Genomic DNA, 144,179 nt, shown 5'->3' with positions numbered 1-144,179 from the left:
AAGAAACCTTGACCAAAAAGAACAAAGCTGGAGGCATTACACTACCAGATTTCAAAATACATTATGAAGCTGTAGTAATCAAAACATGACACTGGCATAAAAGCAGACACATCAACTATATTAGTTAATTTTATGTTGCTTATAATAGAATGCCATTAACAGAAATTTATTTAAAAAGGAATTTATTTCTTACAGTTCTGGAAGCTTAGAAGTATAAGGTTAAATAACTTCGTCTAATGAGAGCATTTTTTGCTGGTGGGGGATTGTCTATGGGGTCCTGAGGTGGTGCAGAGTATCTCATGGCAAGGAGGCCGAGTATGCTAATGTGCTATCCTCAGATCTCTCTTCCTCTTATAAAGCCACCAGTTTCACTTCCATGATAACCCATTAATCCATGAATGGATCAATTCACATTGATCCCTTACCTCTTAAAGGCCTCCTCTTCTCAATTTTGACACATTGAGGATTACATTTCAACATGAATTTTGGAGGATAAAAATATTCAAGCCACAGCATCAACCAATGGAATAAGATAGAGAGCCCAGAAAAAAACTATACATCTACAGTCAAATGATTTTGGATCAAGCTGCCAAGAATACACAATGAGAAAAGAACAGTCCCTTCAATAAACAAAGTTGGGAAAACTGGAAATCCACAAACAGAAGAATAAAAATGGACCCTTATCTTACCTCTTATATAAGAATCATCTCAAAATGAATTAAAGATTTAACTGTATGACTTGGAACTGTAAAATTTCTAGTAGTTTTACAGTTTAGGGTCTTACGTACAGATAAAAGGCTCCTGTAAACTACTGGAAGTTTTACAGTTTCAGGTCTTACGTATAGGGAAAAGGCTCCATGACATTGGTGTAAGTGGTCATTTCTTGACTGTGAACCAGCCATTGGTTTCCGATACACATCTAGTCTTCATCTTCCACTGACTGCTACAGATTAACTTATAGTGCAGCCACAGAGTTAACATCTTTGCACCACTGTTTTATTTCATGGCAATGAATTACATGCTTCCATGAAGAGGTCCAAATGCCCCGTCATGAACTGTAATTGCTTATCTAGGCCTCTAGGTAATGGTCTAGACACTTGTGCTCATCCTCCTTTTCAAATGTAAGACTTACTTTATATGATAGTCCAAAGAGCAAAAAGCACTTTATTCCATAAAAAGTATGCCAAAAGTAGCCCTCAAGTCTGTCAAACAAGAAGCAAAAGCCCACTATTGTACCTTAAGTTTAATAATGTAGTTTCGTTAAAAAAAAATAGCTGTTGGCTGGGTGCAGTGGCTTACACCTGTAATCCTAGCAATTTTGGAAGACCAAGGTGGGTGGATCTCTTGAGGCCAGGAGTTCGAGACCAGCCTAACCAACATGGTAAAACCCCATTTCTACTAAAAATGCAAAAATTAATCAGATGTTATAGTGTGTGCCTGTGGGAGGCTGAGGCAGGACCATTGATCTAACATCAGTGAGAATATTCAACCAACATGATATTCCTTTTTTTAATAGACAAGAAGGATTCAATGCTCCTTGATGTGACCTACCTGTGGGCTACTAATACAATGTCTATGAGTGCTTACTGAAAACTACAGAATATTCCTCTCTCAAAATAGCTAACAAACTATTTGGAATAATCAAATAATTGAGAAGTTTCAAGATAAAATGTCAACATATTAAAATTTATCATCTAAACCAGTAACTACTAACTAAAATGTTTAACTGAAAATAATAATTTTAGTTAGCAGCCTACTGTGTAGACAAACATGAATTTCTCAAATTTTAATTCTAATTAATTATAATTTCATTTTATACTTCAAAGGCAAAAGGGTTCTTTTGTGTTCCATTTCCTAGAAAAACTAAAATATTCCACAACAAAAATATATTGAGGATTCCACTTTCTGCAAATCAAAGTTTCCATCTGCTCTTCGATTATAGTGGTCTTCGGTGTCTATAATTCCTATTAAGGGTTTAAAAATCAAAAAGGCAAAATGTTCCTGCGAAATTCAGTGAGATCCCTGGTTTAAACTAACATACATTCCTGTACTTTAAAATCCTTTCAGAAATCTCCAGCCGATGAAATAGGAGAATTCAACACTGAGATTGGGAAAACAGAGCACATTAGGAAGTCAGTAGTACTCTTCTGGTGTTCTGCTTACAGAGACATAGTAGGATTATATGTTTTGTTTGTTTGCTTGTTTGTGAGACAGGGTCTTGCTCTGTTGCCCAGGCTGGAGTGCAGTGGCCCGATCTCTGCTCACAGCAACCTCTGCCTCCCAGGCTAAAGCAATCCTCCCACCTCAGCATCCCAAGGAACTGGGACTACAGGCACATGCCATGGTGCCAGGATTTTTTTTGTATTTTTGAAGAGATAGTGTTCTCCATGTTGCCTAGTCTGGTGGTCTTCTCTTCTTGAAGTTAAATGTGACTATATAACTGCTTTGGGCAATGAAATATATGAGGAATTTATGCCTATCATAAATTCACCGTGCACAATTCATTGCTCTCTCTGTTCTGGCCTTGTAAACTGTAGGGATGTAAGTCAAGAAGGAGCCTCCATCAGCTTCAATTCCTCTATGGCTATGATTAGCAGAGAAACATGCCTAGGGTTGCCAGATGTAGCAAAAAGTGAACATACCCAGTTATATTTAAATTTCATGGAAACAAACTGATATTTTTTTTATTAATATTTCTTATGCAATATCTGGGACAAACTGAAGCCAAAAATATACTCATTATTTATCTGAAATTCAAACTTAGCTACAGAGCCTATCTTTTATCTGATAACTATCCTTCTAGTCTCACCCTCATCCCCATACATGTAGATTTTGTAAAAATAAATAAATGTATGTATTGATTTCAGCCATTGAGATTTATGCTGTCGTATTTTACCTAGTCTATTTTATCAAATACATTGCTCTATTAGTTGCCTTTCTTCATGAGTTACTAAATTTTGTGTGTGTGTAGCTGATTACTTTTCTTACAAATTCATATAAAATCTTTGCTCATCTTTTGAAAATAGAATTTAAAGTTTTCTATTAAATGGAAAAAAATGGAAAGTCCCATGCCTTTTACTTCTCAGAAGGTGCCTATGGGCTTCCATTTCAGTAAAAATAATGGCTTTGTGGATGGAAGAAATGATATTTCTAATCTGTGGATAACAAATGGATACTGAAAAAAATTACTGAGAGTCATTTAGGTCTTTTGGGGATGGAAATAGGATTCACAAAAAATAGTAGCAACAACAATAGCTTCAGATAGAATAGAGAAAGAGATCACCAAGTCCGGACCTTGCCCAAGTATAGCTTAAGTATATATTGAATCAATAGAAAAGACTGGCTCACCCCAAAGAAACAATTAGAACTACTAGTATTTGATTAAGCTCAGTGCTCTAATCTGTTAATAGCATATCTCATGCCTACAGATTTCAAACATACAAGACAAACAATGGCATCTGATCCTCACTTGTATTATTTTGTATTTCTGACACTAAAGAATTTTAAAATATGATTTCATTTAAATGCTTTGCATGTATTTGGGAAGCAAAGATCCTGCTGTATATCTGATACATGGAGCAATTTGGCCTCTGATAATTTTTTCCCATTTAATAGAGACAGCATTTTTCATTTCTTCCACCCACAATAAATTATTTCCTCCTTCTGCAAAAGTAAAGAGCACACTCCAGTGGAGAGAAATATTTAAGGCTTTACCAAGATATTGCAGATCTTTTTAAAAATGTGAAACAAGATGTTGTCAGAGTCAGACAGATTCTTAGTAATTACTAAATTCCATCACCCGGTCCCGAAAACTTATACTAAATTATAGTGTTTTTTAAAATTGTGATGGTTGGCCAGGTGCAGTGGCCCATGCCTGTAATCCCGGCATTTTCAGAGACCGAGGCGGGTGGATCACTTGAGGTCAGAAGTGTGAGACCAGCCTGGCCAACATGGTGAAACCCCCTCTCTACTAAAAATACAAAAATTAGCCGGGCATGGTGATACATGCCTATAATCCCAGCTACTCAGAAAGCTGAGGCACAAGAATCGCTTGAACCCGGGTGGTGGAGGCTGCAGTGAGTCGAGATTGCTCCACTGCACTCCAGCCTGGGTGACAGAGCAAGACTCCATCTAAAAACAAACAAACAAACAAAAAACAAAACAAAACTGTGATGGTTGATAGTGGTAGCCTATTATGCTTTTATGCATATTAGAACTTTGGAAGAGTTTTGTATCAAAAGCTGCTAGGTATGTATACAACTATCTATCTTACTCCAGAATCTTGTCTGGTGTTGTCTTAACTTTTGTTATAGGTCCAAATCAAAGGAAGCAAAACCAAAAGATATTTTCTCCCTAAACGAGAATCATGCGTTCCATTTTCCCACCCCCACTGTTTTGCCGTCAGTGTACCCATGTCTATACATCTAAACTCAATACACAGAAGTGATTTTTTTTTTATATAAAAGGAAGAAAGAAAATACTTGTCATTAAGTCTCATCATTTCCCAAGTAATTTATTGAAAGAAAGGACAAAGATGCAATTCATTACTGGTATCTATTTACCCCAGGTATGAGCATATCAATTTCTCCATATTCTGAAAAAGGTAAATGTGTTTTTATTTTGTTATCAAGGAAACTATCAGGATATCCAAGATTTCTTTATCTGGGGTATTTTTGTTTGTTTGTTTTCTCTCTTTTTGGTATAAAAGCAGATTCTTAAGTGAATTTCTTCAGAAAACTTCCTTTGGTATTTCTCAATTTTGACTGGGAATATTCAGTTTTTGTTCACTCTAGACAATTTGAGAGAACAAAAATCAGCACATTTTCAACTTCCAGATGTAACTATTTTATTATATTTATATTTATTCTATGTTTTAAAAAACAAAACAAACTAATGAGAATATTATAAAGTGCATGTCATTTTACAGCCTGCTTTTGCACTTAACAAAGAATTATGAGTACGTTTCCTATATGTATGTGTTTTCTACAATGTGCTTCTTAGTGGCTGATTTCCATTTTGTGGAGAAACTATAACATTTCACACTGAAGGATATTTACAGAGTTGCGAAGTTAATGAAATAAGCTAATTAGCTAAAGATATTCTTGTAAAGAAACCCTTTTGGGTGCATACTTACAATGACCAACACAAAGAAATTCAATAGCTTTATCTTTGGGCACACATAGTTTAAGGTTTTGATTCATATTCCAGATTAACTTCTAAGAGGTTTTTACCTAATTTAAAATGAGGGTATCCATTTATTCCCAGTGCCTGCAAAACCGGTTTTTTAACTTTCCATTTCATCTTTGTTGATAGGTTATGGTAAAATTTATTCATTGTAATTTTAAATGTTTGATTATTTGTGAGGATGAAAGATTTTACGTTTATGTGCAATTTGTATTTATTTTCATAATTACGTAAGTATCCCTTTGCTATTTTCCTTATTGGTCGGTAAGAATTTTTTCATATGTTGAGAATATTAATACTGTTTTTCTCATATGCTATACATTATTTTCAATTTATTGCTTACATGTTATTTCTATTTTGGTGTTTTTATTTATACTATTTTAATATAAGTAATTCATAAAAGTGGTAACAAGTCAAGTAATTGGATAAAATCTAATGATTAAACATGATCTTGATTCTGATTTTTACCACCCTAGCACTACATAAACTTTATTTATTTACCAAGTTTAGATGATAACTAATGTTGTCCCACTATGCTTTGTGACACTTTAGATCATGTATTTTCTCTTTTCTTCTGCCGTTCTCTTCTTTTTTTTTTTTTTTTTTTTTGTATGTACTTTTCAGCTTTATCATACATGGCCAAATTGTTTTCCAAAGTGGTGGCATCAACAAACACTGTCGCCATCAGTAATCTCAAGAGCTGTCCCCGCCTCTGCCTCCTCAGCCTCTGTGGCCTTCTTCCTCCTGGCTCTGCATCTCTGTCCCCGATGGCTTCCATTAACTGGGCGGTATAATAAAAATCCATGAGAAAGCAGAAGCCACCAGTTAATGGAAGCCGTTCTCTTCTTAATGATTATTATATTACTATTTTTGTTTCCTCCATTGATGACCTTTGTTCCTTCAAATAATCACCTTTCTACTTCTGTTTATGTTTCCATCCATTTTATTCACTATCTAAACTCCCCTCCAGGTCAAATGAGAATATTAGGAATCTCATGCTTTATTCCATTTATTACTGCCCTTTTATCTCCTACCTTCTGACAACTACATTCTTACTTTCACAAATTTATCAAGAATGTTGGCCTTCATATGTGTTGTTTAATCTTGTATTTTACAATCACAATTGTGTCTTCCATGCTTCCATGGAAACCAATAAGCAGCATCTGTATTATTTTACCTATGGATAGGCATAATTGAAAACCTACAATGCCCAGCCAAACATTGTGCTAAGAACATTTCCTTCATCCTGGATACTTCTGGATATAGAAGGTTTGAAGTATCAAGGTCATGATTTTACTTGCTGAAAACTATACTACTTAAAAAAAATTAAGTTTGTTTAAATTTGTATTATAACTTTTCATGTAGACTTTTGTGTTTCCTGGCATTTCTATTGTTTTTCAAGTTAAATAAAGAATTCGATGTTTTTGCAATATCTGATGTGTTATTTCTGTCTTATCAGTCATAACATATACTATGTTGAATAAGTTCTTCCTTAACGACTTCTCTGGAATAGCTTTCCATTATTGGCTGCAATTCAAACTAATTGTTCTTTAGACCTACCATACTGCTGCTGTTAAGAGTATTCCCTTCATTGCTTTTTCAAACTATGTCAACTTTTTCCTAAATCATGTATCTTTCTCATTTATTAATATATATATTAAGATATATATATACATCTTAATTCTGTCATTTATTTTAAATCGACTTCCATTATTGCCACATTAGTTGAAAATATATCCTCTTAAAGAAGGCTATACCACACTTACTAGCTATATGACCACAGAAAATTTTCTCTCTCTTTTTTTTGGTATATAAAAGGGGGTTTCTAGTTTTTAGCAATACCATTTCATATGGTTGTAATGAGAATTAAGTATGCGAATACATAAAGGAGTATGTGGCATGGCAATATTTTTCACGTAAGAATTTATTGAATAGATTTTAAAATAAAATATTATTCCCTCATAGCATTAAATAGAATATCAGAAATACTCTCTCAAATGATAATGATAAAGTTGCTCTTCTTTTCCTCAACTCTTGTGGAAATGCTTCAATTGAGTTTTCAGAAGATTTGATGCTGATATTGCTTCAAAATAAATATATATTATTCTCTTAAAAAATTATTCAATTTATACTGAGCCTCTTTTAAATCAGACATGCTTGTCAAATTGAAGAAAATATATTTTGACATTTATGAAGATAATCATTTTTCCTAAAACTATAAAACTAACATTAATAAAAAGCTGTAATTCTGAAGGTCCTTTCTTTATTCTATATGGTTGTATTGTACTAGGCTTTAGAATGATATATTTGTATAATAGTTCATTAATATTTTACATAATTGAACTTGGTTGCTTAAATCTGTATTTGTTATTTTTTCTAGTGATTGGCTATTTTAATAAAAACCATTGGGAGGTGAGTTACATATCTGTTGCTGAATATCAAATCACCTCAACATTTATCATGTTAAATAAATACACTTTACTTACCTCACATGGTTTCTGAGGGTCAAGAATCCAGGATTGGCTTAGCTGATTAGTCCTGGGGCAGACTCTCCCACAAAATTGCTGTAAAGTTGTTAGCCAGCACTTATATTCTTCTACGACTCAACTTGAGCTGGAAAAAGGGCTTCCAAGCTCAGTTTAATGGTTGTTGGTAGTCTTCAGTTCCTCTATGGCTATTAGCCAGATGGTTTAATTTGTCACTACATGAGCCTCTTTATTGGATTGCTTAAAACACAGCAGCTTACTGACAGATCCAAGAGAAAGAGCAAAAGCCAATGAGAGAGACAGACAGTGAGAGAGAGTGGAAGACAGCACCGAGAGACAAACACAGAGAAAGAAAGATGAAAGAGCTCATCTTTCGTGAGAGAGTGAGAGATAGCAAGCCCAAAATGGGAGCTAAAGTCTTTTTGTTAACTAATCTCACAAGTGACTGATCATCATATCTATCATATACTATTGATCATATAAATAAACCCTGGTGAAATGTGGAAGGAGGCTATAAAAGAGTGTCAATATCAACAGAAAGGGGTTATTAAAAGATACCTTGGATGCTGACTACCATAGGAAGCCTGTTATTATGCTATGTAACATTAAAAGGGAATAGATTTTAACCTTTTGCTTGTATCCATTCTTCTGTTAATCCACTGTTTTTTCCTAAACCTTTAATTTTCAACCTTTGTTTAAATTTAATTTGCACATCTTTTTACTTTACACATTTTAAAATATATTTTTTCACAATTTTTTTATATTCATTGTTCTGGAATCCAATAAGCCATTTAAATCTGTGGCCTTGAAAATATATTAGCTTAGATTTTCTAGAAAGTATATATTTATTACTACTAAAATATGCTTACAGTTTATTATGCACATTAAATACATGAATCTCTCTTCTAAATGTATTATTTTCCATCTTAGAAAGTATGTCATTTCGTCCTTTTTTATAAGGGACTTTTTGCAGTTTGTATTGTATATCAATGATCCAACATTCAGCAGTGCCTATTTTTATATATCATGGATTTTAAGGCACTTATTGTTGTTTTATAATTCAGTTTTATTTTATTTTCATTCATCTCATTTTATACAGCATTTTGTAATCTATGTAATTCAATCTACTTCATCTTTGTAATTCTCTACTTTTATTCTAGAAAAGTCCTATATATCTCCATAGTTATTTAAAAACCAGTCTCATTCTTAACAATTCTAGATCTTGTAAGACCTTATGTTTGACCTGTTTTCTCTCATATTCTGAGTCTTCAGTGTGATGTATATTCCCGTTTTTCTGCAATTACCCTAACTGCCCAGACTTAGGCTCAATGGCCAATTTTTTTTCTGTTGTATTAAATAAATACATTCCTATCCAGACTCAATGTTTGGCGACTGAGGTATATGAGTTTCTTTTGGTTCAATTCACTTTTTACTGGAATAATCATTGATATTTGTCTTAACTTCAAGTCAGAAGTCAGCAAAAGATGTTTGAAGCCATATTTAATTTCTAACAGTCATTTCTTTAGTGCAGCTCTGCAGTAGAATGGCAAAAATCTTTTCACCTATTCTGTAATGCAGTACCAATTCTACTCAAGAAAAACTAAAATTACAATGACCTATTGCTAACATGGCTCTTCTTTTGTCTGTTCCCAACATTTTGTTCTTTTGTTGTTCCACTGCCAGCTTCTCCCTGTTTAGTACACACACACGCACACACACACACTCTCTCTCTCTCTCTCTCTCTGTCATATAATTTCTATCGGTTATCATCCATAAAGGTACTCTTCCAGAAGAGGTAGGTAGGTAAATATGTCACCAATAATCATCAACAAAATAGAAGGATGGCTGGATGGATTGATGGATGATGGATGAGATAAATTTTGAGTCTTTGAGACATGAATGCCTAGTTATAGGAATAAACATAAATAAATGATAGATTTTTTTCCCATCAGAGTCTATTGTATGAGTTTAATCCAACATCATTTGAATTCTTAATGGTGATAGTTGTGTGGTTCATTTTATTCAGCTCTAGCTCCCATTTATTGTTAGGAGATTCTATCCAGATACTAATGACATGCATTAGCAATTAGTCTCAGTTTTGATAGTTTTGTAAGATTTTATTGTTTTTCATGTCACACTGTCTAATGAGAACTGGAAAGAGATAACATCAAATACTGTTAGCTAGAATCCATTGCTGAATATGTAATATTCATTCTTTATCCCTACATTTTCTTAAATTAATCCTGTCTTCTTTATTCTCACAGATTATTGACCCCAATTTTAGATGCCAAAGCACTATAGTCTAATAATTACTTCTCATTAGCTATTTCATCAATCTATTCTAATACTTTCTACTAGTTTTGTGACTCTCCTAAAGTAAGCTTCTTTATCCATAATCCCTGAAAACAGCCACATTGTTCTCAGATTTTATAATTTTATTATTCAAGAACATTATGTAAAGGAAATCAAACAGTATATAATCTTTTTGGATTGAAGTTTTCAATCAGCATAGTTATCTGGAGATTCATCCCCTTGTTGCATGTGCCAATAACTCATTAATTTTTAGTGGTGAATAGTGCTCCATGGTGCAGACGTACCACAGTTTTTTTAACCACTTACCTGCTGAAGGACATCTGGGTTGTTTTTAATTTTGAGCTATTACAAATTTTGAGCTGCAATAAATATCCACATGTTGGTTTTTATTTGAACAAGATCCTTCAGTTATCTGCAATGAATGCCATAAATATGGCAATTTGATGTTTCATATTTTAAAATTAACATGTTTAATTTTCCAGAGTGGCTGGAGTATTTGGCATTCCCATCAGTAACATATATGATCTACTTTTCTACATCCTAGCCATCATCTGGTGTTGTTACTTAAAAAAATAAATAAGCATTTTGTTAGACATATGGTGATATCTCAGCATGGTTTTACTTCACATTTACCTAATTGCTAAGATTATGAATATATATTTATTTGCTTACTTTCTGTCTGTGTATATTCTTTAGTGAACTGTTTATCTCTTTTTCTCATGTTCTCATTGGATCATTTTGAATTGTTTGCTTTCTTTTATTGTTGAGTATTGAGATTTCTTTAAATATCTTAGAAATGAGTCTACTTTTGGATGTGTGATGTTTGAATATCATCTATCACTCTGTGGCTTATCTTTTCATCTTTTTAACTGAGTCTTTCACAAAGCAAAATTTTTGAATTTTGATGAAGTACTATTTATCAGCATTTCCTTTTATGGGTTGTTCTTTTGACGTCATGTGTAAAAATACTTTGTGTGGTCCTAAATAAAAAAGTTTTCTGCTATTTTCTCTAAAAGTTTTACAGTTCTGTTTTACAGTTAAGTCAAGGACTCATTTTGTGTTAATTTTTGCAAAAGATGAGACGCATTTCTAGGTTCATTTTTTGTTTGGATTTTATTTAAACTTTATGTTTACTTTTTTTTTTTTTTTTTTCTGACACAGCTCTGCCTCATTACTGCCAGGTAGAAGTAAAAGTTTAGATTCTCCATTTGCCCATTTGGCCTCTGTTGAGATCCAAGGATTTTGGCTCTTTAAATAAGGTGAGGGTGACAATCTGGCTCCCCACATAGTCTCTGCTGATACCAGGGTGAGGTTTCTTTTAGTATCATTGGGAAATTGTAAAAGTTCCTAATCGCCACCTGACACCGCCCCTGCATAAAGGGAGGGCTATCTTGCTACTGTTCAGTGGGAATGAAAGTCCTGTATCCCTACTTGGTGTTCACTGATGCCGTAGGAAGGAATAAGCTTCTTACCTGCCAGAAGGTACTACTAAGTCCCAGCTCGAAACTTGGTCTCCTCTGATACCACACTGGTGTAGGTGTTGGGGCCTTGCAAGGGTGGACATCTAGGCATCCTACTTGGCCACTGCCGCTGTGGGTGGAAATAACGCCATAGTTTGTGTGAATGTGTGTATATATGAGTGGAGTACAGTGGTGATTATCTAACACATTTCTGTCTCGCCAGCCTGCCCATTTCCTAGTCCTTTGCCTGGAAAGAGAAGGCTGTTTGTTTGTTTGTATTTATCTGGGCCCATTGGTGTTTCTGGGTTGCCAGTGTTTATCTGCAAGTCTAGGGTATATGAGGCAAAAATAAAACCCAGAAAACTCAGTGCAATGGCCTCAGTTTTTAGTTGTACTTAACAGGAGGAATAGAAGGAAATTAATTTACCCTAACATTATTTTTATATTTTTAAAAATGTTAAGCTTCTTCATTCAAATCCCACCTCCAGACTTAACTCCTCCTGTTTTAATCAACTGCATCTGATGAACTATTGTTATTTTTTTTTAACTATAGCAAACTCTCTTGATTATATTCAAGTATTTAACTTCCCATTATTTTTTTCTAACAGTACTTTGATTTGTTCAGGGTTTTCTTGGGTTTGTTTTTGCTTTTAATAGAAATGGAGTCTCCCTATGTTATCCAGGCTTGTCTTGATCTTCTAGCCTCAAGTGACCCTCCTGCTTTCGCCTTCCAAAATCCCGAGATTACAATGTTCAGGTATTTTCTCTCTTCTTCAGGTGTATGTGCTTTACTGAAGCTGATTCTATCCCAGCCTGTGAGAAAATAAGAAGTATAAATGGGGCTAGCCAACAAATGTGGTAGTTCTTTCCCTTGTCAATTATTATTTTAGGTATAAGCTTGTGACTAAATCTGGTAAATGTGACATGAAAGGAAATCCATGAGAGCCCTTTAGAAAAGGTTTTCTCAATCCTAAAGCAGACAAAGAGGATATTATCAGGTGTGGGTGTGATCCTACAACTGCTGAATCTAACTTACATTGATAGAAAATAAATACACAAAGGATAGCATTTGGAAATTACAAAGAATCTAGGATTTTGACAACTGCATTCAGGTATGAAATTAACCATCACGTTTTGTGACATAAATGTATTAAATTTTAAAGCGACTTCAAATTAATATTTTTCTTTGCCACAGAAAATGTTCTAATTGTTTTGAACACTGTGGCATTATCTTTTGAGTAAATGCAATATTAACCATACAAAAAACCTATAATTAACGACCTCAACATTGTTAGAATATATATTTTAGAGAGTAAACAAAAATTTATTTATTGAGTTAATTGCACTTTCATAATGTATATGTAGACATAACATCAGATTACCCTTATTATATTTTATAGAAGAGGAAGACCAAGGTTCAGGGAATAACTTATTTGTTTAAAGGCGCACAGATTTGAGTGGCATACCAAAATTCAAGTCAGGGCTTGTGGTCTGAATCTGGTGATGCTGGTTTTTAAATGTACAAATTCTATTCAATGGCAAATGCCACCAGTGCACTTCGTGTTTGAGACATTTTTCTATATAATATATGACCTGAGGAATTGGGATCTAGGCAATATTCTCCAGGGAGTCAAAATTCGTTTTTCTCTGTAGATAGATTTGTCTTTAATTGTTCTATATGTACAGCAAAGAACCTTGGGGAACTACTAGCTGTTCTTGGGGAGGTACACTAACAGAAGAACAGCTGGAAGACAGTGTGACTCGGCAAGCAGAACAGCAGGCTGGAGAGCAAGGGACCAAAATTACAAATCCCATTTCTCATTCCTATGGAGGAGTGACCTTGAACAAATTCCTGTGTTAGGTTTGCCTCTGCCCCAGCAGATATCAACATAAAAATTGGGGCAAAGTTTCATGTACATTTAATGTATCCGGTCTATAGACCTTAAGGCTGTTTCCATGGAAACCTGAATTCATTTGGAAACTTAAATGTGTTGGCTCATGGCAGATGCTTGTGGCATCTTATTTTAGCACAATGATGTCTAATTCTCTTTTTGTGACATCAGGAAAGGCCCTCTCAAAGGCTAAAAAACCTTTTAAAATTACAAAAACAAAATTTATTTTAATTAACTTTAAAATGTGGAATTATGGAGTCGAGAGTATGTTGGAGAAATAGGAACTCCTGATTCAGCCCCTCTAATGTCTCATTGAAATGCAAAAAAAAAAATAAATAAAATAAAGTCAATGCATCAACTGTAAAGAAAGCTAAAATATTTTATAATAATATGACTTCTTTAAAAAAGAATTTCCAAGGACCAAAATGTGGAGGAGGTGTGTGTGTATTAGTCCGTTTTCATGCTGCTGATAAAGACATACCCAAGACTGGGAAACTTACATGGGAAAAACATTTATTGGACTTACAGTTCCACGTGGCTGGGGAGGCCTCACAGTCATCATAGAAGGTGAAAGGCATGTCTCACATGGCAGCAGACAAGAGAAAAGAGTTTGTGCAGGGAAACTTCCATTTTGTAAAATCATCAGAGCTTGTGAGACTCATTCACTATCATGAGAACAGCACTGGAAGGACCCACAACCATAATTTAATCACCTCCAACTGGATTCTTCCCACAACATGTAGGAATTGTGGGAGTTACAACTCAAGATGAGATTTGGGTGGGGACACAGCCAAAACACGTCGTTCTACCTCTGGCCCCTCACAAATCTCATGTCCTCACATTTCAAAATAAATCATGCCTTTCCAACAGTCCCCCAATGTCTTAACTCATTTCAGCATTAACTTAAAAGTCCACAGTCCAATGTCTCATCTGAGACATGGCAAGTCCCTTCTGCCCATGAGCCTGTAAAATCAAAAGCAAGTTAGTTACTTCCTAGATACAATGGGGGGTACAGGTATTGGGTAAATACAGCCATTCCAAATGGGAGAAACTGGCCAAAACAAAGGGGCTACAGGCCCCAAGCAAGTCTGAAATCCATCAGTCAAATCTTAAAGATCCCAAATGATCTTTGACTTCATGTCTCCCATCCAGATCATGCTGATGCAAGAGGTGGGTTCCCATGGTCTTGGGTGGCACTGCCCCTGCAGCTTTGCAGGGTACAGTCTCCTTCTTGGCAGGTTTCACAGGCTAGCAATGAGTGTCTGCAGCTTTTCCAGGTGCATGGTGCAAGCTGTTGATGGATCTACCATTCCTGGGGTCTGGAGGATGGTGGCCTCTTCTCACAGCTCCATTAGGCAGTGCCCCAGTAGGGACCCTGTGTGAGGGCTCTGACCCCATATTTCCCTTTCACACTGCCCTAGCAGAGGTTCTCTATGAGAACCCTACCCCTCACCAAACTTCTGCCTGGGCATTCAGGCATTTCCATACATCTTCTGAAATCTAGGCAGAGGGTCCCAAACCTCAATTCTTGACATTTGTGCACTTGCAGGCTCAACACCACATGGAAGCTGCCAAGGCTTGAGGCTTGCACCCTCTGAAGCCATGGCTTGAACTCCACATTGGCCCCTTTCAGCCATGGCTGGAGCAGATTGGATGCAGGGCACCAAGTTCCTAGGCTGAAAACAGCACAGGGACCCTGGGCCTGACCCAAGAAACCATGTTTTCCTCCTAGGCCTCCGGGCCTGTGATGAGAGGGGCTGGTGTGAAGACCTCTGAGGTGCCCTGGAGACATTTTCTCCATTATCTTCGGGATTCACATTTGGCTCCTCATTACTTATACAAATTTCTGTAGCTGGCTTGAATTGGTTCTCACAAAATGGGATTTTCTTTTCTATTGCATTGTCAGGCTGCAAATTTTCTGAACTTTTATGCTCTGCTTTCCTTATAAAACTGAATGTCTTTAACAGCACCCAAGTCACCTCTTGAATGCTTTGCTGGTTAGAAATTTATTCCGCCAGATACCCTACATCTCCCTCAAGTTCAAAGTTCCACAAATCTCTAGGGCTGGGGCAAAAACCCACCAGTCTCTTTGCTGAAACTTAACAAGCATCACCTTTGCTGCAGTTCCCAACAAGTTCCTCATCTTTATCTGAGACCACCTCAGCCTGGACCTTGTTGTTCATATCACTATCGGCATTTTGTCAAAGCCATTCAACAAGTCTCTAGGAAGTTCCAAACTTTTCTACATTTTCCTGTATTTTTGGAGACCTCCAAACTGTTCCAAACTTTGCCTGTTACCCAGTCCCAAAGTTGCTTCCACATTTTCAGGTATCTTTTCTGTAACACCCCACTCCTGGTACCAATTTACTGTATTAGTCCATTTTCATGCTGTTGATAAAGACATACCCGAGACTGGGAAATTTATACAGGAAAAAGAATTATTGGACTTATAGTTCCACATGGCTGGGGAGGCCTCACAATCATGGCAAAAGGTTAAAGGCATGTCTCACATGGCAGCATACAGGAAAAAAGAGTTTGTGCAGGGAAACTTCCATTTTTTAAAACCATCAGATCTTATGAGACTCATTCACTATTATGAGAACAGCACAGGAAAGACCTGCCCCCATGATTTAATCACCTCCCTCTGGGTTCCTCCCAAGATACACTGGAATTGTGGGAGTTACAATTCAAGATAATATTTGGGTGGGGACACTGCCAAACCATATCAAGGTGTCAATACAGAGAAATAAGAAGAATTTGTCTTCTAAATTCTGTCATATACAGTTGACACAAGGACACAGATTATTTTCCAATGAGAGAGGAAAAAGTCTCTGTCCCCTAAACAAGATGACTTCCAAATGTTTTCTGTTTTTCGAATAGATAAAGAAGAATATTACCTGTTCCATAGTCCAGACTTTAAAGTCAGACTGAAATTTAGGGGTGCACAATTTACAAGACTATCAAGTTACTCAAACTTTCTCTGCTCTTTTTTCCTTATCTGTAAAATGACAATGATGATTAGTACCCACTTGAGGAGCAATGTAGCACAGTGGTTAAGACAGCAGAATTTGGTTTTAGACTGCCTAGTCTCAAATCCTGCTGTTACCACTTACTAGCCATGTGACATTGGGGTATTACTTCCACTTTTTGTTCCTAATAAGGATGTGCTATGGTCTGAATGTTTCTGTCCTTCCTGACAATTTGTATCATCACTAATGTGATGGAATTAAAAAGTGTTACTTTTAGGAAGTAATTAGAGAGTAAAGGTGGAGTCCTCATGAATGAGATTAGTGCCCATTAAAAAATAAATAAATAAAAGCCCAGAGAGCTTCATGCCTCTTCTTCTATATGAGGTCACAGCTAGAACTTCACAGATATGTGAACCAGGAAATGGGTCTACACCAGACATCAAATCTGCGAGTGTCTTGATCTTAGACTTACTTCCAAGCCTCCAAAATTGTAAAAAATAAATTTTGGTTCTTTTTTTTTTTTTTTTTTTTTTTGAGATGGAGTCTCACTCTGTCACCCAGGCTGGAGTGCAGTGGTGTGATCATGGCTCATGTAACCTCCACCTCCTGGGTTCAAGCTATTCTCCTGCATCAGCCTCCCAAGTAGCTGAGACTACAGGCATGGGCCACCACGCCTGGCTATTTTTTGTATTTTTTGTAGAGATGAGGTTTTAACCATGTTAGCAGGGATGGTCTTGATCTCCTGACCTTGTGATTGGCCTGTCTCAGCCTCCCAAAGTGCTGGGATTACAGGCATGAGCCACTGCGCCTGGCCAATTTCTGTTCTTTTTAAGCCACTCAGCTTATGGTATTTTTATATAGCAGCCCAAACAGACTAAAACAGGATGGTAATAGTGCCTACATCAGAGAATTTTGGTGAGGATTAAATGAATTAATACTGTGTTCCTAAAACAGTAACTTACACATAGCATATAAAATCGATTAATTTAAATTATTTTTGTTATTAGTTGTTATTATTATGTCATGCTGTCTTAGATATTAAATGAGACAATACGTGTAAAATACTTATACCTGTTCTTGGCCCCAATAAGTACACATTCAACATTAGAAATGACTCTTAGTGGTCTACATGTCTCTTACTAAAATTTCTCTACTTATATTTTGGAGATTAAATTTTAATTGGCGATCATATTGAGTCTGAAAAGGCAGTGTGAGTGCTTTACATAGGAGGTTAATTAAGCAAACAACTAACGTCTGGCTAGCAAAGGCTTATGCAAATAATGAAGAATAAAGTTTCTTTGCATAGCAAGATGTTCAAGATAATGAGACCTCAAGCCCTTACTAGGTCCTCTTACATATATGACTGCTAGACTGAAAAATCCACCAGGGCTTACAGAATTACTCACTCTTTATTGCCAGCTCATAGCATGCTACCTACCATCTGGACTACACAAAATAAATATTTGGTAAATACATACATGAATAAATGTTAACAAAACAACTACAGAACTTTTATAAGGGTTATAAATATTAGTCTCATAACACTGTAAGAAGCATCTACAAGAATGATCTGTCAAAAAGCTTTAGTATTAAGAAACTGAACAGCAATAACAGATTTACTCTTAACACAAGCAAACACTGTATTTATATTTAGAAGTAAGCAGTGATTCATAGGCCCCGGGATAATATGAGTATGAAATTTAAATAAGAAAAACTGAACATTTGTATTTTAGACGAACATTTTGTATTTTGAAACACAAGACATCATAGAAAACAGATGAAATGCTAAAAAAGTTTTTGTATTTTCAGTGAAGCAAAAAATAACCATCACAGAAATGATAGTGTGAGGGTTAAAACTGAATGGCAACTTAATTGAATTGAAGATGCAGAGTATTGTTCCTGGGTGTGTATGTGAGTGTGTTGCCAAAGGAGATTAACATTTGAGTCAGTGGACTGGGAGAGGCAAACCCACCCTCAATCCAGGTGGGCACCATCTAATCAGCTGCCAGCACAGCCAGAATAAAAAGTAGGCAGAAGAACGTGGAGAGATTAGACTGGCTTAGCCCCTCAGACTACATCTTTTTCCCATGCTGGATGCTTCTGGCCCTCAAACATTGGTCTCAAAGTTCTTCAGCTTTGACACTTGAACTGGCTTCCTTGCTCCTCAGTTTGCAAATGGCCTATTGTGGGACCCTGTGATCATGTGAGTTAATACTTAATAAACTCCTTTTTATATATACATCTAACCTATTAGTTCTGTCCCTCTAGAAATCTCTGACTAACACAGCTAGCAAATGAGATAATAAAAACACATGCAGTACAGTCACTGGTTAAGATAAAGACAGAAATCTGGTGAGGATCCACCATCTTTTCTCACTGCCACCAGAGACACAGACATAGCTTCTGTCCATAAGACACTCTTAAATATTTCTTTCTAAGAAACTAGATTTGTCCACCTCTTTCTTTGGCCTTTTAGCTTCCTCAGACTTTGAGATAGGTTTGCATAGACCTGCCTACATCAAAAGGTGAGCCAGGCCAGGAGCTGACAGCCCAAGACATGGACAAAAAGAATGAAGCGTCTGTGGGGGAAATCCCAGGTGGCACCCACTTCCATGTGACATGGTATGGCTCACCTTTTAGATGCTTGTGCATGAGTCCAGGGATGCCTTGAAAACATCAGCATGTTTAGAGCAATTTTAAGTAGAGAGCTGTCCATCACACTACACGGCGTAAGGAACAGCAGCCAGCAGCCGCTGTATTAAGATGTCCTCTTCTGTGGGCTGCCTCTTTGACAACGGGAGCCCAGCTAGCAGCAGAAGCAAAGTAAAATGACTTCAGTAGGAATTACAATTAGAAAAAAATTTTTTAAAGAGCTATATTGTCAAAAATTGACTTAGTTAAAACTGATATTTGGACTATATGTGTACATGCATGTATTGTTTTAAAGCCTTTGCTCTCTCTCTCGTAAAACTTTTCAGTTGAATGATTCTTGTCTGTTTCTCCATTTGCTTCTCTCTATCCCCCTTTTCCCTTGCTACCTCTGATGACAAATGAGGGCCCTAATAGAGGAAATGTCTGACAGGCTGGGATTCCTTGTGGTAAACAGAAAGGTGCCAAAGACACTGTTTTTTTGGGAGGAATCTGTTTTTTCTCATGAAATCCCAAAAGCTTTAAGCAGAGAGGCTCCTCTCAGGTCTAAAACTCTGTTCTCTTTTGTATTGTATTATTGATCTCTTTAACTTTTGGGGGGATACCAGAAATTGCTTGGTACTGTGAGAGAACTTGACTTTGGTGTGTATTGGCTGGCAGCCATGGTGAGAACTATAGTGTTAAATGTGGCTAATGGTGGCTTGTAGTAAATGATTATTACTGCAGTGGGCTACTTGTTTCTTTGGGTGTTTGGATAAGAAAAGCATGGTGCTTTCTTGGCTCTGTTCTTGAAGGGGCTCCACAATGAAGCCAGTAATCTATTGAAGAAACAAGATAGGTTGAAAAGAGCACATTTTTCCTGGTAATCTTCTTTGTAGATCAATGTGTTTAGGTCTAAGTTCAGTGCCTTTGCAAGGGAAACGTTCTACCTTGTTTCAACTAAACATCGTGTCTTTGAAAACGATTAATAGTGTAGGATAGAGAGAGAAACTGTTTAAAAACTGGCAAGTGAAGAATCTTATAAATCTATAAGATCTGCCTCTGCCTGGGTGTGTGTCTATATGTTTATAGATCACGTGTATGTTATACATCACTACTAAAATATATGAAAAAGCTTTAATCAATTGGCTTAAAGAAAAGTAAGTGCTTAAATCAATGATTTTTATCAGAAAAACATATGTTAACTCAAATGACTTTTATTTCACAGGACTTGAATGCTCTTTGGTAAATAAAACTAGTTTCAAATAAGATTTAGTAATTTAAAACCTTAAAGTCATGGTATGTTAAATTAAGTAATCCTAGGTTTCTCACTGGAAATTGGAGTTAATCAGAGTTAAAATAGTAGTTAATATATGTAATTAAAAATACTAGAAATTTTCAATCATTATTAAGAAATAGAAGGAATAAAATGGAAATTTATGGCATTAAAACAGTAGTCTTAACACAACACTATCAAAAGTTGTTGGTCCAAAGGGAGCCCCTGCTGGCCCCCTAACATTAATGCCTCCAAATCAGTTTTCTGGATTTACCCTAGATTAGAAAAATGTATTTAAAAAAATTGCAAGGCAAATGTTTCCATGAGAAAACCAGCCAACAATTGCCCAAGGCAATGCTGAAGGAGGTTAGTCCAAGGTTAGACAAAGATAAAAATTAACAAAAGTATTAGAATCCCATGTCTCACCCTCCTGCTGGAAACCCAAATCCTTTTTCACAAGAGAGGGTAAAATGGTCTGAGTCTGGAAAAAAGAAATTCCTGAGACCATAACATAAAAATGTAAAGGTTGATAAGATTATGAAAATTAAAATATTTAAATAGGCTTTATTTGAAGTAGTTGTGACTCCTTTAAATGTCTATGAAAATGAATATTGTATCTAACTGGAGGCATTTCCTCTACCTAGTTCTATCAGACCAAATGTAGATACAGCCACCCTTTCCGCAATGTTGATTGGACCCACTAATGAAAACTAGTAAGATTTCTGGAGCCTACAGAACGTAGAATAGAAGCTAAAGTGCTGGTCTGGATAAATTCTTCACCTAATAGCCCTTTGTAAAGCATTTACTAGGATTTATGGCAAAAGCCTATGACCACTTCACAATGATGCCTACTGGGACTGTGGATTAGAGAATTTCCACTTGATAGGTATTTACTGCCTTGCTGTGGGACGTTAACTGAATCACTCCTATGCTAATGGGGATAGCAGTGCCCAAGAGTTCCATGCTAATAGAAATGGTTTATATAGGATCATACTACCTGGAGATCATGAAGTGGAGATACGCACAAGCAAGGAGCTTCTTTTTCCCCTAGGACTAAATCTGGAACTGTATGGGGAGCTTCTGGATTCCACAGTGGCTTATCAACAGTTCTCACCTGACTTACAAAGTACTTCTTGGTTAATGGATGGCAGTTCCAAGGTCAATGGACAACATCTTGTGTAGAAGGCTGGTACTCTGATTGAAGAAGAGTCAAGAAAACCTCTTTTTCTTTCTAGCCATTTATAGCATAGAGAAGATGGGTAAAGTATTTTTTTGTGTGTGTGAGCAAAATTTACCTTTCCCTCTCAGTTCTCCAAAATTTGTAAACTATTTGTGAGTATTCTTATTTTATGGCAATATGGTTATTTGCCTAAGTTCAGTAAGAATCTATTTCCTTTTGTAACAGGATAAAATTGGAAACATTGGTTAATTTACCAAGGCGTTGTCTGGAATATTGTATACTGGAATAGTATCTTTTGCGATATGACCATACTGCTTTGAGGAATTGAAGTCAGCTTTATAGAGTCAGTAAAAAGCCCCTTGGAAAGACTAGCCTAGCATGTTGTCTAAATGGGTGACTTATAAGGCTGCTGACAGTGGTAATTAAAGAACGTCACTTTCTAGCAGGCCCAGGAACCTCAAGATATTTTGTGATCTTGAGAAGAGAGGTATTTGTACAGGGAATACAGTCTAATGGTGAATCTGTGTCTTGGCTACTAGCCTTGAGGCTTTTAAAAAGTCAAATATGAAATTATTTATAAAAGTTCCAGCGGTTGAGTGCAGTGGCTCACACCTGTAATCCCAGCACTTAGGGAGTCTGAGGTGGGTGGATCACAAGTTCGAGACCAGCCTGGCCAATATGGTAAAACCTTGTCTCTACTAAAAATACAAAAATTAGCTGTGCATGGTGGCACATGCCTGTAGTCCCAGCTGCTTGGGATGCTGAGGCAGGAGAATTGCTTGAACCCAAGAGGTGGAGGCTACAGTGAGCCGAGATCACACCACTGCACTCCAGCCTGGGCGACAGAGCGAGACTCCAACAACGACAACAACAGCAACAACAAAAGTTCCAGGAAAGCTGACTTAAAAGGAACCTATGAGACTAATAAGTATTGCTATACTTCATGCAAATAATCAGGCTAAGCACAGTGAGACCAAAATTTATTTTGCTAATTATTCCTACTATGATTTATCCTTGGTAGAAGTGGGAAATGTAAAGAGACAAATAATTGGATTCTAGCCCTGACCATTGTTTTTGAGTTTTTATTACTTGCCTACAATTTGGGCTTAATCCTGAATTATTTATTAGCTGTAAGAATTATTTAATAATAACTGGGTTTTAACTTTCTTCAAGATAATTTTAATTGGCTACCTAATGGAATACATTCCTTTTCTGTTGGTGATATTCTAGCATCCAAATTCTCTTTCGATTATAATCCTCATACACATTATATTTCTACTATTCAAATTATTCATGTTATGTATCTCTCATTGTTTTACTTCTTCCAAGAAAACCAAAGTCATGGTATTCTGGAGACTAGAGATGATTCAACAGAACCCGTGAATCTCCCTTATTTGGAATCCCATTGGGTACTCTCTGTTTTGCATTGCCAATGCACTGCTGCTAAAGCTGTATAATAATCAGGCACTCTCCCTAAAGGCTCAGGAACCATTGAGGAAAAGGACACATGAGATTATAAAAGTTGGATTGATGATCACAGGTGGAGGCTAAAGCAACTCCATCTGGGAAGCTAATCTGTCATGTTGGCTTCTGATTAACCCTTGTTCTAGGAAGTCCTCTAAGATTTCCAGTTATCTATTGTTCTTTGTGTAGTAGCAGGTATTTATCACAAATCTTGCCCTTAGGTCAAACGACCTTGATGTTATTGTACTTAAATTGTCCCACATATCCCTTATGAACAACCCCTACCCTATAGTAAAGTGGTTCTCAACATTTTTGCCACTGGGGACCAGTTTCAGGGAAGACAATTTTTCTACAGACCAGAGCAGGGCATGTTTTCAGGATGAAAACATGTGCATCACGTTTGTTGTGCACTTTATTTCTGTAATTATTACATTGTCATATATAATAAAAATTATGCAGCTCACTATAATGTAGAATCAGTTGGAACCCTGAGCTTGCTTTCCTGCAACTAAATGGTCCCATCTGGAAGTGATGGGAGTCAGTGACATCTGAAGTGTGCTGCTTATGTCCAGTCTACTTCATAATCTCATTATGGTTGCTGTCGCTGCAGAAAACTCTGCTTCACAAAGATCGGGTGTTGGAAATGGAAGCAGACTTTTCAGGGCTTTTGTGGCAATCTCAGGATATTCTGCCTTGACTTTAATCCAGAATGTATGGAGGTTTGAATTTGTGTCAAACTTAATTTTAAGGCCGCCATCATTTATGATCTCAATCAGTTAATCCTCTTCTAGCACAGACTAAGTGGATTCATGGGTTATTCACAAAATGGATCACAAATCCATTCCTTCCCAGTTCAGGGGTCTTTTGTGGCTGGAAAGTGTGTTAGTCGGGGTACTCTAGAGGGACAGAACTAATAGGATAGATAGATATATATAAGGGGAGTTTATTAAGTATTAACTCACATGATCACAAGGTCCCACAATAGGCCATCTGCCAGCTGAGGAGCAAGGAGAGCCAATCTGTGTCCCAAAACTGAAGAACCTGTAGTCTGATGTTTCAGGGCAGGAAGCATCCAGCATGGGAGAAAGATGTAGGCTGGGAGGCTAGGCCAGTGTAGTCTTTTCACATTTTTCTGCCTGCTTTATATTCTAGCAACAATGAGAGCTGATTAGATGGTGCCCATCCAGATTAAGGGTGGGTCTGCCTTTCCCAGCCCACTGACTCAAATGTTAATCTCCTTTGGCGACACCCTCAAAGACATACCCAGGATCAATACTTTGCATTCTTCTGTCCAATCAAGCTTACACTCAGTATTAACCATCACAGAAAGTAAAGCTCAGACTCTTTTGAAACCTAAGAATGGTGATCATGCACCTGCTGGGAGAAAGGAGGCCCTGGCTCTGTCTCTTTCAAAATACCTGCTAATGTTTGAAACATGTCAAAAACCCCAATGTTCACTTGTTGCCCCATAATTCCAATTTGGTTTTGAAAGCAGGCACTTTATCTGCTGACTGGAACACACTTGTCAATCTCCCCCGAATTGACAGATTGAGTTTGTTGAGCAGGTTGAATATATTAAACAAGTAAGCAAGTTTTGCCACCCATTCTGTGTCACTGAAATGTGCTGCCAGTGGTGACTGTTTTCAAAAGGAATCCCTGGAGCAGGCTTCATGACTCAAAAACTCTGGCCAGTGATCTATCTTTAGAAAGCCACCTCACTTCTGTGTACAAGAGAAGACATGTATTCTCTGTATCCATCTCCTTACAGAGCTGCATGAACAGACATGAGTTAAGGGCATGTACTTTAATGTGGTTGACAATTTTAATTACACCCTGAAAAACATTGTTAAGTTCAGATGACATTTTTTGGCCAGCCAGCATTTCTCTGTGGATGACACAGTGCATAGACTCACATTCAGAAGCGACCTCTTGGACTGACCCAAGCAGTGAAACCAGAAATCCATCCAGTCGTGGCAGCCACTACATCTGTGCATATACAACACAAAATGACCACTTTAGTTTTCCTGATATGTAATCATTCAAAGACTTGAATAGTTGTGCACTGTAGTGTTGGTTGGCAACAAAAGTGCATATAGATTATCCTCATGCACATCTTCCAAAAAATATTATTTATGTATTTATTTATTTATTTATTTTGACAGGGAGTCTTTCTCTGTCGCCCAGGCTGGAGTGCAGTGGCACAATCTTGGCTCACTACAACATCTGTCTCCTGGGTTCAAGCAATTCTCCTGCCTCAGTCTCCTGAGTAGCTGAGATTCCAGGTGGCCACCACCATGCCTAGCTAATATTTGTATTTTAGTAGAGACAGGGTTTTACCATGTTGGTCAGGCTGGTCTCGAACTCTTGACCTCAAATGATCCAAACACCTCACCCTCCCAAAGTGCTGGGATTATAGGCATGAGCCACACACCCGGCCACAATGTCCTGAAAAATATATCTCACATAAACAAGAATTATTGCCTTGTTGTAAACATTAGTAGACTTGTCAACCTGGATTGCTTACCACAGTGACTAATTAATCCTTTCTAATAATTTTGCATCAATATCTGCTATTTGATCAATTTGTCTAGTTATGGTGCTAGCCAAAAGAGGAATATGTGCCACCTTTTGAACTGCAGCCTTTGTTAAATATTCAGGATAAATGTCCTTAGCAGGAGGCAGGGTCAACTCTTCACCAATAGTAAAGGGCTTCTTAGCTTTCACAATGCAGTGAACCTATAAGAATGATGCTCTTGGTGCAGACACATTTGATGAAGTGGTGGCCTTCAATAATTGCTTCTGTTCTTTATGTTAATTTCTTTTTTCTTCTGAAAAACTCCAAATTTGTCTTTTAATGCAGGGCACTTGGTCTCCATGTGGTGAAGTAGTTTTGAAGGTTTTATGACTATATTGGATAGCCGGTCACCACACATTATACAATTTTATATATTTTCTTTTAAATGCAGCTTTCTTTTGTTGATGGGCTTAGTCTTCTGCTATCTCATCATTAAGTCTTCCCCCTTTTCAAGTAAGCTCCTAAGTGATGTTTGGTTTTTACTCATTTTTGCTGGGATTTGCCTGTGAGCTTACCAAAACTGTGATTAAGACAAATGCACAGTGCAGGAAAGAGGGGCAGACAGTAAATAAAATCATAGGGGGGTTATATGTGGACTAAAATAAGTGTCAGATTCTGACTTAAAGCCTGCAACAAATGCAGCTGTACAGCTGAAGCACATCACCTCAGTCGCCACTATAAAGCCTGTCACCAGATGCAGCTTATTGTCATTTGACACTCACTGATAGGCTGTTGATGAGTCTGCGAGGAATTGATTTATTATGGTCTTTGTGCAGTCAACCTCTCTGCTAATGTTAATCTGTATTTGCTGCCTCTCTCCAGCACTAGCATCACCACGTCAGCTCTACCTCAGATCATCAGGCATTAGATTCTCATAAGGAGCACGCAATCTAGAATCCTAGTATGTGCAGTTCACAGTAGAATTTGTACTCCTATGAGAATGGAATTCTGCGACTACCCTGATGGGAGGTGGAGCACAGGTGGTAGTGTGAGTGATGGGGAGTTCCTGTAAATACATATGAACTTCACTTGCTTGTCTGCTGTCCACCTCCTGCTGTGTGGCCTGGTTCCATTAATGGCCCGTGGCCTGGTGGTTACTGACGCCTGTTATAGAGAGAGGGTGAAGAGGACTGGGGACTTTCTCAGGCTGTGGTTGCAGAGCAGCCCTGATCATCATTTTCATTTCCTGTATTTGGGCTTTTCTAATTGACTGTCTCTTACCTGCTTAAGGGATATTAACCAAAGCCACATGTCAAGGCACACTGCATAATAATTGTCATCACTGAGTGGTGCCTGTATTTCTTTTCTAGTTATTTTGGACATTCAGCCCAACCAAATACAGTTCTAGTGCTACTTTGATTTCTAGAGTCTATCTTGATCTCAGAAGGAATTCTTTTAAGCACCAGTGAAAATATTTTAGACCAATATTAAACTGCTTTGGTAGCATATGGAGACTAACATGTAAACTTATAGTTCTCCTGCTATTAAACTATTAGGATTCAGACGGTTTTTCCACTTATTTCTCATGCTAGGTACTATATTTTAATAAACAGGTACAACCCTATTTCCCTCTGACAGACTTCTTCGATGTCAATGTCTACCTGCCTGGATATCCAGGCATTGATGGATAGATGAACACGATAAAATAGCAGTAGAGAATGGAGGTTAATTTACAAAAGTGTTTGGATCAAGTATACAAATAAAGTAAATTTTATATCCTTGCTCCTTATTTGAAAGACATAGATTTTTACCATTTTAATACAACTTGTATATGTCTATTAATATGCTAAATTTTTATTGGGAAAATATTGATAAATGTCACAAAAGTGGCTTCTTTCCCAGTCTAAAATGCTTTCTAGTTGTCTCCTCAAGAAAGCTATGAAGCTTTATTCTTTTCTACACTTTATTTCATAATTATCAGTTGAAGCCCTCAGCCTGGCCATCCAGACTGACATGGGATGGCATTGCACCAAACTTAGCTATCTCTGAGAATCCATTTTCAAACCCAGGAAAATGATCAAAGTGCCTGCCTTGCTAAGAAAGTACTGATAATCACCATCTTTTAAAAATAATGAGAGACCACCATAACTGAAATTATTGCATATTATTACTACCCCACAGTTTTTTCTAAAGTAATCATAAACAGTGTAGATACATTGGTAATAACTAAGCCTCAAATATTGATAACTATTCCCTTTTATGTTATAATTACACTAAACTCAAGATGTAAATTAAGTCAAGTCAGAACTGATTAAAGACTCAGACAAAAACAATAGTTACCTCAAAGGAAGACAATACAGACTAAAATATAGCAGAGCCCCTGATGAATATTTATGAAACCTGTGTGGGGACTTACATAGCATCAACTAATTTATGAAAGAAAATATACTTGTATTAATTTATAATAAATGTTAAGATTCAGCAGTGTAATTTGAGTTAAAAAAACCAACATTTAATTAAATATGAAAATTTCTAAAACAGCTCAGTATTCCTTAACAGATTTTTTAAATATATACAATCATGGCTATAATGAGCCAATAAAAGTTAATCCTAAATAAATAATGGAGAAATTGTCATACATTTTGTAATCTGGAACTAAGGACTAAAATAAACAGACCATTAAGATTTACAGGTCTCATTTTTAAGGTTATTTCAAAATCTCTTATTACATTTATTATAATTGTTACAATATTGCTGGGAAGCTATTTCCGTAGATCTCTCACATTTCTACTCATCCTACGAGCAGAGGCAGTTACTCCCCTTTGTTCTAGATTAGCTTTCTGAGAATCTTTGTACAGTTATGCAGGTCCACTTTTATTGGATTTTTTTCAATAAATATATTGGAAGAGTTTTTTGAGATTTGTGACAAATCTGAAAAAACAAATGAACTGCATAACCTAGAAATATAAAAAAATTAAGACAAAGTTAGTTATGCCATGAATGTATAAAATATGTATACCTACTAGTCTATTTCATTATTTACTATCATAAAATACACACTGATCTATTATAAAAAGTTAAAATTTTTCAAAACTTGTGCCTATGCTTACAGATTGTACATGGCACCATTTGCAATTAAGAGAAATGTAAACAAACCCAAAGATGCAGCTTAAAATCATAATTGCATAAAATCAGCTGCAGTAATACTGTACTATTGCAATAATTTTGTAGCTACCACCTGTTGCTATTGCAGTAAACTCAAGTGTTGCATCCACTTAAAATGCCATGTGGCACTAATCATCTCCACATGAGGAGTTTATCTCTCCAGTAAATTGTATATTGAAGTATAAAGTGGTCTCTCACAGTTCTAACTTATATTTCATTATGTTTAGTAAATACATCATGTAACCCATCAATGTGCCAGTAGTGATGCTGGAAGTGCTCCTAAGAAGGAGAAAGAAGTCACGGCGTTACAAGAAATAGTTGAATTGCTTGATAGGTACTGTAGATTTAGGTCTACAGCTCTGGGTGGCCACCATTACATGATAAATGAATTCAGGTTAAGGACCATTGTAAAAACATAAAAAAGGAAAACTAGTGAAGTGGTCATTACAGTTATGCCATGAGGCATGAAAATATCTTTTTTCTTTTGTATTGAAAATAACTTTTATGTAGGTGCAAGATTACTATTAGAAAGGCATAACCAGGACCGGTGCAGCGGCTCATGCCTGTAATCCCAGTGCTTTGAGAGGCTGAAGTGGGAAGATCTCTTAAGGCCAGGAACTTGAGACTAGCTTGTGCAACATAACTAGTCCTCATTTTTACAAAAATTTTTTTTTCTTTAAATTGCCTGGGCTGGTGATAAGTGCCTGTAGTTTAAGGCTGCCATGAGCCATGATCGTGCCACTGCACTCTGGTCTGGGAAACAGAGAGATAATCTGTCTCAAAAGTTAAAAAAAAAAAAAAAGGCATACCTATAGGTTCAAATATGATTTCAGCGAAAGAAAAGTCATCATATGACAACTTAAAGCAAAACGAAAGTAAAGGATCTAAAGCTGGAGCACTTAATGCCAGCAAAGGATAGTTTGGTAATTTTACAAAGATGTTTGGGTCATAAAAATGTAAGGATGACAGAAGAAGGATCTTTTGCCAATCAAGAGGCAGCAGAAAAATGCCCAGGTTTCCACTGAGAAAATCATTGAGGAAAAAGGATATCTACCTGAAAAGGCTTTTAATGAAGACAAAACTATCTTATTCTGGAAAAAAAAATGCCACAGAGAGTATTTATTAGTAAAGAAGAGAATGGAGCACAAAGGTTTAAGGCAGGAAGGGATAGGCTAGCTCTAATCTTCTGTGCAAATGGAGGCAGGTTTACAATCAGGACTGCCCTTATCTATATGCTGATCCTCAATTTTGACAGGGTAAGACAAACACTAGCTGCAGTTCTTTGGGTTTTATAACAAGAAGGTCTTGGCAACAAGAATCTTTTTTTCTGGATTGGTTTCATCAAGGCTTTGTTTTCAAAGTCCAGAAATTCCTTGCCAGGAAGAGACTGTCTTTCCAAGTTCTCTTGATATTGGAATGATGCCTCTGGCCACCCAGAGCACTGTGAGTACAACACCAAAACTGTCGACATGGTCTAATTGCACCTAAACATAACATCCCTAATTCATCCTCTTGATTGGGGTTCATAAGAACCTTTAAGGCTCATTAAACACAGTATTCTATGAACAGAATTACGAGTGCTATGGAAGAGAACCCCAATAGAGAGAACATTATGAATGCTTGGGAGGATGACACCATTAAAGATGCCGTTGTTGTTACTAAAAAAAAAAAAAAAAGTTGTGAAAGCCTGAAACAATAAATTCTTGCTAGAGAAAATCGTGTCCAGTTGTTTTCTGTATGACTTTGTAGGATGAATGACAGAGTCAATCAACAAAATCATGAAAGAGATTGTGGATATGGAAAAGAAGGTGAGAGGTGAAATGTTTCAAGATACATGTCTTGGAGAAATTCAAGAACTGATAGAAATCACACAAAAGGAAGCAACAGAACATAACCTAACAGAGATGAGTGCTTCCAAATCAGTCCCAGGTGATGAGAAGGAAGATGAAGAAGAAGCGGTGCCAGAAAGCAGATGACATTGAACCATCTGGCAGAAGGAGAAGGGTTCAGATTATTCATGACTGCTATTGACCTATTTTACAAAATGGACCCTTCTATGATACCAGCACAGAAACTAAAACAAATGGTGGAAGAAAAATTGGTACTGTATAGAAATATTTTTAGCAAAATAAAAAAAAGCAAAAAGTGAGACAGAAATAATGATGTATTACTGTAAATTTACACTAAGTGTGCTTGCCTCAGCTGCCCTCCTTCTAGCTCCTCCACTTCTTCATCCTCTGCCACCTCCCAATGTCAAGGCCAACCCCTTCCCCACTCCTCCTCTTCAGCCTATTCCATGTGAAGTTGGTGAAGATGCAGACCTTTATAATGATCCACTTCCATTTAATGAATAGTAAATACATTTTCTCTTCCTTATTATTTTCTTAGTAACTTTTTTGTTTCTCTAGCTTACTTTATTCTAAGAAAACAGTACATAATATATATATATATATAAAAAACATATAAAATATGTATCAGTTGACTGTTTCAGTTTTCAGTATTGCTTTCAGGCAACATTAGGCTAGTTAAGTTTTGGAGTATTCTAAAGTAATACGTGAATTTTCAACTGTGTGGAGGGTCAGTGTCCCTAACCTCTGCCTTGTTCAAGATGAACTGTAAAGTGAACTTCCTTGGGAAATCATAGCAGTATATTTTTCCAGAGTAAAGGGAGGCATGTTTACTATCCAGTATAATAGATTCAGGTACCTATGGTCAAGTTTTCTCTTATGTAACACAACCCACTATGTGTACAGGCATCCATCTGAGCTCATTTGTATTACCTCTGTGAGTATCTCTGACCCAGTAGTCTTCTGTCTCTAGCAACATCCCTGAAACTGGGGTAGACTAGCTCATTAGCTTGCAAATAGGGTAAAATCTCAGATGCTTCATGATTCTTAATGATAATGGCAGTGATGTGAGCATAGGATGCTGTCAGAGATATGGCTTTCTGGAAAAAAATTAAAAGACAAGGGCTCAAAGACTATGAGAAGGATAAGAAAGACCCCTTGGCATCTGGTATATACTCACCCAAGTGGGGAGAAAAAGTGAGAACTGAGAGTAAGGCTCTGTCACTCTCATAGCTGTTTATGCAAGTGTAAAGACTGAACAGTGAGAGGTAGAACTGAAATAAGCAGCCAAACCAGTGTCTTGATTGCCACTCACTCTACCCTGGGCATGTGGATAAAGGGCTGTTAGTATGACAATGATGCAGCAGGCAGCATCAGCCAAAGACAATGGAATTAAGGCTGCTGGGCCAAGGAGTCTTTTAACTGGAAATAAATGGGGTCAGCAATAAGGACCCTGCTATACAGTACGAAGTTTTATACAGACCAAAAGCATTAAGGTTTTATTTCCGGGCGAATGAGTGGTTGCTGGTAATAAAGGTATATGTGCATTACTCATGCAGTGTCACTCTCCTTCCACATCGTCCTCCCCCTTTCTCAACATTTCTCTCACCCTCTGCCTGGACCTCAGCTGCCCCTGTTTAAGAAAAAAAAAAAAAAAAAAAATGCAACTCACTGCCATTGCTCATTTAATTTTACATAAGCATGCTATTTGAGACTGAAGCAAATCTGATTGATTTTCAATGTGAAAATAAAATATAAAAACTGTTCTTGGAGTTATTTCTAAACAAAGCTAACATCAGAATCATCTGAATCATCAGAATTATCTATTTTGGAAAAATCAGATTCATCAAATGAATCTTCAGCCAACAACTGTTCGAGAACGATGTTAACATCATGCGTAGGAATGCTATGATTTCTAGGATTTGACATTCTCAGCGATCCAGAATTACTACATTTTGTAAATGTAAATACCATTGCTAAAAACAGAATCGTATAAATAGAATGATGTCTTTTGTTTCCAAAGCCGATATACTAGCGCAAAGAGAAAAAGATAATGAAAGCGAGATATTTTGTGGCAAAGTTATCTTGGGGTGAACGCTGCAGCTGCAAGCACTGCTGGCAAATATTCCCAGGGCAAACTAGAAAGGGGTTAAGAAAAGCAATGATTGTGGGGAGAAAAAGATGACTGGAGTTGAGCAGTAGTTGCCCTGTCCCCAGACGAGACCAATGGCCATGTACATCTGCTCAAGTATGCTGGGTAACTTCAGGAGAGGGAAGGACTCAAATTGTTATGACTGTGTTGGATATAGACACCCTAGTCATCATCCTAAACCATGGGAGGACGAAGCACCTAATTTCAACTATATGTATTGAGTAAAGTTTGCAGTGTATAAAGGAAAATTATATAATCTTATAGGTGGAGCACTTTAGGTTGATTCTTCTGCAACTGAATATATCCAAGAAATTGACATGCTCTATGTTTTTGTTTCCCAATGCCACAAGTGTCAAAGGAGATTCTCCTCATCAAAAAGAGCTAAATGTAGAGGAAGTGTTAGTGTAACAAACTGTCCTGCCATTGCCATCAGTTGATAGGTAAAAATTCAGTGCAAGTGGCTCTACATTTAGACACTCAAAATTTTTACTGCATAGAAATATCCTGCTTTACTGTATCAACAATATCCTGTTGATTGGTAAGTCAGAATCATGAGTCTCAGCAGCCATGACAACAGTGCTATCCAACGTCTGCCAGCAAGAGTAGCTGAGAAATCCCAACAAAAAGCAGGAACAAGGAGCCAGAAATAATTTATCGGAACCATGTGGTCATATTCATTATACTCAATATATCTTAAGTACAGGAAAAATTGCTATCTCTTCTGCTACAACCACTACAAGGTAAAGCATCTTATTGGACTCTTGCAATATTGAAAACATCATGTCCCTCACTTGGACAGTCTACTTGCTCCTTTCTGTCAGCTAACATTCAGACCAGCATCCACTGGGTGGTGAACAAACCAATAGGCTCCAATAGAAGCTGTCCAGTAAGCTGTAGTATACTCTGTAACTTTGGTGCTGATAGCTCCAATAGCCCCTTAAAACTACCAGCCTCTGAGATTGATGGTTTGCCTGGAGCTTCTGGGAAAGGGAGGCAGTCTTCACCCAGTGGAGCCTCTTAGGGTTTTGGACTTGTTTCCTACCAGACCCAGATACCAGCTAAACCCATTTAAAATGTGACTATTAGCTTGCTACTAGGCTTTAGTTGAAACTTTATGCCTGATACATGGAGACTTGTGAATCGCTAGCCTGACATTCTATGCAGTAGGTCGACTTAGACTGACTAACAAGATACAATTGTCAAATGGAAATGGTAAATTAGAATATAGTCAGCCTGGCCCTGGCAGCACCTTGTCATTATATTTAAAAATATATAATCAGCTCTCACTCTGGGGCAAACTTTATTTCCTATTCCACCCACTAAACAAACAAAGATACTGTCTCAGCGAGGCTCTCAGTTCAGCAGTTCCTCTAAATGCCTAGATCATTTGGTTGATATTCAGCTAAGATGAAACTCAGTGGTGTCTACAAGACTGCTGCAGTTCAACCTAATGCAAGCTATTCAGTACTGACAATGGACATGCTTGTTCTACTCAGTGGGAATAACTCAAGGTTTTTCTCATAAAACAATCCAATAGTCATATAAATGAACCTTTCTTTAATTTTTATTGACTCTTGGACTGTTGGTACTGGCTTAGCTATTTGATCTACTTGGAAAATTACTGACTGGCAGAATAAAGCAATTCTTTTGGGGCCATGGATTGAAATAAATCATGGTGCTGATAGAACTGTCTACACCACTCATGTAGAGGTCCACAGTAAGGCTGTATTCACTGATTGGATCCAACAGAATCAAGTTGCTCATGAGGCCATACCATTCAGGTTGCCACTATTGCTGCCTACGTCATCATACCAGTTGTGGAAACATATTTCACCATCACAGACTGGACACAAAAGAAAAATAAACTCATTTTTCAGAGGATACCACTGCATTGCCAAACTTACGACTCTTGCTAATAGTTGAGTCATTGATATCACTTTGAAGGAGGGCACATTGCATAGGCACAACTCCGGGCCCTTCCTGGTAGACTAAGTACATCAGACCACTAACCCATTCTGTAGCTACTCAAAGGCCTTAGGCCTTGACCAAGGTGTCAGCTAAACTTTAAGCAGTTTAGCTTAAAGTTTAGCTGACACCTTGGTCAGTTTAGCTTGACACCTTACAGTCAAGATGCCTGTCTTGACATCCCTGTCATTCTGGTCCTTACTAAATCCAAATGCTTTAATAATAGACACCCTTCCCCATCCTTTTCTCAGATTATTTACTTTAGAAACTTCTTATTATAATTAGTTCTCTGTCCCTTTGAGATATAATTTTTTTATGTCTCTTGCCAGTTTTACAATGCAGGACTGTCTTTCTCAAAGACTTAGGAACCAGTCATTTGAAATATAACCATTAAGAAAATAGATCCCTATCTCCCAGTCTCTTTGAGAAGGTGTGAGCCTAGTTTCCACAGGCATCTTGCTCCAAGTGAAAAACTACCTCCTAACATGAATAAAAGACAAAGTTTGTTTTTCCTTTGGGTGAGACCAATTGGCAAACACAAACAGCCTAGGATCTCCCAACTCCAGCTTTCAAAAACTCTTGCCTTTTGCTTCATTGGAGCTGATTCAAACTATTCTGTGCCTCTTCCCACTATTGCAATAACTTTGAATAAAGTATCTTTACCTGTTTAATTGTGTCCATTGCAATTTTTGCTTTGATAACTCTGTTGACACTTTTTCTGGATAAGATGTAACAAGCTCCAATTTGATCAGCTGACTACAGCCACATCCCTGTGGTGCTTCAAACTAATCTGTGATTGTTTGGCCTTTCAGACCATTTGTGTCTGATAATAGTGAGTAAAAGCGCTGAACAATAGATTAATAGTCAAGCTATTCAATGGACCTTTACTATTCCTTATCTTTCACAGACATCTGATATTGTTTAGCATTGGAATTGCTACCTCAAAGATTTCCTGTAAAAATTAACAACTCTAGCTCACTCGCCTCTTTGTAGTTTATACATGTTAGTAAGGCAGTTTGGCCATTGAGTATGGCTGCCCCCAAGAAAGTATAATCCCCTTGAGTCCACTTCTCGGGTAATGATCAAGGTAAAAAGGATAGTTTTTCTGTAGACTCACTTTAAAAATTCATAATTCTACTCTGACCATTCCTGGACATGATGCTTTTTTAAAATTATTATACTTTAAGTCCTAGGGTACATGTGCACAACATGCAGGTTTGTTACGTATGTATACATGTGCTATGTTGGTGTGCTGCACCCATTAACTCGTCATTTACATTAGGTATATCTCCTAATGCTATCCCTTCCCCCTCCCCCCACCCCACAACAGTCCCCGGTGTATGATGTTCCCCTTCCTGTGTCCAAGTGTTCTCATTGTTCAATTCCCACCTATCAGTGAGAAGATGCGGTGTTTGGTTTTTTGTCCTTGCGATAGTCTGCTGAGAATGAACCTCAGTAGCAATCTGATGTAGGTCTAGTTGGAACACTCTCCAGGTAATAGTGCAGCCAAAAAGAAGGACTCAGAAATTAAAACCTAAGTCTGCATTGGCCACTTGGATTACTTGTTTGATTGACATAGTCCTAGATCTTAATGATTGCTTGGTTGAGTACACTGCTTGCTGATTTCCCCTACAGTGTTTCATGTGAGCCAAGGTAAGATCTAATATTTCTCTGTACATCTTATAAAAATGCCTTCATCTCATTTGCACCTACCTCCCTGGATTAAAAGTCTGGGTGAAGGTAGCGATGAATGGAGAAAAAGTAAGGTACAACTAATAGAATAAGACCCATCAATACTTTTAGAAGTGAAAGAAGAGTAGCATTCCTGGAGTTTGGGGGAAAGGAAGCCTCAGATTCTGGAAGATACAGGGAAACAATGATACTATCTTTATTATTTAGAAGAGCCTTGGGAGATTTCATCATGAAGAAATACACCCCAGTGGGGCACTCTAAAACAATTGCAAACCCTTTAACTGTTTGCTGGGTCTGCCATTCTTCACAAGACAATTCTAATTCTGACTATGATTTAATGGCCATTCCCCTTAACCATACCAAGAAGTCTTTATGTAACTGCCAAAGATGGCTCTAGCTCCTACATCTTCTACTACAAAAACTTGTCAACACCTTTAGCAATATTTTAGTGGGAAAAACAAATTACACCCAACAAGTGGCGAATAAAAACAGGACAGATTGGATTGACTGCTCTCAGCAATCCCTCCAAAACAAGGACTACACTCAAATATTCAGACTCAACTGGGAACCCAGTTCAACTCTACCAGTTGTCCAGGAGGACTGTCAAGCTGTGATAGGCCAACTTATTTACGCCCCACTTGTGTGTTTCAATAATTGTAAATACTTTTTTTTTCAGAGGTACCATGTGTATCCTGAACTGTACTTTTTGTGTAGAACCAAGCATTAATTTTCTTTTCTTCTTAAAATATGGTGACTTATATCTCAAGTGTAGTCATAAGAGAACTTCAGATGTTGAAGGAAACACCATTAATAGATCATGTAGCCCTCAAATGACTGGAAAGGCTCTCCAAAATGAAGAAGTGCCTGGAGATTTCTGAAGGAATAACTGGCTTATTTATGTGCACAGTGTGGGCTGCTATCTTTTATGATAAATGACATTTTAAAATGTTTATTTCCACAGGTTTTTGGCAAACAGTTGGTATTTGGTTACATGAGTGACTTCTTTAGTGGTTATTTGTGAGATTTTGGTGAACTCATCACCCAAGTGGTATACAGTGGACCCAATTTGTAGGCTTTTGTCCCCCACCCTCCTCCCACCCTTTCCCCCAAGTCCCCAAAGTCCACTGTGTCATTCTTACGCCTTTGCATTCTCATAGCTTGGCTCCCACTTATAAGTGAGAACATACGATGTTTGGTTTTCTATTCCTGAGTTACTTCTCTTAGAATAATAATCTCCAGTTTCATACAGGCTGCAGTGAATGACATGATTTTGTTCCTTTTTATGGCTGAGTAGTATTCCATCATATATATATGATGGAATATATATATGTATACCACAATTTCTTTATCCACTCATCAATTGTTGGGCATTTGGGCTGGTTCCATGTTTTTGCAATTGTGAATTGTGCTGCTATAAACACGTGTGTGCAAGTATCTTTTTTGTATAATGATTCCTTTTCCCTGAACAGACCAATAACAAGAAGCAAGATTGAAATGGCGATAAAAAAATTACCAACCAAAAAAAGTTCAGGACCAGAAGGACTCACAGCTGAATTCTACCAGACATTCAAAGAAGAATTGGTACCAATCCTATTGACACTATTCCACAACATAGAGAAAGAGGGCATCCTCCCTAAATCATTCTATGAAGCCAGTATCATCCTAATACCCAAACCAGGAAGAGACATAACCAAAAAAGAAAACTACAGACCAATATCCCTGGTGAACATAGATGCAAAAACCCTTAACAAAATAGTAGCTAACCGTATCCAACATCATATCAAAAAGATAATCACCATGAGCAAGTGTGTTTCATTCCAAGGATGCAGGGATGGTTTAACATGTGAGTTAATAAATGTGATATGCCATTAAAACGAAAATCACAAGATCATCTCAATAGAGACAGACAAAGCATTTGGCAAAAGCCAGCATCCATTTATGATTAAAACCCTAAGCAAAATTGTGTACAAGGGACATACTTTAATGTAATAAAAGCCATCTATGACAAACCCACAGCCAACATAATACTGAATGGGGAAAAGCGAAAAGCATTCCCTTTGAGAACTGGAACAAGACAAGGATGCCAACTCTCACCACTTCTATTCCACTTAGTACTGGAAGTCCTAACCAGAGCAATCAGACAAGAGAAAGAAATAAGGGACATCCAAATTGGTAAAGAGGAAGTCAAACTGTCACTCTTTGTTGATGATATGATCGCCTCCCTAGAAAACCCTAAAGCCTCTTCCAAAAAGCTCCTAGAACTGATCAATAAATTCAGCAAAGTTTCAGGATACAAAATTAATGTACACAAATCAGTAGCTCTGCTATACACCAACAGAGGGCAAGCTGAGAATCAAATAAAAAACTCCTTTCACAATAGCTGTAAATAATAATAATAATAATAATAATAATAATAATAATAATAAAGCATACTTAGGAATATACCTAACCAAGGAGGTGAAAGGCCTCTACAACAAAAACTACAAATAATAAATGGTATTTAGTTAGGAAAGGTGGTATTAAACTTGTCTCTCACTTTAGCTGAAATATGCATTTAGCATTATCTTGGCCCTAGGAGGCATTCAGGCTAACCTTAACTCACTGGCCAGGTGTGCTCTGGAAAAATAGAATTTCTCACTAGCCAGACATGTTCTGGGAAAGAGATATCTTTTTTTTGTGGGTCAACTGAGGCGGTGCAATTGCTAAGGTGTCCTGCTATGCCAAGACTAATGTCTCAAGACAAAAGGAAAGGTAAGAACAGAGTCATAATGAGAAGCTATTTGGTTTTCTATAGTATATCCTAACTGTTTATGGTGGTGGAGGATTTGTTCAGCTGGGTAGGTTCAGGAGTAGGAATGGGGGATCAGAAGGGGTAAGCTTGAGGTCATTACTGCAGGTTGGATCTATCTGGTGGGTTGGATAACTGTTGGCAGTAGTCCTAATCAAGTGTTGAATGAGACAATGTGAATATATTTTGCCCCTTCCTCTGTCACTCAATTTAATTACAGTGACCAAAGGAATGGTGTACTAATGGGAAAATTTGCCTGAAGTCAAGATAGTATTAAAAAAGAGGGGTAGACATTATTGCAGGTCTTATAGGCAGAGACACAGGCTGGCATCTGTTCCAGACAATCTTTTCAAGGATATTTGTAAAGCAAACAGCCAGTCGTCGTGCTTTCCTCTGAAACAAAGCATCACAGATGCTTTTTGTGAAATATCATAAAGATAATGTCTCTTTCTGAAACAAGGGCAGGGATGCTTATTGTACATTTTACAAGATTTGGATTTTCTAGGCTCTGGATTTTTCTTCTGTTATGCATCCCACTGAGTGTGTTAACATCATCTGGTTCTGGTCTCAGCACCCTGTAGAACTAAGACTTCAAAGAACTGGTTATTATTAATGCTATGAGTGATAAAGTATACTTTACCAGGAATCTCAGGTCTCTTGTGAATATTCTTAAGACAGTGAGAGACTAACTTCTCAGCTTGAAAGTGGAGTAAAAATATACAACTTTTGCAGTTCTTGATAATTATATACATGTCATAACTTAGCCCACAGAAAGATTAAACAATAAATACAAAAAAGATAATTATATAACAAATAATAAAAGAAAGTTAAAGCTAAATAAATTGATTCAATTAATCATTTTAATGCAAATTTTTAATAATTATATTTTAAATAAAATATTTAATATTTAATGTTTTTACTTGAAAATTGTTATTGACATATAGAAATAAAAATATGTTAAGGAATACCAAGTACCCATTATTCAGCAATTTAAATTTTGAATAGTTTAAAATACCACATCCTCTTATCCATAAATTCTCTAAAAAAGGTTTTTCTGATTTGTATCAACTCAGATCAATTGGTAGTTTTAAGAAGAATTTTAAAATTATATTTGGGCCTAGCTGGAAAAACTGGCATGGTTAAGGAATTAGAAGCTCATATGCCAGGTATTTCAAATCTCTAAAAAAATTTGTCTGTTTTGAGAAATATATTCAATATATAATTGCTGTGAGCCATCAAAAAATTTAATCCTTTTTATTATAATGTTCTTAAGTACAAAAAAAAAGACTACTTATAATTACCTTGTACATATAGCTCTTGTATGATTAGTTTGCTGGTGCTGCTGTAACCAAATGCTATAGACTGGATGACATAAACAAGAGAAGTTTATTTCATCATAATTAGGGAGGCCAGAAGTCCAAAGTCAAGATGGCAGCAGGTTTGGTTTCATACTGAGGCCTCTCTTCTCGGTTTATAGATGGTCATTTTCTCCCTTTGTCTTCACTTGGCCTTTCCTCTGCGTCTGTTGTCTGTGTCACAATCTCTTCTTCTGATAAGACACTGGTTATATGAGATTAGGGCCGACCCTAAAGACCTCATTTTAACAGATTTATTTCTTTAAATAAGTATGTCCAAGTACAGAGATACAGTTCTCTCTAAGACACTGGGGGCTGGGTCTTCAACATATAAATATTTGGGTACACATTTCAGCCCAAGCCAGCTCTTAAACAATTGAACAACTGAAGTAAATTTTATAAATTACATGTTGACCAAATGTAAAACCCAATAAATTTCAATTTATGGAATTCAATTTAATATTATTATTATGGTATATCAAAGGATAAAGTCCCTACCTGGAAGCATGAAACCTCCCGCAACTTTGTCTGGTAATTATTTATCATTATATTTATTTATTTATTTATTTACTTATTTATTTATTTATTTATTTTCTGAAACAGTCTCACTCTGTCTCCCAGGCTGGAGTGCAGTGGCATCATCTTGGCTCCCTGCAACCTCTGCCTCCCGGGTTCAAACGGTTCTCCTGCCTCAGTCTCCCAAGTAGCTGGGACCACAGGCATGAACTACCACACCAGGCTAATTTTCATATTTTTAGTAGATATGGGGTTTCACCATGTTTGTGATGCTGGTCTCAAACTCCTGACCTCAGGTGATCTGCCCACCTTGGCCTCCCAGAGTGCTAGGATTACAGGTGTGAGCCACCACTCCCCGCCTGTACACTCTTTTTAAAAAAAAAAAAAAAATTGATTGTGTATATTTAAGGCATACTACATGATGTTATAGGATACAGATAAATAGTGAAAAGGTTACTGTATTGAAGTATATGAACATAAACATCATTTCAAATACTTATCCGTGTTTTTTGTTTTTGCGGCAAGAGCAGCCAAAATCTGCTCTTTTTTAAAGAACATTTTTAAGTTTTATTAAAACATTTTTAAGTTTTATTTTATTTTTAATTGGCAAATAATAATTGTATGTATGTATAAGGTACAATTTGATTATAAGATACTGATGAAACTTTTCTGTGTCTCCACTTTCCCATCCATCCCCTAAAGGGCTGAGCCAAACTGTATATACCAGAACATACTAGGGCCCAAACTGTATATGCCATTAAAGATTCTATCTTTGACAGCGAGATAAGATGCATGTGTATAATACTTGGGTACCATGTGGCATTGATATTGATAAAGAATAAAGGGGAATTATTATCCTTTACTCTCCATTTTCTTTTATACTAAAATTTATTTCACAATGCAATAAAATATAATCCAGATAGAGTCTGGCTGAGATCGGTTATAGAGTCCCAAATTTGAACAACAGCAACAATGACAATGGTGACAACAGAAACAATATATATTTTTTTCTACCCAGTGTTGTGTGTTTTTCCTCATCCTCAGAAAATATAAACAGGCACAGACTTGTTTAGTGGTTTGTCCAATGGCAAACTGCTTATGAGAATTTAAATGGAGATATTCTAACTCTAAAGCTCATGTACGTATCTTTTGCACCAGCAGTCAGCAATTTTTTCATAAAAGGCCAGACAGTAAATAGTTTACATATTACAGTTTATAAAGTCTCTGTGGCGTCAACTTAACTCTGCCATTTTATCATTAAAATAGCCATAAATATTACATAAATGAATAAGCCTAGCTGTGTTCTAATAAAGTGTATTTATAAACACTGAAATTCGAATTTCATTTAATATAATTCTCATGAGTCATAAAATATCATAATTTTTAAACATTAAAAAATTCTTAACTCATGGTTGATAAGAAAATAAGCGGTGATCCAGATTAGGTATACAAGTCACACTTTGCAAACCATTGTTCTATACTATATTTATGATGCTATTTTGAACACAGGGGATTTTTTGTTTTTTGTTCTGTTTTAGATTATTTTCTGTCTGGTCTTTGATAAGTTTAGCATTCCTTTACATGTTTTATGTAATGTTCAATAATTTTCTCAATTTGAACAACTGTGATTTTTGTATAGATATTATATTATGACATCATTTGTGTATCATTTTAACTTTTTGCATTATTTAAAGTTAAGTTTTTCTCTGTTCTTTCCTCTTAACCTATTATAGTAGAAAAATAACTGCATAACACCTACAAGATAATTTTAAAAGCAAACGATATAGTACTACAATAACCATCTGTATGATATTTATCACAGTATTTCAAAATACACTTTTATATTTTTTAGCATATTACAAGGAAACAACTAGTGAAGTAATAGTGGACATCTGAGTAATAAATATTTACATCTTCACAATTTTCTGAAATTGTTCTATTTAAATATCATTTTGACTCTGTGTAATATGTTACGTAAAGTTAGAATGGTTTATGTAAGAACAGGAATCACTGCTTTAATCAATATTTAAATTCTCTTTTAATTGAATCTGCTTTAGCTAATATTCTTTCTCTGGGAATTACAATCAAACTAAAGACAAATTCACTCTTGACAAAGGAAATAGCTCAAATTTTGGCACTGGCTTTGTATTCTAGCTTAAAGCAATTTAATGAATTGGAACAGTTAGGGACTAAGGACCTCTCACTAATGACAGCATGATAAAAAAAAATTTAAAAGGTTACTAGAAATAACTGTTGTTTGGAAGAATCAATTTTGCACAACTTATGGCACAATTCATATATGATGTCTGAGATAATTCACACAGGATTTTTAAAAATATTGCTTATCGAAGAAAATTTACTTTCATATTTTTCACCATAATGATAGAAATATATAAAAATGATATTGCTTAGAAATAGAATATTACACATCTTGAGAAGAAAATGATCTGCCTTAGAAAAGTGTGTAATGTGCAAAATTCCATGTCAACACATTTAATAACTTGAAATCTGATGCTTAAATAGCACTTACAAAAAAAAAAAAACAAAAAAAACAAATTACAAATACATTTTACATTAATTATTTATTGAATTCTTATAAAATCCAAGTAGGCATATATCACTATTATTATTATTTTCATATTTTTTAATCTTATATATGAAGAAATGGAAGCTAAGGCCATCCAAATGACACTTGTGATCACATTAAATATAAATAGTCTTGGTCATTCCTTTCCTCCTATTTTTTCCTTCTTATTTTTCTCTATTTATATAAACGAAGACCAAGAGCTGGGAGGAAGGGATGGACAACTCTCAGAAATATATTCAGAGTGTGAGGTGGATAGAATCCTGTCACTAAAACAATCATCTTTCTACAATATTTACATATATCAAAACAGCACCTTGTATCCCATAAATAGACACAATTACTATTTGTAAATTAAGTTGTTTTAAAAATACCAAGAAAATAGTAATAACACGTCTCATAAATCACCTCCCTTCCCTTCCAATCACTTTCTCTGTCCTCTACACAAACCAATCAGCAATTCCACTCTCATGGTTCTCAAGAAGGGAAATGGTGTGCTTACATCCTCTCATTTTTAAGAGAAAACAGAAACTATTTTCTAGCATAGGTCCATGCTAACTTGCTAAGTGGACATCTATTGTTATTTAAGTTTCAGATTTTAAGTGATTTAAAGGGTTAAAATAAAATCATGCACATGGTGCAAGTTTTTCTGAAGCAGACCATTTTCCTCTTTGAAAGAAATCTGATAACCTGTTGCTAAACAACATGATTATTTTTATATATTTCTATCATGAAATGGCCTTTCAGTCACTTTCTTGATCCATGAAAGGTTTTAGCCATTTTGTTTTCATTAGCTTGACTAGCGTCTATCTCAATTTACAGTATTTCCTGTGGAAATTTCAATAAAACTGCACCTGAGTTGGTATCCCCAGGCCTTACTTTAGAAGAAAATGTATTATGATGCTTTAGGCATTTGGGAATATATTTCTTACCTTATATTGTTGATAATACAATGAACTATTTCTGTTTTCAAATATCCTATTATGTGTCAGGATGATTTTACTTCATCTGAATTTTTTAAGGTCACTTAATGTGTTTCTGACAGTCTGTTGATTCTATATTTTATCTGTGTAGCTGTAATTTTACTTTTATTTTGCTATGTCTTTATTGCTACCTCGTAACTTATGCTAGAAAAGCCATGGTTTAAGGGCAGCAATTCATTATACCAATGTAAATTTAATCAAATACATTGATATTGCTGACAGATGGCAAGTCATCAATAATAATAACTGCTTCTGACAATACCAAGTGGCTTTTTTATGACATTTTGTCCCGGAAAATTTGTACTTACCATTTTGTCATTCAAAGGCTAGTTTCTCCTAGGAATAATGAATATGGATGCTCCATTTACAATGTCATTTTGTTTATCAGAATTCTTCCTCTTCACTCCTTTATAATCCGATCTGTGGGCCTTTTGCTTTTGTTATGGTATTCCATTTGAGTTGGTATACAAATATGTTTAAAGTAGATAATTATATTGATCAACCACAACCAACATTTGAAGAGAGTTATTAAATGTATTAAATACTTGTCAATTTGCCTAAACTACTGCTGCTTTCAAAACGGGAATCAAAGCTATTGATTAAAGTAATAAAAAAATTGACACTAATATACACACAGTATTATGTGAATGAAATCAGAAATGACATTTTTTTCAATTTATGAAAGATTGCCAGTCTTGTAAGCATAGATAATCTCCATGTAAGAAAAAAAATAAGAAAGTAGAATCTCCATCTCCACTTTCAGGTACAGGCAAAGGAATAATACCACTTGTTCTTAGTGCAACCAAATAAAAGAAAGTTTGGATCTTCTAATAAGACATAGGTCTTTTCTCCCCCATCTTCGGGAGATGATTAGGTCATTGGGGCAGAGCCCTTGTGAACAAGATTAGTGCCCCTTATGAAAGAGGCCAAAGAGATTCCCCTCTCCTCTTCTGCAATGTGATTTTTTTTGTGCAAGAGAGTGAGTTTCACCAGACACCAGATCTCCTGGCACCTTGATCTAGGACTTTCCAGCCTACAGAACTGTGAGAAATAAATTTCTGTTGTTTATAAACCAACCAGTCTATGCTATTTTTTTAAGAGTAGCCCAGACAGAAGATATTGAGATAGGTCCTGAAAGGTGAACCACTAAATCCACACACCAGAAAGAAATATATGAGACATCTGTTAAAAAGAAAAAAAAAAGGCCCAAGCAGTGAAACTTGAGGGAAGTGGAGAAGATGGTAGAGTAAAATGATGGTTTTATAGGTTATGGGGCTTTGGTATGTCATAGAAAGGATCTTGGTCTCAGTTTTCTCAATTAAAAAGTGTGGACATGCTCTTCTCGAGGAGTATCTTTGTGGCGTTCTTTGTATTTCCTGAATTTGAATGTTGGCCTGCCTTGCACCACTATTCACAATATCAAAGACTTGGAACCAACCCAAATGTCCAACAATGATAGTCTGGATTAAGAAAATGTGGCACATATACACCATGGAATACTATGCAGCCATAAGAAATGATGAGTTCATGTCCTTTGTAGGGACATGGATGAAGCTGGAAACCATCATTCTCAGCAAACTATCGCAAGGACAAAAAAGCAAACACTGCATGTTCTGACTCATAGGTGGGAATTGAACAAAGAGAACACGTGGACACAGGAACGGGAACATCACACACCAGGGACTGTTGTGGGGTGCAGGGGGGGGAGGGATAGCTTTAGGAGATATACCTAATGCTAAATGATGAGTTAATGGGTGCAGCACACCAACATGGCACATGTATATATATGTAACAAACCTGCACGTTGTGCACATGTACCCTAAAACTTAAAGTATAATAAAAAAAGTGGAAAAATTTCTTAACATGCATAGTATCTCCAAGAATTACGCAGTGTTTTCAATGTGTAATATAATCAGTATCCGACGACTGTCACTTACAATTGTTGATGGTATTGTTTTTGTTATCATTTTTTGTACATACCTTTGATAGAATTTGCGATGAAGGCCTGTTATCTTATAATGCAGGTCTTCCATAATGCAAGAGATTGCATTATTTTATAGAGTAGGATGAATGCTGTATTTTCCAAGAAAAAAAGAATGTCAACCACAGAAACAAATATTCTGGCTTAAACAATCAGGATAGAATCTCATTTAAAACATTGCTCTTCAGATATTTAATATTGGAAATCAGATAATCCCATAGTGACAGAATGCCTAGACATCTTCTATAATTGTAAAATAAATGTTTTTGTCTTCATCTCTGCTCTCCCAACTTTACATCCTATTACTGCTCTATTTATTCTCCTCAGAAAAAAAAAAAAATGTGCTTTTCCTTTACTAACCTTTCCACGTACCCTATGTTGTACTATGTCTTCAAAACTTCAATGGAACACTCTTGATTGTTATATAGTTGAATCTTGGCTCCCCCTATGCAGGGTCCTCTAGTTCCTCCTAATCTTCCACTTCACTGACCCAGAAATGCAGAGTGGCTTGACCACTTTGTGACCTAGTCAGCTACATGTTTCTCCTTAAAGGCTCGAACTCAAGATGGATACATGAACACTTTCAGGTACCAATGAAGGTATTTAAGTTATGGTCCAAAACACTAGCCCTGAAAGACACTAGCTCTGGCCTTGAGCCACATTTCTTAAACCCTCATGTAAACTTCATAACTCGACCCACTCAGCTGGGATATTCCTAGGTAGAACAACCCTTGTCTCCCTGTTCACAACAAGGATATGCTGCAGCTGTCCCTGTAACAACACTCCCCTACTAAATGCTTTGGACTTAAAACCCTGGCATTTAGTGGTTCTTTTTTCAGAATCCCAACCAGCCCCTTCTCAAGACATGTTGGGGTACTTCTGTTTAAAAATTCTCCTCTTCCCGCTTTTGGGGTAACTCCAGCCATGAGTTCAGTTGGGACAGAACACCCTGCTTAAAGCACTGATTCCTCTTAAGTCAGTTCCAATGTAACAGGGCATCTCATCTCCTGTAGATATAGGGAGGAAAATCTAGGGGACTGTAAAATTCTCAGAATTTTCCTATTTCATTCTAAACCAGTACTATCTTACCTAACATTTCCCCATTCATATCAGTACCACACAAAAAAGCTAAATAATCCACATGCTTCATTTCCACTCTGTGAACTCCTGGCCACTCTCCTCAGCCCATCCCCCACCATGACTACACCTTCTTTTGATTTCCCACTGCACTTCTCTAATTCTTTTTTGGGTGACGTCTATAATCATATGCATGGTCTATCCAGCAATCAAGTAGACTCAAGGTTTATACACTTCCAATAAATAATCACTCTTATTGCATCTCAACCATTTCTGCTGCAAGCAACGAGGACTTTTTTTGTCCTCCAGAACTACTCTAGTTATAAAAGTTATAATTAAAACAATCTTATCATCTTTTTACAGCTTCTCATTTTTTCAGCTTTCTCCTTCATTATAACAAAAACTATTCTCCAGCCTCATTAAATCTTCCTTCAAACTTTTTAACCACAGAATTTTCTCCTGAACTTCCAAGTTCCTTCTGTCTTTAGACTCTTCTACATGTATTAATTATCATAGAATCCCTCATTTATACTATTATTGCAGCAGTATGCTCAAGAATCTTTCTTTATGTTTTTTTTATCTCACCAAAATACAATATATTAATCCTGGATCAATCCAACCATTCTGATAAACAGAAAACCTGTAAAACAGAAAATAACAACACAAAATCATCCAGAGTAAAATAGACATGATAACGGACACTTTAGAGTTTTCACCTATATCTATGTGGGGAGGTATTTACCCACAAAATAATAACTTGATAAGCAATTTAAGCAAAGTCTCAGGATAAAAAATCAATGTGAAAAAATCACAAGCATTCCTATACACCAATAACAGACAAACAGCCAAATCATGAGTGAACTCCCATTCACAATTGCTACAAAGAGATTAAAATACCCAGGAATACAACTTACAAGGGATGTGAAGGACCTCTTCAAGGAGAACTATAAACCACTGCTCAAGGAAATAGGAGAGGACACAAACAAATGGAAAAACATCCCATGCTTATGGAGAGGAAGAATCAATATCGTGAAAATGGCCATACTGCCCAAAGTAATTTATAGATTGAATGCTGTCCCCATCAAGTTACCATTGACTTTCTTCACAGAATCAGAAAAAAAATACTTTAAACTTCGTAGGGAACCAGAAAAGAGCCCACATAGCCAAGACAATCGTAAGCAAAAAGAACAAAGCTGGAGGCATCACGCTATCTGACTTCAAACTATGCTACAAGGCTAGAGTAACCAAAACTGCATGGTACTAGTATCAAAACAGATACACAGACCAAATGAACAGAACAGAGGCCTCAGAAATAACACCACACATCTACAACATCTGACCTTTGACAAATCTGAAACAAACAAGCAATGGGGAAAGGATACCCTATTTAATAAATGGTGTTGGGAAAACTTGCTAGCCATATGCAGAAAACAGAAACCGGACCCCTTCCTTACACCTTCTACAAAAATTACCTCAAGATGGATTAAAGACTTAAATGTAAGGCTTAACACCATAAAAACTCTAGAAGAAAACCTAGGCAATACCATTCAGGACATAGGCATGGGCAAGGACTTCATGACTAAAACACCAAAAGCAATGACAACAAACTACAAAATTGGCAAATGAGATCTAATTAAACTAAAGAGCTTCTGCATAGCAGAAGAAACTATTGTCAGAGTGAACAGTCAACCTACAGAATGGGAGAAAATTTTTGCAATCTATCCAACTGACAAAGGGCTAATATCCAGAATCTACAAAGAACTTAAACAAATTTACAAGAAGAAAACAAACAACCCCATCAAAAAGTGGGTGAAGGATATGAAAAGACACTTCTCAAAAGAAGATATTTATGCAGCCAACAAACATATGAAAAGAATATCATCATCAGTTGTCATTAAACAAATGCAAATCAAAACCACAGTGAGATACCATCTCATGCCTGTTAGAATGGCGATCATTAAAAAGTCAGGAAACAACAAATGCTGGAGAGGAGGTGGAGAAATAAGAACGCTTTTACACTGTTGGTGGGAGTGTAAATTAGTTCAACCATTGTCGAAGACAGTGTAGCGATTCCTCAAGGATCTAGAATCAGAAATATCATTTGTCCCAGCAATCTCATTACTGGGTATATACCCAAAGGATTATAAATCATGCTGCTGTAAAGACACATGCACACGTATGTTTATAGTGGCACTATTCACAATAGCAAAGACTTGGAACCAACTCAAATGTCCATCAATGATAGACTGCATTAACAAAATGTGGCCCATATACACCATGGAATACTATGCAGCCATAAAAAGGATGAGTTCATGTCCTTTGCAGGGACGTGGATGAAACTGGAAACCATCATTCTGAGCAAACTAACACAAGAACAGAAAACCAAACACTACATGTTCTCACTCATAAGTGACAGCTGAACAATGAGAACACATGGGCACAAAATGGGGCCTGTCAGGGGGTGGGGGGCTAGGGTAGGGATAGCAGGTGACAGGTTGATGGGTGTTGCCAACCACAATGTCACATGTGTAACTATGTAACAAAACTGCACATTCTGCACATGTACCCCAGAATTTAAAGTATAGTAATAATAAAAAAAAAGAGTAGAAAGAGAAAAGGAACAGAAGGGACAGGAAAAGAAACAAGTTATGATTCTAAAGAAAAAGAATATAGCACTGTAGCCATTCTTTTCACACCCAAACTGAAAAGTTCAATGTAGTGTACCTGGAGTAATAGCAATTTTATAAAACAAATCATTAATATAAAAACACATAGAAATCTAGTTTTTACAAAAGAAATTTCAATAATTGTTTTTAAGAGTCATAAGGATTACCTTGGAATAAGTTTTCCAAATTACTGCTTTAGGCACAATGTTATTTATAAGTTTATAAATAAATGCTTTTTGACACCAGAAATACTATCATGTAAGGCATGTCATAGTCCAATGTTTCTAGAAATTAACTGAGAGAATAATTAGTTTAAAAATAAATATCTCAGCTCTTGGATAATTGTGATAGTTTTGTATGATGATTCGTACTCTGTTTTTAAACAAATTATATGTAGGAGGACAGATGTTTGTTTTACTTAGCTTTTAATTGTTGAAATTACCGGGTCCTAAAATTAAACCATCTTCAGAAATTGATTAATGTTTCAAGAATTTAAGCTTTTCAAAGCAATATATAGACATTTCAAATGCAGGTAATATTATATTCCAATATATTAATAAAAAATAGTGCCATAATTACTTTAAAAAATAAGAAAAACAAAATAAAAATATAAAAATTATGTTTTCATATCCATATATACTTTAGGATAGGCAAAATGTGCAGTGTGACAGCATGGGTGGAATCTTGCTGAACCTATTAATAGAGAACTGGGAAGAAAATTTCACAGCAAAATTTTCAAAGGGAGGGACAGGAGAGCCTTCTATCTCAATCATGACTGCTTTGACAACAATATTAGAAAATATGACTCTTTAAGGAAGCAGAAGACAAGGCAATTTTATAACTGGTGAGGGAGAATGAAGAGAATCTTCTCTGATGAAAGTCTCAAAGTAGGGTCTATTTGCTCAGATGAAAAACGAAAGAGAACAAAGAAAAGCAAAAATCCACCCTATAATATGTTATAAATGGAGTAGAGGGATCATCTTTTTTCACCCCTCATCTTTGAAGAAAATGTGGTATTTTAAAAACTAATTACCAAAATCTTTATGAAATATAGTATTCTCTCCATGAGATGTGAAGACAGAAGATAGGTTGTATCATTGATCTTAGACAGAATTACATTTATGACATTCATAAATAGCCAGACACTATATACTTGGTGGATCTTTTAGAACTCTTAACAAAAATTTCCAAAGAAGGGTGTGGCAAGAGTTTGTTCCCTTGCAGAATGTAAACATTATGGCAATTGGCTATTACATTTATATCTAAATTTCAGCACAATTCTTAGTAGAGGAGCAAAATAGTACTACAGTCACTGAGATCATTCCTAACTCTTTACCACTCTGAGAATAAGGTCAGAGACTTGTACCAGTATGTACACTAACAATTTCAGAGACTTCTAAAATGTAAATTTAAAGACAATTTGAAATTAGCTAAGATATATATTCTTAGGAGGCGGTATCATGTAGCAGAAAGAACACTGTATTTGAAAAGAAACTGTGAATTTGAGTTACAGATTGTTCAATCATTAGCTACATTGTGTCTTCATTTATAAAACTCGGTGTCTATTCTGGAAGCAGACATTGTCAAGGGATTGTTGTGGTTGTCAAATGAAAAAATGTGTTTAATTTTTGTAAACTGAGAAGGACTATGGAATACAATATCTCAGTATTACTGGCTACTAAATTAATAAAGGTAGTGTGAATGAAGTAAACATTTTTGGAGTATTTACATGGTATTAAGCAGTTAGCATATTGTTAAGCAATATATGATATTGTTTGGCTGTCCCAAATCTCATCTTAAATTGTAGCTCCCATAATCCCCACATGTTGTAGGAGGGACCCAGTGGGAGGTGATTGAATCATGGGGGTGGGTTTTTCCCCTGCCATTGTCGTGATAGTGAATAAGTCTCATAAGATCTGATGGTTTTATAAAGGGCAGCTCCCCTGCACACACTCTCTTGCTTGCCACCACGTAAGACTTGCCATTGGTCCTCCTTTGCCTTCCACCATGATTGTGAAGCCTCCCCAGCCATGTGGAACTGTGAGTCCATTAAACCTCTTTTTCTTTGTAAATTACCCCATCTTGGATATTTCTTCACAGCAGTATAAAAATGGACTAATACAGCATGTATTATCTCATGAACTTCTGTTAGTCTTTATTTTAGAAAAGAAAAAGGTGATGTTAGTAGAAATCAATAACTCTCTCATTATAACCCATCTAGTAACTGGAAGAATCCAATCTGTCTGACTGTAAACTCATTCTCTTTTTACCTACCCCACACAACATCATAAGAGATTGGAGTTGTTAGGACAGCACTCAGAAAATTTCCTATTTTTAATCCATCAATTAACTTTTTAAAGTGTAATTGGTTGTATAATATGATGGATTAGGCACCTTTGTATGCCATGTTTAATTGTCTTGGCTTTACTTCTTAAGTCCATTTGTGTCAATCAATTATTTGCTGTCTACAAGTACCTTAATACAGGCACATCCAGAATTAAACTCACTTTGTAAACCTATGTGGAATTCATACACGTGTACTGGTCACCCATAGCAATGGCCAATTTGATAATACATTCTTGTATTTGATTTTCTCTCTTTCCCTGTTCACTTCCTCATCCCTGGGATTCCTTCCCAAATAAACTCTGCATTACAGGCTTTTGTCTTGGCCTCTGCTTAAACCAGGAAATGTAGGTTAAGACCTGTTGTTTAAGACAAATTTTTATAGCTGAAATCTACTATTTGTATTATTTGGAAACTTTCTGCCAAGATTTACATCTAAAAATCTCTTCAATTATATTAATCTCAGTTTCATATTGCTCTAAGACTTATAGGTTAAAAAATTGATGCTTCTTCAAATATACTGAAGACTACTTGGAACAGCAGAATTTTACCTTAAGATATAGGAAAACATTGAAATGAAATAGGACATTTTTCTGTTTAATGACCATGTCGCATAAAAATTGAGAAGGGGAGAGAGAAAGAGAGAGAGAAAGTTAGGACCTCAGGAAAAGATTTCAACAGAGTAATGTAATACATCAAGGTGCAAAGAAATAGCCAAGTGCTGAAAATCAGGCGATGGAAGTGAAATTCAAAATACAAATTTGTATTGTCCCTAAATGTTCCACAATGTACTCTATAAATTTTAATTTTAATTTGATATGCATACTTAACTTTAACCACATACATTTAGTCATCAACCATTCTAGACTTGTAAATTAACTGAATCCCCCAAAACTGATTTCATAATTCTACTTGTAGGAGATAGTTAAGTAATTTAACACCAGCTCCCTGTTTGATTTTACTCAGTAATATTACTAGTTATGTCCTTTTCACATTTTATTTAAAAATTGTTTATTAATTTTAAATTGACAAATTAAACTTGCATACATTTATGGTGTTGTACAGAATGATGTTTTGAAAATGTGTATACATTGTAGGATAGCTAAATTAAGCTAAATTAACACTGAATTACCTTATATAGTTGTCTGTTTTGTGTTTAGAACACTTGAAAAATATTCTGTTAACAATTTTTGAGTATACAACACATTGTTACTAACTATAGTTACCATTTATACAATAAATCTCTTGAACTTATACCTCCTATCTAACTGAAATTTAGTAACCTTTGACCATATCTCCCTAATCTCCTTTCCCAGCTCCCAGTAACCACCTTTCTACTCTCTGCTACTATGAGTTTGGCTATTCTGGGTTCCATACATACATTAGATAATGTTGTGTTTGTCTTTTTATGTCTGATATTTCACTTAATATAATGTCCTCCAAGCTCATCCATGTTGTCACAAATGACAGGATTTCCTTATTTTTTAAGGGTAAATAGTATTCCATTGTGTATATAAACCATATTTCTTAATTCATTCCTCTATTAACAGACACTTAAGTCTCACCCCATATCTTGGCTATTTCACAATTCTTTAATTCTAAGTGAGAAAAATAACATAAAATGCATCGCAAAATTATAAATTAAGTAAACATAAGACATTGAGTGGTGCAATGCTTTTTCATTGCAATAATTTTTCATCAAACATGATTGACAGGTTCTTTTCATACAGTGATTACAGTGATTAATATCATTATATTGAATAACTAATATATAAAAGACCAAGTTTTTGTCACTTGTGAGTAGAGGAAAAATATTTAAAATAGAAAACATATTTTTGATATTATAAAAATAATACAATTTGCATATGTATTTGTACTATTTCAATGAAAAATGTCTTTATACAGGAGAAGTATATTGTTAAGTGTAAGTATTATAAGTATACTGTAAAAGGACCAGTTAAGGGTATATCTACTCATCAGGATATTGCCAATGTATTAAAATATTAATGAGGAATTAATTATAGCAAGGAAATGTTTATTTTATATGGCCAAGTGACAAGAGAAAATATAAGATTGTATAAGGGAGACAAGTGTATTAATTTACTTGACTGTTGTACCATTTCACCATATATACATATACATATATATCTCTCAAAACACATTGTACAACTAAAATATACACAATAAAAAAATTTATAAAAGATTGTTTATCTCCAACAGTATAACTGTCTATATTTTGTTGCTGAAACCCTCAAAAACATCTAGCTTGATTTTCTAAATGTATTATTTTGGGATGTTCCATCATATGGTGTAGGTTATGTGCTATACTTAAAAGGGGCTCTTCAAAAAGATCGGCAGTCATCCTTCCAAGTACCTGGTCCTGCAGCACAGCCAGTTCATCTCCTTGCCAGTCAAAAGATACATGCTGAGGATCGCTGAGCTAGGAATATTTCAAAAATGAGCACAAATTAAATCAAAAGGGAACATGCTTTGAATTTCAGGTATTGATTTACAATCAAACTATATATTCTTACATGGGTAAGTCCATGAAATATGTTCCAAGATGGGTAATAGTTATGATTTGTAAACATACTAATGGTCAATGATTCTATAGCTCAATATTGAAAAGGCAAGACAGTAGCTATTCAAATAGACAAGGACTAGGAGAACATATCTGAAAAAGGAAAAAAAAGTATTATTTTCTGGGAAAACTGCAAAGTAACCTGTAGAAATAGAGTTTTTCTTTTATGTTAATATTTTATTTATGGTTTTGTTTGTGAAATATGCCTTAAAACCATAGTTTCATGTATTTTGATGAATAATTTTACTATTCTATATTTATCTTACAGGTGTAATACATAATATAACAAAAACATCATGGTATTAAATGAGGCATTATTTATAAATTTAAAAATACAAGTTAATTGTTCAGTAATGGTTGAGTTAATTAGATTATGGGATATATTTAAAATTAAATAATCTGTAGCTTTTCTTGAAAATAAATAGCTAATTGTCTACAAATGCTTATAATATGCTTTATTTTTTAAAGTTCTGAAAAATCCTAAATATGGCCTACAAACTCCTTTATTTTCTACTGTACTCTCTACTCTTGCTCTAGTGAAAATATTCTTCTCTCTAGTTTAACACCAACCTTTCTCCCTATTGACATAGATGGTCCAGGTTCTGTTCATTCTGGCAGAAAAACTTCTTCCTTTACTTAGCTTTTATTTCCTCAGGACAAAAAAATACCTTGAGATCTAACTTTGCCAAATTCTCAAACTAAGTGTTGCCATAGTACTATAGGTATGTCCTTTATTGTGCTGTGTTTGCACATGTATACTTATTTGTTATTGCTGTTGTTTTATCAATGCCTGTCTTAAAGAGGTGTTTTCATTTGCTTGCAATTGAATTTCTAGCATTTGGCACTCTTTTCAGTGCATAATATTTGTGGCAGCAATTGAAGTGTCCTGCTCAGATCTACAAAAAAAGAGTTTGCTGTTGAGTTATCAACAGTGAAATTAATTTATAGCCTTCAACTGTTCGTGCCTTCATAGTTCATCTCAGATTTTGACGAGAATTTGTTCTCCGCGCAGCTAGTCAGTGACTGATTATGGTGGGAACTACAAAGCTCTCTTCTAGATTATCCTACACTTGATTACATCTGACCATGTACTCAGAGGCTTTCATTGAACAATCCTGTTTCCTCCCACCTTCCTTTTGTAGCTGTCATACCTGCATCACTGTCTAAAAATGCTGCTTTCCCAATCCTGCTTTCTCCTCTCCTCCACCCCTCCTTTTTTTTTTTTTTTTTTTTTTTTTACATTGTACTGGCAATAAACATCTTGCTTTTCTATCTTGGCCATCTTGGCCTTAGTGTGTGCTTCCTGGATGGCCCAACGAACATAACATGTACTTAATAATTATTATTAAGTGAAAGGACAAAAACATAAAGGAAAAACTGCAAGAATGTATTACTTACAAGAAAAGGAGTAAATAAAGCATGTATTACGATGCTGTGCCAATTTTCTGGCAAGACAATACAATCTAAAGATTAGGAGAGTGAGTTCTGGATTCTGAGTTCAAATCTTGACCTGATACTTTCTGGCTGCTGTCTAATATACAAAAAACTATTCAACTGAGAACAACGGGCAACGGGGAGCAAGTTGGTGGAATAGAAAGCTTCACCAACCTCTCCTCACCCAAGGACACCAAGTTAAAGTTAATATAAGCAGAAAAAACGCCTTCATAAGAACTAACAATCAGGTGAGCACTCATAGCACCTGGTTTTAACTTCATATCATTGAAAGAGGCGCCAAGGAAATAGAAAAAACAGTCCTTAATTGCCGACGCCACCCCTTCCCCATCCCTGGCAGTGGCAGCCTGGTGCGGAGAGCATTGTCGGGCACTGGAGGAGGGAGAACACAGCAATTGTGAGTGATTGAACTCAGTGCTGTCCTGTTAGAGCTGAAATGAAAACCGGACCAAATCACTGACACCTGCCCATGGAGAGCGCATTTAAACCAGCCCTTGCAAGAGAGGAATCACTGATCTCAGTGGTCTAAACTTGAGTGCATGCTAACCTCGCCACCAAGGGCTGCAGCACTCTGTGTACCTAAGAAAACATGAAAGGCAGTGTAGTCCCTAAGGACTGCAATTTTTAGGCAAGTCCTAGTGCTGAGTTAGGCCCAGAGACAGTGGACTGAAGGGGCACATGACAGACTGGGAAAAGGGCTAGGCACAGCCAATGGAATGTTCGCATCACCCCTCCTCTAACCCCAGGATTCATAGTTCCTGGCTCCAAAAGACACACCTTCTTTCAATTTGAGAAGAAGAGGGGGGAAGAGCGAGGAGGACTGTCTCTGGCATCTTGAATACCAGCTCAGCAACAGCAGAATAGAGCACCAGAGTGCGGCCGCTAGCTCGCAAACATTTCTAGACACACTCCGGAACAGAAGGGACTCCACTTCCTTGAAGGAAAGGAGCTGATCCTGGCAGCATTCATCACCTGCTGACTGAAGAGGCTTTGAGCCCTGAATAACCAGCAACAATAGTCAGGTGCTACATCAAGGACCTTGGCTGAGCCTCTGAGACTTGCTGGCTTCAGGTGAGACTCAGCATATTATCACCTGTGGTGGCTAAGGGGTAAAACTCCCGCTTGAGAGAAGCAGAGGGAAAAGTAAAGGGGACTTTGTCTTGCGCCTTAGGTACCAGCATGGCCACAGTGGGGTAGAGCAAAATGCGGCCTTCTGGGGGTCTGCGATTCCAAGACTTGACTCTTGGACCTGCCCTGGGCCAGAGGGGAGCCCACTGCCCTTACCGCTGAGGGGCACTTTAAACACGAATTCAATTTCTTTACAAAGAACCAGTTTTTTTTTCATTGATTTTCCTACTGTCTTTCTATTTTCAATTTTACTGAGTTTTTCTTTTGTTTTTATTAATTCTTTCTGTTTGTTATTTGCTTTGGGTCTTTTGCTTCTCTTTTACTAAGTTATTGAGATAAGAGTTTGGATAATTTATCTGATAATTTTATTTTTTAATGTATGTATTTAATGCTATAAGTTTCCCTCTCCACATTGCTTTAGCAGTGTCCTACATGTTTTTATATGTTGAATTTTCTTTATGACTCAATGCATGTTTTGGCTTCCCTTGAGATGTCTGGTCATTTGACCCAGGGACTATTAGAAGTGTGTTAGTTTCCAATTGTTTGGAGATTTTCTTGTGTTTGTGCATTACTGATTTTTACTGGATTCCACTGTAGTTGAAGAACACAATAATTATTTCAATGATTTAATAACTTTTAATGGCCCTGGCTGTGGTTTACTGTTACGTTCGCTGGGTGTTTGGAAAAAAATCTGTGTTATTGTTGGGTGGTATGCTCAGTAAGTGTTGATTAGATCTTGTTGGTTGATATGTTCAGTTCTATATCCTTGCTAACTTTCTGTCTAGCTATTCTATTAACTTTTAAGCGAGATATGTTGAAGTCCCCCAATTATCACTGGGAATTTATTTCTCCTTTCAGTTATATCGGCATTTGCTTCACATATTTTGAAGCTTTGTTGTATGGTGAATTTAAAATTGCTAAATTTTCTGGGTGGATCCCCCTTTTATCATTATGCAATGTCCTTCATCCCTGATAGTTTTCTTTGCTCCAACATTGACTTAATCTGAAGCTGATATAGCCACTATAACCAATCAAGACAGTGTGAGAAAGGACTCCCATTACTACCACATGGAAGTGGAAGATCAGGCTTTTTAGTTGGTCTCCGTGGACACCACAGATGTGTGGTCTTGTTATCACAAGACGGTGATCAGAGAACCAGCTCCGTACTCAGCCATCTCATTTAAAAATTCATTGTTGTATTTATTCGTTTTATTTTAATTGACAAATAATAATTATATTTGATTATATAGTTATGGGATACAATGTGATGTTTTGATATGTTTACATTGTAGGATCAATAAATCCAACTAGTTAACAAATCCATCACCTCACATACTTATTTTTTGTCTGTGATTAAAACATTTAAAATCTACCCCTTTTTAGTAATTTTGAAATATATAATGCATTAATATTTATTATAATCGCTAGGATGTGTAATATATCCATAAAGCTTATTCTTCCTATCTAATTGAAATTTTGATCAATCTCTCCTTTTCCCATCCACCATTCTTCCTCAGCCTCTGACAACCATTATTCTACTATCTACTTGTGTGAGTTAAACTTTTTTAGATTCCACATGTAAGTGAGATCATGTGGTATTTGTCTGTGCTGGCTTGCACTTAGCATTGTGTTCTCCAGATTCACCCACGTTTTTACAAATGACAGAATTTATTTCTTTTTTAAGGCCAAATATTATTTTATTGCGTGTATCTATCACATTTTATTTATCCATTCATTCCATGATGGACACCTAGGTTGCTTTAATAACTTAGCTATTAAGAATAATGCTGCAAATAAAGTGAGAGTGCCAACATCTCTTTAGTATACTGATTTCAATCCTTTTGGATATATGCCCAGAGGTGGGATTAGTGAATCACATGGTAATTCTATTTTTAGTTTTTTTGGGGGAATTCTGACCTTTTTTTTTTATAATGGCTGTGCTAATTTATATACCCACCAACAGTGCACAAAGGTCCCCTTTTCTCCACACCTTCACCAACACTTGGTATCTTTTGTCTTTTAGATAATAGCCATATCACTCAGGTAAGGTAGTGGCACCAAGTTACAGCCTGATGAGGGAGGAAGTGTTGGTTCCCCTTTGGTCTTTGCTGGCAAGGGAAGGTGGAGTCACATTTTCTCTGCTAGATGACTGAAGAAAGGCAATTACATTTTAAAAGTATTTTGTCTTGCTAGGCTGCTCTTTCATTGGTCTTTGGCTGCAGAGATCAGGCTTTTATTGTAGCTTTCTGTTTATATCATTTGTGTTTCTGGGTTTCTGGCTTATCCAGTACTAAATCTGGGATATGTGAAGCAAAGGGAAAAATAAAGCAAAAACAAAAGCAAATAAAAAGCAAACAACAGAAACAAAGCAAAGTAAAACAAAACAAAAAACAAAACAGGAAACAGTCTGTATTGTTCCTCAGGTCATGATATACTTAGCTGGTCTGCCTTCTGCCATCTCTCCAGGGCATTCTTATGTATGTTTTGTATAATATGCTCAGGAAGTTTAGATTTAAGTAGCAGAAGAAATAGAGAAAATACTTCTACTTTATCTTTCTGGAAGCAGAAGTCCTGGGAGAACTTTAAATCATACTCAAAGATTCACACCAGACCACTTTATCAGACTCTCTGGATATGGTCTGGTGTGTTTTTTAAAGTCTCATGTATATGCTCAATTAATTAAAGAGTTACTTTGCAGTTTTCATTATGTTCACCCTCAAGGTCTACGTGTCTCAGCCTGAAGATCCAATTCATACCTCATATATTTTAGCAGCCAAGATCCCGATTCTGATGCACCATTTTAGTTGAGAATTTCTATACAAAAAACACACTTTTCTTTTTTTTTTTTTTTTTTTGGGGCATTAAATAAGACTTTAATAAATGTGGAGGAATACCTATGTCTGGATGAGAAGACTCAGTGGTATAAAGATACCAGTTCTCTATCCAAAAGAAATTATGAAATGGGTTGGGATATTTTTTAATCCGTATAATTGGTGTTTTGACCAAATTCTTCTTTTTTTTTTTTTTTTTGGAGTTTTCTTTTTTTTTTATTATTATTATTATTATTATACTTTAGGTTTTATGGTATTATTATTATTATACTTTAGGTTTTATGGTACATGTGCCCAATGTGCAGGTAAGTTACATATGTATACATGTGCCATGCTGGTGCACTGCACCCACCAACTCGTCATCTAGCATTAGGTATATCTCCCAATGTTATCCCTCCCCCCTCCCCCCAACCCACAACAGTCCCCGAAGTGTGATGTTCCCCTTCCTGTGTCCATGTGTTCTCATTGTTCAATTCCCACCTATGAGTGAGAATATGCGGTGTTTGGTTTTTTGTTCTTGCGATAGTTTACTGAGAATGATGATGAATGATGAGTTCATGTCCTTTGTAGGGACATGGATGAAAAAACACACTTTTCTAGTGGCTCCCTGTGTTTGAAAATCGTCATTCGTGAAAAACTTGTGCATGGTTCCTCAGTTTTGCTATCTGTTTTCAAAAAGATACTACATTTTCATAATCCCTTCTCTTACCTTGTAAAATTATATATTAACATTTGGATAATGTTATGGCAGTTCTCATATATTACAACTATATGCCAGTCATCATGTAGTTGTAATACATTTGGATAATGTTATGCCAGTAATCATGTATGACATATGGTAGTACTGACATAACATTATCTAAATGTTTAATCTCGCTATAAAAACTTTTTTCCTGCTTTCTGTAACATCATCAATAAAACAGTGTGATATATATGATACATGATATGTATGTAATACATATGACATACAGTAAATATGTGATACATATGTATGTCTCACATGACTTTTATTTTTTTCTTATTTCTTCAGCTATCTGGCCATAGTAGACTAGCTGTGATTGGTTGATGCACAATATATAACACACAGTATATAATTGCACATGATTATATGAAGCATCAAACAGTGGGGTTTTCAAATTAACTTCTAATTACTGGGTCTACTATTTTCATTTTCTCAGTATGCTTTCTCTTATGTCCTCTCTGTAGTTATTTCTTTTTTAAAAACCACTTTTCTCCTGCTTTCAGAGTGGAAGGAGTATTCACCAGTAGTAATTTTCTGTTGCAAGCGGTTGCATAACGCCAAAGCAACTTTAGAGTTGAAATATAACTAGATTACAAAAAAAAATGGTTAGAAATTATTTTAACACCAGTTTTATTATATCTCTAACTTGGGTCATTTAGTTCTTGTGTTTTTCTTTAAATTATTTTCATGAATAGTTATTAACTTTGACAAAATTATAACATTAGTAAAACTTGTATTTCTTCTAGTGTAAATAAATTCTTAGAAATATAAGAGAAAAGAAATGAGGGTGGGAGGGAGAGAAAAAGGAAAGAGAAGAGATAAGATCTTTCTGGCTTGAGTATAAAGCTTATAGGGGTAAAGTTTAAAAAGAAATGAAAAACTAAATGCAATCTTCTAGATTTTGCAGACACTGGCTAGAAATCGGTCTCAAAATTCGTAGTAGAATCTATTGAGCTAGTATTGCTAGTAATGTTGATGAGCTCTGATTCTACAGTCAGGTAGGCCTGGCTTGAATTTGAGCTCTTCTGTTTTCTTGGATGTTATTTAACTGCCCGTAGTCTTATCTGGACACTGAAGAAAGTTCTGGACACCACTGACATTCAATAAAAGTGTAAACAATTTTAGATTAATGAATATTTCCTTCCAGAAAGTTTTAGAAAAAAATATCGTATGCCCTAGATAATACTTGTATCAAGGCTGGACTTTTATTGTATTTTAAATATCATAAGTATTATAAGCATGCTTGATATTTACTATATATATATTATTGTAGTAAAGTGTAGGAAAATATGGATACCTAAATAATAAAATATATAGCAGTTTCAATTATTATGAGGACTAACCTGTTTTGAATATTTTTAATTTAAATTTTTCTTGGCTCTTCTGCAAAGGCAGAAGTATATGATGAAGAAATTTACATCAGATTTAACAGTAAAGTTATATTCAAAGTACAGCATTCAATCTCTGAGAAGCATTGGAAGATCATATAAGCATGTTGATACTATGAATGAAAGCAAAGAAGTTCTGGGACCACAAAACAGAAGGAACCGATGGTGTCTTAAGAAACCTGTACTATATCCAACAAGATTACAAAACAGTCAGGTCATAGCCATGTCTACCATACTAAATTCTGCTGCATTTAACAATCAGGAAATGTATTTTATATAGACAAAAAATGGATAATATCAAATTCTCCTACCTTGCGTGATGCTCAGATCAAACTCGATATTCATCTGGTGAGATCTTAAGATAGTTTTGCTTACTATGAATTTCAAAACAATTGGCAAAAATTCTGTTGAAATTTTCACAAGGAATTACAGCAACAAGACATTTAAATTGTTACGAAAGAAAACAGGACTTAGATTCAACTAGCCTGGGTTTCATCCCTAAATCTGCCATTTACTGTGTTTTTTTGTTTTGAACATGAATCTTCCCTTCTCAAAGATTTTGTTAATTGAGTTAGAGTTCAGAGAAAGCACTCCTAATGTTTTTGTACTTCTTGTATGATGTGTTCACAGAAATAGTGGTCCTTTTGGATTGTGGTTCACAGAAATAGTGTATCCTTTGGATTGTGGTTCTCATTATCTAATTCTTCATGTCAGTAACAATATCTTGATTAAACCAAATGCTTTTATAAGATTCAGTGCATGTTAAAGAGTATTCTACCAATTTTTTTTTCTTTTAGCAGAGTAATGGAAAATACAGTTATTCCCCCCCCTCCCCCCGGCTTTTTTTTTGAGATGGAGTCTTGCACTGTCACCTGGGCTGGAGTGCAGTGGCACGATCTCAGTTCACCGCAACCTCCAGCTCCTGGGTTCAAGCAATTCTCTGCCTCAGCCTCCCAAGTAGCTGGGATTACAGGTGCCTGCCACCATGCCCAGCTATTTTTTTGTATTTTTCATAAAGCATAAAGATGCTTTATGATTGTGGAGACAGCTGGGTTCAAGTCCCAGTTATTAGTTGTACTATTTTGGAGAAATAATTATTATAAGATTATTTGAAACTGATATGAGATAATGAATTTAATGTTGTCCCACCACCTGGATAATATGCAATGCATGTTCATTGAAGCTCCTGTTTGTTTGGAAAAATTTAAATTTGAGTCCTGAACTTCTCCTCTTAAGAAATTCTGTTACTATCCCCTCTTATGATGTGAAATATATTTTATAATACAATATTTTATTCAGCACAATGTTCAATAAAATGTATCTTAAGTCAAATTGCCTGGACTTGAACCCTGACTCTGCTACTTGCAAGATGTAAGAACTTACTTAAGTTTGTACATTTTCAGTGTTTAATTTCCTCACGCACAACATGAGGCACATATTTGCACAAAGGAGAGGTATGATTTGAAGCTTCAATATAAATCACATGGTACCTGGTACATAGTAAGCACTAAAGAATTAACTGTCATTACTATTTGAGAATTGGTGCATATTTTTCACACAGGGGTGCTACTTTCCATTTTATGTATTTGTAATCTTTAAAGATATTAAGAACACCAAAGTTATTTAATTTTGCTAGTGTAAAAATCTGTTTAATCAATTATCCATCTAATTACCCAGATAGCATCTTATCCTTAAAGAATAAAATGTATAATTGCCAAAGCATTTTATAAGTATTTGATAATTTTAAAAGTATAGAGATAAATAAGTCTAATTAAGAGTGGGTTTAATCTGTAAGAACAATAAATAAAAGTTAAATAATTTATTAGTCTGTCTGATAAAAAGTATTTCACATATTTAAATAGTGTAATATTTGAGATTTGATGTTATATACATGCATATACAAAGAGTCAGATAATTCACATGATTCTGTTAATCTAGGGCTATATCACCTACATTTCTAAATCTATGATTACCCAGCTAAAAAATTATCTTACTTGAAGCACCATTAGTGAACACTTTAAACTTGGAATTACTAAATAGAGTGAACTTTTATAATTGTTAAGAACTAATACTTTTTTCCTAGTGTCACTTTTAATATTTATAGGTAGTCTACCATGAAAATTTCTAGATAATAGTATGAAACCATCCAATATAGAAACAGATATAAAAATGTTCCATTCAAATTTGTCATTGATCTGACCTGAGCTGGCAATGTAATTCAGATAGTTATTAAGATTATTTTACTCGTCCATGAGTAAAAAGATAAAAGTTATCTTTCAGTAACTTTAGGTAGTATCGGGGAACCAGCCCCCAGCATTTCAACATAGGTTATTTCTATTTTCCCTAAGTGTCAGCCAGTCTGAGAAATAAAGAGTACAAAGAGAGGAATTTCACAGCTGAGCCTCCAGGGGTAACATCACATATCAGTAGGTCTGTGATTTTCCCTGAGCCGCAAAACCAGCAAGTTTTTATTAGGGATTTTAAAAGGGGAGAGGGTATATGTACAGGGAATAGGTCACAAAGATCACATGCTTTAAAGGACAATAAAGATCACAAGGCAAGGGCAAAATTAGAATTACTGATGAGGGTCTATGTCCCGTTGTGCACGTATTGTCTTGATAAACATCTTAATAGAAAACAGGGTTCGAGAGCAGAGAACCGGTCTGACCAAAATTTACCAGGCTGGAATTTCCCAATCCTAGTAAGCCTGAGGGTACTGCAGGAGACCAGGGCGTATTTCAGTCCTTATCTCAACCACCATAAGACAGACACTCCCAGAGTGGCCGTTTATAGACCTCCCCCCCAGGAATGCATTCCTTCCCCAGGGTATTCCTTGTTGGGAAAATAATTCAGTGATATCTCTCCTACTTGCACGTCTATTTATAGGCTCTCTGCAAGAAGAAAAATATGGCTCTATTCTGCCCGACCTCGCAGGCAGTCAGACCTTATGGTTATCTTCCCCTGTTCCCTGAAAACGGCTGTTATTCTGTTCTTTTTCAAGGTGCACTGATTTCATATTGTTCAAACACACATTTTACAATCAGTTTGTACAATAGTGGTCCTGAGGTGATGTACATTCTCAGCTAATGAAGATAACGGGATTAAGAGATTAAAGGAAAGACTGGCATAAGAAATTATAAGAGTATTATTAGGGAAGTGATAAATGTCCATGAAATTTTCACAATTTATGTTCAGAGATTGCAGTAAAGACAGGCATAAGAAATTATAAAAGTATTAATTTTGGGAACTGATAAATGTCCACGAAATCTTTACAGTGTATGTTCCTCTGCCGTGGCTCCAGCCGGTCCCTCCATTTGGGGTCCCTGGCTTCCTACAACAATTAATATTCCAGGTGTTAGAGATACATTCTCACTTTGTTTCATTCTTTCACATCTGTTCATCTTCTGTGTCTTTTGAAGACTTTGAAGACTGATCCATGTGAGTTAGGGGCAAAAAAATTACATTCAGAAAAGTATAACCACATGCACTCCAAATCAGTGAGATACTATGGAGATGTCAGCAAGCTGTCTTGAATTAGAATAATTTTTTATAAACATTCAGAAAACATTTAATAATCTTCTAATATAAGTAAACAGCTTTGAAATAATCTATATGACCTAATATCAATAAGTTGAAAATGATTTTACCATTCAATAGGGCATTTTTAATGAACACTGATGACTGTGCTTTAGTAGCTACCATACCTTCGGGAACTATTTGTATATGGAGGTAGACTAAAATCTAATTACACATATTAATGTTCACTTAAGGTTGGCTCATCTAAATATCTTTTTCAGCTGAGAGAATAAAAATGTTTAAAACCTAGAAACAACTTAAAATGATTAGAATACAGGATTTATTTTAATTGCCCATATATAATTTTATTATTAAAATTGTATATAGTATGACATAAACAACATTTTTTGCACTAAATCAACCAAGAAATATATATAATAACTGAACTAGATGACTAAGTATGTTGGCAATATTTATGAATGGTTTTAAAATATTTAAAATTTAGATCTAAAATTTACCCTTAAAACATAAAGGCATACTTTAAAAGTGATAGTATATAGTCTGTTATTGTAACACCATTTCTGTAATTTTTGAAAAATTGAGAATAGCCAAACTACAAATAAGAATTTGGTTTAGTGTAAGGTAATTCATCTGTACATGTAACATCACACATTATGCAATGATATATTAAAATAATATTTTGCAATATAAATAATTTAAACATACTCTATCATATCAAAAATAGGTTGTGAAATATAGAAACTGAGCCCCATGAGAGCAGGTGACTAGTGAATGTGTGCCGTTCACTATTGTACACCTTATTTCAAGCACTTTGAGTAGGTGTCAGTCAACATTTCTTAAAAAATGAATAAATAAGACTAAAACTAAATCTGTAGTTGTAAAAGAATCTGTGAAGCACTTTGTAAGGGATGTACATATAATCTGCATTCTAAAATTAAGCAAAGTTATGCACCATTTGGATTTGCAAGTGTTTTTTATTGACTGTCATGATTAGTGGTAAAATAGTCTCTTAGGAAGACAATAAAGTAAGGGAAGACTTCCATTTTGCTAGTGTATGATTTTTCTTTCCTGTGAGATAATTTTTTACAAACAAATTGGTTGCTCATACATAGAACTAGAGCATATACTTCCTAGCAATGAAAAAATTTCTGGGTGTCAGTGAGCTGACTCAATGTTAACAAATGATTACCTCACCACAGAAACATAGACAATACATACCTAAACTATTTATTTTTAGGTGTTGCCTTTTCTATTTTAGCATAGTATCATAATACCTGGAATGGATGTGCTTGGTAAAGGGTTAGAATGCTCATTTCTTTATTGAAGAAAATGGAAGAATAACTTTTTTTTATTCAAGAGAAAAATTAAAAAATAATGTTTCTTAGGCATTAATGACTTTGAATAACTTCATTATTCAACATTTTAATTTATTCCTAACAATAGTTTTTGGCATAAATGTTTATTGCATTTTCTGCAATACTGGAATTTCAGAGAGCCCAATAAATAAACCCCTTTTTTTGCTACTGACTTCTGAGCCAGTTGAAAATGAGAAATGAGTCCATTGGATGGAAAAACCTTAGGTTTGTTACTGACTTTAAAACAACAACAACACACTGACCTTACAATAATAAGCTGAGGTGCCAGTGCGTGAGATAATTAGATATGGGGGACAACACTCTTGTCCAGGATTAGGCAGGCTTACCCTTCATAACAGGTATGCAGAAAACTGCAGATCTTGCTCTAAAGCAGGCCTTCACTGAACTTGAAGCAAGGTCAAGAGCAGAGCACAAAAATCCCAAACGCACGGGTGAAGGGAAGGGGCAGAACTGCACAATCACCAGCCAGACCCTTCACTCCTCTTCCTTTTAGCAGGAATAATGAGAATGTAGACAGAAGTCAAGTGAGTTACAATCTCTCACAAAACAGGGAGAATACATTGTTTTCCTTACTGTGTATCTCAATAGTTTCCCATATGAAGAGAACACAATTACTAATGATGGACCAGTTTTTATTCTTTTCATGCTATTATGCTATTATTAAATTAATCTTGCTTTGACTTTTTTTTTGATAAAGTTTCAGAGACACAATAGAGCTAATATAATTGTGAAGAAAAGTTGGAGTTAGATACACCTCAGTTTTATAAGTAGTGGTTTTTTTTTTTTTTAAGAAGGCACTTGTAGTAAACATATTATATATAAAACATATGGAAAGGTACTATCGAGTTTATTTACACCAAAAGACATTAAAGTGCCTACAGGTGATATTAATCTCCAAAGTAAATTTTCTGCCCCAGTAAATTTAATTATAACACCGTTCTGGGTCGCAGCATAGGATTTTAGTTTTATTCTTCTTGTTTTAAATGTTATTCTACTAATAGCCCTTCTAGCTTCACTTGGTACCTTGTTTATCCCCTGACTACAGATTGAGAGGGAAGTGGAGGGGAGAAGAGGTAAATAGGAAATCTTCCTAAGGTCTGGGCATTGCTTTTTTGTTGTTAAATGAACATATGTCTGTGGCACAACTACACAACACATTACTCGTTTGACTGCTAATTGCAGTTCTTGTTCAGATGTTCTTCAGAAACCAAACATGAAATAAATAAAATTTAGCTTCTCTTTTCCTGCTAGTACTATCTTCTTTTATATTAATGCATAGTCTACTATGGTAAGACATTTTCAGACAATGTATTAATCTCTAATTTGTCATTTAGCAAGAACTTACTGAGTTCTTTCTATATTCCAAGCATTTTGTTATAACAAACACATGAATGTAAGCTCATAGAGTGTATAGTTTATTCTACTTGATTGGTAGTTATTTGTTCTGTCATATAAAAATACTGAGAAAGTGCTGATACAAAGACAAGTAAGTGCATTCCATTTGTTCACATAGATATTTTGTTTTTACACACATGGACACCAGACATATACACACACAGATGCAATAAATGTAAGCTCATAGAGTGTATAATTTATTCTACTTGATTGGTAGTTATTTGTTCTGTCATATAAAAATATTGTGAAAGTGCTGATACAAAGGCAAGTGCATTCCATTTGTTCACACAAACATTTCGTTTTTACACACATGGACACACAGATGCATACACACACAGATGCACATACATGCAAAGCGTGCCCTGTATAGACTGTTGATGTTCTAGTCAATCTCTAAATGTGTAGAATATGATTTTAAAGCAAATGTATAAAAAATTCTATTACTAGAAATGGAAATTATATTACTTTATTCTAAAGCTATTTAGATGCATCTTTTTTTAAAAAGAATAAATAATTTACTCTTTATAAAAGCATTTGACTAGCATCATACAATGTGACCTCTTCCAACTATTCCATATAATACCAACTAAATGACAATAAAAATAAAGCAAGATATTACTGTTAAAAAGTGAGTTTAAAGGCAATTTATTATGAAAATCTCAGGTTTTCGGTACCTATAAAACTGTTGTTTTTGAGCTTAGCAAAGCGTATCTAAGGTATGCTCCTGGTGCATTATGCTGTTCATTACCAACAGCTTTTCCTGGAAAAAAAAAAAGACTTAAGTATTGTCATATCTTCTTCTCCCTAAACTCTAGAAAATATGCCAGCTCTCTTTACAGAAAAATAAAACAATGATTCCTCTTGGAGTGTCCACATTAATTTTTTATTACTGTATAGTCTTCCTTTGTTTGGAGATAGAATCAAATAAGATAATTGAGAAGAAGCAGCAAAACTCCCGGGGCTTCCTTCATCTCATGCCCAATACAAACTCCTTCTTTTTAAGTTTCTTTGGAACTATTGCTTAGAATTTCTGCCTCAACTACTGATAGTGTGGGTGGGTGGGTGTGTGTGTGTGTGTGTGTGTGTGTGTATGTGTGTGTGATGTAGGACATAGTTATTAGTGTAAATGTTTCTGTTCTGAGTTTATGTTTTGATGGCTTAACGTTGTTACAAATCAAGGAGTTATGTCTTACCATTAGGGAATCGACTGTACCTAAAAAACAAAATCAAAGCTGGCTGCTTTCTCTTTTCCAGCCCAGGGTGAATCACAAAAGGCTATATCCTACTATCATCTTTGCTCTTTGGCCTCAGAGACTAAGATCAGCTGGGCAAATTAGGTCAGTTTAATTTCCAAGACATCAACGTAAGGTAATAGAGAAGCATTCTTCTTCCACATAACCATCCACATTTATATTCTTTCTATAAAAGACTCCTGCCTTTGCTCCTTATACTGACAAATAAAACTGTTTCATTTTGTATTCAGATTGTGACTACTGTCTTTGTATGTCGTCCACTCTTACAGAAACTATTGATGGCATGATTTAATAGTACCATTCATGTCTTTAAATGTTACCAGATTAAAAAAAGGAGAGTGGCAATTGAAAGGGTGATTTTCACTGCAATTTGTGAGAGCAGAGTCAGAAAGAGGATTGGAGCAGGAAATCTTGGGAATTACAGGTTCTAATTAGTCCCATTATTTACAATGTCAGTTAGAAATGAAGGCAGGAGGAGAAGCAGTTATGGGCTAGAAATCAGAATTGGTCTAGAAGCTGTAAACACTAACCTGTTCTTTAGCTGCTAATCTGAGGAAAAGACTTCAACAAACGCTCAAGACTTTAACACATATACAATGAAAGGAACAAAGGGCAGTACACAGATCTGGATACCCAAATACTTCACTGGAAAATAACTATAAAACAAATAACAACATTATAGGAATTATGAAAAGATTCAGTTCAAAGGAATAATGACCTTCATGCTAAGTGCTTGAAGGTAAAGACATTGCCAAAAATGAACTATTATGAAATTCATGTTAAATTTCTAGCAAAGTTGCACCACCTCAGTGAAAGAAACTTATCAGGGTTGAATTGGCTGATTTTTTTCTATTACTATACTTCAAGTTCTGGGATACATGCGCACAACATGCAGGTTTGTTATACAGGTATACACGTGACATGGTAGTTTGCTGCACCCATCAACCTGTCATCTACATTAGGAATTTCTCCTAATGCTATCCCTCCTTGTGCCCCCCAGCCCCCAACAGGGCCCAGTGTGTGATGTTCCTCTCCCTATGTCCATGTGTTCTCATTGTTCAACTCCCACTTATGAGTGAGAACATGTGGTGTTTGGTTTTCTGTTCTTGTGTTAGTCTGCTGAGAATGATGGTTTCCAGCTTCATCCATGTGCCTGCAAGGGACATGAACTCATCCTTTATTATGCCTGCATAGTATTCCATGGTGTATATGTGCCACATTTTCTTTATCCAGTCTATCATTGATGGACATTTGTGTTAGTTCCAAGTCTTTGCTATTGTGAATAGTTGTGCAGTAAACATACATGTGCATGTGTCTTTATAGTAGAATGATTTATAGTCCTTTGGGTATATACCCAGTAATGGGATTCCTGGGTCAAATGGTATTTCTAATTCTAGATCCTTGAGGAACCACCACACCATCTTCCACAATGGTTGAACTAATTTACACTCCCACCAACAGTGTAAAAATTCCTATTTCTCCACATCCTCTCCAGCATGTTGTTTCCTGGCTTTTTAAAGATCTCCATTCTAACTGGCATGAGATGTTATCTCATTGTGGTTTTGGTTTGGATTTCTCTAATGACCACTGATGATGAGCATTTTTTCATATGTTTGTTGGCCGCATAAATGTCTTCTTTTGAGAAGTGTCTGTTCATATCCTTTGCCCACTTTTTGATGGGTTTGTTTGTTTTCTTCTTGTAAATTTGTTTAAGTTCCTTGTAGATTCTGGATATTTGCCCTTTGTCAGATGGAGAGATTGCAAAAATTTTCTCCCATTCTGTAGGTTGCCTGTTCACTCTGATGATAGTTTCTTTTGCTGTGCAGGAGCTCTTTAGTTTAATTAGATCACATTTTTCAATTTTGGCTTTTGTTGCCATTGTTTTTGATGTTTAGTCATGAAGTCTTTGCCCATTTTGCTGACATTTTTAAAGGAAGTCAGCAAAAGTAAATTAATATGCAAGTGGGAGAAGTAAGAAGTGCTTTAGAGGGAATAAAGAACAATAGTAAGCCATGAAGAAAACAAAATAGAGATATGAAGGATTAAAGTGAAAATGCATCAGAGTACAAATAAAACAAAACAGAAACCAAAGAAACTAATATGTTAAAAAGCCTGTGCACAAAGATTAAAATGGCTCACTGTTTCTGTGGATTTTCTATTATGTTAAGACTTTGCCTTGTTTTTAATCTGAAGTCTTACTTTATTCTTTCTCTCAATAGAACCTGGGGTCTTGCTCATCAAGCCTACATCTGATTTTGAAGTGGCTATTACACACACATATATATAAAATTTATACTAGCACTATCCTTGTATAAAGTTATAAATTTTATTGGCTAGTTTTCTCTAACAAACTACAAATTGTTATGATATTTATATGCTAACCAATTGCAGGCATCATTGATGCTAGGACATCTCTGAGTCAGCTAAAGTTTCAAATGCAGTTATTGGACCATCGACATGCTGTGGACTCTGGATACAGCTCCTGAAAGATGTGTTTTGAACACATCAAAAAGATTAAAACTCTAGGTTATTACCATTTCTCTGGTAATATTAACCTGACTTTTCCTGTTGGCCAATTCCCAACTTTATTCCAGAATAAATCGAGGTGAAGATTTGGAAGAGTTGTAGGGTGTAAACAGTTGCTTATTGCCATCAATTATGAAGTCTGTTTGATATTTATTCAAATAAGACTTTCTGGGAAGTTCCTGGAAGAAACAATGATGTTCTTTACATCTATTGTTTTCCTGGGCTAAAACTTCGTGATATAGAAAAGTAATATTAATATAGAAAATAAATTGTGTGATTGTAAATGATTTCTGTTCTTAATATGTAAGCATACATGAGTCTGGGTATTTAGTGTTATTTTTATTATTGTTGTTGTGTTCCTGTTTTCATCCCAGACCAGTGTGAACTGAGTTATAAAAATATCATAAGATTTAATAAAACAAATGTATGTGTATATCCAATTTGTCTTTCTGTTGCCTAATTTTTAAATGTAAGTCAAACCAATGTAATTATAGCAAATTAAGTTATATTGAATTTGATATGCATGTGAAAGCACGGTTAATTTAAGAAAACTTGGCCGGGCGCGGTGGCTCAGGCCTGTAATCCCAGCACTTTGGGAGGCCGAGGCAGGCAGATCATGAGGTCAGGAGATCGAGACCATCCTGGCTAACACAGGGAAACCCCGTCTCTACTAAAAATACAAAAAATTAGCCAGGCATGGTGGCAGGAGCCTGTAGTCCCAGCTACTTGGAAGGCTGAGACAGGAGAATGGCGTGAACTCGGGAGGCAGAGTTTGCAGTGAGCCGAGATCTCGCCACTGCACTCCAGCCTGGGTGACAGAGCGAGACTCCGTCTCAAAAAAAAAAAAAAAAAGAAAACTGATTTATAGTCCTTTGGGTATATACCCAGTAATGGGATGGCTGGGTCAAATGGTATTTCTAGTTCTAGATCCCTGAGGAATCACCACACTGACTTCCACAAGGGTTGAACTAGTTTACAGTCCCGCCAACAGTGTAAAATTGTTCCTATTTCTCCACATCCTCTCCAGCACCTGTTGTTTCCTGACTTTTTAATGATCGCCATTCTAACTGGTGTGAGATGGTATCTCATTGTGGTTTTGATTTGCATTTCTCTGATGGCCAGTGATGATAAGTATTTTTTCACGTGTCTTTGGGCTGCATAAATGTCTTCTTTTGAGAAGTGTCTGTTCATATCCTTCGCCCACTTTTTGATGGGGTTGTTTGTTTTTTTCTTGTAAATTTGTTTGAGTTCATTGTAGATTCTGGATATTTGCCCTTTGTCAGATGAGTAGGTTTTGAAAATTTTCTCCCATTCTGTAGTTTGCCTGTTCACTCTGATGGTAGTTTCTTTTGCTGTGCAGAAGCTCTATAGTTTAATTAGATCCCATTTGTCAATTTTGGCTTTTGTTGCCATTGCTTTTGGTGTTTTAGACATGAAGTCCTTGCCCATGCCTATGTCCTGAATGGTAATGCCTAGGTTTTCTTCTAGGGTTTTTATGGTTTTAGGTCTAACGTTTAAGTCTTTAATCTATCTTGAATTAATTTTTGTATAAGGTGTAAGGAAGGGATCCAGTTTCAGCTTTCTCCATATGGCTAGCCAGTTTTCCCAGCACCATTTATTAAATAGGGAATCCTTTCCCCATTGCTTGTTTTTCTCAGGTTTGTCAAAGATGAGATAGTTGTAGATATGTGGTGTTATTTCTGAGGGCTCTGTTCATGCTGCTATAAAGACACATGCACTTGTATGTTCATTGCAGCACTATTCACAATAGCAAAGACTTGGAACCAACCCAAATGTCCAACAATGATAGACTGGATTAAGAAAATGTGGCACATATACACCATGGAATACTATGCAGCCATAAAAAATGATGAGTTCATGTCCTTTGTAGGGACATGGATGAAATTGGAAGTCATCATTCTCAGTAAACTATTGCAAGTACAAAAAAACAAACACCGCATGTTCTCACTCATAGATGGGAATTGAACAATGAGAACACATGGACACAGGAAGGGGAACATCACACTCTGGGGACTGTTGTGGGGTGGGGGGAGGGGGGAGGGATGACACTGGGAGATATACCTAACGCTAAATGACGAGTTAATGGGTGCAGCACACCAGCATGGCACATGTATACATATGTAACTAACCTGCACATTGTGCACATGTACCCTAAAACTTAAAGTATAATAATAATAATAAAAAAAAACTGTAAGGATCCTTTCCACAAAATGTCCAATTAAGGAAGTAATCTATGAAAAAGGAAGTATTGAATTCATAAAGCAAATTTGGGAGGCTCTCATTTGTTAGAATTCAGTAAGCAAAAATTGAATTAGAAAACAAAAATTATCACTTTAAATTTATTCCTTTACATCACATCAACCCATTATTATCTACATTTTAACCTGATTTTAAAAAAATTTTTCCTTATAGAATTTATCAGTAACTTATAAAGCTACTTCTCAATTCATTTTATCTGTCTCTCTTTTCCCACTAATTTGAAAGCTGCCTTAAATCAGAAACTTTGTCACCTCAGATTCTATAATAGCACTTTAGGCAAAGTAGATGCTTATTATATATGTGTTAGATAAATGAATGAAAGAATGACATTTTCCTCCCGACAGTGAATTATTTGAGAACAAGAGAAATATTTTAGCTATGCATTGTTTTCCTTATAGTGTGTAACTGAATAGGTAGATTTTACTAAGATGTGAAACTGTTATACATTAAATAAGCAATTGGAGAGTTGTGTAAAGCTCAGACAAACTATTTGATGAAGTAAGGTGTAGTAAATGGGACATACATATCAGGAAAAAATAAAATGTGCATAAAATAAACATGGTAAGAACAAACAAGATAAGTTCCAGGAAGTAAGAATCCAGTGATTTACACTCCATTAATAATTTCTTTTTCGTTGAACAGAATTAGCTTCCAACAAGGAAATTCCTGGTTGCTTCCTTATGCTGCCTAGAGATAAAATATTCAATTAGGCAAGTTAAAAGTAAAACTAACAGGCCGGACACGGTGGCTCATGCCTGTAATCCCAGCAATTTGGGAGGCTGAGGCGGGCAGATCACAAGGTCAGGAGATCGAGACCATCCTGGTTAACACCGTGAAACCCCGTCTCTACTAAAAATAGAAAAAATATTAGCCAGGCTTGGTGGCGGGCACCTGTAGTCCCAGCTACTCAGGAGGCTGAGGCAGGAGAATGGCATGAACCCGGGAGGTGGAGCTTGCAATGAGCCGAGATCATGCCCCTGCATTCCAGCCTGGGTGACAGAGCACGACTCTGTCTCAAAAAAAAAAAAAAAAGAAAAAGAAAAACAGACAAAAAACCCAGAATGCTCAGATTTTAGTGGATTGACATTTACAGCAAGAGTCCAGAAATAATATTTGTAATTATTACACTAAATATTCGTTTAATTATCTGTCATTATTATCATGTTTATTTTCTTCATCTGACCTGATAGACCAGATAATATTACTTTTTTTTTTTTTTTTTTTTTTTTTTGAGACGGGGTCTTGCTCTGTTAACCAGGTTGGAGTGAAGTGGCGCGATCTTGGTTCACTGCAAGCTCTGCTTCCCAGGTTCACGTCATTCTCCTGCCTCAGCCTGCCGAGCAGCTGGGACTACAGGCGCCTGCCACCACGCCCAGCTAATTTTTTATTTTTAGTAGAGACAGGGTTTCACTGTGTTAGCCAGGATGGTCTCGATCTCCTGACCTCGTGATCCGCCCGCCTCGGCCTCCCAAAGCGCTGGGATTACAGGCATGAGCCACCGCACCCAGTCACAATATTTCAGCTCTGTTGATTGTCACCCGTTTCTTCTTTTTATCTTCACACAAATACTTGATACCTAGCACAGGTAGCATGCATCCATCTTTATACTTGTGGGTTTCTTCAATGTTGTGTATATTTCTGAGTACTCATAACCACCAACTCTCCATTTATTTTGTTTATTTATTATGCTGTACATGAGATTCACCCAACCTGGAAGAGAGGTATTAGAGAGACCAGTGTGATCGTAAAGTCAGAAAGACTCCGGGGAAACCAAGGACAGAAGAATAAAGTCACCCAACTGCTTTGTCATGAACCACATACAAGATGGAACACTTCCATTTGTCATTAAAAGAGCTGCAGAAAATTGCCCATTCTGAGGATTCAGGTTAGCTTTTTCTCTGGTCAGTTAATTGTCTCCAGCAGTTTCTAGCATGTCCTTCTAGGGGCAATTATAACCTTTCACTTTGCCTGAAGCTCTGGCTGCTCATATTTATCTGAAGCAGAGAATGACAGCCTTGACACTCAGAGGTTTGGTGATTCGGTGGAAAAGAAAGCCTCAGCATGTGTACCTGGGAAGGACTGGACAGTGCTGAAACCTATCATTAGATTATAGCATATTGTATATTATCGTGTGGCAGTGAACTTTCTTTTTTATTATAGTACAAAATGCACAACATGAAGTTTACCACATTAACCATTTTTAGGTGTACAGTTCTGTAGCATTAGTTATATTCACATTGTTCTGTAATAAGCACTATATATATCTCCAGAACTTTTCAAGAAACGTTCTCTATTCTTTCTTTCAGCTTCTGGCAACCATAACTCTACTTTATATCTCTTTAAATTTTACTGTTCTAGATACCTTACATAGTGAAATTGTATAAATTTGCCTTTATGTGACTGGGTTGTTTCACTTAGCATTATGTCTTCAGGTTCGTCCATGTGTAGCATGTGTTCAAATTTCCTTCTTTGGTAATGTACTTTAAAATATTTTAATACAAACAGTGTCATTTATGTGAGTGTATAATATTTTCATCAGACATCGTGGCATTTAGATAGCATGTGGAATGACCAAAGTAGAAATTCACAATCGAAAGATAGCAACTAAGCACTACAAATATCATTTTGTAAATAACCACCAGAAATATTTTAGTGGGAAAATTAGTGTTCTTCAAGTTATGTTATTTGTAACGATAAAGGCACAAATAACCTTGGTGTGACAGCCCAACAGTCTTTGGATCGGTCTCTAGGTCTAGAATTCCAGATGGCCTTTCTTCTACTTTCTCCTCTATTCATGGAGTGTTCTTCCTCTTAATCAGACATTTATTCTTGTACCTCCACAAACTGAGCCCTTTCTACAAGGGACTTGTAATAATGTCTAAAGAAATAATGAGCATTGTCCTGAACTTATAAGAACAAATTGTAGAAGTATTTATCCTGCTTTTTTGACAGAATTTGTTACAAAACTTCCTTTTACAGCGATAAGTCAACTAGTAATGAGAATAAAGGGGAAACCTTTATTTCCTAGATGCAGCCTATAATTACTATAATAATTTGACATTTACTGGCCAGATTATCATCGATGTGTTCATAGCACTATATATACTCTTAAGTATGTCAGACCTGCATCCATTGCCATTGTGGAGGCATTCTGTTGGACAGCAGATGACAATTAAAGTAAGCTAAAAAGGGAGGTACATGCCCATAATACAGACTGGGCATGATTGCAGAAGACCAGGCATCACTCTGTCAGACAGAGAAAGATGGGCAAGATTTCTTCTGACAACTGCTGCATTGATCCTGGTATCAAGTTCACAAGACTACATGGGGGAGAAGAAAATGATCTCTAAATTTAACAGACTGAAGAATTATACTTTTGAAGACCCAAGTTGGTATATGGCCTTAATTATTTAGAACTCTTAATATTAATTATCACAATGTTAAATACTACAGTTTTGTTGAAGGTATATTTTCTAAATTATGCTTAAGTATTGCCTGGCGATTTGCTGCAGGTTTTTGGCTTGGAAACATTTTTCAGATTTAAAATGTTGCTGGAATGGTAAGTTTTATTAATCAACCTGGCAGGGCTATTGTGTGAAGCTGTTTGGTCAAATGCTAGTCTAGATGTTTCTGTGAATGTGCTTTTTAATGTATTTAAAATTTAAATCAGTAGACTTTGAGTAAACAGATTGTGTTGCACAAAATGAGTTAGGCCATATCCAATCAGTTGAAAGTCTTAGGGACAAAGACTGAGGAAAAGGAAGTCTCTTCAAGACTGCAACATAGAAATCCTACCAGAGTTTTCAACCTGCTGCCCTGTAGAATTTGAATTCAGTACTGCGCTAAGTCATGTGAATTTCCAGCCAAAATTCACACTTGCCAGCCCCCATAATCACACAAGCCCAAAAGGTAACATAGCAGAAAATCTAGATTCCCTTGGGGTTAGAGATGAATTTTTAGATGCAATACCAAATGCATGATTCAGTAAATAAATAATTGATAAGCTGGGCTTCATTAAAGTTAAAAATTTCTGCTCTGCAAAAATCACTGTTAAGAGAATGAGAAGACAAGCCACAGACTGGGGAAAAATATTTGTAAAAGACCTATGTGATAAAGGATTACTATTCCAAATATACAAAGAAATCTTAAAATTCAACAATAAGATAAAAAACAAACTCCATTTTTAAAAGGGCCAAGAACCTAACAGATACAGCAGATATATCCAAATGGAAAAAATAAGCATACAAAAAGAAGTCTTACATCTTATGTCAGCAGAGAAATGCAAATTAAAATAAAAGCAACATACTTCTACATACTATTTAAAGAGTCAAAATACAGACCTCTGACAGTACCAAATGCTGGAGGGGGGTAGAACAAAAGAATCTCATTCATTGCAGGTCGGAATGAAAAATGGTACAGCCACTTCGGTAGACAGTTGGGTGAGTTCTTACAAAACTAAACATATTGTGAAACAATCTAGCAATTCCTCTTCTTAGTATTTATACAAAGGAGTTCAAAACATGTCCACACAGACACGTGCAAATTGATGTATATAGCAGGTTGATTTTTTTAAAAATTTTTTAAATTATACTTTAAGTTCTAGGGTACACCTGCACAACGTGCAGGTTTGTTACATATGTACACGTGTGCCATGTTCGTGTCCTGCACCCATTAACTCGTCATTTACATTAGGTATATCTCCTAATGCTGTCCCTCCCCCTTCCCCCCACCCCACAACAGTCCCCAGTGTGTGATGTTCCCCTTCCTGTGCCCACGTGTTCTCATTGTTCAATTCCCACCTATGAGTGAGAACGTGAGGAGTTTTTTTTTGTCCTTGCGATAGTTTGCTGAGAATGATGGTTTCCAGCTTCATCCATGTCCCTACAAAGGACATGAACTCATCATTTTTTATGGCTGCATAGTATTCTATGGTGTATATGTGCCACATTTTCTTAATCCAGTCTATCATTGATAGACATCTGGGTTGGTTCAAAGTCTTTGCTATTGTGAATAGAGCCACAATAAACATACGTGTGCACGTGTCTTTATAGCAGCATGATTTATAATCCCTTGGGTATATACCCAGTAATGGGATGGCTGGATCAAATGCTTTTTCTAGTTCTAGAGCCCTGAGGAATCGCCACATTGTCTTCCACAATGGTTGAACTAGTTTACAGTCCCATCAACAGCATAAAAATGTTCCTATTTCTTCACATCCTCTCCAGCACCTGTTATTTCCTGACTTTTTAATGATTGCCATTCTAACTGGTGTGAGATGGTACCTCATTGTGGTTTTGATTTGCATTTCTCTGATGGCCAGTGATGGTGAGCATTTTTTCATGTGTTTTTTGGCTGCATAAATGTCTTCTTTTCTCTAGTTCTTTTAATTGTGATGTTAGGATGTCAATTTTAGACCTTTCCTGCTTTCTCTTGTGGGCATTCAGTGCTATAAATTTCCCTCTACACACTGCTTTAAATGTGTCCCAGAGATTCTGGTATGTTGTGTCTTTGTTCTCATTGATTTCAAAGACCATCTTTATTTCTGCCTTTGTTTCCTTATGTACCCAGTAGTCATTCAGGAGCAGGTTGTTCAGTTTCCATGTAGTTGAGTGGTATTGATTGAGTTTCTTAATCCTGAGTTCTAGTTTGATTGCACTGTGGTCTGAGAGACAGTTTGTTAAAATTTCTGTTCTTTTACATTTGCTTAGGAGTGCTTTACTTCCAACTATGTGGTCAGTTTTGGAATAAGTGTGATGTGGTGCTGAGAAGAATGTATGTTCTGTTGATTTGGGGTGGAGAGTTCTGTAGATGTCTATTAGGTCCACTTGGTGCAGAGCTGAGTTCAATTCCTGGATATCCTTCTTAACTTCCTGTCTCGTTGATCTGTCTAATGTTGATAGTGGGGTGTTAAAGTCTCCCATTATTATTGTGTGGGAGTCTAAGTCTCTTTGTAGGTCACTCAGGACTTGCTTTATGAATCTGGGTGCTCCTGTATTGGGTGCATATAAATTTAGGATAGTTAGCTCTTCTTGTTGAATTGATCCCTTTACCATTATGTAATGGCCCTCTTTGTCTCTTTTGATCTTTGTTGGTTGAAAGTCTGTTTATCAGAGACTAGGATTGCAACCCCTGCCTTTTTTTATTTTCTATTTGCTTGGTAGATATTCCTCCATCCCTTTGTTTTGAGCCTATGTGTGTCTCTGCATGTGAGATGGGTTTCCTGATGGGTCTTGACTCTTTATCCAATTTGCCAGTCGGTGTCTTTTAATTGGAGTATTTAGCCCATTTACATTTAAGATTAATATTGTTATGTGTGAATTTGATCCTGTCATTATGATGTTAGCTGGTTATTTTGCTTGTTAGTTGATGCAGTTTCTTCCTAGCCTCGATGGTCTTTACAATTTGGCATGTTTTTGCAGTGGCTGGTACCGGTTGTTCCTTTCCATGTTTAGTGCTTCCTTCAGGAGCTCTTGTAGGGCAGGCCTGGTGGTGACAAAATCTCTCAGCATTTGCTTGTCTGTAAAGGATTTTATTTCTCCTTCACTTATGACGCTTAGTTTGGCTGGATATGAAATTCTGGGTTGAAAATTCTTTTCTTTAAGAATGTTGAATATTGGTCCCCACTTTCTTCTGGCTTGTAGAGTTTCTCCCGAGAGATCAGCTTTTAGTCTGATGGGCTTCCCTTTGTGGGTAACCCAACCTTTCTCTCTGGCTGCGTTTAACATTTTTTCCATCATTTCAACTTTGGTGAATCTGACAATTCTGTGTGTTGGAGTTGCTCTTCTCAAGGAATATCTTTGTGGTGTTCTCTGTGTATCCTGAATTTGAATGTTGGCCTGCCTTGCTAGGTTGGGGAAGTTGTCCTGGATAATATCCTGCAGAGTGTTTTCCAACCTGGTTCCATTCTCCCCGTCACTTTCATGTCCACTAGTCAGGGACGTAGAATTGGTCTTTTCACATAGTCCCATATTTCTTGGAGGCTTTACTAGTTTCTTTTTCTTCTTTTTTCTCTAAACTTCTCTTCTTGCCTCATTTCATTCATTTGATCTTCTATCACCGATACCCTTTCTTCCAGTTGATCGAATCGGACAGTGAAGCTTGTGCCTTCGTCACTTAGTTCTCGTGCCATGGTTTTCAGCTCCATCAGGTCATTTAAGGACTTCTCTACATTGGTTATTCTAGTTAGCCATTTGTCTAATCTTTTTTCAAGGTTTTTAACTTTTTTGCGATGGGTTCAAACTTCCTCCTTTAGCTCGGAAGTTCAAACTTCCTTCTTTACCTCCGTTAGCTCCTTTTGATTGTCTGAAGCCTTCTTCTCTCAGCTCGTCAAAGTCATTCTCCCTCCAGCTTTGCTCCATTGCTGATGAGGAACTGCATTCCTTTGGAGGAGGAGAGGTACTCTGATTTTTAGAATTTTCAGTTTTTCTGCTGTTTTTTCCCCATCTTTTTGGTTTTATCTACCTTTGGTCTTTGATGCTAGTGACGTACAGATGGGGTTTTGGTGTGGATGTCCTTTCTCTTTGTTACTTTTCCTTCTAACAGTCAGGACCCTCAGCTGCAGGTCTGTTGGAGTTTGCCGGATGTCCACTGCAGACCTTGTTTGCCCTGGGTATCAGCAGCGGAGGCTGCAGAACAGCGAATATTGCTGAACAGCAAATGTTGCTTCCTGATCGTTCCTCTGGAATTTTCATCTTAGAGGGGTACCCGGCCATGTGAGGTGTCAGTCTCTCCCTACTGGGGGGTGCCTCCCAGTTAGGCTACTCAAGGGTCAGGGACCCACTTGAGGAGGCAGTCTGTCTGTTCTCAGATCTCAGTCTCTGTGCTGGGAGAAACACTACTCTCTTCATAGCTGTCAGACAGGGACATTTAAGTCTGCAGAGGTTTCTGCTGCCTGTTGTTCAGCTATGCCCTGCCCCCAGAGGTGGAGTCTACAGGGGCAGGCAGGCCTCCTTCAGCTGCAGTGGGCTCCACCCAGTTCGAGCTTCCTGGCTGCTTTGTTTACCTACTCAAGCCTCAGCAATGGCAGGTGCCCCTCCCCCAGCCTCACTGCCACCTTGCAGTTCGATCTCACACTGCTGTGCTAGCAGTGAGCGAGGCTCTGTGGGCATGGGACCCTCCGAGCCAGGCGCGGGATATAATCTCCTGGTGTGCCATTTGCTAAGACCATTGGAAAAGCATAGTATTAGGGTGGGAGTGACCCGATTTTCCAGGTGCTGTCTGTCACAGCTTTGCTTGGCTAGGAAAGGGAATTCCCTGACCCCTTGCACTTCCTGGGTGAGGCGATGCCTCGCCCTGCTTCGGATCATGCTCGTTGCGCTGCACCCACTGTCTTGCACCCACTCTCCGACAAGCCCCAGTGAGATGAACCCAGTACCTCAGTTGGAAATGCAGAAATCACCCATCTTCTGCATCACTCACACTGGCAGCTGTAGACAGGAGCTGTTCCTATTTGGCCATCTTGGAACCACCCAGCTTGATTCTTAAATTCATTACTTGCAAGCACCAAAGATGTCCTTCAGTGGGTGAATGTATAAAATGTATAAATATTTCAGACAATGAAATATTATTCAGGGCTTAAAAAATGAGCTTTCAAGCTATGAAAAGATAGAAAGGAACTTAAATGTATATTATTAAATGAAAGAAGCCAATCTGAGAAGGTATATGACTCCACCTATATGATATTCAGGAAGAGAGAAAACTAAAAAGAAAAATATTAGTCATTGCCAGCAGTTGAGTTGGGAGGGGAAAATGAATAGGCAGAATACACTACATTTTTAGGGCAGTAAAACGACACTGTATCAATCTATAATGGTGGATTCTTGTTATTATGAATTTGTCCAAGCCCATAGAGTATATAACACCAAGAGTGAACTTGAATGTAAATAATGGGCTTTAGATGATGATTTGTCAATGTAGGTTCATTATTTGTAACAAATGTACCACCCTAGTAGGAAATTTTTAATAATAGAGGAGGCCAAGTATTTGTGGGGTCAGAGGGAATATGGGTCACATGTGTACATTCCTCCCAATTTTGCAATTTTGCTGTAAACCTAAAGCTGCTATAACACATATGAAGGGAGTCCTGCTATTTGAGACAGCAGGAATGAACATGGAGGAAATTATGCTAAGTTAAATAAACTAGACATAGAAAGACAAATACTACATGATCCCATTTATATGAGGAATCTAGTATAGCCAAACTCTTAGAAACAAAGAGTAGAATGGTGATTACCAGGGGCTGTGGAGAAGGGAAATGGGAGGCATTAGTTTAAGAGCATAAAGTTTCATACTCTACAGCATAGTGCCTACAATTAACAAAACTGTATTATACCCTTAAAAATTTGCAAAGAGGGTAGATCTTATGTTAAGTGTTCTTATCACAAAAATGTAAGTAAAAAAATAAAAAGGGCAAGAAGAAACTTTTTGAGGTAATGGATATGTTAATGCAAACATTGTGGCGATGGTTTCACTCAACTTCACACTCTTCAGGTTGTGCATATTAAATATGTACAGCTTTTTGCATGTAAGTCATACCTCTATCAAGTAGGCAAAAAACATGCCCACATCCAAATCCTGGTTCTTCCATTTGTGTGATTTGAGTCAAATTATGCAACCTCTATCTTTCATGGTTTCCTTGCTTGTGAAATGAAATTAATAGTTTATAGGGTGCTTGTAAAATGATATAAACCATATAGAACACTGAGCACAGTGCTGGTGCGTAGTAAGAACTCGATACATGGGAGCTAAAAGAATGATGATTATGCAGTAAATTCCCAATGTCCTTCTCCTCTGTTTTAGTCTGACTTTTACAGAATAAACTTCTTACAGATCCTCATGGATAATTATTAATAAATATTGAATATTTGGAATGGAATTGATTCTTATAAAGTTAATATTTTTCTACTCTTGAAAATGTTAAGTTAGATAAATTGACATTAACTGAATATGCCTTGGGGGAATGATCAGAATTTTCATTGTTTTGAAATATAAAATGTGATTCTAAAATAATATGATTATTAAATATTTATTATTTGCAGTACAGCAGCCATAATTTTAAAAATATGATTTAAAAGTAATGTCAAATAACATGGAAAAGCATTGAAAACCAATATCTGTCAGGAAAACAGACAAATAAATAAATCAGCAAATTTGACTTATCCAGTAACTGAAATTGAGTTTGTTGCCAGTAAAATGCTTCTTCCAAAGATGAGTTACTCCTGGCAGTTACTACACTTGGGATTGCCAGGCCCTAACTTAGAGCTTCAGGTTTTCAGCCTTTCACCTGTCTGCTTCTAGCCAGTCAGTTGTTAGATAGGATGCATGTCTTTTCTCATCCTGGATGTCTTCCCATTGAACCATATCAGAGTCACTTGTAAAAGACCATTATGATTTTCTGGCACTGGTTGAAGAGCAGACAAAACAATGTGTGTCTGTGAGTATGTGTGTATGCATGCATGCATGCAAACCCTTGCACATATCTGTATGAGTGTTTGGTCTAGGGGAGGAAAGAAAATCTGCATGCCTTGGGATGCCTAAAGGGAAGGGTAGAAAACTCTGTAAACAGCTCCCAGGGAAAATATATCTTCAGAGATATTATTAGGGGTAGTATGTAACTGAAAATTCTGCAAAGTAAAAGATCATTCCTAGAGATATTAGACTGGAGCAATAAAGCTGGATAAGCTAAAAGAAGGAGGGAAGTATAGTTAATCTAAAGAACTACTGTGTTATTGCTAGACACAAGATAATTCCTAGGAATAAGCTGATTTTGATAGATGCATTATTTTTCTTCTTCCTTGAAATAAATTTGTGTTTGTCATTTACTGGTTTTGCTGATAATTTATGCTCATTTTATGAGATTAGAAATTTTTAATACATCTTTTTTTCCCCAAAATTCAACCACCTAGAGATAATCACTGTTAATATTTTGTGTTCATCATCTAATTTCATATATATTTCTAATCAGAATTTAAAAACTAATATTAATAACTCCACAAATGAAAAGTTCCAAATACAAGTATATGCCATTTTATTATACTTAGAAATTCTCTTCCCCATATCAAATATTATTTATAATATAAATATTTTAATATAATTTTAAAGAACTTTAATATGAAACAGTTCTATATTTACAAAAATTACAAAAATAATATTAAGCATCCCCATAAACCTGGAATGCAGTTTCTCCTTTTATTAACATTTTAAATTATGGTACATATGTTATAATTGATGAACCAATATTGTTATATTATCATTAAAGTCTGTGTTAACTTCCTTTTTCAATTCTAGGATACCTTCCAGAATACTACATTACATTTAGTCATCATATCTCCTTGGGCTGCTCTTGGATGGGACAGTTTCTCAGATTTTTGTTGTTCCTGTAGACCCTGAAAGGTTTGAGGACTACTGGCCAAGTATTTTGCAGGACGCCCCTCAGCTGGAATGTTTTTCTTATGACTAGACTGGGGCTATAGGTTTTGGAAAAGAAAACCACAGAAATGCCATTTAATTACATGAAATCTAAAGTTTTTATGATCAACATGACTCAACATTATTGATATAGACTTTGATCACCTGGCTGAGGTACTATTTGTCAAATTTCTCCACTTTAAAATTACTCTCCACTCCCTCACTTGCCACATTTCATGCTGTATTCTTTAGAACAGAAACACTGCTTGAAGTTCATCCTTAAAGAGTGGGCAGTTATGTCTGCCTCCTCCTTAAGAGACAGTATTTACATAAATATTTGGAATTCTTTTGCAACGGAGATTTGTATCTTCTTAATTTATTTATTTCATTATTTATATCAGTGGATACTCACAAATAACTGTTTTCTACAAACATACCTGGTTTTATTGTGCTTTGCTTTATTGCTCTTTACAGATACTGTTTTTTATAAATAGAGGGTATGTGGCAACCCTACATTAAGCAAGTCTATCAGTGTCATTTTTCCAACAGCATGTGCTCACTTTACGTCTCTTTGTCACATTTTGGTAATTCCTGTAATATTTCAAAATCATTATATTTATTATGGAAATCTATGATCAGTGATCTTTAATGTTACTGTTCTAATCATTTTGTGGCTCCATACACTCCCATATAAGATGTGAACTTATTTGATAAATGTTATGTGAATTCTTACTGCTCCACTGATCGGTCGTTCTCCTGTCTCTCTCCCTTACCTTTGGACCTCCCTATTTCCTGAGACACAAGAATATTGATATTAGGCCAATTCATAATTCTTACTTCCCATTGACAATGTAGTTGGTAAATTAAGACCTCTGATGATTAATGGTTTTATACCTCCTAACACATCTGTTCTGTAGCCCATGGATCCAGGAGTAATTTTGACTTAATAGTCTTATTAAATAAGAAATATATTTTGTAAGGCTATAACTGCCGTAGATAGCAATTCCTCTGATGGAGCTGGGCAAAATAAATGGAAAATCTTCTAAAAACGATTTACCATTCTAGATGTAATTAAGAACATTCATGATAATAGGAAGAGGTAAAATATCAACATTAACAGGAATTTGGAAGAAATTGAACATAGAATATTTTTCTATTTATTTGTTTTTTATCTGATTTCCTTCAGCAGTGTTTTGTAGTTTTCCTTGTAGAAACCTTTTATTTCCTTGACTAGCTGTATTTGCTTTTCTTTGTGGCTATTGTAAATGGGATAGTTTTCTTGATTTGCCTCTCACCATGGACATTACTGGTGTGTAGAAATGCTACTGATTTTGTACATTGATTTCTATAGCACTTATCATTTCTAGTAGCCTTTTTTGGAGTCTTCAGGGGTTTCTAGGTATAGAGTCATATCACCCATAAAGATAGATGGTTTGACTTCCTCTTTTTATATTTGGATGCCTTTTATTTGTTTCTCTTTCCTTATTGTTCTGGCTAGGAGTTCTAGTGCTACATTTAAGGAGGGAGAGTGGGCATCTTTGTCTTGTTCTGGTTCTCAAGGGGAATGGTTCCACCTTTTGCCACGCTGTTGGCCGTAAATTTGTCATAGATGTCTCATTATTTTGAGGTATGTTACTTCAGTGCCTAGTCCATTGAGCATTTTTATGATGAAGGGATGTTGGATTTTACTGAAAGCTTTTATTTGTGTTTATAGAGATAATAACATGTTTTTTGCTTTTAATTATGTTTATGTGGTGAATCACATTTATCGATTTGCATTTGTTGAACCAGCCTTGCACCCAAGAAATAAAGCTTACCTTATCATGCTGGGTTAACTTACTGAAGTGTTGCTTGATTTGGTTTGCTACTATTTTATTGAGGATTTTTGCATTTGTGTTCATCAGTGCCATGCTAATCACAATAGCAAAGACACAAAATCAACTTAGGTTCCCATCAGTGGTGGGTTGCATAAAAAATGTACATATGCACCGTGAAATACTATGCAGCCATAAAAAAGAATGAAATAATGTCTTTTGCAGCAACATGGATGGAGCTGGAAGCCACAATCCTAAGTGAAGTAATACGGAAAGAGAAAACCAAATACCACATGTTCTCACTTATAAATAAAAGCCAAACACTAAGCACACATGGACATAAACATGGGGACAATAGACACTGTGGACTGCTAGAGGGGGAAGAGGAATAGAAGGGTATGAGTTGAGAAACTACCTATTGCGTACTATGCTCAATACTGGGGGGCAATAAAACCATGTAACAAACCTGCACATGTAACCCCAATATCCAAAACAAAAGTTGAATTAAAAAAAAGTTAATTTCAACCCTCATGGATGTCTTTGAGGGGTTCAAGACTTCAGTGGTGGAAGTAACTGCAGATGTGATAGAAATGACAAGAGAACTAGAATTAGAAGGCGAGCCTGAAGATGTGACTGAATTGCAGCAACCTTATGATAAAATTTACAGATGGGTTGCTTCTTATGGATGAGCATGAAAAGTGGTTTCTTGAGATTAAATCTACTACTGATAAAGAACTGTGAACAGTGTTGAAATGACAAAAATATTTATAATATCATATAAGTTATTTGGTAAAGTAACAGCAAAATCTGAGAGGACCGACTTCAATTTTGAAAGAAGTTTTACTGTGGGTGAAATACTCTCAAATAACATTACATGCTACAGAGAAGTCTTTGTGATAGGAAAAGTCAATCAATGCAGCCAACTTTATTGTTTATTTTCAGAAATTGCCAGTCACCCCAACCTGCAATTGCCCCTCTTATCAGTCAGCAGCTATCAACATCAAGACAAGACTCTCTTCCAACAAAAACATTTTAACTCACTGAAGGCTCAGAGGATAGTTATCATTTTTAGCAATAAAGCATATTTAATTAGGGTATATACATTGTTTTTCAGACTTACTGCTGTTGCACAATTAATAGACTATGATATAGTGTAAGCATAACTTTTATATGCCCTAGGAAATCAAGGAGGTAATGTGACTCTCTTTAATGCAATATTTGCTTTATTGTGATGGTCTGGAACTGAATCCAAAATATCTCTTAGGTACGCCTCTATTAGACTTATTAATCTTTACCCTTGTGGAAACCACTTTGTCAAATAGAAGATAGAACTTACATATAATTCCCTTACCCTTAGCCTTCCAAAGTTACTTAATTGAACAACTTTTTCTTTTCACCCTATTCAATGAGGTTGTTTCGTTTGTTTATACCACAGCTAGAATGTTTTGACACATTCTGCGCCACCTTCTGGGATTCCTCAACCTCCTAAATATATACTTTAATAAATTTGAATGTATTAAAATTTTATCTTTATTCTGTAAAGTTCTTTGTGGTTTGGAAAATAGTGTCATGTAGCCACAATTATTAAACATAATAGTTTCACCACTCTAAAAATTCTCCTGGGCATCTCCTCTTCAATACTTCCTACATTTCATGGAACACCTTACAACCACTGATATTTTACCATTTCTATAGTTTTGTCTTTTCCAAACTAGTATATAATTAAAATCAATTGGAATGAATAAGGTCAACATAAAAATCTGGGTGCATATTTTTGTGTAGATATGAGTTTTCAAATAAGTTTGACTAATATTCAGAAATGTAATTGCTGGGTCATATGATAAGTCTGTATTTCACTTTCCAAGAAACTGCAAAATGTCCTCCAAAGCAGCTGTATAATTTTACATTACTACCAGCAACGAATGAGAGTTCCTGTTGCTTTATATTCTTATTGGCAATTGATATTGTGGATTTTTAAGGGGGTTTTATCCCTTCTACAGGTGTGCAGTGCTATCTCATTTTTGTTTTAATTTGTAATTTTTTAATGAAAATTTAAGTATATTTTTGTATCTTATATACTCTGGTAATGTAGATGTTCAGATCTTTCACCCAATTTCTAATAGAATTTTTTGCATTTAAGTGTTAAGATTTTTTTTTTTGAGACAGAGTCTTGCTCTGTTTCCCAGGCTGGAGTGCAGTGGTCCAATCTCAGCTCACTGCAAGCATTTCCTCCTGGGTTCACACCATTCTCCTGCCTCAGCCTCCCGAGTAGCTGGGATTACAGGCGCCCGCCACCATGCCCAGCTAATTTTTGTATTTTTGGTGGAGACACGGTTTCACCTTGTTAGGCAGGATGGTCTCGATACCTCATGATCCACCCACCTCGGCCTCCCAAAGTGCTGGGATTAGAGGTGTGAGCCACCATGCCTGGCCTTTTTGAGTATTTTTTGATAAATGCCCTTTATCAGCTATGACCTTGGGTTGTCTCTTTATTCTCTAAATGCCCTTTATCAGCTATGACCTTGGGTTATCTCTTTATTCTCTAAATGCTGCGCATTGCAGAGCAGTGTTTTCAATTTTAATAAAGTTCATATTGTATTTTTTCTTTCAAGGATCGTGTTTTTGGAATTTTGTTTTAAAACTCATTGCCAAATTATGATCATCTTGATTTTCTCTGGTATTTACTGCTTAGAAGTTTTAAAGTTTTGTGTTTTGTATGACCTATTATGAGTTCGTTTTAATGAAATGTGTAAGGTCTGTGTCTAGGTTTTGTATTGCTTTGTTTTTGTTTTGCTAATGAACATACAATTGTTCTGACATGATTTGGTTAAAAAAAAAAAAAAAGACTCTTTTGTCTTCAATAAGTTGCCCTTACTCTTTTCAAAGATAGTTAACTGTATTTGTTATTCCTGGGACCTGTATCCTGTTCTAGTCAGCTTTTTATCTTTTCTTATGCCAAAACTATGTTCTCTCGGTTACTGTAGCTTTACATCAAGTTTTGAAATTGTGTAATGTGCGTCACACAAATTTGTAATTCTTCTTCACTATTTTTGGCGATTCTAGGTCTTTTTTTCTCTCCATATAAATTTTAGAATACATTTGTCAATATCTGTAAAATATCTTGCTGATGATATTTTGACTGGGGTTTGATTGAATCTGGAGATCATTTGGGAAAAATTGATAGGTTAACCATATTGTGTCTTTCAGTACATGGACATGAAGTCCCTCTATATTTATTTATATTTTCTTTGATTCCTTTCATCAGAATTTTGTATTTACCTTATAAAGAGCCTGTACATATTTTGTTAGATTTATACCTAATCATTTCTTTTTTTTAAAGCTTTTATTTACTTATTTATTTATTTATTTATTTATTTATTTATTGAGACAGGATCTCACTGTGTTGCCCAGGCTAGAATGCAGTGGCATGATCATGGCTCATTGCAGCCTCAACCGCCTAGGATCAAGCTGTTCTCCCACCTCAGCCTCCCAAGTGGCTGGAACCATAGGCACGTGCCACCATGCCCAACTAATTAAATTTTTTTTTTTTTAATAGAGACCAGGTTTTACCATGTTTCACAGACTGGTCTTGAACTCAAGCTCAAGCAACTCAAGCTCAAGCAATCCACCCTCATTGGCCTCCTAAAGTGCTGGGATTACAGTTAACTTTTATTTTAGGTTCAGGGGGACATGTGTAGGTTCTTTATATCAATATGTTTTGTGTCACAGTTGTTGAGTGTATAGACTATGTCATCACTCAGGTAATAAACATTGTACCCCATAGATAGTTTTTCATTTCTCACCCTCCACCCTCAAGCAGGCCTTGTTGTCTGTTTTGCCCTTTTTTGTGTCTATATGTACCCAATCTTTAGCTCTCACTTATAAGTGAGGACATGCGGTATTTGGTTTACTGTTTTTGTATTAGTTCCTCTAAAGTAATAGCCTCCAGCTGCATCCATGTTGCTGCACAGGACATGATCTTGTTCTTTTTTTGGCTGCATAGTATTTCATGTTGTATATGTACCACATTCTCTTTAGTCAGTCTACAAATGATAGGAATCTGGGTAAATTCCATGTCTTTGCTATTGTGAATAGTGCTGTGATGAACATCTGTATGCATGTTTCTTTATGGTAGAATAATTTATATTCCTTTGGATACATACCCAATAAGAAGATTGCTGAGTCAGTGGTAGTTATGTTTTAATTTCTTTGAGAAATAAACAAACTACTTTCTACAATTGCTGAACTGATTTGTATTCTCACCAGAAGGGTATAAGCATTCCCTTTCCTCCACAACCTTGACAACATCTGTTGTTTTTTTTTATTTTATTTTTTAATAGCCATTCTGACCGTGTGAGATGATATTTCATTGTGGTTTTGATTTGTGTTTCTCTAATGATTGGTGATGTTGAGTATTTTTTCATATGTTTGTAGGCTTTATTCTGGGGATGCAGGATTGGTTCAAAATATGCAAATCAATAAATGTAATTTATCACATAAACATAGCTAAAAACAAAAAACAGATAATCATCTTAATACATTCGAGAATGCATTTGATAGAATTCAACATCCCTTCATGTTAAAAAAACCTCGACAAACTTGGCATTGAAGGAACAGACCTCAGAATAATAAGAGCCATCTATGACAAACTCACAGCCAACATCATACTGTATGAGCAAAAGCTGGAAATACTCCCCTTAAGCGCTTAGTTTAATTTGGTCCCATTTGTCAATTTTTGGTTTTGTTACAATTGCTTTTGGTGTTTGCACAGGAGAAGAAACTAGCAACAGAGTGTGCAGAAAACCTACAGAACAAGAGAAAATATTTACAAACTATGCATTAAACAAAGGCCCAATATCCAGAATATAGAAAGAACTTAAACAAAATAACAACATCAACAACAACAACAACAAAAAAAAAAACATTAAAAAGTGGGTAAAGGACACAAGCAGTATTACTTTTTTTAATATTCAGAAAACTTGCTATACTTATTAATAAAATCCAAGGTTTTAAAATTGATTCTTTAGAATGCTCTTGATAGACAATCATGTTTTTTCTAAACAAAGATAGTTTAGTGTCTTGCTTTTTAATTTATATATGTTTTCCTTATTTTTCTTGTCTTACTGTACTAGTTTTGACTTGCAGTGCAATGTAGCAGAGAAATGGTGAGATAATATATCTTACACTTGTTCTCAGTCTTTGGTGGAAAGTATCCAGTTTTTCACCATTAAATATGATGCTAACTGTATGTTTGCAGAGGCATTCTTTAGCAAATTAAGAAAGTTCCCTTCTATTCTAGTTTGCTGAAATTTTTAAGTATAAATGGTTACTGAAATTTGTCAAGTGCTAGTTCTGCACCAATTAATATAATTATTTGACCTGTTGATACAATGGAGTACATTAATTGGTTTTCAAGTGGTAATCACCCTTAAATACGTCGGATAAATTCCACTTGACAGTGTTGAATAATTGTATTAGTTCATTCTCATGCTGCTATAAGGACATACTGGAGGCTGGGTAATTTATAAAGGAAAGAGGTTTAATTGATTCACAGTTCCTCGGGTATCGGAAGGCCTCGGAAAACTTACAGTCATGGAAGACAGGGAAGCAAAAATGTTCTTCTTCACATGGTGGCAGGAAGAAGAAGAATGAGTGAAGGAGAGGAGTGGAAGCCCCTTGTAAAACCATCAGATCTTGTGAGAACTCACTCAGTATCATGAGAACAGCAGCATGATCCAATTACATCCCACCAGGTCCCTCCAATGACGTGAGGGGATTATGGAAACTACAATTCAAGATTAGATTTGGGTGGGGGCACAGCCAAACCATATCATTGCACTCCTGGGCCCTCCCAAATCCCATGTCTTCACATTTCAAAACAGAATCATGCCTCCCCAAAAGTTCCCCAAAGTCTTTAATCATTCCATCATTAAACCAAAAGCCCAAGTCCAAAGTCTTATCTGAGACAAGGCAAGTCTCTTCCACCTATAATCCTGTAAAATGAAAGCAAGTTAGTTACCTTCTATATAGAATGTTGGTACAGGAATTGGGTAAATACCCCCATTCCAAACGGGAGAAATTGGCCAAAACAAAGGGGCTACAGTCCCCATCCAAGTCTGAAATTCAATAGAGCAATTATTAAACCTTAAAGCTCCAAAATAATCTCCTTTGACTCCATGTCTCACATCTAGGTCATGCTGATGCAAGAAGTGGACTCCCACAGCCTTGGGCAGCTGCACCCCTGTGACTTTGCAGGGTACAGCCCCCTCACAGCCGTTTTCATGGGCTGGTGTTTAGTGTTTGCAGCTTTTCCAGGTGCACAATGCAAGCTATCAGTGGACCTTGAATTATGGGGTCTGGAGGACGGTGGCATTCTCACAACTCCACTGGGCAGTTCCCCAGTGGGGACTCTGTGTGGGGGCTCCAACCCCACATTTCCCTTCCACACTGCCCTAGCAGAAGTTATCCATGAGGGCTCCACCCCTGAAGAAAACTTCTGCCTGGACATCCATGCATTTACATACATCCTCTCAAATCTTGGTGGAGATTCCCCAACCTCAATTCTTGCCTTCTGTGTACCTGCAGGCTCAACACAGTTTGGAAGCTGCCAAGAGCTGGGGCTTGTACTCTCTGAAGCAATGACCTGAGCTGTATCTTGACCCCTTTTAGTCAAGGCTGGAGTGACTGGGACACAGTCCCAAGGCCACACACAGCAGTGAGGCCCTGAACTTGGACCATGAAACTATTTTTCCATTATAGGCTTCCAGGCCTGTGATTGGAGGGGCTGCCATGAAGGTCACTGGCATGCCCTGGAGATGTTTTCTCCATTGTCTTAGTGATTAACATTCTGCTCCTTGCTACTTATGCAAATTTCTGCAGCAGGCTTGAATTTCTCTGCAGAGAAATGGGATTTTCTCTTCTATCTTATTGTCAGGCTGTTTTTTCCAAACTTTTATGCTCTGCTTCCTCTGGAGTGCTTTACCACTTAGCAGTTTCTTCCACCAGATCCCTAAATTATCTCTCTCAATTTCAAAGTTCTGCAAATTTCTAGGGCAGGGCCAAAATGTTGCCAGTCTCTTTGCTAATGCATAGCAAGTGTAACCTTCACTCCAGTTCCCAACAGGTTCCTCATCTCCATCTGAGATCACCCTAGCCTGGATTTCATTGTACATATTACTAGCAGCATTTTGGTCAAAGCCATTCAATAAGTTTCTAGGAAGTTCCAAACTTTCCCACATCTTCCTGTCTTCCTCGCCCTCCAAGTCTCTAGGGGAAACTCCAAATTTTCTCACATTTTCCTGTCTTCTGAGCGCTCCAAATTGTTCCAACTTCTGCCAGTCACCCAGTTCCAAAGTCGCTTCCACATTTTCAGGTATCCTAATAGCAGCACCCCACTCTCTTTGTGACAGATTTATTGTAATAGTTCATTCTCACACTGCTATAAGGGCATATTTGAGACTCAGTAGTTTATAACGGAAAGGTTTAATTGACTCACAGTTCCACAGAGCTGAGAAGGCCTCCAAAAACTTACAGTCATGGCAGAAGGGGGAGCAAACACATCCTTCTTCACATGGTGGCAGGAAGAAGAATGAGTGAATGGGGTGGGGAGAGAAAGCCCCTTAAAAAAACATCAGATCTCATGAGAACTCACTCACTATCATGAGAACAGCAGCATGGGGGAAACGCTCTTTTGATTCAATTATTCCCCATGGGTCCCTCTCATGACATGGTTGGGATTATGGAAACTACAATTCAAGATGAGATTTGGGTGGTGACACAGCCAAACCATATCAATAATTATTTTTACATATTGATGAATTCAGTTGTTAATATGTTGATGAGGATGTCTGCATTTATATTAATGGGAGACATTTGTCTGTGGCATCCTATATTAATTTCGCATGGCTGATGTATCAAATACCATAAACTTTGTGGCTTAAACAACACAAAATTATCTCACAGTTTTAGAAGCCAGCAGTCCAAAATCAGTTTTATTGGGCTGAAACCAATGTGATGGTGGGGCTATACTTCCTCCAGAGGCTCTATGGAAGTATCTCAGCCCTCTCTTTTCTAGTTTATAGTGCCTGACTTCATTCCTTAGATTCTAGCTGCATCACTCCAATCTTTGCTGCATCTTTACATTTCTTTCCCTTCTGTGTGCATCAAATGCCCCTCTTTCTTCCACTTGTTAAAATATATGTGATTGCAGTTAGAACCAATCCAGATAATTCAAGATAATAAATTGTCTCCCCATCTCAAGATATTTAACTATATTTGCAAAGACGATTTTTTACCCTCCATATGAGATAACACTACAGGTTCCAGGGATTAGGATGAAGATATCTTTTTTTAGAGGGTGGAAGGAAAATTTTTCAGCTTATCTTTTTTAGTTCCTTTTTGTGATACCTGTTCCAAAAGGCACAGGTATCTCATATGCACTATCTTTCTACTCCTGCTTGGCTACGTACAAATGGACCTTGGACCTAGATCACTTTCTTACAAGGAGATAAAGAGCTCACATAGCCCATGCTGGGTTTATCACCTTGTGTGGAAATATATTTCTCTATTGCAAGCTTAAGGTATATTCTTCTGTTCTGCTTAAGCATGTGGGTCACATGGCACCTGGCCAACTGCACTATATATCTGTCCTCCGTGGGGAAGGGACAAGGTTTTTCTAATGAGGTACAAGAGTGATGCATGTAGCCAAGTCCTTGTGTTGGCTGCCAGAGAGGGACCACTATCTGTGGAGGACTCATGCACATTATTGAAGCTGATTTTGCTCTGCCTCTTCCCTATGTAAGTAAAGTGTAGCTCCATCTAGTACTTGACTGCATTGTGTTTTCTTTGGTGTCTTCAATGCCAAGATACAATAGGAAGAAGGTTTAGAGTGTTCCTCTGGAATTTATAACCATTTTAAAATCTTCTGCTTAACAATTCTGCTTAACAATTTCTTTATCAGGTTTTACAATTAGGGTAATGCTGGCTTTATTAAATGAGTTGGCTCCCCTGCTTCCATTTTCTGGAATAGATTTTCAAGAATTGGTATCATTTCTGTCCCAAATGTTTGGTAAACTTCATCAATAAAACCACCTGGATCTCATCATTTCAGATCCAGTGAAACTACTAGATCTGGTGTTTACTGGTGTTTTATACTTAAATGTACTTTCTGTACTTACTTTCCTAAAACAGAAGATTTGAATGTTGATTTTAGATCTTTCTTCTCATCTACATGAATTTCTATATGCATTCACTGCTATACATTTTATTCAGCACTGCTTTCCTAATATCCAACAAATTTAGATAAACAGTATTTTCATTTTCATCTACTTCAAAATATTTAAAATTTTCCCTCGAGACTTCTTTACTGATCCATATGTTACCTAAGTATGTCTTGTTTAATCTTCTAATATTTAGAAATTTCCCAACAATCTCTCTGTTATTTCTGCTTTAATTCCATGGGGATCTCAAAGAAAATGTACTTTCTATGATTTCTGTTACTTTAAATTTATGAAAAGTTGTTTTAAGGTCCACAGTGTTTTTTTTATTTTATTTTGGTGAATGCTTTATGTGAGCAAAGAGAATACGTACTCTTGCTGTTGTGGATTGAGTATTCTAAAAAGAGCAATCAAATCAAGTTGATTGCTGATACTTTCCAAGTCGGGATATTCTTTCTGATATTTTTCCTGCTTCATGTATAAATTACTATAAAGGGGTTGTTGTAGTTTTCAACTAAAATAGTGGATTTGTCTATTTTTCCTTGTAATCATATCAGTTTGTGATGCACCTATTTTGATGTTCTCTTATTAGGTGGATACATGGTTAGAATAGTCATTTTTTTTTTTCTTTTTGGAATTGACCCCTCCATCAATATGTAATGCCTCTTTGTTTCTGATAATTATAATTGTTCTAAAGTCTGCTTTGTCTGAAATTAATACACGATAGTAGCTTTCTTTTGATTAGTGTCAGCATGGTATATCTTTCTTCATTCCCTTACTTTAAACCTATCTCAGTCTTTAAGGTAGGTTTCTTATAAAATCATATGGTTGAATCTTGTTTTTTATATCTTGTTTTTATATTCATTTTGAAAATCTCTTAACATATTTAGACAATTCACATTAAATGTCAATAACATTAGATTAATATCTACCATGTTTGTAACTCTTTTGCATTCATTGCATTTTTTTATTGTCTTTTTTGCATTTGCTATTTTTCTGTGTTCTTTGGTTTTAATTAGGCATTTTATTTTATTCTATTTTACCTCCTTTATTCTATATAAATTGTACTTAAAAGTTAGTGGTTGCCCTAGATTTTGGAAAATACATTTATAACTAATCTGACTCTATACTCAAATAAGACAGTATCTATTCATATATAGTGAAGGCAACTTATAATATTTTCATAACCTGTTTTCTACTTGTTATGATATTGTTATTTATGTCATTTATCCATGTGATATAATCACCTAATACATTTTTACCATTACTACTTTAAATACAATTACATTTTAGTTAAATTAAAAATAACAAAAATAAAAGATTTTATTTTTTCCTTCACTGACATTCTTTTTTTCGTTCCGGATTTCTGACCTATATAATATTATTTTCTGTCTAAATTTTTATAACATTCCTTACAGAACAAGGCTGCTGATAAATTGCTTTCATTTTTATTTGTCTTTATTTCCGCTTTACTTTTGAAGGATAATTTCATTAGATATAGAATTCCTGGTATTTTTTCCCCCAGCACTTTTAAGTATTTTACTACATTGTCTTCTTGCTGGCATCAATGTTTCTGTGACAAGTTTAATTATACTTGTTCTACTCTAGGTAAAATGTTTTCTCTAGCTTTGTAAAAAGTTTCCTCTTTGGCTTTATTATTATAACTGCAGTTTGAAATAATATGCCTATATGTAGAATGTTTTAACTTTATTTTGAGAGAGTCTCTCATTCTGTCACACAGGCTGGAGTGCAGTGTCATAATCTCAGCTCACCGCAAACTCCGCCACCCAGGTTCAAGTGATTCTCCTGCTTTAGCCTCCTGAGTAGCTGGGATTACAGGCATGCATCACCATGCCCAGCTAATTTTTTTTTTTTAAAGTAAAGATAGGCTTTCACAGTGTTGGCAAGGCTGGTCTCGAACTCCGGACCTCAAGTGATCCTCCTGCTTCGTCCCCCCAAAGTCCTGGGATTACAGACATAAGCCACCATGCCCAGCCTCAGTATTTATTTTGAGTGGTGTTCACTGAGCTTTGAGTCTACAGTTTGGTTTGGTCACTAATTATTTCTTCTGCTTTGTTCTACCTTTCTGATCATTCAGTTATACATATGTTACAACTTGTAAAATTGCTACAGTTCTTAGACCCTCTTTTCTGGTCTTCTCTTTTTCTTTCTTATTTTTCTTTGCATTTTATTTTTGGAAATGTATATTGATATATTTTCAAGTTCAACACACTAATGAACCCATCAAAAGCATTCTTTATTACTTTTATAGTGTTTTTATTTCTAATATTTCCTTTTGATTCTTAGAATTTCTTCTCTCTGCTTGTATTAGCCATTTACTCTGTACGTTGTCTACTTTTACAATAGGATTTCTTAGTATATTAACATAGTGTTTTTAAATTTTCTTCTCTGATAAAATGTATTTTATTTTGATTCTGATTTTGATGTTTGATTTGTCCTTTAAGCCTGAGTAATTTTTCTTGTATCTTAAGATGTCTTATACATTTTGTTCAACTAGACATAATATATTTGGTAACAGGAAGTAAATAGATCTTTTGTGTGGGTTTATGTATTAATCTGTCTAGGAATTGGGCTGTATTATGTTTGTTATAGCCATAGATGCAATTTACTCTAGTGTCTGTTTTTGTCTTCCTATTTATTTTTGTGTTTCCCTAAGAAGTCCTTCTTCGATAGTCTATATGACTTGTATCTCTTTGATATTATGTTGTATTCCTGTTGTATTAAGGTGTGAGATAAAATAACTTTGTGATAAACTTTGTGATAAAATAACTTTATGAATTAACCAAAGTCCTTTATGGAACCTATGTCTTTGGGACATGGCCTTTACAAGTGTGTTTTCCTTGTTTTTGGCCTCTTAGGTGAGATGGGAAAGCTAAATTTGAAGAAATGTCCCTCCACAAGGTGGTAGTCTTTTCCTCTAGAGAGCCAGGCTTTGTTATGTAGAAAACTCGGCATATTTCGAAGTGGTTATTCATCCAGATCACCTGCCAGGCCCTGGATTGAAGCTTTCTAGGCTCTTCACTATGAGCACTTGATGGGAATACTGGAGGCAAAACCCAGTCAAAATGTGGTGACCTTCCTAAACTGTAGCTCCAAAGACCTTCTCACACTTAAGCTATTCCACATTCAGCCTCCAATAATTCACCAAAATTGCTAAATAAGTATTCTTATCAGTTTCTGCTCTAGCTGAGTATGCCCCAGATAGGGCAGTCTTGACTGTGGTGCTGAATTCATCTGTCTTTTCAGATTGCGTGATAGTAGTTTACCTTGAGACTTGGTTCTCTCATTGGTCCAAAAAAGATAAGCTATTGATTTTCAGTTGTATTTTTTCTTTCTTGTGAAAACTTTCAAGTTATTTTCATTTGATAGCTAAAAATGGAAGTATAAATATTATTCTTAAAACATAATTTTAATGGTATATGACCCAGGCATATTATAATAAGTATTTCAAATCCCTATTAATGGACATATAGTTTGTTTTCATGTGTGTGTTGCTCTTACTCATAGCTCTGTCATAAATTCTTGTGCACACCATGATAATTCTTCTAAGATAAATCTCTAGAGATAAAATTATTGAGTCATAAATAGTATAGTTAATGTATTTGATATATATTGTCAAATTGCTTCTGCAAAGTTTGTCTAAGCTTTCTACTCTACTGCTGGATCTTGAGAAAACCTGTTTTTTTGGCAAATATGGGATGCTATGTTATCTTTGTATCTGTCTCATTTTGCTGGGTGAAAAATTCTATATCTATAATTTTATTTTTATTATGTTGGTTATGGTGATGTTGGATATTTAGTTTTAATTACTGGTAACTTTTTTCTTCTTTTTGTATTTTGTGTTTATGCCCTATGCTGCATATATCAATTTTACTATTCAGGTACTTGACATAAAAATATAACTGTGTCTGGGTCTTTGTGTGTGTGTGTGTGTGTGTGTGTGTGTGTAAGGATGGAAGAGGGGAAAGAGAGAGAAAGATGAGAACTTCTTAGATTAATTTTTCTCTTGGAACTGGCCCTGTATCCAAAACTGCTTACAAAAATCTAGACCCAGGCCAGGCGCGGTGTCTCACATCTTTAATCCCAGCACTTTGGGAGGCTGAGGCAGGCGAATCACGAGGTCAGGAGTTCGAGACCAGCCTGACCAACATGGTGAAACTCCGTCTCTACTAAAAATACAAAAAATTAGCCGGGCGTGGTGGCCCACGCCTGTAGTCCCAGCTACTCAGGAGGCTGAGGCAAGAGAATCGCTTGAACCCAGGAAGTGGTTGCAGTGAGCTGAGATTGTGCCACTGTACTCTAGCCTGAGTGACAGAGAGAGACTCAATCTCAAAAAATAAATAAAAAATAAAAAAAATCTAGACCCATGTACTTGATGGTGTTATCTAGCTCCAAGTGGTCATAGAGCTAGTCACCAAAAGGCTAGATATACACTAATAACCCTTACTCAGCTTAAATCTTAGAAAATCAATACTCTATTCTTAGCCTGAAATACAAAACCCTGGGTTCAGTGAAACCCCAGAGAAAAGACATCAGACACCACAAATTGGTAAGGTACTAAAGATAATCAGTCTTTAGTCTGTCAATGTGCCCTCTTGCCTACATCTAACTGAAATTTAGAAAGCAAGATAATTTATGAAACTAATGCAAAGAAATTAGATTTTCTAGACATGGAGCAAAGTGAAAAAGGGTAGAGAGGGAAAAAAGTGATGTTTTCCATTTCAAAATACAAGCTTCAATGTGGGCTACCATGCTTAATATGCAAGTCCACATGACAACTATAGAAATTGTATTAGTTCATTTTCATACTGCTATGAAGAAATATCTGACACTGGGTAATATATAAATAAAAAGAGGTTTAATGGACTCAGTTTCACATGGCTGGGGAGGTCTCACAATCATGGTGGAAGGCAAATGAGGAGCAAAGCTACATTTTACATGGTGGCAGACAAGAAAGCATGTTCAGGGGAACTGCCCTTCATAGACCCATCAGATCTCGTGAGAACTCACTATCATGAGAACAGCATGAAGGTAACCACCCTCATGACTAAATTAACTCCCAGTAGGTCAATCCCACAACACATGGAGATTATAAGAGCCACAATTCAAGATGAGATTTGCATGGAGACAGAGCCAAACTATATCATTCTGCCCATGGCCCTCCCAAATCTCATGTCCTCACATTTCAAAACACAATCATGCCTTCCTAACAGTACCCAAAAGTCTTTACTCATTCAGCATTAATACAAAAGTCCAAGTCCAAAGTCTCATCTGAAACAAGGCAACTCCCTTCCATTTATGATCCTGTAAAATCAAAAGCAAGCTAGTTACTTCCTAGATAGAATAGGGGTTCAGGCAATGGGTAAATAAACTTATTTCATGTGGGGAAATTGGCCAAAATGAAGAGGCTATAGGCCCCATGCAAGTCTGAAATCCAGTGGGGCAATCAAATCTTAAAGCTCCAAAATGATCTCCTTTGATGCCATGGCTAACACCCAGGTCACAATGATGTAAGAAGTGGACTCCCATGGCCTTGGGCAACTTCACCTCTGTGACTATGCAGGATACAGCCCCCATCCTGGCTGCTTTCACGGGCTGGCAGTGAGTGTCTGAGGCTTTCTCAGGTACACAGTACAAGCCGTAAGTCAATCTATCATTCTGGGGTCTGGAGGAGAGTGGACCTCTTCTCATAGCCCCATGGGGACTCTGTGTAGGGCACCAACCTCACGTTTCCCTTCTGCACTGCCCTAGCAGAAGTTCACCGTGAGGGCCCTGCCCCTGCAGCAAAATTCTGCCTGGATATCCATACATTTCCATGCATCCTCTGAAATCTAGGTAGAGGTTTCCTAACCTCAATTCTTGACTTCTGTGCATCTGCAGGCTCAACACCGTGTGAAAGCTGCCAAGGTGTGGAGCTTGCACCCTCTGAAGCCACAGCCCAAGCTGTATCTTGGTCTTCTTTAGCCACAGCTAGGGAGGCTGGGATGCTGGGCACCAAGTCCCTAGGCTAAACATGGCAGTAGAGGCCCTGGGCCTAGCCCATTAAACTATTTTTTCTTTCTAGGCCCCTAGGCTTATGATGGGGAGGGCTTCCATGAAGGTCTATGACATGCCCTGGAGACGTTTTCCCCATTGTCTTGGTGATTAACATTTGGCTGTTTGTTATTTATGCAAATTTCTGCAGCAGGTTTGAATTTCTCTCCAGAAAATTGGTTTTTCTTTTTTCTTGCATTGTCAGGCTGCAAATTTTCCAAACTTTTATGCTCTGCTTCTTCTTGAACACTTGATCACTTAGAAATTTCTTCGGCCAGATACCCTAAATCATCTCTCCCAAGTTTAAATTTCCAGAAATCTCTAGGGCAGGGGCAAAATGCTGCCCATCTCATTGCATAGCAAGAATAACCTTTACTCCAGTTCCCAAAAAGTTCCTCATCTCCATGTGAGACCACCTCACCCTGGACTTTATCATCCATATCACTATTAGCATTTTGGTCAAAGACATTCAACAAGTCTGTAGGAAGTTCCAAACTTTCCCACATTTTCCTGTCTTCTTCTGAGCCTTCCAAAGTGTTCCAACCTCTGCTTCTTACCCAGTTCCAGAGTTGCTTTCACAATTTTGGGTATCCTTATACCAATACTCCACTCTACTGGTACCAATTAACTGTATTATTCCCTTTTCATGCTTCTATGAAGAAATACCTGAGACTGGGTAATTTATAAAAGTTTAATGCACTCACAGTTTCACATCACTGGGGAGGTCTCACAATCATGGCAGAAGGTGAAGGAAGAGCAAGGCATGTCTTACATGGTGGCAAGCAAGAAAGCATGTTAAGAGGAACTGCCCTTTATAAAATCATAGATCTTGTGAGACTTGTTTACTATCATGAGGACAGCACAGTAGAAACCATCTCCCATGATTAAATTACCTCCCACCCCACATGGGAGGTACAATTCAAGGTGAGATTTGAGTGAGGACACAACCAAACCATGTTAGGAATTAATCAGAATAGTTTGATAGGGAGTACCATGAGAAGCTAAGGGTTATCTAAGAAGGCATAGAGAACAAAAACTAAGATACAAAACCAGACAATGCAATAAATGTAATCATCAAAAAATGTTTCCAGAAAGAGAGATTCTAACAATGAGACACTGACACTAAGGCGATTTCAGCCATCCACAGAAGTAAAATGGAGATCTAATGTTAGACAACCTCTTATCATCTCTTCCCACATAGTTCAGAACACATAACTGTTTTTGCATCATAAGGGAAACACTGTTGGCATAAGGAAATGTTTAAAAATTAATTCACATTGCCTGTCTGGTCCAATAAAATGAATTCACTTATATACTACTGGGCGTAATGAAAACTGTTAGTACCCTCTGGGGAACAATATATAGCAAGAACCTTAAAATGCTTATACTCTTTGACTGAAAATAACCAGTTTTATTGGCTGTTTCATCATATTTATTTCTAATTAAAATGTATTTGCTAAGTAATACTGCTGAAAATATCCAAGTCTGAACCTCAAGAAGGAGATACTTAATATCATACCACTGGAGCCTAGTTGGATTGAGATTACACTGGCCATGCTGGTATAGCAGGGCTAGGGAGAGAACTGGAATATCTGGCACCAATGCCAGATTGTGCTTGTTAAATATAAAATAATGCTAGAGTTGAAAGTTTGATGATAACAACCAAAAAAAGTTTATCAAAAAAGAAGACCTAAGAGGTATATAGAGAGCTGAGGTCCTGAGCCCAAATTGTGGAATACTCAGAGAAGACATAAATAAAGAGCACCGTATCAAATGGGCAAAGGGAAAACATTTTGGGAAAAAAGAACCAAACAATAGTTGTTCTTGACAGCTGAAATATGGCACAATGCAAGGGTAGGGGAAGTGGGGAGTGGAGATATGTGAAAGAAGGATTCATGTAATTGACAAGAGCCAGAGACCAGGAAACCCGTATGTGTTGACGGACAAGCACAGTGAGACTTATAGGGCTAAATCAACTTCATAAGAGGTCTGAACAGTAAATGTGGGTATGCAGTGTAGAATCCAGGATTCTTAGAAAAGTTCTCTTGTTACAGAGAGTCAAGGTGACATCTAATAGTTGAAGCCCAGTAAGCCAAAATTCATAGGTAGAAGGGTATGATGAATAAAATCTGCTTTAAGCTGGTTAAATTTGTAATAACTGAGATTAGAGAAATTATACGGCACTCTTCATTAAAGCCAAAGTACTTAAATTCTGACACATTGATGAAACCCTAGTCAGCAAGAAACATTATAAACATTTGGGCTATTTTTTCTCCCAAAAGGGAGTAGAAGATAAAACTAGATATGATGCATTATCTTAATTAGACAAGCAACAGAGTATAATGGAAAGTATAAGGACTTTGGAGGTAGAAAAGATCTGATGTCAAATCTCCACTGTGTGATTTCAGACAAGTTATATAATTTCTCTGAGCCTTCTCTTTAATGTCAATAATAACAATCAAATCAACTGTTGGTGTTAATGAGAGAATTAATAGTATTATGTATATGAAACTAGGAAATTCTACATGTATACCAGCTATTTAATTCGACTATGCATAACTTTGATGCAAAAACCAACTCTCAATGAATTATTTCTAGGCATTAGTCATGTTCTATAATATTTTACTGTTATTTACAAACTAAGTTCTTTTATCATGAGAAAATCCACTCATTGATTAGAGCCAGAGAAAACTATGTATATTTTGTGTGTATTTACACTTGCCTAAAGATAACGACAATGACAATTTTATTAATCTCTTGGCAGCTACAAAATTCTAATCTATATTGAAGCTGATGAATGTGAAGACACCTCATCATCAGTTCTTAAGTCAATTATGAGAAAATTATGTGTACTTTAGAACTTTTGCTCAAAGCTTTGTTATAATACATACAAAAAATAGAGTATATATGGAATATGAATGTACTACAAAGAAGCCTGAAGCTCATAGTAAAGCATTGGAATAAAACTTTGAAAACATTCTATGTTAACTCATAGAAGGCCAGATTATAGATTTCGGAGATACTATCATCAATCTTTAAAGGTTATGGTTATAAGAAAAAACAATAGAAAGTGAAGGAAAGTATGGCTGAGTAGGTGCTTCCAGGAAGTACTGCTCCTGCTGAGAGGGACCAAGATTTCAACTAAACTAACATAATTTGAACAAATCATTGGAGACAATATTCCAAATGTGGATGGAGAAAAGATGCAGATACTGAGGCTGAAGAGAGAGGAAGCTGGGAACTCCCCGTGGTGTGCCTGAATACTAAGGCTGGCTCCTGGCCCCAAATGGCTCCTGGGGAAAAGCTGAGTGACGGGACTGGGGGACTGCTCATTCTTGCCATAGACTTTTGAAATCTTAGCTGCAGAGGACCCCATACATTCCACAGATGTTTGAGCTGACAGGGGAATCTCCCCAGAGATTAGATGGATACAGGGCTTTAGCAGGTATATGGGATAGCTCTGGCAAAGTCCAGACATAGGTGTCCATCCCCAGGGCTCCCCATCTCTATCTGAGAGGCTCTGGTCCCAGCTAACCAGCAGACTGGGAGAGGCAGAGCCAGCTTACCTGAAGGGCTGGGACATGTTTGTCCTTCAGATCTCCCAGTGCACTTGGGACCCAATCCCAAGAATCTGGAAAAGGGAGTCCTGAGCAAGTCCTGGTGCCACAGGACTGTGGCCCATGGCTTGGGAGTGTAGAACTGGTATCTGTGCCTGGCTCTCAAGCAGGGGAAGAACCCACACTCTCAGAAAACGAGGGGCGGGTCACACAGGTAAACAGAAGGGTGAGTTGCACAGCCTGCATACCTTCCTTCACAGGGCTGTTACAGTAAAAGTGGGGCCTGTATCACTGCTGGACCTTTGCCCAAGGGAGCTCCATGTCCCAAAACACCTAACAACAGCAAGAGCAAATTGTTGGCACAGTGCCAGTGATGGGAAATTTCTATCCCAAGGCCCAGGAGCAGACCTGGTGAGGGAGTCACTTCTCTTCTCCTCCCGTCACAGAGCACAGCTATAAAAGCTAGGATACACAAAGGTGGCCTGGTGGCTAAGAGCATATCTACCACCCATTACTCTCAAGAGCCTTCTACTGATCATAGCCCACACTACAACATCAAAACCACTACTAATTCTCCCTTCTGCAAAGCCAAGGACAATAATTCAACAATAAAGACCCATATAGAGCCTTAGCCCCCTGAAAACATCCAGAAATAAAGCTAATGAACTAAATTCACACCACAGTTAAAGGAAAGCCAACACTTACAGATGAAAAAGAAACAGCACGAGAACTCTGGCAATTAAAAAAGCCAGAGTATTTTCTCACCTCAAAATGAATCCACTAGCTCCTCAGAAATAGTTCTTAATCAATCTAAAATTACCAAAAGGACAGACATGCAACTCAAAATCTAGATAGCAAGAACGCTCATCAACATTGAGGAGAAAGTGGAAACCCAATCCAAGAAAGCCAAATAGTTCAGTAAAACAATTCAAGATTTGAAAGTAGAAACAGCCATTTCAAGAAAGACCCAAACTGAACTTCTTGAGTTGAAAAATTCACCACAGGAATTTCATAATACAATCAGGAGCATTAACAGAAAAATAGAGCAAGCTAAGTTAAGAATCTCAGAGCTCCAATTCTTTGAATCAACTCAGTCAGCAAAAATAAAGAAAAAATAATTTAAATGAAGAAAATCTTCAATAATATGGGATTATGTAAATAGAACAAATCTCTGACTCATTGGCATCCCTAAGAGAGAAGGAGAGAGAGTAAGCAACTTTTGAAATGTATTTAAGAATGTATTTCATGAAAAATTTCCTAATCCCACTAGAGAATTTGACATGTAAATTCATGAAATATAGAGAACCCTGGCTAGATACTATATACAGTGACCATCCCAAGGCACACAGTCATCAGGTTCACTAAGGTCAATATAAAAGAAAAAACTTAAAGGCAGCTAGAAAGAAAGATCAGGTCACATAAAGAGGGACCCCTATCAGGCTGACATGGGACCACTGAGCAGAAACATTATAATCCCGAAGAGATTGGGGACCTATTTTCAGCATCCTTAAAAAAAAATCCAACCAAGAGTTTCATATTCTGCCAAACTAAAACTCTTAATTGAAGGAGAAAGAAAATCTTTCTCAGAGAAGCAAATGCTGAGATAATTTATTTCAACTAGACCAGATTTACAAGAGGCCCTTACAGGAATGCTAAACATGGAATCAAATGAATGGTACCTGCTACCACAAACACTCATTTAAGGACATAGCCCACAGACACTATAAAGCAACTACACAACCAAATCTACATAACAACAAGCTAACACCACCATGACAATGAAAATGTCACATATCAATATTTACCCTGAATGTAAATGCACTATAGGCCCCACTTAAAATACACAGAGTGGTAAACCAGATACAAAGAGAGGACCCAACTATCTGCTGTCTTTGAAAGACCCATCTCACATGGATCAATACCCAGAGGCTCAAAGTAAAGGGATGAAGAAAGATTAACCATGCAAATGGAAAATAAAAAAGAATATGAGTTGTTATTCTTATATCATACAAAATGGACTTCAAAACTTTAACAATTGAGGACAAGAAAGAGCACTGCATTTTGAGAAAGGGTACAATTCAACAAGAAGACTTAACAATACTAAAATACATGCACACATCATTGGAACACTCAGAGTCATAAAACAAGTTCTTGTTGACCTACAAAAAGACTTAGTGACACAATAATGATGGGAGGCTTCAACAGCCCACTGACAGCATTACAGAGATCACTGAGACAGAAAACTAACACAGAAATTCTGGGCTTTAACTCACCACTTGAGCAGTTGAGTCAAATAGACAACTACAGAACACTTCACCCAAGGACCACAAAATACTCATTTTTCTCATTGGCACATGGAACATATGCCAAGATTGACCACACACCAGGTTATAAAGCAAGTCTCAATACATTCAAAAAAATTAAAATCATACCAGGCACACTTTCAGACCACAGTGCAATAAAAATGGAAGAAAAAATATCAAAAAGATGACTCAAAACTACACAATTACAAAGAAATTAAACAACTTACTTCTGAATAAATCAAGTAAACAGTGAAAATCAGGCAGATATTTTAAAAATGCTTTGAAATTAATGAAAACAGGGATACAACTTACCAAAAGCTCCAGGATACAGCTAAGCAAACTTAAGAGGAGAGTTCATAGCACTAAATGCCTTCATCAAGAAGTGTGAAAGATCTCAAATTAACAGTCTAACTTTGCACCAAAAGGAACTAGAAAAAAAGAACAATTCAACCCCAAAGCTAGAAGAAAATAAATAACTAAAATTAAAGAAAAACTGAATGAAATTGAGTCAAAATAATCCATACAAATAATCAATGAAACCAAGAGTTTGCTCTTTGAAAGAACAAATAAAAGCAATAGACCATTAGCTAGATTAAAATGAGAAGATCCACATAAGCACAGTCAGAAGCAACAAAGATGATATTACACCTGACCACACAGAAATACAAAAGATCCTCCAGACTACTATAGACACAAATTAGAATACCTAGAGTAAATAGATACATTTCTGGAAGCCCCTAATCTCCCAAGATTGAATAAAAAAGAGACTTGCACCATGAAAAGAACAGTATCAACTTCTGAAATTGAATCAGTAATAACTTACCAACCGAAAAAAAGCCCTGGATCAAAGGGATTCACAACTGAATTCTACCTGATGTACAAAGAAAAGATGATAGTAATCCTATTGAAGCTATTCCAAAAAAAATGAGAAGGAAGGTCTCCTCTCTAACTCATTTTATGAAGCCAGCATCAGTCTGATGCCTAAATATGGCAAAGAAACAATGAAATTAAAAAAAAAAAACCTTCAAGTTAATATCCTTGATGAAAATGCAGGCAAACATTCTCAACAAAGTATTAGCAAACCAAATCCAGCAGCACATCAAAAAGATAACACACTACAATAAAATAGGCATTATTTGAGGGGTGCAAGGTTGATTCAGCATATGAAAATTAATAATTGCAATTTACCACATAAACAGAATTAAAAGCAAAAACCATATGATCATCTCAATAGACAGAGAAAAGACTTTCAATGAAATCTAATATACCTTCATGATAAAATCCTCAACAAATTAGTCATTGAAAGATCATACTTCAAAATAATATTAACCAGCTATGGTAAACCTACAGCCAACATCACACCAAATGGGCAAAAGTTGGAACCATTCCCCTTGAGAACTGGAACAAGACAAGAATTCTCACTCTCAGCAGTCCTATTCAACATAGTACTGGAAGTCCTAGCCAGAGCAATCAGGCAAGAGAAACAAATAAAAGACATCCAAGTAGGAAAATAAGAAGTTAAACTATCTCTCTTTGCTTACAATATGGCTTTATCCCTAGAAAATCCTAAAGACTCTGACAAAAAGCATATAGAACTAATAAACACTTTTAGTAAAGTTTCAGGATACAAAATCAATGCGCAATAATCAGGAGCATTTCTACACGCCAACAACAACCAAGCTGAGAGTGAAATAAAGAACCCAAGCGCACTTACAGTAGCCACAATGAAAATGAAATACCTAGGAATACGGAAAACAAACGAAGTGAAAGATCTTGATAAAGAGAACTGTAAAACACTGCTGAAAGAAATCAAAGATTACACAAAGAAATGGAAAAAGATTCCATGCTCATGTGTTGGAAGAATCAATTTTCTAAAAATGTCCATACTACCAAAAAAAGTAGAATATTTTGTAAATAATTGTTCAGAATTCAGAAACATATAGCTCCATTATACTCATATAATCTTCATTACAACCATCTTAATAACCTGTAGTTACAAGAAAAACAAAAATGTTAAGTTGTAGGAATCATATTCTCCAAATTATTTTAGATTAAAGACCACTGACAAAGGAATCACTAGAGATGTTATTCCACTATCACTGAATAGTATATTGTTACCATCTGTTAACCTACAACCTTGGGTAAGATGGGATAAGTTAACATCAGTGGCAACATACACATTCAATGGAAAATAGCCTTAACACAATAACAACAATTTTGGTTTATTGAAACAAGTTCACACATTGTCATTAAAAAGGCATTTTGAAATTCACTGTATTTTTATTACCTTAGTTCTGTTGAACATGTGACATGTCTGGTCTGCTAAAAACATACAGACCTTTAGTTTTGATTTATATGGATTTAAATATACAGACATATAACAGTAAAATAAACTTTAGGTGTAACAGATTTATAGATAAAGTATCATTTGTTTATGGTTGTATACCTATTTTGAAAAGAAAAGAAAAATATTAGAATGAAACAGATAATTTTACAAGTGTTGATATCTTACCAGCAAATCAGAAATTTCAAAGATTTTGAAAGCAGATCTATTTTCTCTGCTTTGTATTAAATTCATTTATCTAAAATGTTATTACTCCTGGCTTAGAATCATCTTGTGCAAATGCTCTCTCTTTTTTCTCTTTTTGGTTTGTCTGTTTGCTTGTTGCTCACCATGGACATAATATATAATTTTCTTTTCATCTAATTTCATAAAACATTTTTTATAATCCCCTCAGAGATTGTGAAAGTGACTGATAAAATATAATGGTGTTCACAAAAAAATAAAAAATAAAAATGTCCATACTACCTAAAGCAATCCATACATTCAATGCTATTCCTATCAAACTACTAATGCCATTCTTGACAGAACTAGAAACAATTATTCTAAAATTCATGGAACTACCAGAGAACCCAAATAGTTAAAGCAATCCTAAACAAAAAAGAACAAAGCAAGAGGCATCATACTACCTGATTTTGAAGTATACTTTAATAATACAGTAATCAAAATAGCATGGTACTTGTACAAAAACAGATTTAATATAAAACTGAGAAATAAATCTGCACACCTACAACCATCTGATCTTCGACATGGTCAAGAAAAACAAGAAATAGTGAAAACACTCTCTATAAATGGTGCTTGAATAACTGGTTAGCCATAGGCAGAAGACTGAAGCTGGACCCATACTTTTTTACCATATGCAAAAATTAACTCAAAATGAATGAAAAATTTAAATATAAGACCTCAAACTATGAAAATTCTAGAAGACAATCTAGGAAATACTGTTCTTGACAGGAACCTTAGCAAAATAATTTTTGGCTAAGTCCCCAAAATCAATTGCAACAAAAAAAAAGACAAATTGAACATAATTAAACTAAAGACCTTCTGCATAGCAAAGAAACTCAACAGATTAAACAGACAACCTACAGAATGGTTGCAAATTATGCATCAGACAAGGCTTAATATCAAGAATCTATAAGGAACTTAAAGCAACAAGGAAAAAATAAATAATCCTATTAAAATGGGCAAATGACATGAACAGACACTTCTCAAAATAGGATATACAAACAACCAACAAGCATGAAAAATGCTCAGCATTACCAATCATCAGAGAAATGCAATGAAAAGTACAATGAGATACTGATTTTGTTAGGCTTTGTGTCCCCACCCAAATCTCATCTTGAATTGTAATCCCCATAATCCCCATATGTGAAGGGAAAGACCAGGTGGAGATAATTGAATCATGGGGGTGTTTTCTCCCATGCTGTTCTCATGATAGTGAGTTTTTATGGAATCTGATGGTTTTCATAAGGGGCTCTTCCCCTTTGCTTGGCTCTTCTTCCTGCTGTCTTGTGAAGAAGGTGCCTTATTTACTCTTTGCCCTCCTCCATAATTGTAGTTTTCCTGAGGCCTCCACAGCCATGCTAAAATGTAAGTCAATTAGACCTTTTTTCTTTGTAAATTACCCCATCTTGGCATTTTTTATAGCAGTGCGAAATTGGACTAATACAAATACCATCTCCCACCAGTCAGAATAGCTATTATCAAAAGGGGGAAAAAAAGATGCTGGCAAGGCTTTGGAGAACACACAACAGTTATACACTGTTGGTGGGAATGTAATTTAGTCCAGTTACCATAGAAAGAAGTCTGGAGATACTATTGACCCAGAAATCCTGTTACTAGGTATATAACTAAAGGAAAATCAATCATTCTGCTAAAAAGACACATGCACTCATGTGTGCATTACTGTATTATTCACCATAGCAAAGACATAAAATCAACTTAGGTGCCCATCAATGGCAGATTGGATAAAGAAAATGCAGTATATATACACTATAGAATATTACAGACCCATAAAAAATGAAGAAAATCATGTCCTTTGCAGTAACACAAGGGAATTAATGCAGGAACAGAAAACCAAATACCACAGGTTCTCCCTTATAAGTAAAAGCTAAACATTGAGCACACATGGATATAAACTTGGGAAAATAGACACTGTGTACTACTGCAAGATGGAGTGGGAATAGGGGAGCAGGTTGAAAAACTGCCTTTCACGTACTATCTTGATTATCCGGGTGATGGGATCTGTACCCCCAACCTCAGCATCACACAATATTCCAATGTAACAAACCTGTACTTATACCCCTGTATTTGACATAAATGTTGAAATTAAAGTATATGTCTATATATTTTTAAATAAACATTTTTATTTAGAATAAGTTTATTCGGAATAATTGTAAAGATAGTACAGCATTATGGTATACCCTTTACCTAGTTTCTCCTAATTTTGACATTTTAAATAATCGTGATATTTATGACAGCTAAGAAACCAGCATGGCTATATTTCTATTAACTAAGCTCCAGATTTATTTGGATTTCACAAGCTTTACCATTAATATTTTTGAAAAAAAAATCAGTTTAATTTTTTACTAAGCATTACTATGAAAGCTTAGAATACAAATTTTGTCACAGTACTGAAAACTGAGACTTCGAACAAACTGTAACAGAATTTCAGTCAAAAATTCTCTCTAAAATTTTAAGTCAGGAATATACTAGGAAGCAAGAAGTAACATGAGTTTTGTTACAAGACAAAGAACAATTGAAACCTAAGCTCGGTGCTCTAAACAAACTAGAAAACTAAGTAATCACTTCTCAAATTCCCAGAACATTTTTGATGTTAAAAAAAGGTTATTTCATAGGTTCCGTTTCTTCATTAATCTCTCACATTTTATCTGTATTCTGGTTCTGTAATTCACAATCATGCAACAGAATCATTTAAAATCTGTATCAGGAGAAATGAGCAAAATAATGCAAATAGGCAGTATGCAATATTATTGTAGGAGAATATCTTAACAAGTTATCTTCTGGGTTAATTTGTGAAAATCTCTCAATAGTAAATTTAAAGAAAAATATAATCTTCCAAAATTATATACTAGAAGAAGTAAAAGAAATAAATTATTGAAACAAAAAGATAAAGGTAAAAGGCTTAAGTGGTTTGGGAGGAAGACATAAATTTTCGAAGAAAATTTTGTATAAATTGTCTTCTTCATCCTATAGAGATCCTTTCCAAGGCCGGGCATGGTGGCTCATGCCTGTAATCCCAGCACTTTGGGAGGCCAAAGTGGGAGATTTGCTTGAGCCCAGGAATTCAAGACCAGTCTGGGCAACAGAGTAACACCCTATCTCTGAAAAAATACAAAACAAAATTAGCCTGCTATGGTGACGTGCCTGTAGTCCCAGCTACTTGAGAGGCTGAGGTGGGAGGATCGTTAGAGCCCAGAAGATCAAGGCTGCAGTGAGCAGAGGTCCGACTACTGCACTCCATCCTGTGTAACTGAGCAAGACTTGGTCTAAATACATACATACATACTAAGATGCTTTTCAAAATCTTATGAAATAACATAAATGTTTTCTAAAAATTTCTAAATATATAAAGGTTTTGCTGAGAAAAATGTTCTAAGTTATGGTTTCTTACAACATAAATTTTGCAAATGAAGCATTTTATTTTAATAAACATGATGATTTCTTTAGTGATTTTTTCTGTTCACTGGATTTTCAATGGTGAATATTAAATAACTAAGCCAATAATTTACTATCTGGCTTAGTGAGACGCTTTAAAATTCTTAGAAGCATTATAAGTCTTGTTCTTTTTCTAATAATACTGAATGTTTTAAAATGAAAGGAGCACCAGCTCTCCTGTATTGATAATGGGCATGTTTCAGAAAGGCGAAAAAGTTGACAATTATTAAGTATAGATTGCATGCCCTTTGCATTATCAAATTTCTCATTTACTTTTTTTGGTGGACCATGAAATTAATGACAAGACAAAGTGTATGAGAAGCTAAGAAACTGGCAGGATACAAAAGTTACTAACTGATTAATGTGTAATTCAGATAAGCTTGTCTGACCCCAAAGACAGTCCTCATAAGCACCACAATTAACACCATTTCAGGTGTTTATGATTTTATGCATTTAGTTAAGTATTTTCTATTATTTTTTTTTCTGGAAATGTGTCCTAGAAATGCGTAAACACATTAGAAGGTATTCCAAGATGAGCAATGTAAATGTTGAAAGGACAGAACAGATGTCCTTAAGAGAAATGCAGGAGTGTGTACTTACAGCTGACAATGAGGGAGGAACTGGAAAGCTATGAATAAATCTTTGCAATGGCAAGTAACATGAGAAATGAATTACTTAGTAGAGGATATTAATATTATAAATGGGAAAAGTTTCATGACTTTTAGAGAAAATCGTTCAAAAGCACATGCTTTTAAATTATTTTGAAATTTTATTTCTGTTGTTTCTTATCAGTGAATAAGAGTGAATTTTTCCACAATAAAATGTTTGGAAAACATAGCAAAATTTTAATGATAAAATAAAAAATATTGATATTTTGACTCTCTTAGAATAACTACCAGTAGTATGGTGATATATATCTTCCAACTTATTTATATGCATATATCCATACAGACTTATGCATATAGGATTATAGTTTTAATATTCAAAAATAGAGAAATTCTCCCCAAACTTTTAATTTTAAGAATTTCGAATCTATACAAAAATTATAAGAACACAAAAACCCATATATACCCAGATGCACCATTTCTCTCTCTCTCTCTCTCTCTCCCCCTCTCTCACACACACACACACAAATCTATTATCTGTATTTACTCATATATATGTGCATTTATATGTGTGTGCATGTGTGTATGACAGTTTATGGAAAATATGGCATTTCTTCTCTAAATACTTCAGATCATGTACATTATTTTTCTCTTAAAAAATCACACACACACAAACGCAAACACTGATGTAATTTAACATCAATGTAATATTGATAGCTAAATGACAGTCCATATTGAAATTATTCTGCTTGTTTCAATATTATCCTTTATTGCTTTTGGTTTGCTTGTTTTCATCCAGGATGCAATGATTCAGTATACATTTTATTTATTTGTCATGATCCTCCAGTCTTCTTTAATAAATTAAAGCAACGAAGAAAGAAACAAAATGCAGTTCCCCAAAACTTTGTATTTTGTGCCATGAAATATTTTATGCATGCAACCCACTAGTTTTGCAGAATTTCTGTCAGTTTGAGTTTGTTACATTGTTTCCTAATGATTAGGTTGATTCAATTTTTTTTCTTTCCAGATACTATTAATACATAGTGATATCTTTCCCTTCTCTATGCAACATACCAGATAACAATGAAGTCAAAATACAGGTCAAACTCTGTTACTTCTGTGTTATAGATTTGATCACTGTGTTAAGGTGGTACCTCCCAGATTTCTACATGGTAAAAAAATATTTTTCTTTTTGCAATTAACAACCATTATTTGGGCCAATTCTATGAAACCGTGTAAGTATTATACTCTTTAACAGTCTTTCTCCCCATGGTTTTAACATTTATTGATCATCTTTGCCTGAATCAATTATTATTATGTTCCTTTTTAAATGAACTATGTTATAGTTAGGAGAAATAAATTCTGGTGCGCCATTGCACAGTAGGATGATATAGTCAACAGTAATGCAATGTATATTTCAAAGTCACTAGAAGGGAAGATTTTTAATGTTCTTGCCAGAAATAAATGATATTTGAAATGCAGATATGCCAGTTACCCTGATTTGATTATTACAGTGTATATAGTACATCAAAACATCACAACACCCCTCCCAAATATGTACAGTTAGTATGTCTCATGTTCTCACTTATTTGTGGGATCTAAAAATCAAAGGAATTAAACTCATGAGCATAGAGAGTAGAAAGATAGGTAACCAGAGGCTGAGAAGGGTAGTGAGAGGCTGGTGAAGCAGTGTAATTGTATTGTCTGTTTCCAAAATGATAAATGCTTGAGGGGATGGATACCCCATTCTCCATGATGTGATTATTTCATATTGCATGTTTGTATCAAAACATCTCATGTACCTGCACACGTATGTTTATTGCGGCATTATTCACAATAGCAAAGACTTGGAACCAACCCAAATGTCCAACAATGATAGACTGGATTAAGAAAATGTGGCACATATACACCATGGAATACTATGCAGCCATAAAAAATGATGAGTTCATGTCCTTTGTAGGGACATGGATGAAATTGGAAATCATCATTCTCAGTAAACTATCGCAAGAACAAAAAACCAAACACCGCATATTCTCATTCTTAGGTGGGAAATGAACAATGAGAACACATGAACACAGGAAGGGGAACATCACACTTCGGGGACTGTTGTGGGGTGGGGGGAGGGGGGAGGGATAGCATTGGGAGATATACCTAATGCTAGATGACGAGTTAGTGGGTGCAGCGCACCAGCATGGCACATGTATACATATGTAACTTACCTGCACATTGCGCACATGTACCATAAAACCTAAAGTATAATAATATAATAATAAAAAATAAAAAATAAATAAATGTGAAAAAAAAATCTCATGGACCTTATAAGTATACACACCTACTATGTACCCACAACATTAAAAACTAAAAATTAAAAATTAAAAAAGGACCCCCCAAATTTTAAAAAATTACATTACACGTTTTTTAGAATGTTGATTTCAAAACATCTATCTCCCTCATGATTTAGTTGCAATTGTTTGGTAAAGTGCTTTTACCTTCCCCCCCATTTAATTGCTATTTGTTCATTTGATATATATAATTAAATTATGGCATTATTCATTTTTATGTTAAAGTTGTTTTGAATTTCTCAGTGGGAGCTCCCCAAGGTCTTCTTTTGACATGCTTGACATATGGTCAACATATATATTTTCACTGGGCTTAAGTATATTTTTATATCTGTTTTAATATTCATAAAAATAGCTACAATTATTAAAATATATTTTTGTTTTTCTCTACTTATTCTCAAACATTTATACCATGGATTCTCTATTCCTAACATTTTCATTTTCCTATTTCTCTCATTATTTAATATGTATATTTAAATATTTTCATTTTGTCCTGGCACATATGCTATTTTTAGGACCCTTGCATATATAAGATTGTATTTTCGTTTACTATCATACATCACATATGTTTATTTAAGTTGAGAGTAAAATACATGACATATGTTGTTTTTCTTCAAAATTCTCACAACAGAACTTTATGGTCTTCTAGTGTTTGTTATTGCAAAGGAAATTCTGAAATTAAAATAATTTTTGTTCCTTAGAAGACTGTTTTCTTATATTTACTTGTTTTTCTAAGTTCGGAATTTTTTTTTTTGAAATAGGAAAAAGCAAGTCAGAATGTATTTATTTGAGGAATTTTTTTTCTCTGAGTTTTTTAGAGGCTGTGACCTATTTCAGTCTTTTTTTTTCTCTTCCATTGTATTCATGATTGTTTCCATATTTTGAATTATATTTTTATTTTCATTATCTATTTTTATGATTATGCTTATCATACCATACATTAATTTTTTCTGTATTATTCTATTCTTTAGACTGGTAGATTTATGTTGTTTTATTATTTTCTTCTGTATTTTGGAAGTTTTTTTTTGAGAGGGAGTTTCGTTCTTGTCGCCCAGGCTGGAGTGCAATGGCACAATCTTGGCTCGCTGCAAACTCTGCCTCCCAGGTTCAATCGATTCTTCTGCTACAGAGTACTTTAAGAAGTTATATTGAACTTATATTCTGCCATATGAATTATTAGCAGATTTTCTTGGTTTATTTTTATCCTTGTAAGTTATCGTTCATATTATACCTCCCCAAATGCAAGAAACTGCTGGTAGCGCCTGCTCTTTTATGCCTTTTTGTTTTTAATATTTTTGTAAGATGTTAGCATTCAAATTATTGTAAGATATTAGTATTTGATACTTCAGTGATTTGGTAGACAATTATAGAATTTTTTTAGTGTTTATTTTTTTCATCGACTTAAATAGTTGTTAATGAGGAGTGATTTATTTGGAATCTTCTATACAGATTCCATTTTCATTCAGAACTGTAGTGATCCATTTTGAATTTTTCATTGAAAGATTGTACTGAGACCTCCTTTTACCAAGTCACAGGGCTAAAGTGTTCACGGAGAGGTCAACTAAGCCATTCTCAGCCCAAGCTCTTCAAAGTATCATTAATATTGACTCTTCTCATTCAGAGTAGCAGATTCGACTCTTATTCTTAAAATAATTATTTCCAGGATCTTGTAACTGTTATAGGAAAGACTGTCTCTCTGATTTATAATCTAATTAGAGCCCTTTCCTCTTGTGTCTAAGAAAAGGAAAACTGCTTCTCATCTATCGTGCAGGGCCATTTCATACACTCGAGTCTCTTAGTAAATCCCGAATCATTCTTTCTTCATTTAGGTCAAAGGAGAACAGTTTCATTTACTTTATCTCATAGGGGCTGTTGCCCAAACTTTTCATCACATCTGATTGTTTTCATCTGAAAAAACTCCATTTCATACTTCACTGTGATGACCCAAACAATGTCAAGAATTTTTCTAATAAGGTTCAGGGGGCTGTGTGTATCTTCTTAGAGAAGTACTTTCTAGTCTCCTTTTACCACTGTTGTATGTTGCACGAAGAATGAAGCAAATAACTAGAATGATTCTAGTTTCACAAAACCATAAGGTATATATATTGCTCTTGACTGTTTGAATATGTTGTGTTTTAATTTCTTAAACATAAATTTGGAATCATTGCCTTTTTAGCACCCCCTGATTTTAAATGAATCGTGAAGTATCATTTGTATTTTTCAGATTGTGTAAGTTACACAATTAAAACATACTGCATGTTGGATTTGAGAATTTGATTAATATACATGAAGCTCATAACAAGTAATAGTCTGCAAAAGTGTTTTAAACTTTGATATTTGCTGGGGAGATCGATATGCTTACAAGCCAATGGAATATGAATTATTTACATTATTTACATTATTTAGATTATTTTGATTCCATATTTTCATTAATTATCTGGAGCAGATCATTTGAAATTTCCCGTCACCCTAATTTCCTCTGAACACAGTTGCTGCTACCAAACATAAGTCCTAAAGTTTCCAAACTCTAGATTATTCAACCACTTAACATAATAAAGATTTGGGAATAGGCTTCTGCTGTCTTTCTTTACCAGAATCTGTTTTTAAATTTTCTGCTTCTCAGCAATAAAAAATAGACACCGCTCTTTGTCCAAACATTTTACATTACATAAGGTTTTCTGCAGCAACTTCCATGTAGAGGTAGAGTCTTCCAAACTTGACTGTATATTTACCATACCAGTGATTTTCTACCGTTGTATGTTTCCTTGTTACTAATCAGCATAATTTTGTGTCAGTTTGAAGAACTCCCTGAAGCATTTCTTGTAAGGAAGATCTACTGTTGATGAACTCCCTTAGCTTTTATCTGTCTGGAAAAGTGTTTATCTCTCTTTAATATCTGAAGGACAGCTTTGCCCAGCAAAGTATTATTGACTGGATTTTTTTCCTCCAGTACTTTGTATATCATCCTACTCTTTTCTAACCTACAAGATTTCAGCCTGTTGATAGCCGTATGGAGGTTCTCTTGTATATGAAAAATTTCTTTTCTCTACTGTGCTTAAAAATTTTCTCTGTCTTTGATTTTTTGCCTCAAATCTGGATGGCTTTGTGGTTTTCCTTGGCTAAGGTAATCAGAAGTAATGATATATGCCAGTTTAAAGCTAAGGCCTCAAGAATTATTGCACACTTTTGCTTACTCTGTGGAATCTTGGAACCACTATGTGAAAGTGTTCAAGCTAACCTGAGGAGAAAAGATCTCATAAATCAGAGCCACAGCAGCTTAGTTGCCCCTGATGATACTCCAATCAGCAAAGGCAACCCTTGCCTAGTTCACAGCTTACTATAATCCACAGGGGACCCAGCAGAGACCAGAAGAAGCTTCTGACTAAACCACTTTCTTAAATAATCTTCCTTCTACTCTTTCAAATCCCTCCCAAATTACCTTCCCTAGACACCCTTCTGTATAGATTTCCCAAGACTTCATGCCTCCTTATCCTGATATGGAAAATATATTATTAATTTTAAAAATAATTATAACACTTGAGTGGCCTGACCAACTATTAAGTGTTAATGTGTTTATTCTCCCTACTTTTTTCTCTCCCCTCCTTTCAGTTAGATGACTACATCATGGGCATCTTTTTCTAAGAGGGTTTTACAGCAAGGTTTAAAAGTGTAATAGGAACTAGTCTTGAGAGTTACTGGATTGGTGCAAAAGTAATTGCAGTTTATATCATTACTTTTAATGGCAAAAACCACAATTACTTTTGCACCAAACTAATTGTTTTATCTAGTCTAATTCTCTGATATTCTGAGGTGAAGCAAAATCATCATTTCTAGCATTCAATACTACAATGATTATTTTATTGCAATTTTCTAATGGAAGTGGTGGTAATGAGTAATTTGAGATGGTTTGACATAAATAGATGTGTTCTAGTCGTCTTTCCTCATCTATAAAAACAAGCAAATAGATTTCTTGCAATTATTAAATGAAATAATATGCTGAAACATTTAGAATCTGTATTAGTCATGGTTCTCCAGAGAGACCAACCAATATAATAGATAAACAGATTGGACAGACAGATAGAGAGATGGTTGATTTGTTGGTTGGTTGGTTGGTTGGTTGGTAGGTAGGTAGGTAGGTGGGTAGGTAGGTAGGTAGATAGATAGATAGATAGATAGATAGATAAAGAGATAATTTAGTATGGGAATTGGCTCACATAATTATTGAGGCTGAGAAGTCTCACAACAGGCCTTCTGCAAGCTGAAGATCTAAAGATGCCAGTAATGTGACTCAGTCCAAGTCTGAAAGCATCAGAACCAGGGAAATCAATGGTGTCACCCTTAGTACAAGGCTGAAGGCATGAGAAACTTGGGGCACTGGTGTAAGTCAAAGAGTACAAAGGCCAGATAGCCTGAATTTCTCATCTTCAAGATCAGGAGATAAGTGTCCTAGCTCCTGGGACAGAGGGAGAAAAGAAAATAATTCACCTTTCATCCGCCTTTTTGTTCTATCTAGGAACCCAGCCTGGATAGATGTTAGGTGGTACCCATCCACATTAAGGGTGAATCTATCCCCTCAGTTCACGGTCTGAGGGGCCAGTCTCCTCTGTGTGTTTCACAGCCACATTCAGAAATGATTATTTACCACTTCTTTAGGTGTTCCTTAATCCAGTAAAGTTGACACCTAAAATTAACCATCATGATACTAACAGTCTAATTTAAGTGGATAATAATTTAACTACAAATGCTCATAAAAACTCTACCATTTTAATGCCTCCTCCACCAATTTTTATCTCAAAGGTCAGCTCCCTTCACATAGTATTCTCCTGGTAAGAGATGGCACTTTAACATTTCTATTTTAATAGTATTTCCCATATTATTTATGAAGTTGATTTTATAAAACTATTGGTTTTCAGGAAGGCTAATCAATACAATGATCAAGTATTGAGCAGAAGATAATAAAAGTCATCCAAAACTGTTCATAATTACTATTCTTTTTATTATGGTTAAGCACCAGCCACTGAAAATACAGATGGAAACCAGTGATACTTGTTGCCCAAATATTGAAATTGTTAACAGTAAAGATTAAATAGATGATATTATAGATAAAGTGACCTTATTGACGCTAAATTGACTTCTAGATAATAGGGAAGATGCTCTGAAGGTGAAACTTTTTTAATAGCTGCTAATCTAACTTAAACCAAGTATAAGGCAATAAAACATATTGAATTAATCAAGTCAAGGTCATGAATCTTTTATATAAGGCCATTTTTTCGGCTAAGTTAAAGCTCTAAAGTAATCTTTCTTCAAAGTTCTTAATAACAATATATTCTTTATTTCTCATAAATGCTATGAAGTCATTGCTTCACATTCTGACTTTATTACTTGCTTTATTGCCGAACTCTGAAAAATGGTGGTAAAAATTTTCATTGATTCTGTATGATTTTTAGATTCGCATAATTTTGTAAGTTGCATGAGAAATGAGCACATTTAAGTGCAATCAACTATATATATATAAAATCACTTATTTCCTATCAGAACATATATCAGTCTGGTTAGATTAACTTAATTTAGTTAACCATTACTTTTTTAAAAAAACAGTGGTTATCAAATGTTTATTTTGAAATCAGCTTAATTGCTGGCTTTCTTTTTCTTAAGTGATACTACTCTCGAAATTATCGTTACCTAGAAATGAAAAGTATGTTTTCTTTCATCCCAAGGTGACTTAGAAGATAAAATACAGATAATATTGTTAGACTTACAGGAGTCTGTGAACACTTTTATGGGCACTACTGTGTAAAATTACTCCTCCTTGCCTTGGCCCATAAGCAAGTCTTTATTTTGTATGGGTGAGTTTCTGGTTTGGTTTTTAACCTAACAAAACAGGTTACCATTATTTTTTACAGAAATCTATAAAATTTCCTTTTTAAATCTATTTAAACATTGTTAAAGTGCTGAGCTAGATGAAATCCTAACAACTCTGTGATCTTTTATATTCTTTAATGTAATAAAATAAAATAAATTAAATAAACAAAAATAAAAATATGATAATGCTAAAGCTTCTACTGAGATTGACCTGAGGTTAGTATGTTACAGAGAGTATATAGGGGAACTGAAAGTCAATTATGAGTAGATTTCTTCAAAAATCCTTCATTGACCACATTGATTTCTGTAATTTGGCTTTCAACATGACAATCGGATCTACTATTGTTATTCTCCACAGATAATGCCCAACAATTTGCCTTCCATCCACAACTCATTTTCTACCCATATAAATGGATAACTGCTCTCTCTCATCAAATTGTTTGCTTCATTCCCTAATAACGTTCCTTTATATTTCTATGGAGGTATATGTAGTCCAGTAAAGATACTTTCCTATAGGAAAAGTGTCTGGATAGGAGTAAATGCTTTAGATTATTGATCATTATATTATACTATTTTAATCCCTGATCCATATGTGATAAATGATCTCTATCATTTGATTCTTTTGGCTCATTTATACATCATTTTTTCCTACAGCATAGTGTATTACCATTTAAAATACAATATAAAAGTATCACTCCCATAGGTACCAGCTAAACAGGAAGCGAATACATTTCCCTTTGTGCCGAAACTGTTTTGAATTTGTTTTCTGCTATTATAATAGAAAAAGCTCTAAAAAGTATGAAAGTAGTCCATGTGTTTAACAAACCCTACGTTAGCAAAAATAATAATAATAAAATGTACTAACGAGTGAACATTTTTCCACCTTCAGGTTTGAGGATGTTAAGCTCCTGGTCAAATTTTTGCCTGTTGTATTTTTGGCTACTACCCATTTGTCTATCTGAGACAGGTCTTTAGGGGACTTGGTAGAAAAAAGTTCGTATACTGGTAATATTTGCTTCTTATGCCTTTTTCAATAAGATACACTAGAAAAAGTGAAGCCTTTATTCAAGCTGCTCATGTAAAAGATGAAAGAAAATACAGCTTTGTTTAAAAGGAGTTTTCTGCTTCGAGTCAGCAATCCAAATGATTCAGAGTCAAATAAGTATGTATCCTGTTCAGTTGGAAAAGTCAACTACCTATCCTCAAATTAATATTAGTACATGAAAGGTAAGAAATTGGAGACAACATTGGGAATAAGATATTACAACCTAGGAACAGCCAGAGTGCAGACAAATGCCCTAAGCTCTGTCTAAAGACTTTGCTTCATGTCCTGACAAAGATAATATTTATATCCCTAAAATGTAGTGTGGGAGTAGAATCAGATTAGTTGGGTCTCATATAACTACAGCCTTTCATTTCTGAGGTAAACGAATAATGGAAGCAGTTTAACTGAAGGCTAAGGGATGAGCAGACTGCTCAGAAGTGCTGCCAAAACAGAAAGCCTTAAGGCAGGGTCTACATTTAAAGACCACAACTAAACTGCCTCTTTAGGTTTGGTTACTAGAATTTGGAATAAAAGTATGCAAATTTTCTCATATGCAAGTTTTAAAAAATATTTCCAAAGAGAGCCCTAACAAAAAAAACCTGTGTCCCTGCAATCATGCTAAATAAAAATGGTAGATTAAAGTGCAGCCAGAACTTTCTTCAGGGAAGAATCCTTCTTCCCTGATGCCAATAAAGAACAAGGGATGGACAGGGAAGATGTTCCCTGATAACAGAATTTGAATCAGGCAAAATGACTAACAACTACACAACTACAAATTTGCTGAACTGCAGTTGACCAAGAAAAATGAATATCATCTGGAGTTTCTAGACTCAGAGCTATATAAGGAGTGAGTTTCCTCCCTCTATGGAAGAGACAGATCTTAGTTCCAAGGGAGTAGATTCACTGTGTTAGGGAGGAGAATATTTAAATAATATACATAGAATAAAAACCTAGTTCTAGGCAATATTTTATATTTTCTTTACTTGTTTTTAATTATCTTGCAACACTTCTTCCTTTTTCTGATTATAATTTTCTTCTTATCAGAAAATGTCTTCTTCTATCTGATGGGGCTGTCATTTACATGAGCCCATTTCTCTACCACAAGGGTGGAGTGACAAAAGAGTTGGCATGATGAAATCAGGGTCAATTAAAAATCTAAAATGCACCAAGCATCATGTAACATGTTACTGCTAAAGATCATCTTTTCTATCAGATAGAGATTGAGGGCCAGGCACGGTGGCTCATGCCTGTAATCTCAGCACTTTGGGAGGCAGAGGCAGGTGGATCACGCAATCAGGAGTTTGAGACCAGCCTGGTCAACATGGTGAAACCCTGGCTCTACTAAAAATACAAAAATTTGCTGGGCATGGTGGCGCTTGCCTATAATCCCAGCTACTCGGGAGGTTGAGGCAGGAAAATTGCTTGAACCCAGGAGGCAGAGGTTGCAGTGAGCCAAGATCATGCCACTGCATTCCAGCCTGGGCAACAGAGCAAGATTCCATCTCAAAAAAAAAAAAAAAAGAAAGAAAGAAAGAAAGAAACAAATAGAGGCAGAGCTCTCGTTATACCTTTGGATCATTTCTATCTTTTTTATTGATATCTCTATTTAATGAAATATCATTCTTCTTGTTCTTGTTAGCTCTTTGTCCATAGTTTCTTTAGCTTCTTGATACACCAAAGAGAGGGCTCAAGCCCACTGTGGCAGCTTTCCTGGGCTTAGGAGTCTCAGGTTATAATCCAGTGCTTCCAGAACATCTGTAAGTTGAGAGGGAAAGACACTAAAAAGGAGGGAACATAAAAGTATGAGGTCAAAATTTGACTGTAAAATCCTCTTTAAAAAACTAAGAAATATTGGGTAAACTTAAGAACTGGGCAGAAATTTGTATGTAGGACTAGGGACCAGTGTTTGAAGTCCAAATTCTACCAAGTTAGCGAAGCAAAGTACAATATTGAGCTTTATCTACTTGAAAGCACATTAGGGTCTTGGTTTAGGAATTAGAACCATATAGCTAGACTGAAGAATGCATCATACACCAGAGAGAATATCTGAAATAGGTCCACCCAAACCAAACCTAATCCTAATATGAATATTTGAACAGTTTGAATAGCGTTGATCTTTGCTACCTATTGAAGCAAAGATCAACGCTCTTCAAAAAAAAAAAAAAAAAAAAAATAGAATGAAATCCACAGTGACCAGTCTTCAATGAGAAACAACCAGACATTTGAAAAGGTAAAATTTGATTTTTAATCAAGCAAAAAAGTAAATAGAAACAATTATGTGAATGACTGACACTTTGGACTTAACAGAATAGAACTTTAACTATCATGAATATATAAAATAATATAAAGGAGAGTATAAATATGACAGGCATGGAAAATTTCAAAAGAAAAAATTTAGTTCTAAAATTAAAAAATATAATACATGAAATCATTGGACTGGCTTAGCAGTAGTATTAGGCATTGCTAAAGGTAGGATAAATAAATCTAAACACAAGTCAATAGCAATTTTTATAGTAAAAAACATAGAGAATAATAAAAATAACAACAACAAGGTTCCAGTGACCTGTGGGGGATAAAAAGAAAGGGAGGAAGGAACAGAAAGTGTGTATCCATATGTACTATTTTAAAATTTACCCAACTTGACAAAAAAACTAAAACCTCACAGGTCTATGGTGCTTTATGTGTTATGAACAGGATGAACACACAAAAAACACATCTAGGCACTTTTTTTCAGAAACAATATTAGCTGAAAGAGCAATGGAATGACATTTTCAAGATGCTGAAAAAAATTAAAAACCTACAAACCTAGAATTTTATATCAGCAAAACCAAAAATTATCCCAAAATAATGATGGTATGGATACATTTTAATACAGATTGAGTACCCCTAACCTAAAAATCTGAAATCCAAAATGCTCTAACATCAGAGATTTTTGAGTACTGACATTATGGTCAAAGGAAATGCTCACTGGGGCATTTTGGATTTCAAATTTTCAAATCAGGGATGTTGAACGAATAAGTATAATATAAATATTCCAAAATCCAGAAAAGTGTATAAAATGAAACAATATGGCCCCAAGCATTTCATATAGGGAATATACTAACCCTGTATTTTGAAAAAGCTAAGAAAATTTATCACCCACAGGTTTACTTGACATTCTACATGAGATTTTTAATGAGGGAAAGTTTATGTCAGTCAAAAATGTGGTTCTATGGGAAAGAATACAGTGGCTCATGCCTGTAATCCCAGCACTTTGAGAGGCTGAGGCGGGTGGATCACATGAAGTCAGGACTTCGAGACCAGCCTGGCCAACATGGTGAAACCTCAACTCTACTAAAAATACAAAATTAGCCAGGCATGGTGGCATGGGCCTATAGTCACAGCTACTTGGGGGAGCTGAGGCAGTAGAATCGCTTGAACCTGGGAGGGGCTGGTTGCAGTGTGCCACGATCGCACCATTTAACTTCAGCCTGGGTGACAGAGCAAGACTCCATTTCAAGAAAAAAAAAAAAAAAAGCCGGAAATATGAATAAATATAAAAGATTAGTTTCTTTTCTTTTCTGAAATTCTTTAAAAATCCATTTAAAAAGGTAAATGTAGGTAATGCTACTATAAGGTTCTTATACGTGAAGCAATATAATGTGAAGTTAAGATAAGCTTTGATAAATTTAAGTATATATTTTAATCCCTTGAGTAACTACGGCATAAATGAGACAATTTAGCTAAAAATACAAATACAAAAGATAAAATTCTAATAAATACTTGATTAAATCAAAAGAAGGCAAGAAGTAAGAGGTAGAGAGAAAGGGCAAAAGGGCAAGAAGAAAACAAAGCTCAAGTGGGTAGACTTAAACCTAATCACACAAACTATTATATTAAATATAAGAGGATTCAAAAGTACAATTAAAAGGCAAAGCTCGTCAAGCTACATTACAAAGCAAGACTCAACTATATGGTGTCCACAGGGCATGTACTTTAATAACATAAAGCTATGAAACATTAAATATATAAAAGTAGAATTATGAATATCAGATAAAGAAGACTTCAAGAAAAGGAGTAGTCTCATAAAGAAGGAATATTTCATAATGGCAAAAGCATCATTTCAGCAAGATACATAAACAATTTAAAATGTGTTTCAGTTAATTCAAATTGCATGAATCTAAATACTTAATAAACAATATAAAGTTGGAGATTTTAGCACTTATTTCTCAGTAATTAGCAAAACAGTTGACAAAACACTGAAAAAGATAGAATAGTGGAAAAAGGTTGTTATTCAATTAGATTTATCTTGCATTTATAGAACTTCAAATAACCAAGAACAGCACAATACACATTGAGTAAATATGGAGCATTCATCAAGGTTGACCACATTCTGGGCTATGAAACACACTTAAAAGTAAATTTTAAGCATTAAATCATCCAGAACATATTCTTTCATCACAATGGAATTACATAGGAAAGGAGTAACAATCTAGTAAATGCTTATACATTTTTTTAAATTAAGCAACACACATATAACCTATCGTTGCAATCTACTCCATTAACTGGATAAAGGATAACGTTGCATGATCATCTCAATATAAGGAGAAAAATAATTTCACAAAGTTCAGTACCCATCATGATTAAAACTCAAAGTGTGACACCAACAACAAATTCTCAGAAAGTTAGGAACAGAAGGAAATTTCCTCTATCTAATAAAAGACACATATGAAAAATCTACAACTAGCATCATTCTAAGTGAAATATTGAATACTCCCAGTTTAGGATCAGAAATAAGGCAAAGATATTTGTTCTTTTCACTCTTTTTACCATTGTACAGGAGATCTAAGCTAATACAATAAGGCAAAGCAATGGGGGGGAAATTATATAAATATTGGAAAAGAAACGGTAAATTGGTCCTTGTTTATATTTTGTATATAGAAAATACTGAAGAATGTACCAAAGCAGTACTAGAAAAATGTAAGTGCTTAGAGTATGGATGCAGAATAAAAAGTCAATATAAATAAGTAAATACTATTTTGAATACTAGCAAAAACCATTTGGAAAATAAAATTTTTAAATATCATTTATAGACTCTCAGTTTCCAGTCCAATAGATAAAGATCTTTGAAGTCATTTTTTTGTATCCTCACAAAAAGAATAAGAACATACTGAAAATCAATAATCTTTCTTAGATGCATCAGAGAATTGAGGTTACAGGGCAAACTGTTGGCCAAAACCTACAGAAACAGATAGGTGGATACATATAATCATAGCTTTCTAAGAACAAACCCTCAGAGATGAAGTCAATATCTGTAAAATCGCTTACAGCTCTAATTGACACATTTCTGGTGGCTCAGTGTGAACTAGCTGTAGAGTTGGAAGTAAAACAATATATACAATTTTTATTTGACAATTAAAAACAAATTTAAAAAGAGACAAACTCAACACAATGTGTAAAATAAAAGACAAAATGAGTTAAAAATTTCAACAGTAAAAAGTTAAGGTGCTAAATGGTATTAATCATCAATGAAATGTAAATAAAAAAACAGAGTGGGCTATTACATTGCATCTACTGGAGTGACTAAGATTTCAAAATTTGTTGATTTCAAATATTGGTGGGGATGTTGGCATCTATTAATAAGTCTCGTAAAATTGTAAAGTGATGAAACATATTTGGAATGCTTTTTTGCATATATATGTGTGTGGCATATGGCCTACCAGTTTCATCCTTCGGTATTTATTCCAAGTAAAATGAAAATATACATACAGATAAAGACTTCTGTAAGAATATTCATAGAAGCTTTATTTATAATCACTGAAAGATCAAAACTAAACATTCATAAAGAGATGAGTGTCTTATTCTTATAATGGAATAATAGAAACAAAGCAAAAAATATGCTAAGTGAAAGAAGTCAGACACAAACACATGCTTTGTGAGTCCATTTTTAAGAAGCTCAAGAACTTAAAAAGCCAATCTTGGGTGATAAAAGTCAAAACAGGGCTGGGAGTAGTGGCTCACTCCTATAATCCCAGTTTGGGAGGCTGAGGTGGGTGGATCATTTGAGGTCAGGAGTTCAAGACCAGCCTGGACAACATGGTGAAACTCCGTCTCTACTAAAAATACAAAAATTAGCTGGGCAGTAGTGGCATACACCTGTCATCCCAGCTACCTGGGAGGCTGAGGAAGAATTGCTTGAGCCTGGAAGGCAGAGGTTGGGGTGATCTGAGATTGCACCACTGCACTCCAGTCTGGGTGACCCTATCTCAAAAAAAAAAAAAAAAAAAAAAAGTCAGAACAGTAATTGTCTCTGCTACAAGGGAATTGGTTTTAATGGGGCATAAAGAAACCACCTGAGATGATGGGAATTCTACATCTTAATTGTGGTGTTATTTATTTGAGTATATTCATTTATGAAAGCTCATAGAACCCTGTATTTTACTGTAGGTAAATTATAACTATAAAAGTTATCATGAAAAAGAATTAAAGAACAAACTCCTTAAACATTAATTACATTCATCTTATATTAATTCCTTAGTCCTCACTTCCTAATATCATACATTTGGAATTTTACTTTATCCATCCTGTTACTGGTTTGTATTGTTTGTGTCTAAATTTGTTGTATATTTAGACCCAGCAGAAATTAGATATGCTTTTGTGCAATATAATTTAAATTTAGCTTTGTTATACATCCATCCAAAGCTATGCTTACCCTGCATACTTTATATATTTATTTATTTATTAATACTTTTCAGGACCACATAATACAATTGTGGACATAGTAAATGAAGAGCCAGAACTGATGCTATTACAGAAATTATGAACAATCAGGGAACAGATCACAGGAAATTGCAAATAACACAAAATTAACCATTACAATCATAAGGCCTGAGAAGTGTCCATTGACTGTAGCAACGTGAAGGTTGTTGGAGTTCCTGTGAGAACACTGTGAGTGGGTTATAACAAACCAAAGTCAGTTTAAGGGTGTGTGGAATATGAAGTGGACACAGCAAGTGCGGACTCATTTTAAGCATTTTTGCTGAGTGAGAAAACAATAGAAAAGCATTTGGAATGGGCTCTGAAGTCAAGTAAAGTGAGGGTTTTTTGTTTGTTTGTTTTTTGTTTTTTGTTTTTTTTGGTTTTTTTTAGTTAGGAGTTAAAACTCTTCAGTTATTGCAAGGGAAAAACTGTTGGTAAGGGAGAAATAAAAAATATGCAGGCTAAGATAACATTTATTTATTCATTGTTGTTTTCTGGGCTATATTTGTAGTATTTGTCAGAACTAAAATGCTTTTTCCTTTTTTTTTGTTATTTCCATAGGTTATTGGGGAACAGGTGGTGTTTGGTTACATGAGTAAGTTTTTTTAGTGGTGATTTGTGAGATTTTGGTGCACCTATCACCCAAGCAGTACACACTGCACCCAATTTGTAGTCTTTTATCCCTCACACCCTTCCCACCCTTTTCCCCTCAATCCCCAAAGTCCATTGTGTCATTCCTATGCTTTTGCATCCCCATAGCTTAGCTCCCACTTATAAATGAGAACATGCAATGTTTGGTATTCCATTCCTGAGTTACTTCACTTAGAATCATAGTGGAGACTAAGATAATTTTTTAAAAGAGCAAGATATCCAAGAGGGTAGAAAGTTATGGGATCATAACAACATCTAAAAGGACTATCTTCATAAAAAGGATAGATGCCTTAACTATTATCACTTAAAGGAAGAAGAACGTATGTTGTATTCATTTATTAGAGTGATAGTAAAGAGGTGTCCTTTTGATAAACATGTTTGGATAACTAGAGAGGTGTTGACTGAATAAAATAAATACTGAATAATCACTAGGAAATGGTAAGGTTACAGAATTTATGGTATCAATCTTTGTATTGGTATAATGTTGTATTAGCATGGCTCAGTATTCATCATATAGAGATGATAAAGATAAATAGATTGGCCCAGGGTTTGGGTTTCACCCAACAGGAATTAAAACAGGAAAACAGGATAAGTCATTTTAGTATAATGGCAAGGGAAGAATTAAGATGATATCAAGGAGAAAGAAAGGCATAAGGTGGCTGAAAGTTAGAAGAATACAATTTTACTAATAAGATAAATAAAATCCCCAAAAGGAACAAAAATATTGCCTTTTATTTTCTGGTGACTAAATCCAAAATTGTGAGTTTTTCCCCCAGAGTCTTTCTATGTTAGCAAATTGAAAATGAGCAGATGGTCCCTGGACCTGCCCATTCTTTTCCTAAAGCAGATGATCATTTCCCAAAGGACAAATGTTAAGTTAGAAATAATGGTTATGTTTAATATTTTTAGATTTAACAAGCATTTATGTGGCTGTTAGCCACAGTAGCATCTTACACACATTACCATAGCAGGTCATGAATTTTGTGAATAATTTCCATCATATATGGTGATATCTAACTTTAGGAGAAATAAAGATTTTCTTAAATCCCCATAGGTTTGGCAGAATTGATTTATAGAGAACTTTCAGAACAAGAATCTAAATTTTCCAAAAGTGACATTGTGAAAGACTTCTGTTTATCACAGGCACTAAACTGTAAGCAGTCTCACTGGAAAAAGCTATACGAAGAGTGATATAGTGCAGTGAGCAGGTTGCCAAAACCAATGAGCGGTAAAAGTCCTAGAAGCTAAGTGAAAGAAGAAAAAACAATTTTTTTTAATAGTTAAGTGCTTCTCTTCAATACTGTTACCTTTATCTGGCACAATAAGAAGTGATTGCTCATCACTTCTTTTCTAATTTAATTTCCTTCTTTACTTCTCCAATCTGGGTTACACAATACACACCATGATGTACATGTAGCTCTGTCAAGCAACCAAACAGACTTTGAGCACGTGTCTTGCCTTTCTAAATAATTCAAACCCCAGAAGTGATTTCTCTTCAAATATTATTTTCACTGTAAGAGCCAGAGGTATGTGTTTTTACCCAATGGGTAGACAATGGATTATTTGCAAAGTGACATGAGAGTCCAAACCAGGGAGAATTCTTGTTGAGTGCTGACATGCATTGCAATAGATGCTTCAGAAATTATTGTGAAGTATTCATCTCACTTGCAGCATGTAAAATTTAAAAATGTAAAATATTGAATAAAAATATATTATAAACCACTAAAATATCCATATTTAAATTAACCTAATTTTACTATAAAACCTTTAGGGAGACAGAGATATCACACTGTTTTAAGAGGTAACATTTATGAAAGATAAATGCTTGTTATCTCTATATCATACAGACATAAGATAGAATTTTAAAGGATTTACAAGATTAGAGATGGAGAACTCAGGAAGCTCATAAACTGTAAAACATTTTCATAATATTTTCTTTGCTTGTTAGCTAGTTTGCTATACTCTATCCCTGATCTTAAAGGATCATGACAGCTCACAGCAAAAAGACATACAACAAATTGATAGTAAAATTTAAACACAAATAAGGAATCCAAATTATTTAAAATATAAATAAGGTAGAAGTATATGTAAGCTTTGCATTTTCTGAGTCTCCTAACAGCCAAATAATAATGAAAACATGATCAGTAAATACATGTTTTCAAGAGGAGGGAACAAATATTTGTAAGAGAAATCCAAAAAGTTGCACATAGAATTAAATTGTAGGTGAAATTTCCCTTGTAGAGTTTCATAATGGGAGTAATATAGTAAACAAGGTCTATAATAATATTTCTACAACAAACAATATTTCTATAATAGCAACAGACTTAACCGCTTCATTTTAAAAAACCTCCATTTCAAAGCCCAATGGATAATACTGAAATGCAACTTACTAAAGGCAATTATACAGAGTCAATGAAATACAGTCAAACCATTTAGTAATGACCCAATTCTATTATTGGTTTTTAAAGACTCAATGATAGAATTCACTGTGTATATGTATATGTTTATGTGTCTGTTTGTGTGTTAATTTCATATATCCAATGAATGGTTTACTTTGCAATTATATATTGTTTATCCATTTTGTAGGAGAAAGTACTATCAAAGAACCCATGCCTTAGGTATAATCTCTCCTTTCACAAACCCATAGCTTTGTTTATGCTGTCACCCTTAGAAATCCATTCTCCCTCAACAACGTAAGCTATTCTTCAGAAATCAGGTCAAATGCCATTTCCTTTTCGATATTCCCCAGGAATCAGTTTCTTGTTTCTCTGTGCCCACAAAGAATGTTTTTCACCTTTTACAGAATTCTTTACACTGTGTTGAAATTATTCTCATTTTGGTCTATTTTATCAGAATATGAGCTTTTCAAAGCTATGCAATTTGCCTTATGCATGGTAGTTTCCTTAATACTTAATACTAGGACTCAATACATATTTTCTGAATGAAGGAATTAAAGGAGAAAGAAATTATTTCTTGATAAGGTAAGAAAGTGTTAATTATTCTGAAACCAAAGGCTCCAATATGTCTTGATAATTCCCTCAAATTATTTGGAGATATTTTTGGCTATGAACATTTTTTCTGGGATATAGATCCATAGCCTTGATCAATGTCAAAGGAACCCCTAATCCTGCCTCTGTAGAATAGGAAACATTGGGATAAAAGGACAAACATTCAGAGAATGTTACAATTTTAGTCTTCCAAATGCTCAAGTTACTTATTGGATTTTATAACTTTTCAAATAGAAAATAAATATTCAACACACTATCTGATTATTATTTGCATTAATTATGGGGAGAAAGTAAATTTTTCTAGTGTTTCCTGGAGTCTGTTGACCATGTAGGCCATATCACAGCTAAATATATTCCACCTGACCTTTATTTGTTGGTTGCTGAGAAAATTACGGTTGACTAAGCAGAGATGCAAATGACGAGAATGTTGGACTAATTATTCATTAATGAGAGATGCAAAAGAGAAGTGCTTCTAGGAATCAGTATACTATACTTAAATGACTTAGCACTTGGAGAAAAATCTATGAAAATAAGGACATAACTTAGACACTATATTAATTGGAACATATTTTTCTAGATTTTCACACCAGACCTACAACTGACAATTCTATTTCTAATGCCGGTTCCCATTTGAAAAATTCCTTTTTCTGAAATTATAGCATGCAACATATGAATGTAGATGAAAATCTATTAAGGTAATTTGAATTACAGAATTCATTGTGCTTATATAATAGATTGAAACAACTTAAAACATATGGTTTGATTCTAAAACTATAATGTAAGTAAATTAATCATAGTCATAGCAACTTAATCTTATAAGTCATTATTCTAAAATATAGATATTTGAATTAGCATATTTATACATGCCAAACTAACTGTATAGGTCATCATTATCTTGTAGAGGAGTTTAAATGTACCCTCTACCTTTTTAAGGTTTCTGGCAGGGACTAACATAAGACAGATTAAAAATAAAAAAAGCATACAATCTTTATTTGGTAATTTTTACATGTACATGAGAGCCTTCAAAAGAAGAATGAAGACCCAAAGAACTGGCTAAGCCTAAGGCTTATATGTTAGCTTGAATAAAGGTTGGCAACTATGGAAAATTAATTAAAATAAATGTGACTAAAAAGACAAAAGTTATTTTAATAAGCTCTGTTTATACAGATTTTCTCAGCCCCTAGTCTGCATCTCTGGTGATAAGAATGTTCTATTCTCCTGGTTTAGGGAGAGCATCTTTCACATAAGAGTTTTATTTCTTGCTTTCAGGAAGAAAAAGGGAGGTCAGAGTGTCCTTCCTGCATCTGCTGTTTGTCAAGTACCTTAAGTTCAAAATAATCAACATGTCAAATTTGCATATTTTGGGGTGGTATGTCCTGAACTCCTTCAGTCTACACAAGTGCTTATGAGCAACACGGTACCTTAACTCAGGAGAAGACAATCAAGTTGAGATCCTTTATTTAGTTGTGCAATCTCCCTTCTTGTGTAAAATAGAGACACTCATATATATGCATTGGAGATTGCTGTCAAAATGCAACGGAACATAGTTTTCAGCACAAAAGAGATTCTCTTTAATGTTATTCCCCCATCCTATCTACATGTGATTCTGTTATTTTGCATGTATGAAATGTGTTACAATGAATATGCTAACATCACATTTAAAAATCAGTGTTTCTTAACCTTTTATGACTGTGACACTTCAAAATGTCAAAAATTTTGGCAGCAGGAAAAGGATTTGAAAGTAAAGATGACTGAGTAAAGTTTAGAACTTACTTTTTCTCTGGATAATTTCAAATGTTCCCATGTTCCCCACTCCTATTGAGATCAGATGCATATGTTTATCTAGAAATTGGCCCAGAAACTGATTTAACCCCACCAATAAACACTATGTTTGCAAAGTAGATCTGAAAATTCCTCTTTGGAAGGGCTGCTCAGCTATTGAAAAAATAACCTTGGACAAAACAAAGTGGTAGCTCTTAAGCTGTTTCCCTTCAACATACAACTACACAAACTTGGGGTTTTGGATATGATTCCAGTTTATACACACTTTATGTTTCCTCAACATAACAGTAAATGTGTGATTGGCTATTCTAGTACTTCAGATTATAAGCAATATTTGTAGATCAACATATAAATGTGTGAAAAAACTAGCTAAATTTAAAAGAAATTCATGTTCATATTAAGTTATGTGGGATAAGTGTGGAATTTCTTTGCGTAGAATATAGAGTCTGACTTGAAACACTGATTTGGTTTTATGAGGTAATGATTCTTTTAAATGATTAATACTGGAGACTCGAAAATCTCTATTTTAAACTACTGTCTTTCTCCCTAGATACTAATTTTTCACTATCTTCAAGCTCAAAAATCACAAAACAGAATTCATTGTATTCTTCTGTACATCCTTCATTTTTTGTTCCTAGTGACAGAGAACAGCATTATAATATGTTTAAAATCTTCCCCCCACCACTAAAGGAACTCCCTTATCCTTTTTACCTAAAATCTCACTCAAGATTTTTTTCAGAGATGAAATCATTCTTGACATAATTCTTTCTCTATTTCACTTCCACTTTCAAATTCAAAGCTTCACCATATTTCACTTAAAATTTTGCAATCATCTTCCCAAGTGGACCCTAGCATTCATTCCTCCTTTAACCATTCATCTATTAGTCCACTGTTTTTTTAAATTAAATCAATATAATTATATAATTTTCATAACAACTTTGATAATTCCCAATAGGCCAAAGGATAAAGTTCAAGTTTTTTTTAGTATAGAATGTGTAGACCATATCAATAAAGCTAAATCATCCTTCTAACCCTGTCCTACCATGTGACGCATTTTAGCTAACAATACTACTCACACTATTCAAAGATGCTATACATTTCCTGGCTCCAACTTTGATCATGCTATCCCTTCTCTTCTACTAGAAACACACAGGGTTGATAAAGTGTAATCTCAGAGAGCGATGTCCCTTCGTTTCTACCAGAAAGACACAGGATTGATAAACTGCATAATCCCCAAGTCATTATCCACATAGTTTATGTTATGAGACCTTCATGAAACAGACTAGGATGGTGCCCTTGGAAGCAACAAAGCAACAAACATACATTGAAAACTCATGTTCCTAAGAACCAATTTATTGTTTATGCTTATTTATTTTTTCAGTAAATAATAAATCAAAGCCTATGATGAGGCATGTCCTGGCCAGGGATTTTAGGATAACAGATATGAATGTTTTTGAAGAAATAGGTACCATATGTGTATATTTCTCATGATCCTAGGCTAGACAAGGGCATGGGTAATATCTTGCTCGATCAGGTGCATTGCGTGGATCTAAGAATAAAGATTCAAGAGATAAATTTCTGGATAAAGCTATAATCAGAACTATTTGACTATTCAGCCATATCACAAAATTAATTTATATATGCAACAATAACGTAGAAATCAGGGAAGCCAGGTTATTGATGAAAGGAGGCAAAAGGAGACGGGAAGACTCACCAGAAACTATCTTCTGCTTAGAAGATAATCTCATCACAGCCGGGCACGGTGGCTCACGCCTGTAATCCCAGCACTTTGGGAGGCTGAGGTGGGCAGATCACGAGGTCAGGAGATCGAGACCATCTTAGCTAACACAGTGAAACCCGGTCTCTACTAAAAATAGAAAAAATTAGCCAGGCGTGGTGGCGGGCACCTGTAGTCCCAGCTACTCGGGAGGCTGAGGCAGGAGAATGGCATGAACCTGGGAGGCGGAGCTTGCAGTGAGCTGAGATCACGCCACTGCACTCCAGCCTGGGCGACAGAGCAAGACTCCGTCTCAAAAAAAAAAAAAAAAAAAAAAAAAAAAAAAAAAAAAAAAAAAAAAATCTCATCACTTGTATGCAGTAGTGTGGTGATGAACAAATCAACCAAGTGATATTAATTCTACTGGTAAATCAGAATTAACCAAACTATTTTCTTCTATCAAAATAAACAGGTGAATTATATTTGACTCTCATTACTAGAAAATGTTAGTATTAACTAACTGTTGCTCTCAACTTTCACCTTCTTAAAACAAAATGTCTCATTCAAAACATTATATTCCACATTGTGTACATACTGGACTATTTAGCAGCCTTCTTGTGACATTGTATTGTAATTATTTATAGCATATTAGTTCCACCTCTACTTTTTAAGTTTTTTGTTATTTTTTAATTTAAATTTGTATTTCCCACATATTTAGCCCAGATTAATAATATGCGTGATAGGGAAAATCTGAAATAATTTACCACATTGATAATGGAAGAAAAGTAGATTTGAAAGTCACCTATGTGATGTAATTTAAAACATTTGAAAATTATAGGATGGTTTGAATTTATAAAAAGTGAAAATAGGAAAGAAGCACTTTAAATGGGAAGAAAACATCCAAATACACACAAGGAAAGAGAGAGCATAATGGGAGAAAACCTTGGAAAACATGGTGCCACAAGATGGGATTACCAGAATGCCATGTTATACAATTCAAATATTGGGATACAAACAATTTGCCTTATATTTGCAACCAATTTTAATTGAATGACTATATTTCTTCCTTATTAGTTTACTAATTATACCTTCAATTATTCTTCTCATTTGCTGAAGGTGTTACAATATGTATCCTTGGCATATTAGGGTCCTACCTTGGATTAGTACTTTTACCACTTCCCATCTAACACGGTATCTTACAACAATTTAGGCCCTTTACCCCTTCCACATTTTGTTTTGCAACTCTATAATTTTTATCTCATTTAAGTGCACAAAATACCATGGAGCACATAATTTTTATAACCTACTGTAATATATCACTTTCCAAACACTGTATTTTTCTTAAACAAGATGTGAATTGCTGAAGAATTTTGCATAGAAGTATGAACTATTAATATACCTGTCTCCTACTATTAGATAATTATATTGCTATGTAAAAGAAACATTAAAATGACTATTATTTACTAAATATTACTTTCTAAGAATACATTGTTAAAAGTGCACTTTCTAAATGAAAGTATAAGAACTTCTAAAATGCTTTTGAGACATATTCCAAAATTGCTCTTTAGAAATGCTGTATGAGTTTATGTCACAGTTTTTGATAGGAGACTGAATATTATTTTTATGCTTATAATATTGCAAATTATAATTTAGTAATTAATTTTAAATTGAATTTCTTTTTTAAATAATAAATTGTATAAATTTTAATATATTTGTCATCTATTTTTATTGTCCATTGGTGGACTACTTACCCATTTTATCTACTTTTATTTTTCTATGGAAGTACCCATTACTTTAGTTCAGTTAATATGCAGTTATGTAGATGTGTTGCAAGAATACTGCATAAGGGTGTTAAAAATACTTTCATAAGAGCACTAAAAATAAAAGTTTTAATATTAAAAAGTTAAAGCAAAAACAGTATCTAGTGTGTCATATGCCCTTCTAGTGGAACTTAATTTTATTAAAATATCTGCATGTTTTACTCATGTTCATTGGGATCACAGATTTAATTCAGAATAAATACCAGGAATGAAAAAAATGTAATTTGTTGTGATAAAAAATCAGTAACTTTTCTATCATGATTAAAGCTGAGAACAAACCTATAGTACAAGCAGGCTTTTGTGTCCCAACACTCTCTGTTCATATGATATCAGGCTCACATGTTCAGGAGTATGGCTTTTAAGTCTTCATAGCATTAGGCTTAGGCACTGTATTTTCCTCACGCTTTTAAGATGATGTTACTGATCCATTTTGCTTTCATCTCTGAGTCTACAGCATATACCATGTAACTGGGTATATTAAACTTTGGTCAGAAACTAGTAGTTATCCATGGTTGACTATTGGGCTCATAGAATCCTCTGGGTTCTGGCTGTGCCTTCTATTTTCTTCTGGGGTTCTTTACAGTTCTTCCTAAGAAGTCACTACCTGGTACCTCACTGGTGGCACCGCCTTCCGTCACTTTTGCAAGATAGTCCAGCCATACTCTCAGAAAATTCTTGTTTCCATCTCTGTTCCTCTAAGTTCAAGATAAGCTTTTGGAAATGCCAGCTTCAGCTAGACCCAGCTGTGCATACCCCATCCTCTTTTGGTTAGCGTAGAAAGGAACACATTCTAGATTCCTAAATGTGGGGTAGAAACAATAGAATATCTCTGTTCTAGATATTACCTTAACTTATCAAAAGGACAAGACTTATCTTTGTTCTCCTATTTTTTTCTTAGAAATGTAAAATAACAGGTTTCCAGCTGATGCCATGGACACTGATTCCTCCTCCTCCTTTTTCTTCTATTAATCTTCTTCAAACTTTTGAATAAAACCATAGACCTGGCCCTTATTAATCTACATAGGATAGAATGAGAAATACCTAGAACTCCATAGTCCTTTCTAGATTTTTTCTTATATTATACACGTCATGATGTGATGTCTACCCTAACCACCAAGAAATGAATAATATAAATAAGGCAAAGATAAGGTGCTACAAAATTCAAAAGAGAAAAATCACATCAATAATTCAATATTTTATACCTATTATGTATGTATGTTTTATAGTTAAATAATCTCATTATTCTCAGATACAATAATTAATGCTCCCTGTCAATCCTTAATTATTAATTCTTAAGAAAGCACTATAAAGTTGCCCCCAAACCCATGATGGGTCTTGGAAGTTCTAAGTTGATGCCATCAAATGTATATCACAGAAGTTCATACATTAATCAAACATAGCTAAGTATTACATTAAACTTGAAATAACTTATGCAGGCTAATATTTCTTGTTATACATATCATATGGATAATATTAACAATACTTAACTATGTTTGTTCAACAATGCATGCAGTTCTTATCAATACACACCCTATAGCAGCCATTGTAAGCTTCAAATAGAAGGTTGCCTCTGGTCAACTAGAGAAAAGTTAATATGCTTTTGCTTTAGAAATCTCAATACAAGATCTCATGACTGAATCTTGCCACTGGAAGTGAGCTGCCAGGGATTACTTAGTTTTAAGATAGAGGACTAAGTGGATGAGAAGTGAGGATTTTTCTTAATCGTCCAATAGCAGGGAACTCAATCTCCAAATCTCCAGAGTTGTCACTTCATGTAACCTTGAATCATTAGGGCTTCTGGATAGAAGTAGTTGCTATGTGTGCCCCCACTGACTGAATCAGCCATCCTTCTCTCTTAGTCTTGGCAATTTCGTTTTCCCCATAGTTGAATCCTTTTCCACCTCCCCTTGAATAAATACCAGGCTCCCTTACCTACTAAGTTACCGTCTATATTTAACTCCCTCAAAAAAAGACATTTATAAAGACCTATTTTTAAATTGTTTAGACATATTCTGCATTCTATCCATTTGCTTTCTGCTAAGAACTGTCTTCCAATAACCATAGGGATAACAGCTTATTCTCAGAACTATGAAATTTTGGCAACTCCATGATGATGGTAGGGTTCAGGGAGGTAGAATAAGGATTTAATTCTGATTTTAACTACCCCCCAATCATTTTGTTGTTTTATTCTTTCAAATCATGTGTCAATATAAAAGAAATTTAAAAAGAGTTTAGTATGGGCAGTGCAGAAAATGATTCCATGATTGATATCAGCAAAGACAGAACCCAGTCTTGAGTAAACTTAGAAAGGCATTCACTGGAAATAATCTAACATCTTATTTGTTTCATGAGACACATTGCTGGTTCTATCATGAAGCTGTGAGCACACTGTGACTCACAGTAATGTCAGTGAGCTACAAAACAATGAACTTCAAAATCCAAGGGGAATTTTGTCAACTTTAGCTTTGCCATGAAATATGACCCTTCTCTGTGTAAAAGTGAAAAGGGGAAGGAAAGTGAAAGAGGATAACTAGTTTTTAACTGGCTTTAATGTTTTAAACACGTTACATGTAACATCTTGTTGAATCCATACAACTAGAATATTTGTATTCCATTTGAAAGGTAAAAAATTTTCAACAGATTAATAAGTTACCATAAATCCTGTAAGCAGTATAAAATAAAACTGAAATTTGAATTCAAGCCTGGATTATTACTATGCTCACGGGTTTATAACCGTATGTATAGCTTTGTAACCATCACAATGGTAGTTAATTATAAAGAATCTTAATGGCACTAAGGTGACTCAAAATAGTAATTCTCTACCTTACTGAATAAACTGATATTACAGTTTTACTACTGTTAGGAATCCTTCAAGGAGTTTGAGGAGATATAAAATGAATAGCACATGGACATTGTCTTGTATCAGTTAAATTCTAGTAAATAAAACAAAAACATGACATTATATACTATATAGGCTTATTTCTAAACTATCAGAAAGCTATAGTGTAACAATTGTGATAGCAAAAATGAAAGCAAAATGCTCTGGGAAAAATATAGAAAATGACAGATTCCAGAGAGAAAAAAGGGCATGTTTTAATAGGCAAACACATGTCCAAAAGATGGCTAAGATGTCAACATTTAGCAATGAAAAGAGGAATATTTTAAACAGTGGAAAGTATGTGACTAATGAATAGAAAGGGCAGTAACATGAAAAGTAAGTAGTCCATTATAGGAATACATAATTATTTTCTAGAAAAGTCTACAGAATTAAAAA

The sequence above is a fragment of the Pongo pygmaeus genome, chromosome 13 (assembly GCF_028885625.2).
Source record: "Pongo pygmaeus isolate AG05252 chromosome 13, NHGRI_mPonPyg2-v2.0_pri, whole genome shotgun sequence".
Taxonomy (NCBI): domain Eukaryota; kingdom Metazoa; phylum Chordata; class Mammalia; order Primates; family Hominidae; genus Pongo; species Pongo pygmaeus.
The sequence above is the reverse complement of the archived record's forward strand: the minus strand, read 5'-3'. Positions refer to the sequence as shown.